This window comes from Gossypium hirsutum, chromosome D06 (assembly GCF_007990345.1).
Source record: "Gossypium hirsutum isolate 1008001.06 chromosome D06, Gossypium_hirsutum_v2.1, whole genome shotgun sequence".
NCBI lineage: Eukaryota > Viridiplantae > Streptophyta > Magnoliopsida > Malvales > Malvaceae > Gossypium > Gossypium hirsutum.
Window position 1 is genome coordinate 18,579,024 of NC_053442.1, and position 144,179 is coordinate 18,723,202.

The 144,179-nt window shown below is 32.7% G+C and overlaps 5 protein-coding genes and 1 non-coding gene across 8 annotated transcripts; 1 reads left to right on the forward strand and 5 right to left on the reverse strand.

The window, feature by feature from the left end:
- The first annotated feature begins 40,269 nt into the window (after positions 1–40,269).
- LOC107900328 (glutaredoxin-C6) lies at positions 40,270–41,062 on the forward strand. Its single transcript, XM_016825968.2, has one exon. It carries the CDS (start codon positions 40,460–40,462, stop codon positions 40,832–40,834), a length of 375 nt encoding a protein of 124 aa, XP_016681457.1. The 5' UTR covers positions 40,270–40,459; the 3' UTR covers positions 40,835–41,062.
- Positions 41,063–44,436: 3,374 nt separating this feature from the next.
- LOC107901478 (probable ADP,ATP carrier protein At5g56450) lies at positions 44,437–48,424 on the reverse strand. Its single transcript, XM_041095744.1, has 2 exons — positions 47,699–48,424; positions 44,437–45,285 (listed from the first exon to the last, which is right to left on the reverse strand). Exons 1-2 carry the CDS (start codon positions 48,041–48,043, stop codon positions 44,653–44,655), a joined length of 978 nt encoding a protein of 325 aa, XP_040951678.1. The 5' UTR covers positions 48,044–48,424; the 3' UTR covers positions 44,437–44,652.
- A 564-nt stretch (positions 48,425–48,988) lies between these two features.
- Positions 48,989–67,798, reverse strand: LOC107901479 (beta-fructofuranosidase, insoluble isoenzyme CWINV1). 3 transcript variants are annotated; one of them, XM_016827504.2, is made up of 6 exons: positions 51,346–51,678; positions 51,214–51,222; positions 50,168–51,018; positions 49,928–50,086; positions 49,507–49,836; positions 48,989–49,423 (listed from the first exon to the last, which is right to left on the reverse strand). In XM_016827504.2, exons 1-6 carry the CDS (start codon positions 51,527–51,529, stop codon positions 49,211–49,213), a joined length of 1,746 nt encoding a protein of 581 aa, XP_016682993.1. In that variant the 5' UTR covers positions 51,530–51,678; the 3' UTR covers positions 48,989–49,210. The 3 variants fall into 3 exon arrangements, with proteins under 3 accessions (XP_016682993.1, XP_016682995.1, XP_016682994.1); XM_016827506.2 differs by lacking the exons at positions 51,214–51,222; positions 51,346–51,678 and adding an exon at positions 67,791–67,798; XM_016827505.2 differs by lacking the exon at positions 51,214–51,222 and having other exon boundaries at positions 51,346–51,680.
- Positions 67,799–87,106: 19,308 nt separating this feature from the next.
- On the reverse strand, positions 87,107–87,823 carry LOC121218386 (uncharacterized). Its single transcript, XM_041095563.1, has one exon. The coding sequence runs from the start codon at positions 87,821–87,823 to the stop codon at positions 87,107–87,109; it is 717 nt and encodes a 238-aa protein (XP_040951497.1).
- Positions 87,824–90,154: 2,331 nt separating this feature from the next.
- Positions 90,155–92,897, reverse strand: LOC121203187 (beta-fructofuranosidase, insoluble isoenzyme CWINV1). Its single transcript, XM_041095745.1, has 6 exons — positions 92,545–92,897; positions 92,417–92,425; positions 91,436–92,286; positions 91,179–91,337; positions 90,758–91,087; positions 90,155–90,673 (listed from the first exon to the last, which is right to left on the reverse strand). Exons 1-6 carry the CDS (start codon positions 92,726–92,728, stop codon positions 90,461–90,463), a joined length of 1,746 nt encoding a protein of 581 aa, XP_040951679.1. The 5' UTR covers positions 92,729–92,897; the 3' UTR covers positions 90,155–90,460.
- Positions 92,898–105,874: 12,977 nt separating this feature from the next.
- LOC121218803 (small nucleolar RNA R71) lies at positions 105,875–105,981 on the reverse strand. Its single transcript, XR_005915280.1, has one exon. It is a non-coding gene; the product is annotated as a small nucleolar RNA R71 (small nucleolar RNA).
- Between the last annotated feature and the right edge of the window lie 38,198 nt (positions 105,982–144,179).

Genomic DNA, 144,179 nt, shown 5'->3' on the forward strand with positions numbered 1-144,179 from the left:
TGTATCATGAACAAGTATGCTAACTTGTGAGTTTGATGGTGTTATATAGACTTTTATTAAGCTTATGAAATTGATAAAGGCTTATACTTAATCTATAACGTTCGTTATTGAAATGGTATGTTAAGTTTAAAGTTTATACGGGCTTACTAAGCATTCATTGCTTACGTAGTTATTTTCCTTTACTTTACAAATTATCAGAAGCTCGTCGGAGACCTATCATACTATTCAGTGAACAAGTCAGTAGTTTTTTAGTAATTTGGTTAAGGTTTATAATGGCACGTATAGAGTGTTTTGTAGTGGTGTTAATGATGTTTGGCATGTATAAGCTTTGGTAAGCTATGATGGTTTAGTACACTTTGATGCCTAACCAAGTTATGTTGTTTTGGTAACCTTAAAGTGCTTGTGTCTAAAGTTCTCTTGGCATGTTGATGATGGTTTGAAAATGGTTATTTGTGACATGTGTTAGTTCATATTTGAACTAGGTTAGTATGTATGGAAATGGCAATATTAACATGTATAAGGTAGTTTATAATGGTGTTTCTTGATGATTATGTAAAGGTAATTTGATATGTTTGTGTCTTGATGTTAATATATAGTTGACGGACTTATAATACCTGTTTAAGTAAATCCTTTTGGTCACTTTTGAGAATTGATGTGAATGGTATATTGATACAAGATGTTGGCTTGGAAATGGTCAATTATGATGTGTTTAGGCACATATTAGAATGAAGCCATTATGCATGGAATTAGGAAATGTTTACATGTTTTGGTAAACATTGTGTTCTTATAATTTTGGTGCCTTTGAATGGCATATTGGTTAGTTGAATTAGGACTTTGAAATGACATTTTGATGTGTGATTGGATGATGTTTAGGTCTCCTTAAATGTGTGTTTAAATAGTTCAAAAATTTATGTATGAAATAATTTTGAAATGGCTTTGAAATGGCTTGATTTTAGGTAAATTTGGGTCCACATAGCTTGAGACACGGGCGTGTGACTCAGCCGTGTGAGGCACACGGCCGTGTGTCATATGATGATTCCTTAGGGTGCAAGCCAGTGAGTTACACGGCCTAGCACATGGCCTGACACATAGGCGTATGAGGTAACTTAGAGAGTTACACGGGTGAAGACACAGGATGAGACACGGCCGTGTGTCCCTAGTTCGAAAGTTATACGAGCATGTGTCTCAGCCGTGTGAGGCGCACGGCCATATGACCCCTGATTTGCAAATTTTGCATGTTTTTCCTAAACTTTTCAAATTATTTCAAATTAGTGCTGATTTGTTTCTAAGATATTTTTAGGGTCTCAAAGGCTCGATTTAGGGAAAATATGCATGTGAATGAATGGATTATGATACATTTAAATTATATAATACTGTGATGTTTAAATTTTTTCGATTGTTCGGTAATGCTCTGTAACCCTAATCTGGTGACGAAGATAGGTTAGAGGTGTTATAACTTCCTTCTTTAGTTTCTCAAGTAAAACACCATTTTTCTCTTAAGCTTTGGCTCAGTTATTGAACGGACCACTCGGGAGTCATAGGGATAGCAAGATCGAAGGTAAACAATCTATTTTCATATTAAATTTGCATGAAATGCTTTTGACTAAAGTATCTACGATTTAGATAAGAAATATAAATAATCTTTGTTCTTTTAATGATTTAGCTTCATGAAAATGGTGGATTGAAGCTGGTGAAGCTAAGAAATGTTGTTTAAAATGGTTTTGTTTAAGGAAGACGATGAACAGTTACTGATTTCTAAAGAAAAGAGTTAGGTGAGATTAACATTAAATTAACAACATGGATCTGCAAATATATGTAAGTTAGGAGGGTTAAGAGTTAGAAAATAAGGCAAGTAATAGCATAGTAAAAATTTGTCAGAGCTAGCGTAAATAATGGGCTGCTGTTGAGCTAAAAATGAATTAAACTATTTTAAACAATTATGTGATAAGTATTTGTTCGTGCGAAGCTGAAAATATTGAAGGAGCACCGACTAGCAGAGACAAAGGCAAGTAGAAGATCACATAGTTGACGTTGTGGTGATGAAAGGTGAGTACTCTGTATACGCACTTGAAAATGAGACCGCATTCTGCTGGAAGCCAAGTTGACATGTGAACCCATACATATGGTATGAGTCTATTTGTATGTGATCCTACAGGCTATGCGAGCCCTGATAAATGCATGGGTTCTGCTAAATATAATGTATGTATGTGTCTAGGGTTATGTTAAATATACATTATATATAGGCGTCTAAAGTTTGGTTATATAATATAATTGTACGTACTGTTATCTATAATATATAGGTGTTTATGGGTTTTTAATTTTTATAATATATAAACATGAGTAAAAAGGGTACTGTTATATACATTGAATGCATGCGTAGGTCTTATTATAAACAATATATATATCTTTGCATTAAAAGGTTTTGTATTATTTATTTAAATGTATACATGCGGTGTGCGAACCTTAAATCTATTATGCTGTGTGTGTACCAATGATATTATGAGGACCCACATTACATGCGAACATATGTCATATGCAAACCCTGTTATTTTGCGCTTGATGTTTTGTATATGCGAGCTTAATGTTTTGTGAACTATATTATGACGTGTTGGGTATTGCAAGCTTTGTTAAAATTGTGAGCCTAAAATGATGTGATCTGTAAATGTGTATTACTGTGAAATGTTGGCATTGTGAATTTTTGGAATTATTGGATATAGTTGGCATACCATAGGATTATGAGTACTCACTTATATAATGTGATAGGGCATTGTGGCCCGATGATTAGATGGAGAAATAAGGGAATATCGAGCAATGCTCCATTCACTGAGGATCGTAAGGGTGTGTTTTTCGGAGAGTGTGAGTATTCGTGCTACACTTATATGGCGATTTAAGTGACTCTAAGAGTCTTAAGGTGTGTTTTGGGAGATCCGTTTATCCAATGAGTATATTATTTGATTATATTTCTTTTTCACGAACTGTCAATATATCACTAAACTAAATGGGGTTGATTATATGTGAATTAATGACATGCAAACTGATTGTATGCGAATCACCTTCATGAAAAACTGTTTATGTGCGAACTGTTATATGTGATCTGTTTGTAAGTGAGTTGTTTAGTATGTGAATTATTGATGTGTTTTCTTGTGTTGTACGCATATGTATTCACTAAGCTTTCCCAAGCTCATCTCTTTATTTTTCCCTTCTAGATAAACAACTTGCGGGATAGCGAGGAGGGTGGCGGTTCAGTGATCCATCGGACAAACTTTCTGACTACAATATGTGTGTCGAGCTTATAAAACCCCAAGAAGGCAATGTGGGACATTCCCGGGCTAAAGACTTAGAATAGGACTTAGATAATTTTAGACAACCTATAAATAATTTTTTAAAGGGTTGTAATTGGCTTTTTGGCCTGTTTAATTTTTGGGAGTTTTTAATCTTTGTGTTTGCTTGTTTGACTGAAACTATTGTTTGAATTTATGATACTGCCTATATGAACTAACGAGACGTTTTGCAGCTAGTAGAGCCTATCGAAATTCAAGTACGCCTTATTCCGCTTATTATATGACTTATTGTTTGCTTTAGAAAAGCATGCTCTGAGGACTAAATGCTTGTATGAGATATTCTATATATGTATGGTGGGTATAGATGGTTGATGTGATTTGTGGTAGTTTTTCGAAGAGTCACCTCGATGGCTAATGTGTTGTTCAAAATTCGGGACAAACCGTCCCGACCGGGTTGGGGTGTCACAAATGGCTTATATAATTCTTTGAGATTCTTAATTTTCGAGGATTTAGGTTGACTTAGACGGATTTGAAGCAAACTTTATGCTTAAGTTCGCGCAGTTTGCTAGACTAAAGTTCCAGCCCCGAGACAAATGCTCATGATAGAGTAAAGCAATGTAAATATTGACTCCATCACATTCAATGTAAGTGAAAATTTTACATAAAAATATATTTATAAAAAAAATTTTGAGAACAAAAATACTCTCATAAGTAATCGTTTTTACTTTGTAAAAAAAATGAGTTTTTAGTCATTTTCCAATTGAGTTGGCATCCTATTCCCTCGTGATACCAACTAATTAAAAAAAAACTTAAATGTAATACTAGATTAAGGCACACTCACAATATGGATGAAAAATAAATTATGTAATAAATATAATTACTAAAAATTCATATAAAAGCTAATTGATATTTTAGTTACAATGGTAAAGTTAAATTTTTATTATGCATGGTGTTTTGGGTTCAAATTTCATTATGATTAAATTTTTATTGATTTATTATTATATATAAAAAGATAAAAACACCTTCATAAAAAATATAACTTAATTTATATATGAGAAGGTAATTTCATAATTTCATAATTGAATCGGTGTCTGATTGACCCGTAACCCAAACTCAATAAGCTATTTAAATATAATACAGATATAACAGACAAATTATAAATACTAGATTTTATCACAATACGATGTAAGTGAAAGAAAATATTTTATGTTAAAAATATTTATTTTAAAAATTTATTTAATAATGAGTATGAGTAGAGTGGTAGTAAACTTGTATTTTAATACTATTGAACACGTATTTAACACTTCGATTTTTAAGTTTTCATTCTTTTATTTAAAGATGATAAAAAATATTAAAGATCAAAGTGTCATTATAAAAATATTAATTATAATTAAAAGGGGGGATGTTTTTATAATTTTATAATAATAAATTATATGGGATTGGGCAGGCAAACATCATTTTTACCGACCACCATCAACGGTGGAGCACTTTTCGCGGGAATACCCAACTTGTGATGGTGGGAGTGGGACCAAGTTTTTTCTTCATAACCAGGCTGATAATCCACGTAGCCCACTTTTATTTGCTCCAAGTTGATGGACCCAAAAAGGTTGGTGGGCTCCGCATAGTAAGGCCCACCAAACTCCATGCCTGAAGGAAAGTGCAAAAGAGCTTCCACGTGTCACGAAAGTGATCGATGATGATAAAGACTGTAATTTAGTTCCAATGATTGCATCATGGACTGGGGTCCACTCCCAATGAGCGTTCTTTCCACGTCAGTCCTCTTTTCTCGGTTGGCCTTTGCCTTGGGTTGCTTTTGTCATGGGATTAATTTTAATTTTAATTTAATAATATTTAGTATAAAAATTTAATTAATTTATTGGTAAATGTATAAATTTGAATGGTTGATTTTAAATGTGTAAATAGTTGGACTGTTAATTTTCAGGTCAGTTCAAATACAAGCTTTAACCATAAATATTAAATGTTTGACAAATTAAAGTAGAGAGGCTTCCTTCAAAAAATAATAATAATAACCTGTCAGTTTTCAGAAAAAAAAGGTAATTTACTAATAAAAGTCTCTTTTTTAAACTTGCGTTGTTTATAAAATCACTCCGAAATGAATGAAAAAGTTAATGTTTGTTGCTTTGCTGACATGACATAAACGTGGATGCTACATCAACAATTAATTAATTCTTTAAAAATTTAAAAATTTAAAAATTATTTTAAAAATAAATTTTATTAAATTTATTTAAAAAGTATAAAAAGTATAAAAATATCATTTAATTTTTAAAATATAATTATTTGCTAAATTGTCATGTGTATGCCATGTCAACAAAATTAACTAACATTAACTTTTCTATCTATTTTGGGTGATTTGACAAATAATTCAAGTTTAAGGGCTAATAGAGCAGAAAGATCAAATAGAGGGCTAAAATGAGTTTGCTTGTAAAGTTGGATGGCCAAAAAAGCCATTATGTGAACAAATTTATAAAAAGGCTTAACTTACAAATTGGTACCTAAATTATAACCCTTTTCCCATCTTGGTACCTAAACTTTTTTTTTATAACAAATGGTACCTAAACTGTTTTTTTTTACCCTCAAGATGGACCCCCTTAGTAGGAGGTGAGTAAAACTTGATTTGACTCGAAAAGAGTGAATTTTTTTTCAAATTTTGAGTTAACTTAATCGAATTATTTGGTTTTTTGAGCCAACTGGAATAAGTAATTTGATTTTTGAGTTCAACTTGAGTTGAATTTTACAATTCAAATAACTCAAATAATAGATTGGTGTAAATACTCCTTTTGTCCTTGTCAATTTTGAGATGAGCAAATTGATCTCTCTGAACAAAAATTACAAAAGAAAAATAAAATAATTTTCAAAATTTTAAAACATTTATAAAAAATTCTAAAGAATATTTAAAAAAAATTTAAAAATTTTAAAACTTTGCAAAATAATAATTTTGAAAACCTAAACAAGTAAATTGCCAATTCAAGCTTACCATACTAAAGTATTTTTTTCTCTTATTTTATTTAACATGAAATTAGGTTTAGTTGTAATAGTAAAGTTGAGATAATGTAACTGAAGATGTTTTGGGTTCAAATCTCACGATTCTCATCATCTGTATGTTATTTTTTAGATTTATAAAAATTGTATCCTTAAAATAATATATATTTTTTATTTTGTAAAAAGAGTTAACTTATAGTAATATTATAATTGAGCCGGAACTTGATCAATGGATGACATTATAATATTATATAGATGATATAAAAAACAGCTAAATCTCAATTACTTACCTATGAAAATACAAAATTTAGAAGTATTAATTAAATTCAATGATTTATTTGATTTTTAAATATAAATAAAATTGCTTTAATGTAACGAAACACAGTGAAATTTGTAATCAAAACATAATTTAGATTGTGAAAAAGATTGTGTTGTTTAGAAAGAGTAGTCAAATGGCATGTGATGCAATTGAATACCAAAATGATTTAATAAATAAAGAAAAATGTTGTCACAAGAATCCATATCTCTCTTGTCGTCTTCAAGAATATATCCAATCCTCATAGCAAAAACAAAATGTTACATGTGTTTTCCTTTTCTTTTATATATATATTCTATATCATTTATTTCATATTTTCTATAATTTAATGTAATTTTAATTTTTAAATAATAATTAAAAGTAATGTTATTTATTATTAATTTTTTTAAACCCCGGGCATAGCCGAGTAGTAAATGCTGGCATTATATAAAAATATTAATAGAATATTTAAATATTAAATTACACATATACTTTTTTTTTTGATAAGCTAACTTTCATTCAATTGTAAAACAAAGAAACAACCCAAAGCAAGGGAGGGAAAACTAAAACCCAAACTGATAGACTAATCCCGTACATTCGGTCCTATGTCCCTCTTCTTCGATTATTAAAGTAGCATCAAAACACTACACCAAAACAGGCTTTTAGCGGCATTTTTTGTGGCGTTTGATAAATAAACGCTGCTAAAAATCGAGCATTAGCGGCGCTAACCCTAAAACACCGCAAAAACCTCAACAACTAGTGGCGTTTCTAAAAAAACACCGTAAAAGAACATAATTAGTGGCGTTTATTGTAAGCGCCGCAAAATACCTTAACCAAAATGCAGCGTTTGGTTCAATTGTATATTAGAATTAGTGGCGTTTTCGATAAGACGCCGCTAAAGAATATTATTAGCGGCGTTTTACAAGAAGCGCCGCAAATATCTTAACGAAAACGCAGCGTTTGGTCTCGAGGTAGATTAGTATTAGTGGCGTTTTTAAACAAACGCCGTAAAAGAACATCATTAGTGGCGTTTATTTGTAAGCGCCGCAAAATACCTTAACCAAAACGCAGCGCTTGGTTTTGAGGTATATTAGAATTAGTGGTGTTTACGATAAAACGAAGCAAATATCTTAACGAAAATGCACCGTTTGGTCTTGAGGTAGATTAGTGTTAGTGGCGTTTTTAAAGAAACGCCGTAAAAGAACATAATTAGTGGTGTTTACTTTTAAGCGCCGTAAAATACCTTAACCAAAACGCAGCGTTTGGATCAATTGTATATTAGAATTAGTGGTGTTTTCTATAAAACGCCGCTAAAGAATAGAATTAGCGGTGTATCACAAAAAGCGCCGCAAATATCTTAACCAGAGGTAGATTAGTATTAGTGGCGTTTTTAAACAAACACCGTAAAAGAACATCATTAGTGGCGTTTATTTGTAAGCGCCGCAAAATACCTTAACCAAAACGCAACGTTTGGTTTTGAGGTATATTAGAATTAGTGGCGTTTACGATAAAATGCCGCAAATATCTTAACGAAAACGCACCGTTTGGTCTTGAGGTAGATTAGTTTTAGTGGCGTTTATTTGTAAGCGCCGCAAAATACCTTAACCAAAACGCAGCGTTTGGTTTTGAGGTATATTAGAATTAGTGGCGTTTAAGGTGAAACGCCGCTAAAGAGTAGTATTAGCGGCGTTTTTGGGAAAGCGCCGCAAAACTACTTCAGCTGAACGACGCCGTTTTTTAGCTTTTGGGGATTTAGTGGCGTTTTTATGAAGCGCCACTAATACTCAGGTATTTAAAATAATTTAAAATATTTGTTAAAAATGGATAAATTAAAATAATATTGATTTTTAATTTATGTACTAAATTATTTCAAATATAATTGTAAGAGATAAGATAGTATTATTTTAAAATATTTAATTTAATTATCATTATAGTTTAGGGTTTAATAAATATGGTTAGGGTATATATATGGTTAATTTAGGATTTAAGATCGGTTTAGGAGTTACAATTTTAAGTTTTATAGATTATGGAATTAGGGATTCTGGTTTAAGGGTTAATGTGATTTAAGGTTTATAGATTAGGGGTTAGGGGTTAGGGGTTAGGTTAGGGGTTAGATGTTAAGAGTTAGGGATTTAGGGTTTATAAAATCAATGTTAGGTTAGAGTTTCGGGTTTAGATTAATTAGTGTGTTTTAAGCATATATTAAATAAGGTTTAGGGGTTAGGGGTTAGTGGTTAGAGGTTATGGGTTAAGGGTTTAAGGTTAAGGGTTTAGGGTTAAGGGTTAGGGATTGGGTTATGGTTTAAGGTTTAGATTAATTAGTGTTTTTTAATTTATATATTAAATAAAGTTTAGGGGTTAGGGGTTATGGATTTGGAGTCGGGTTAGGGATTAAGATTTGGATTAATTAGTACTTTTTAATTAACATATTAAATAAGTTCTTTATATAATTGTAAAGGAGATAATAATATATTGTAAAGATTATTAATTTAAAATTGATATGCAATATATAATAATTTGAATATAATAATTTAAAATTGTAACAATTGTAAAAAAATTGTCAAAATTACAAAAAAATGAAAATAAAAAATAAAAAAGAAATAAAAAACTAAAATTTTTATTTTTACCTAATTTTTATAAATATTACTTAAAAAACTGAGATTGATAAATTTATCTAATTTTTTTAAATATTAACGAAATTAACAAAACTATTCATTAAAATTTGGCAAAACGGCGCCGTAAAATATTCTTAATATTGGAGATAAAACGGTGCCGTTTTTGGCTGAGATTCATAACATTTGATAAAAAACTGCGCCGTTTTATTATTTGCTTTTAGTGGCGCTTTAAAAAAATGCTGCAAATTAATGTAACTATGTTTTAAGATTTACGCAAACGATGCCGTTTTATCTATATTATTAGTGGCGATTGGGCTAAAACGCCAGGAGTTCGAGTTAATTTGGCCTAATATTTAGTGGCGCTTATGTATAAATGCCGCAATTTACAGAAATTGTTTAGGAAAACGGCTCCATTTTCTTATTTAACTTTAGTGGCGCTTTTAGTAAACGCCGCAAAATGGTTTTAATTTTTATGGAGACGATGCCGTTTTCTCTAAAACGCCATGAGTTTTAGTTAACTAATCGGGAAACGACAGCGTTTGATCATATTACTAGTGGCGCTGGTATATAAACGCCGCAAATTACAGAAATTGTTTAAGAAAACGACTTCATTTTCTTATTTACTTTTAGTGGCGCTTTTAGTAAACGCCGCAAAAATGTTTTAATTTTTATGGAGACGATGCCGTTTTCTCTAAAATGCAATGACTTTGAGTTAACTGATCGAGAAACGACAGCGTTTGATCATATTAGTAGTGGCGCTTGTATATAAACGCCGCAAATGGGTTAATTATTTTGATGTAAACGACGTCGTTTTTTTCCCATCGTTTTGACTGAAGCTAAAACCCGATTCTCCATCCCCAACCTCTCATTCTCCCAAACCCCTAAAATTTCCCTAATCCCTTACTGCATCACAACCTCTCATTCTCCCAAACCGTCTGCTTCACTGTATCAATGCCTCCATCCGTGTCTGGTGCCGCAACCGTTCGGTAAGTTCAACTACTTCCTTCATCTTCTTCATGCGCGAATGTACGACATTTGAACAAATATTGAGTTGGTGCGTACAGTAAAATGGGTCTTTCGAATATATCTGGAATTTGGGGCTTTTGAGCATTTGGATTTTCTCATTTCAAATTGAATTATTTACTGCTGTTCTGTCGAAAATTAGTTTCCATTGCTACCATGTTGAATCATTTACTACTGTTCTGTCGAAAATTGCAAAATTGTTCAAAACCTATTGAATGATATCTATACATATTTGCTATGGCAGGGCTACTATACTACTATTAGAAAAAATCCAATAGTGGCAAGGAACTGAACACTACAGCACTGCTCAAAAATTGTAAGTTCAAATTGTCTTTCTGAGCAAAGTAATATTTCTGTTTGAAAGCTGAGATTCAATCTTTTTTTTTATTTCTTTCTTTTATAATATATTTAAAATTTATCTACATTTTTAATATATAATATATATAGTTTTAATTGCTACCATGTTGAATCATTTACTGCATGCTGTTCTGTCGAAAATTGCAAAACTGTTCAAAACCTATTGAATGATATCTATTAATATTTGCTATGGCAGGGCTACTATAGTACTATTAGAAAAAATTGTCTTGTGGCAAGGAACTGAACACTACAGTACTGTTCAAAACTTGTAAGTACAAACTTCTAAAGAGCAAAGTAATATTTTTGGTTATCGAAATGGGAGATTCATTTATAATATACTTAAAATTTATATACATTTCTAATATATAATATATATAGTATGAGGATATCTAGTTTAAAATGGATATAAATTTATATACATTTTTTGATTCAATCTCTTTATTATATATAGTTTTCTTTTTCTTTATTTAGGAACAGAAACTATAAATTGTTTGATAATCAAATTTAGACTTTGCTTAAATCATCAAATGTATTTATTTGTTCGGATTTCTTTCATGAAAATCAATTCTTTTACTTGGTAACAAATCTTGCAGCTTTGAAAGGAATATGGACACAGAAATTTCTGTTTCTCTAGCATGTTATGTTTCTGTACCATTTTTATGTTTCTTTATTTTCTGTTTTCTGTTTTATATTTTTCTGTTTTCTATTTTCTGTGTTCTGTTTTCTATTTTTTGTTTTCTGTTTTGCTATTTTCTGTTGAATGAAGTGTTTATCAAGTGGAAACAAAAACCGAGTGGTTCCCCCACTGCTCCATCTTGAGGAGGTTGTCCAGTTTAGATTAATTTGTATCAGCAGTTTGCTAAACATTGAGAAAAATATTATTTGTCAAAATCATCAATTAAAGTTTTTCTTTTGATGTGGTTTTGAGTTTTGTGATGACAAAAGGATGTTAGAGAGGATTGGTTCAATTTGATGATTCTATCGATCAAGTAACAACATTATGAATCTCAACTTGTATAGTAGTGTGTGCTGTAACGGAAATAGCAAACATAATACATAGGCAACAATGATTTTGACACATTTTAGTTTTTATTTAACTTATTAATATTAAAAAAGTATATATTCATATATTTTATTATAACTTATTAATATTAAAAATATATATATATGTTAAAATTTTTACAATTTAATTTAACTTATTACTAATATATTACTTGAATATATTACTTAAATAAGTTACTTAAATACATTACTTACTAAAATTTCGTTAAATTTTTTATTTAAATATGTTACTCAGATACATTAATTACTAAAATTTGGTTAAATTTTTTACTTAAATATGTTACTTAAATACATTACCCGCTATAAATTTAAGTATATATTTCATTACTTAAATAAATATTTTTAAGTATATTTTAGATGTCTTACAATATTAATAAATAAAACATATTTTTTACTAAATTTTACTCTTAATATATTACTTGAATATATTACTTAAATAAGTTACTTAAATGGATTACTCACTAAAATTTGGTTAAATTTTTTACTTAAATATGTTACTCAGATACATTAATTACTAAAATTTGGTTAAATTTTTTACTTAAATATGTTACTTAAATACATTACCCGCTATAAATTTAAGTATATATTACATTACTTAAATAAATATTTTTAAGTATATTTTAGATGTCTTACAATATTAATAAATAAAACATATTTTTTACTAAATTTTAATCTTAATATATTACTTGAATATATTACTTAAATAAGTTACTTAAATACATCACTTACTAAAATTTCGTTAAATTTTTTACTTAAATATGTTACTCAGATACATTAATTACTAAAATTTGGTTAAATTTTTTACTTAAGTATGTTACTTAAATACATTACCCGCTATAAATTTAAGTATATATTACATTACTTACAGAACTTGTTAAAATATATTATATTTTTAAATCGGTTATAAATCAGATACGTAATACTGATATACTTACATCATACAAATCTTACATAACCAAAATTTATATGTACAAGAACTTACATAATTTACACAACTTACATAACCTACATAACTTACATAATACAAAGCTTACATAACTGAAATAGCTTACATAACTTACATAACTTACAGAAGTTATATAATACATAACAACTTACAACTTACATAACATACATTACTTTGATAACTTACATAAGTTACATAATACACAACTTACATAGTTTACTTAATACAAAACTTAAATAACTTATACACGTACATAACTTACATAATTTACTTAATACATAAATATATATTATATGATATACTTACATAACTCATTTATACTTATCACTGAACAACTTACCCTTGTAATTTCTGGTGACAATCAGACTTTAAGAAATAAGAAATGGACCGGTCTTGGATGAATTTGTCAAGGGTAAGCGATGGTTATCGAAATGGATTACAGACTTTTCTAAATTTTGCATTTCAATATGCAAGCCAAGAGAACATGATTCTTTGCCCGTGTAAGAAGTGTGTCAACAGAAACTGGCATTATCGTGAAGTTGTATACGAGCATCTAATTGTTGATGGGTTTGTTCGGGGTTATAAACAATGGTTATTTCATGGTGAATGCCCGCCTAGTACCTCCTCTTCGAGGATGGATGTATCTTATGATAGTACTGCTTACCATCGGTCCGTTAGAGGGGATGACATGGAAGGGATGTTGCGGGAAGCATTTAATATTTACAATCATGGTTTGGAGTCGTTCCCAGTCGACTTTGTGGCATCTGATGATTGTAATCTCGGTGGAAATGCTTTTATCGAACCCGAAAGAAGTGTACATCATGAAGAGCCGAATGGAGAAGCGGCGACGTTTTACGCGCTACTTACTGACATGAACGAAGATCTGTATGAGGGATCAAAATTCTTAAAATTGTCTTTCTGTATTCGTCTTTTTCAGTTAAAATCTTTGGGAGGGTGGATCGGGAACTCTTTGACCATGCTGTTAGAGTTTTTGAGAGAGATGTTTTCGTTTGCAAAAATCCCTCAATCATGCAAAGATATGAAAAAAATGATAAAAGATTTAGGTCTTGGGTACACCAAAATCCATAGTTGCCCGAATGACTGCATGTTGTATTAGGGCGATCGGAGAAACCAACAGTGCTGTCACGCATGCGGCCAATCACGTTGGATAAATAGAAACACAGAAGATGGGAACGACGATGAAAATGATGCACAGCCAAGAAAGAAGCCGGTCAAGATTTTACGGTATTTTCCGCTGATACCAAGGCTTCAAAGGCTTTTCATGTCGTCGAAGACAGCGGAGTTTATGACGTGGCACCATGATGGACGAACCGATGATGGGAAGATGAGGCATCCGGTAGATTCTTTAGCTTGGAAATCATTTGACAATAAATTTTCAAGCTTTACAAGCGATCCTAGGAGTGTAAGGCTTGGCTTAGCATGTGATGGATTTAATCCGTACAAGATCATGAGTACTGCGTACAGTACTTGGCTAGTAGTGCTTGTTCCATACAATCTACCTCCGTGGATTTGCATGAAGCAATCTTCCCTTATCTTATCTATGATTATCCCTGGAGAGAAAGGGCACGGGAATGATATCGACATTTACTTACAGCCACTTATTGAAGAGTTCAAACAATTGTGGGCTGGTGTCGAGACATACGATGTGCTGAGAAAGGAGAACTTTAATTTATGTGCAGCTTTGATGTGGACCATTAATGACTTTCCCGCTTATGCCAATTTATCCAGTTGGAGTACCAAGGGTCGTTATGCGTGTCCTTGTTGTGCTGCACAAACATGCTCGCAATGGCTGTACAATGGGAAGAAGTTCTCTTACATGGGGCATCGACGGTGGTTACCGAAAAATCATAGATTTAGATTTCAGAGTTCTGTATTTGACGGCACTGAAGAGTTCAGAGAAGCTCTCTCCCAGACCAGTGGCTCTGAAATCTTGTTCATGTTGGAAGATATGAATTTCATTTATGGGAAGATGAATCAACCGCCAAACACGTAAAGAAACAGAAGATCAAATGATGAAGCTGAGGAAAGCTCCGACGAAGAGGACGATCCTAATGAGGTGGACTTGTGGAAAAAAAGAAGTATTTTTTTAAGTTACCTTATTGGGAACATCACCTTTTATGACACAATCTTGATGTTATGCACATTGAGAAAAATGTCTGCGAGAACATTGTGGGTACAATTTTGAACGTCGACGGAAAATCAAAAGACAATATTCAAAGTCGACTTGATTTGGTCCAAATGGGAATTCGGCCTGATCTTCATCCCAATCCACTTCCGAATGGGAAATATCAGTTTCCGCCTTCTATTTTCTCAATGTCCAAGACGGAGAAAGAACTGTTTTGCATGGTGTTGAAGGATATAAAGGTTCCGGATGCGTATGCATCAAATATATCTCGATGTGTTAGTGTTAAAGATCGAAGATTATATTCGCTAAAATCACATGACTATCACATCTTGATGCAAGATTTAATGCCAGTTGCTCTACGATGTTGTATGTCCAAGAAGGTGACGTCTTGTATCATTGAACTATCCAACATAATGAAAGCCATTTGTGGCAAAGTTTTGGATGTTCAAGAACTTCAGAAGGTACAGGATCGAGCCGCTTTGACTTTATGCAACATGGAGAAAATCTTCCCACCTTCTTTTTTCACCATTATGGTTCACTTGATAATTCATCTCCCGTACGAAGCAATTCTTGGCGGACCCATTTTCTATCGATGGATGTATCCCATAGAAAGGTGTTAAAGAGTATTTTTAAAAATTTCCTTCATTCACCTCTATGTCTTTAGTTACAACTCTTGATAATGTTGTATATTGTGTTTAAGTTCCTATCCAAATTAAAGTCTTACTGCCGCAACAAGCGATATCCAGAAGGATCAATTGCTGAAGGCTACTTGGCAAAGGAATGTATGACCTTCTGCTCAAGATATTTGGAAGATGTCGAAACAAGGTTTAACAGACCAAATAGGAATGCTGAACTCACGGACTATAACTTAGCCGATACTTATTTGTTCCAAAGTTTTGGACAATCAATCGGCAAAGTTGAAATTGCGGAATTAGATAATTTATCGTGGGTACAAGCACATCGATATGTTTTGTTTCACCACGAATCATTGGAACCTTTACGGAAGTAAGTTCTACAAATTTTATAAATATTTATCAAACTAAAAATTGTTTATCTTCTAACAAAGATCACATTTTTTTTAACATAGTGAGTACAAACAAATATTGAGATCTCGCTCGCGCAACCGAAGAACACAACATCGAGATATCAATAAGTTGTTTACATAATCTTTTTATGAATGGTTAAGCCAAAGGGTATGTAGTTGGAGCTTTCGCTTACAAATTATAATGCTTTCTCATAACATTTTTAATTACTTAGTTTACTTTCCATTCAATAGGTTTGGAATGGGAAGAGCGTAAACGACGAAGTTAAATGGCTCTCTCAAGGTCCAAATCGAGTGGTTAAAAGATATAATGCGTTCCTCATCAACGGATTCAGATTTCATACAAAATATCGCGAGAGGTTGAGGAGAACGCAAAATTGTGGAATAGTTGTTAATTCTGCAATTACAAGTTATGCTAGCGCTAGGGACAATAATCCTGTCGAGGGAAATGTGGAATATTTCAGACAGCTTACTGACATAATTGAGTTGGATTACTACGGCAAATGGAAAGTTGTCTTATTTCGAGGTGATTGGGCCGATGTTAATACAGCTCGTGGAATCAAGCAAGATCAATTTGGTTTTACAATGGTGAACTTTGACCGATTGATTCACACAGGACAACAACTGATAGATGAGCTGTATGTATTCTCAAGTCAAGTCAAACAAGTTTTTTACTCAAAAGATCCAACTGATGAGGGTTGGTACGTTGTACTCCGTAACATCCCTAGAGACTTGTTTGACATGGGCAGTGGAAGTAGAGATAACATCGACGACAGATCAGAAACTTTGTCATTTCCAGAACAAAACTTAAACGATAATATCCCTAGTACTAGTGCACAATTTCAATGGGTTCGTCACGATACGGATGAAGATATTTACAAATAATGATGTAGTAAGATTTTACGATTGTTTAATTATATGTAACTTACATTAGTATTAAATATTGATAATGTTATATACATCATACTATTTTATATGTGCTGTTATTGTTGTAATTAGTTATTAAGTTTAATTACATTTTATGTGTATTGCAGATAAAATGCCAAGAAGAAAAATTATAAGGGAAAGCATTGTTCAAAATAATCCAAACTCGACAGAAACAAATAGTACTGAACAACAGACAGCAATTGGATCTTCGAATGTTCCAATTACACACGAGAATCCTACGGAAGTTCAAAGTAACTTACATTAATTACATACGTGTTGACTTATAATTGATTTATTTTTTCAAATTCTTATATTATAATATACGTCTTGTAGCTGAAAATGGTGGGACGCGTAGAGGTCGATGACGTACGATACTTAGAGAGTTATACGAGTTAGATCCAGTCGAGCATGTCAAGGTATGTAGAAACAGTTTTGGTCAGCCTGTTGGATCAAAAGCTCGACTTTTAGCAGGATACATAGGCATTTTAGCACAAAATGCGAATATGTTGCCTATCAACTACGAGTCATGGCGTCAAATGCCCGATAGCAACAAAAACCAAGCCCTCGATAATATTAAGGTAACAAAATGTTAAAGTCATCTGTAATGCTTGGGCCGATGTTTCACCTGTATTTACTTTATTAACTTGTGTTTTTTGTAGGCGAGGTTTGCTTTAGAGGTCTCAGATGCTTATGTAAAGAAGGCATTGGGAAAAAGATGGAGAGACAATAAAAGTACTTTGAAGAAAAATTATTATAAGACAAAAACAACCCTCGATGAGAAATTGCAAAATGTCCCGCCGGGTATGTTGAGGTACCAATGGGAAGATGCAGTTAGATTTTGGCATTCTCAGAAAGGCGAGGTACGACGTACTTCCAAACTATTGTAATTATTTTGGTTTATAGTATTTACTATTTACGTACTAAAATTTTTATAACGTAGGATCGTGAACGAGTTGGAAAAAGTAGCCGGCAGCAACAAAAATTCACTCACACAGCCGGGTCGAGAAGTTTTGCATGTGTAGCTGAGGCGGAGGTATTTTTAATTTTTTAATTCTCAAATATGTATAACTTTCTATTAAATAATATTTTTACTACTATATTGTAGGAACAGTCGTCCGGTCAAAAAGTTGGACGCTTTCAACTTTTTGAAATTACACATAAGAAGAAAGATGGATCTGCTATGACTCCTGAAGCTGGTGAAATTATGGTACGTTTACTTAATACGATTTCACTTGTTTTAGTTATTTATAGTGTTTATTTTCTAATGGTTTAATTCATTGCTTGTAATGCGACTATTGTTATATTGCATTTGTTTTTTTACTATATATTGCGTTCCTAACTATGTGATTTATTTATTAGGAAAAACTAAAGGAAAAAAAGACAGAGTACGAAGCGATTGCTTTTAGTGATAGTTCTGTTCATCTTGAAGACATTGATAACCAGATTATTGCTGAAGTTTTGGGTCCTGAAAAGTATGGTCGGGTTCGATTTCAAGGATCTTTTATCAGCCCAACCCAATATTTTGGATCCAACTCGCACCAATACGTGGCTTCGGGGAGTCAATCTCAAGCTGAAGTTCAGAGGTTAAAAGACCAAATGGCTCAGATGCAAGCGACCACATTTGAGGTTCAAAGAAAATATGAAGAACTTCAGCAACAACTTAAATCAGAGGCGACAGCAAGGGAAGCAGATGCCGCAGCGAGAGAAGCAGCGAGAGAAGCAGCGATAGAAGCAGAGGTTCAAAAGAAATGTGAAGAACTACAGCTACGACTTCAAAAAGATGCGGCATCGAGAGAAGCAGAGCAGAGCAAAAAGTACGACGAACTTCAACAGCAGCTTCAGATTATGATGAAGATGTTTCAGCCGTCGCAACTTCTGCCGTCATTGTGTATGTTGCATAAATACTTTTAACGTTTTTGTAAAGAAAAGTCTGAAATTCACTTTTATTTATATCAATTAATAGTATTTTATTCATTTAATTTGAAATATTATATAAATTTATTGTTTTTGGTTAGTTTAGATCTGGTTGTTTTTGATTTGTTATTGCAGGAGGGCTGAAAAAAACAGAAAAATTTTATTTTAAAAAAATCCCAAAATTAGTGGTGTTTTTTAAAAAAGCGTCGCTAAAAGTCATATCAAAACAGTGGCATTTGTGAAACAAGCGCCGTTAAAGAACACTACTTTTAGCGGTGCTTTTTGAACAAGCACCGCTATAGAACATTACTTTTAGAGGCGTTTTCTTCCAAAACGCCGCTAAAGAATATGATCTTTTGCGGCGTTTTTTTCTAAGCGCCGCTAAAGAACATGATCTTTTGCGGCGTTTTTTTCTAAGCGCTGCTAAAGAACATGATCTTTAGCGGCGTTTTTTCTGTAAGCGCCGCAAAAGTTAGCGACGTTGTCGTTAGCGGCATTTTTTGTGGCGCTTCTTCAAGCACCGGAAATGGGTTTAGTGGCGTCAAAAAGCGCCGCTAAAGACTTAAAAAAACGCCGCTAAAAACTTGTTCTGGTGTAGTGAAAGATAAAATATTTGAAATACAATCCAAAATATGATTAAAAGAAAAACGAGTTGCAGATGATAAGACCACCCTAACGAGATTGTGAGCCGCCCTATTTGCTATCCATTTAGTCCATTGGAAGGTCACATGTTGAAATAGAGATTTCAACATTAACCAATCCTGTAAAATCAAACCAAACTCCGAAAGATAATAACATCCAAGCAATCTGACTCTAGAAAAATATAGTCTTTCTACATATCCTTGAGCCACAATAACGCTTCTCTGATGGACAAAACTTTTGCAATGCGGGGCTCGACTAGGTACTTAACCTGACAGTGCATCCCATGCATAAACACACCATGCTGCTCAGGCAACAACACTGCCAAACCCACATTCCCAATCTCGTGAAAACATGTCATGTCCGTATTAATTTCAACCAGCCAACAGCTGGTCTCAACCAACACTACCTAACAGCAGCTCAAGCTGGCAGACCAGATACGACACATTCAATCGTCCATTGAGCTGCTCTCCATTCTTCCAAATATGGATCAACAAAGGCCACAACCCGTGGAATAGTAGTAGACTATTCATTTTTCCAACAAAACTAATCTTGGAAGAACACATACTAGACAACAATTTAATAAAATTATTCATGAATTACATTAATATCATTTGTATATTGTCTTCAATGGTTTTTGCATGCAAAGAAAAATGGAAGCAAATATTAGCTCACTAGTTATCTAATGTTTAATTAATATTAAACGATATTACGTGGTTGGATTGTAATACGGAAAGATAACTTATATTAGTAGATGAACCTAAACATATTCTTAGTCTAATGCGAAATGAGAAAACCAATTGAAAGACTAATATGTCGTCTATCAAGTCCAATTGGGGAGATGTTTTGTCTTGGGCATCAGAGCAAATGACTCCCAAAAGATAGAGATATAGATGTGACTAACTGGACTGACAGTACATCAGATAAAACCCAAATAGAATAGATTCTAAACCCGTTTATGGATTTATTCACTTGTGACATTAATAGTGCGACATACCTTAATCGTGAGTGGATGATGGACTATGGATACATGCCTCATATATTTTGATGTAAGTAAAAGCCTGAGTTCAAATTGATAAGGAACCAAAAGCTGGCGCATTGAATATATGACTTTTGTAGTATGTAACATAATTCATAATAGTGGAATTTATAGCCCAAGACATGGGTAAATGATATCCTCTCATTGGCATTACCTGATAAATGAAATGTAAACATAGCCACGAGTTGTTTGTCTTTATGATGAATGACTTAATTACTATATGATAGTGACTGACTTTTCATGAAGGATGATATAATGATTACCATGAGATAAAATAGGATCATATTGAGAGAACGGCCTAATCCCAAAGAGATTAAGGGTATCCTATGAGGGTAACACACTTATGAATTGCATATTAAATCAAGTGAAAAGAAATGGATAAAAATGATAAAGTTAGAGAAATGAGTTACATTCAGAAATGAATGTGGTTTCTCACTTAGTATAAAAATGACCTAAGAATTAATTTAAGTTTTTTGAATTATTATTTAATTAATTAAAGTTTGAAAATGAAATTAAATTAATTGGTCATTGTGAATCTGTTGGATGTAGAAATTAAATATATCTTTTCATATATTCTTTTACAGTAAAGTTGTCATGATTTGAACGTAATTAGAATCAGGTTAGGAAAATTATTTAATTGGAAAATTTAATTGATTTAAATTAAATTATAAATAATTTTTATTTTGAGAAATAAAAAAATATACTGGGTTGAATTAAATTATAAAGTGATGAATTAAAAGTCTAAGAAACACATATAATTGGACCCAATACAAGAGAGGCTCGAATCCCCATCATAATACATATGAGGAGAGGCACACCCTAGTAGCCACCACTCTTTCCTAGTTTAACAAGGGGACTGGTTTTTTCTATTAAATGGACATGGAATGCATTCTATTAATTCAACTAGAGTATCACTTCCTCTCATTATAAATTGATGGCATCGGTAGGGCTAAAAATATAAGAAGTTATACACAACTTTGAGATATTGTTATTCTGCTCGAAAATAGTGAGAATTTATTTCTAAGTATAAATTCAATTTTTCGGGAATAACAATCCTACTGGTTTCTATAAGAGAGATTTACTTTCCCATAAAGAGTAAAAAAATATTTCTGGTTATTTGTTTGATTCAAAATTATTCGAGCCTACACTCGAAGCAGTTTGTGGTACGAGAATAGCGGAGAAGGTCGTTCGGCTAAAAGCTAGGAACGTCAAGGATATGTCTTACTCAAAGCACATGTATTATTTTGGGAAAAAGTTTATTGCTATAAATATCACAAACTGACTCAAGTTTCAAAATTTTATTTTTTCGCTATTCAAGGAAACCATTTTCGAATCAAAATTTTTCCAGCATTAGTGCCCTCTCCATTAGAGGCTCCCTAAGGTGTTAAAAAGTACTCAATAAGGGCAGTGATAAAGGCATGTCAAATTCAAATATTAGCATAGTGCCACACTTTAGCAACTCGATGGCACTTAAGAAACATACAATTCACTATCTTGACCCCACCACAAGATAAACACAATGGATTGATAATACAACTCTTCTCCAGAAAACGAGCCTTACATGGGAAGAAATTCCTTGAGCAACCCATACAAAGTCCTTCACCTTCAAAAGAATATGAGCGCTCCAAACACGAGACCAATTTCTAACAATAAGATTCTGTTCCAAATGCAAGAAAGACTTTAAAGCAAGTACATAACCAAATTTAGCAGTGTACCTACCATGCTCAGTGAAATGCATACAAGTTTATCGTTAGGCCATTAATAGCTATTGAAAAAATCTTGTTTGAAAACGATTTTCTTACACAACGAAAAATCAAAATTTTGAAAACCGACTCGGTTTGTGATATTTATAGAAATAAACCCTAGAGCAAAATTGTACCTATGTTTTCAAATAGACGGATCCTGTCGTTTTTTACTTTCAACCAAATGATCTTCTCTATTATTCTCGTACCACGAATTGCTGTGGGTATGAGCTCGAACAAATTGAATAAATAGATTTAATAGTTAAGAATAAATTCTCTCTATTTTTTGGCAGAGTAACACTATCTTAAAGTTATGTAAATAGCCTTACCGGTGCCATCTATTTATAGGGAGAGAAGGTAGAACATTTGTTGAATTGTAGAAGTTTATTACAACTAGAAAAACAAACCCCTATTCTAATTAGGATGTTGGGGGCAACAACCCTAGTTAACAATACTAGGGTTTTTCATCCTACTTTATAACATAAAGGGCTTTTGGGCCTCTTCCATATCGGGTCCAATTACAAGTACTTCTCAGACTTTTAACCAATACTTTATAATTTGATCCAACCTAATTTTTTTCTATTTCCCAAAAAATAAAATTCAATACATTTCCAATTAAATAATTTTCTCAACTCAATTCTAATTTCGTTAAAATCATGATGACTTTACCATAAAAGAATCTAGTTATATGCTTACTTTCAACAATTCACTATAACCAAATGGTTTATTTCCATTTTTTAACTTCATTTAATTCGAAAAACATAAATTCATTTTTAGGTCATTTTCATTTTTCATTTTAATTTTAGAGGAAACCACATTCATTTCCAAATGATTCCATTTCTCCATTTTCATTTTTATTTTGGAAAAAACCATAATAATTTCCAAATCTTCCCTATTTCTCCATTTTACCATTTCTATTCATTTTTGTTCTTTTGATTCAACATTCAATTCATTTATGATTCAACGAGCTAGCGGAGGGGCCGATTGGACATATGCAATTGGAGCTCAAATTATTTATAATTAAGTTTAAGCTCTTCACTTATTAATTATAAACTCATTTAGTCACGAAGCCCTTCCACTATAGTATCGTGACCGAGCTCTCCCCAACGACATACCATTACGAAAGCAACTTGATTAGTATTTGTCCAAAGACCTTGTCATAAGTGTGTTACCCTAATAGGATATCTTTAATCTCTTTGAGATAATATTCGTTCTCCTAATATGATCCTATTTTATCTCATGGTAACCATTACATCTTCCTTCATGAAAATTCAACTACTATCAAATAGTAATCAAGTCATTCATCTCAAAAACAAACAACCCGTGGCCACATTTACTTTTCATCAACCATGAAATGTCAAGGAGAGGATATTATTTACCCATGTCTTGATCTATGAATTCCACTGTTGTGAATGACACTACATATTGCAGAAATTGTACACCCAACGCACTAGTTTTCAATTCCTTATTTATTTGAACTTAGGTTTTTACTTACATCAAAATGTACGAGTCACACATACATAGTTTGTAATCCACTCAAGATTTAGGCATGTCACACTATGAATGTCACAAGTGAATAAATGCATAAACGGATTCAAGATCTATTCTTCTTGGGTACAGTTTGATGTACTGTCAGTTCACTCAGTCACATCTATGTCTCTATCTTCTGGTAGTCATTCGTTCTGATGCCTAAGACAAAGCACCTCTCTAATTGGACTTTTTAGATGACATATTAGTCTTCCAATCAGTTTGATCATTTCTGATTTAAATTGAGGACATGTTTAGGTTCGTCTACTAATATAAGTTGTCTTTTCGTATTACGATCCGACCACATAATACCACTTTAGTTTAAACATTAGACAAATAATGAGTAACATTTGCTTCCATTTTTCTTTACGTGCAAAAACCATGTGAAGACAATCATAGAAAGTATATTAATGTAATCAATGAATTTGTTTTATTATCCAATTTGCTCGGAACAATTACAAGTTTACAGAAGAATATACTACACTCATGGCACCATATCCAACAATAACTAATAATCATATTCAGGACACGAGCTACATCCAAAGGCACAAGAACACCCCCGAGAAAAGCTTTATCCTAAGTTGCCCTATCGCGTAACACCAAGTCCTTTACCCTTAAATCTTCCATACTTGGCAGCGAGGAGGACGCAATATAGAAATCACTATCATCCATAAGCCAAGGATCATGAAAGGTTCATATGTTGCCCCATTATTAATACGCTAACCTATACCTTTCGAGGGCAGCACTGTAACGACTCGATTTTTAGTGGTGTCATAAAATGCTATTTTGGAACCCCATTTCTATAAATCAAGCCTTAAATATAAAATAAGAATATTTATGGGGTTAATATGAAATTATAACAAAGATCGGCTAAGTAATTTAGCTAAAAAGTAGTTAATTAAAGCTTAGGGACTAAATTATAAAAGTCTAATCACTATTGAGTTTTAATTAAGAAAAAGCTTGGGGACTTAAGATAACAATTATCTAAAGGAACAAAATGGTTATTAAACCATTATTCTTTTAAAGTTAGTGGAGAATCATTATGATGGTCATTTATTAAGTAAAATTTCAATTAAATAAATATAAGATTAATTAAATAATTAACCATAACTAGTTAGTTTAATCAAGTTTAATTAAACATTAAACCATGTATATATAATACCATAATAGAAAGAAAGACGATATTCTCATCTTCTTCCACCATAGCCATTAAAGGAAAAATAAAGAGAACTTAAGCTTTTTTCAATACATTTGGCCATTAGATTATCCAAGCTAAAGATGACGTCGGGTCGTCGAGAGGGAAAGGAAAATTGAGAGTCGTCGATGAGTGACGAGAGGATTCGATTTGTACTTTTATGATTCAAGATCATTCCATTTATATACATATACATGTTTATTGCATATTAACTATTAAGGTAATATTATTACTTGTCTTGAATTGAATCGTGTGACGGTATTGAATGCCAAGATTTTCGATTGGTTTGAGCATAGTAGAAACAAGTATAATACAAACTGCTAAATGACATGTGATGTGTGATAGGAATGGCTGATGGAAATGGTATGGAACTATGATATTGGTTTATATATATGATGGTCTCAAATGTTGATAATTGGATTGAATTGAATGTATCATATACGAGATTGATATAAATTGTGATATGTATTGATTTAATGGTTACCCTACTAACGATCCCGAGTAGAGTCGAGTTAGTTGGCATGCCTTGGGATGAAAATCATCATTGTCAAGCCAATTAGGATGGTGGAATATACAGATAGTGGAAACCATCATTGTCGAGCAATCCAAGATGGTAAAATGTGTAAACAATGAAAGCCATCATTTTCGGGTTATCCAAGATGGTAGAAAATCGAAATACTGAAAGTCATCATTTTTTAGCCACTTAGGATGGTAGAATATGAAAATAGTGAAAGCTATCGTTGTTGGACCATCCGAGATGGTGGAGAATTGAAATAGTGAAAGCCATTGTTGTCAGGCCACCTGGGATGGTAGAATATGAAAACAGTAAAAGTCATCGTTGCTAAGCCACCCGAGATGATAGAACATTCAAATTCTAAATGTCATCATTGTCGAGCAACCCAGGATGACAAGAGTATAATAGGGCTTTGGAACGTGATGAAGTCGGTATATCATGTATTTATAGATATAAAATATGTATATGGTTCGTAAAAATGAGGTCATGCATAATATTTGGTATTCGATACATGAATGGCAATCCAAATGGTTGTAATTTGATCATATGCTGATTGTATCTTTATTATGTTAATGCTTTCATATTATAGACTTGAATCATGAAAATACCACTAAGCTTTATTACTTAACGTACAATTTGTTTATTCTGTGCGTAGGTATAGGTAGGTCTCGAAGTCCTGAGAAGTGCATCAACATCTAATTTGTGGTCCTTGACTCAACAATGTTTGTATAGCTCCTAACGTTTTGATATATAGTAGGTTTTGAGTCAGTTTTGTTTTATAAACAGTTAAATCAAAAGTTTGAATAGTTATGTTAACTTGAATTACATATATGGTTGGTTAGTGTGTATGAATTTGGTTTAGTAGTTAAAATAGTTGGAATTTAGCAATTGAACACATGTTGAATTGCCAATTAGGTGACCTAGATCGAAATGTGGCTGAAATGGTATTATATGAGACTTTGAAAACATGTATGATGTTTATTTTATTGAAATAAGGTATTGATCTTTGGGTTTTAGGTGATTGAATTGGTACCATTTGAAAATTTTGAAAATGGATAGTCACGTCGCGACGTTGGATTCCTAATGTCGTGACGAGGGGAAGTCTGTGAGTTACTGTAACACCTCTAACCCATACTCGTCACTAGAATAGGGTTATAGAGTATTACCGAACAATCAAAAACCTTTAAAATTTAAATTATTCAATAACTTAACCATATTATAACCAATCACAAACATACATACTGTCCCTAAATCGACCCCTCGAGGCCTTAAAAATAACTTAGAAGCAATTTAGGACCAATCTGAAACAATTTGAAAAGTCTAGGAAAAATCACAAAAATTTGGGAACAGGGGTCACATGGCTGTGCGCCTTACACGGCTGAGACACACGCCCGTGTCTCAGGCCATGTAACCTTCGAACTAGGGACACACAGCTGTGTCCTATCCCGTGTCCTCACCTGTGTAACTCTTTGATTAGGGTCACACGTTCGTGTACCAGGCCGTGTAACTCTCTGAGTTGCCCCACACGCCCGTATGCCAGGCTGTGTGTTAGGTCGTGTAACTCACTAACTTGCAATCTAAAGAAACCATCAGATGACACACGACTATTTCACCAGGCCGTGTGTCTCACACGACTGAGTCACACGCTCGAGTCTCAGGCCGTGTGGATCCAAATTTACCTAAAATCAAGCCATTTCCGAGACCATTTCATGCACAATCATTCAACCCATTTAAGCACATTATAAAGAGACTTAAACATCACCAAGACACACTTCAAAATGCCATTTCAAGACTCTAATTCAACTAACCAATATGCCATTCCAAGGCACCACAATATACCAAGACATCAATCATCCAAACATGTCCATATGCCTAATTCCATGCATATAATTCTAGGTCATTTAGGTATTTAAACATTTCTTACTTAGCCATTTCCAAAACATACAAAACATACCATAACAACCATTATCATGCCATTACAAACTTACCAAAAGAACCTTATATATATGCACTTATAAGTGACCAAAATGACTTACCTAAACAAGCATTATAAGTCCATTATCCTATCATGAACAGCAAAGTACAAACATACCAAAGTATCATTTATATATTCATCAAAAATACCATTATAAACCATCCTATACATGTCATTATAAACCATAGGCCAAAATGCTCAGAAACTACTGAAAAGACTTTTAGATAGTGTGATAGATCTCCGACAAGCTTCCAACCAAATCGAGCTTCTGATGATCTATAAAACAAACAAAGAAACTACATAAACAACATTGTTTAGTCAGCTTCTATAAACTAAAAATAAGCTTACCATGTCATTATAGCAATTAAAAGGTTAAACATAAATCATCATCAATGCCATATGTTTAATAAAAGCCTATACAACATCACCATATCACAAGTTAGTGTACTTGCTCATAATACACATGAAATCTTCCACAAAGTATATGAATTCCATAAGTAAATGTATCATTTAACTCATAAATTCCTTTCCATAAGCCATGAATCAATCCATTTACATACTTACCAATTAATTCCCTTTTCTTTCCCGTTGCTCACGTGAAGTGTGCCTTTACATATAACATTTCCCTTTACATCATTGCTCACACGAGCTATAAAATAGGCCTGCTTACACGAGCTGCAGGTCAGAATGTAGCTACACGATGCTGCTCACATGAGTTGTGGAGTATCTGCAAAAAATGTAAGACCTCAGCCATCGGTAGGACATTCAAGACCAACACCCGAAACATAAAATCCCTAATGACATGTCATTTGTATCCTATGAATTCCTAAGGTTCAACCGGGACTCGATATCCGTCAATTCATCATAACATTGATAAGGTTACAATTCGATCCATTTACATTGTAAATTGCATAATAATATTCAATTTGAATAGCATAAACGAGGTAAACATTCATACAAACTTACCTGGATGACTAGGGCGCAGTAGTTTGGTCGAACTAATTTGAAGCTTTTACTTCACCTCGATCTAAATCCGCACGCGTTTTATCTTGATCTAAATAGATAATTATATTCAATTAAGTACTTCAGTTAATCTCAAACATTCAATTCAGCCCATAATTCACATTAATGTAAAATTATCAATTTGCCCCTAACATTTTAACTTTTCACAATTTAGTCTTTAAGCTAATAACTTAACATCTAACCATTTTAATCTAAATCCATGTTAATATAACATGTAAGAGACCTTGAAACAACTCATATTCACCACCATTTCATAATAAAACCCTAGAATTTATACGTTTAACAAATTAGTCCCTAAATATCATTTTCATCAAAAATCACTTTACAAAACTTGTTTATTTTTCAACAAAGGTTCATAATCTATCATTTAACATCACAACCTACTCAAAAACATCCATTTCATAACCCTCAACCTTTAACAGTTTTACAAATTGACCCTCAGGCTAGCTAGATTAAGCTAAAACGAACTTAAAAACATAAATATCATTAAAAATGGGGCTTGAAAATCATACCATGCTAGTAAAATTCAAAACAAAGTTCTCTCCCCCTACAGTGGTGTATTTGGCCAAGAAAGAACAAGAAATGTAAAGATGACAATGTTGTTTAATCTTTTCTTTACCTAATTTTCTTTTTATTTACCTAATTACCATTTTAACCTTATTGCTTAATAAAAGTTACAACAAAACCTTGTACATGCACATCCACTATCACTTTAATTGGTCTATTTACCATTCAAGCCTCTTAGTTTAAAGTTTCATAGCCATTTGCCCCTTTTAACTAATAGAACTCAACTTTAACACCTTTTTCGATTTAGTCTTTTTCACTTAATAAATCATGCAAACATCAAAATTTCTAAATGAAATTTTAATACAACCTCACTATAATTCCATAGACCTTAAAATAATAATAAAGTAATAATTTACTCGTCAAATTTGTGGTCCCGAAACCACTATTTTGATTTCACTGAAAATAGGTTGTTACAGTTACGGTGCGATCTGAAACCTCTAAAGTCGCAATGCCAAACCAACAGTTTGAAAATTTTACAATTTGGTCCTTATTCGACCTTGAGTCATCTTAAGAGCTTTTGTAACCTCTTAAAGGATCCAAAAATAAATGTATATTATATTGTGAATGAATATTATAATTGAATCGTAGTTTCTTCGACAATGAATATGACATCCCGTAGCTCGAACCCGACGATCAAGTTAGGTATGGGGTGTTACAAGCCCCTTGGTCGCATGCAAGCTTGTCCATACAAAAGAGGGGGTTTGCCCTTCCGTTGCATATAGAAATCCACAATGAGGAAAATACTTCACTTTGAACACCCTAGACAATTGGGAATCTAGAGAAGAGATAAAGCGCCACTTTTGTTTTCCGAACATGGCCAGAATAATGCAAGCTTCGAAAACCTATGCTGTTGTAATTTTTAACTACATAAAGATATTCCCATAATGCCCAATGAATTTTTTGTCGAGTTATATTACCTGCCGCCCACCAAAATGCATTAATCATGTGTTGCAAGTCATCACGTAAACCCAATGGCAATAAAAAGACACTCATATAGAAAATCAAAAGGGATTGTGCAACAATTTTAATAACAATTTATTTACCCCATCTAGAGAGTAATCTATTCTTCCAACTTAGTAGCCTTTTACTTAAACGATCTTACAGAAAGGCAAAAACTTGTTTCTTATTACGGTCAACAAGCTATGGCAATCCCATATACCAGTCATGATATAGATGTGTGTCCACTCTAATATAGACATAACATCTTGTCGATCATGCGCCCTTGTGTTAGATCTAAACATTATACCTGACTTCTGTAAGTTCATTGCTTGCCCCGAGGCTAATTCATATATTGCTATAATGTGTTAGGTAACATGACACTAGAAGCCTTCGCTCAAAAGAAAATAAAGTTATCATCAATAAAGAACAAAATAGGCATCGACGAAACACCCCGACAAATCGCAACCCCATGGAGGTCACCTTTAGCCTTTGTACGTCAAAACAAATAACTTAGCCCCTCAGCATGCTAAATAAACAAGTATGGGGAGAGAGGATCCCCTTGACGCAAACCTCTTTGTGGTGTAATCGACACAAACTCATGCTCGTTCAACAACACCGAGTATTTCATCGTAGAAATGCATATCATGATCCAATGTACAAAAGTAGAACAAAATCTTGTCTTACCCAACATAAACTCGAGAAAAGCCTAGTCTACTCTGTTATGTGCCTTACTGATGTCAATTTTCATAGTAGCCTCTCTGAAGTTACCCTTACCCTTGTTTTTCATATGGTGAATCATCTTGAAGGCTACCATAATGTTATCTGTAATCAAACACCCCTGAAGCAAATGCAGATTGCACAAGAGATACCAACTTCAACAAGAAAGCTTTTAGATGATTAGCTAAGGTCTTCACAAGTATCTTGTACAATGCATTATAGAGAGCAATGAGGTGCAAATATTTCATATTTATCTTTCTTTGGAATGAGCACAATATTAGAATCATTAAGATGGTTAGGTAACTCACCATCTGCAAGCCAAGCACAACACCGCTCAAAAACATCATTCCCCATCACCAACCATCACTTTTGGTAAAACATCGAATTCATACATCCAGCCTATGGGCTTTATTCGGGTGCATGTGAAAATAGCCTGACGAAATTTCTTTGCACCAAAATGACACTACAAGGACCTCATTATCATAGACAGTGAGTAGGGTCGAAAAATTATTAAAAGCATCAAAAGAAAAATTTTGGGAACATGAAAATAAACTTGTAAAATAGGAAATTACAGTACTATTTATACTCACTCCACCTTTTTTATAATTGTTTAATTTTTTATTAAAGATATAAGTTTGTATTATTTTTTACGGCTAATATTTGATGCATTGGTGACGAATGATTTTTTACATCATTAGTGGATCAAATAATGTCCTGTCATTAGAAATAAAGTTAATATTAAAATTTTCCAATAACATGTCATTAATTGATTCACTAATGGTTTATAAAATCACATACCCTCAATGCATCAAATTAAATTATTTTTTAATAAAAAAGGAAAATAAAAAAATTTAACAAAACATATTTTTTATTTTTTGTAATAAAAAGGACAAATACCCTAAGCTATTGTTTGAAAATTAACACAATTTCTTGAATAAGTCACCCCTAGCAAAAGGTGGTTTTAGATGATTTCACGGAATACAAATTTACATGCAAGTCAAAAGAATCAAACAAGGACCTTATTATCATAGACAGTGAGTAGGGCCGAAAAATTATTAAAAGCATCAAAAGAAACATTTTGGGAACATGAAAATAAACTTGTAAAATAGGAAATTACAATACTATTTATACTCACTCCACCTTTTTTATAATTGTTTAATTTTTTTTATTAAAGATATAAGTTTGTATTATTTTTTAGGGCTAATATTTGTTGCATTGGTGACGAATGATTTTTTACATCATTAGTGGATCAAATAATGTCATGTCATTAGAAATAAAGTTAATATTAAAATTTTCCAATAACATGTCATTAATTGATTCACTAATGGTTTATAAAATCACATACCCTCAATGCATCAAATTAAATTATTTTTTAATAAAAGAGGAAAATAAAAAAATTTAACAAAACATATTTTTTATTTTTTGTAATAAAAAGGACAAATACCCTAAGCTATTGTTTGAAAATTAACACAATTTCTTGGATAAGTCACCCCTAGCAAAAGGTGGTTTTAGATGATTTCACGGAATACAAATTTACATTCAAGTCAAAAGAATCAAACAATTTTAACATATTTATGTTATGAATATCTTATTATGTGGATGTACATCTTGATCAAGATAAAGTTTTTATGTACTTTAAATTCTAATAGTTATTAGAATTAGATCTCTACTTCTTTTATACTTCTTATGCCTATAAATAGACTCTGATGAAGCATTGTAATAATCCATTTTGATTAATAAAGTGCATTCTCTATTGCTTTCATATTTTCTTTGTTATTTATTCTCTCTATCTCTCTTTATTTTCTAACACGTTCTCAGCACGATGATTTTCTATTTTTTTTTCAAAAACTTTCGAATTCGTCCCACAGATCAAAATCTTTTTCACCTTAAATTTTCACCTTTACAACTTCATCTTCGAGATGTTGAAAGATTCAATCTCAAAAATGGATTATGGTCCTTATTCCCGATCTTTGATTTATTCTACAAGCATGGGTAAAGTATAGATTTGGTAAGAAACTTTTATATTTCGACCATATTTTCTTTTTCAATTAAGGTATGACTGTAACACCCCTAACCTGAATCCATCGTCAGAACACGGTTACAGAGCATTACCAAAATTTACAAATCAAATAACAGATATTCCACATCATACAGCATTCATATAAAAAATCAATCATAAAGTCCCTTATGTGAACCCTCAAGGTCCAAAACATGCATTTGAAATGAGTCGGGACTAAACTGGGTACTCAGAGAATTTTTCGTGAAATCTCAAAATTTTTCCTAGGTGTAGGGGTCACACGCCCGTGTGGTCAGGCCATGTGGTTCACCCGACCAAGGGACACGCCCATGTCTCAGGCGGTGTAAATCTTTGACTTGGGTCCAAAGTACACGCCCGTGTGCTAGGCCATGTGAAAATACTTGGGCATTTTGTTTTGAAATTTTAAAGATGCAGGGGACACACGGCCAGGTCACACGCCCATGTGCTAGGCCGTGTGTCATACATGGCTAAGACACACACCTGTGCCTTTGCCCGTGTGAACAAAAATAGGCTATTTTCCAAGCCACATTTCTCACCTAACTTGTCTTCCACCTACACCAATACTTAAACACATTCACAAACCATATCAAAATATTTAAAACAAGTCCAAATCATGTCTTAAACATGACATAATATCACATACAACCAATATACCCTTAGGTACCTGAGATGACAATTTATTATCATGTTAATATATCATTCATACTTACCTATTTACCAAATGCATATATGTATGATCACATTTATTCTTCAAATATGATAGATCCACTTATAAATATATCAAAATATGTCAAACACAAGCCATTCTAATGGCTAGTTTCATTAAAAACATTTACATATCAATATTAGCCAATTAACCTATACATGCCATTATAACCATAATTGATTTACCATATATACCGAAATGGGTCGATGGATAGTGTAAGTGATCTTCACCAAGCTTCCAATCCAACGAGCTTCTGAATTAATATAGAACAGGGGAAATTAAAACAGAGCAAGCATTAATTGCTTAGTAAGTTCGTATAATATGGTAATTAACTTACCACTCATTTAAATTCAAGATAAATCTACAAGGCACATTCAATCAATTTGATCACGAGCTTTAACACATATCCTCATCACCCTTGTTAGTCATATATTTCATATAAATATCAAGAAACATGCATGGGCTCAACAATAATTAGATTTCCATGTACATATACTTTCCACATCATGTATTTATATAACATATCCCTGTATTTCAAGTACATTTTCATAATAATTCATCTTGAGTTCAGATTATTTCATGTCAGAACTTTGCCCATTAAATCATTTGAAATATCAATGTCACACAGGAAGTACACTCAAGGTGTACAATTCTATAATCATGGATGAACATATTCATCAAACAAATTCCATGTTCATATATCATCATCTCATATTTCCATATATCATGTATCACCATTTTCATGTATTTCAGGAAGATACGTGAATAATTTATTTTGTATTCATATTTTCTTATGTTAGGATTTTACCTGTTGAATCATTGAAAACATCAATGGATACACAGGTAGTACACTCGAAGTGTACAAATAAAAAATTTGTCAATTCATATTTGGGGGTGCTCATTAAAGTACATGATCGAGAAATCCTCTTTCGAGCCATATAACAGGAAACTCACAAAGAGCTATTAATCAGGAAGCTCACAAAGAGCATATCGGGAAGCTCACAAAGAGCCTATCAGGAAGCTTATCTGGGCTATATAACAGGAAACCCATAAGAGTCATAATCAGGAAGTTCACAAAGAACTTTTAATCAGGAAGCTCACGAAGAGCCTTTAAATGGGAAGCTCATGAAGAGCCTTTAATCAGGAGCTCTGGATAGCCATATGTCGGGAAGTTCAAGCGAGCCATATCAGGAAGCTTTGGAGAGCCATATAACAGGACGCTCATAAAGAGCTACGGTATGTCTGCAACACATGCAGGATCACTACCGATCATATAAAAGGACGCTCACAAAGAGTTACGGTATGTCCGCAACATATGCAGGATCACAACCGATCGGGGTGTTCGTAGGAACCATATAACAGGAACTTCGAGAGGGCTTATAACGGGATGCTCGTAAGAACTATAGTTTGTCCGCAACATATGTAGGACTACAACTAATTTAGGAAATCCTGTATCCACCAAATTTCATTATTCAAACGAGATTTAACATTTATCGGGCTTTGTCGGATATGTAATCAATTTCATGTATATGAAATTTATACAATTCACATACACAACATTCAATTCAAGCATATAAATATACATAATTTAGTTACACAAACTTACCTCGACAAATGTTCGTGTACGTAAAATCTACTAATCTGACACTTTCTCTTTTCCTCGTTCTAACTCTGAATTTGGTCTATCCGAATCTATATGAATGAATTTAACATCAATTCATCTTCATTTCAAGTCAATTCACATCTTACGCAAAATTATCATTTTGCCTCTAAACTTTTAATTAATAACGATTTTGTTCATAGGCTCGGAAAATAAAATTCATGCAATTTAATCCTTATTCCAAGCCTAGTCAATTTTTACATGTAAAAATTACAGCCCATATATTTCATAAAATTCAAAAATTTTCCATAAATTTTACATATTTTCAATCTAGTCCCTAAATCAATTTTTCATCAAATTTCCCTTTACAAAAGTTGTTTGTCTATCAACAACCTTTCTTTTTCTACCATAAAACTTCATAATTCATGCATACTCATCCATGAAAAAACCCTAGTACTTTGATAACTTTACAAATTAGTCCCCGAGATAGCTAAATTAAGCTATTACAATCTCAGCAACATGAAAATTACTAAAAACAGGACTTGAATACTTACCCAATCAAGCCAAAATAGCTTGCTTGAACTTACTTTCTCTTAGCTAGGGTTTCCATGTTTTATTTGGAAAGATGATGATAAAATGATGATATTTTCATTTTTTTATCATTTATCATTTTTTAAAATTTCACTTTCCAATTTCGTCATTTTCTTTAATTAATTTTCCATGGATAAATCATCATCCTTAACCACTAAGCATTTTTAATGGTCTATTTTCCATATAAGGATCTCAAATTTTAAATTCCATAGCTATTTAATCCCTTTATCTATTAGAACTCAACTTTTTCACTTTTGGCAATTTGTACCTTTATCAAATTAAACATGTAATAGGTAAATTTTCTTTACGAAATTTTCATATGACATTATTATTGTACTGTAGATCATAAAATAATATTAAAATAAATTTCTCTTCTGAAATCAAATTTGTGGTCTTAAAACCACTGTTCCAATTTTACCAAAAACGGGATGTTACAATGATTACTATTAATTTTTATTTGACATAAATTTCACATTCTGATGGTATTTTATTTTTACCTTTTTAGGTTATTTTTTTTTTTGTAAAAGACATAATTATTGATTAGATATGTTTGCTATTAATATGATATATATATATTTTCTATTTTTTTGAAGTTTTTTAATTAAATTATATTATGCATAATATTTTAATATTTTAATTTTTTTGTTATTTATTCTTGAAATTTTATTAAAATTATGGTGGAAAGTGTTATTAACCTACCATTGTTGATTAAAAGGAAATTTGATAGGATCTATTTGGTCTTATTAACTTGCTAATATTGAATGATTGTATGATATCTTTTAAATTGAACTTATAAATATTTTATTAGAGCAAGATAAGATTTTATAACATATATGTGGTATTGAAATTTGGTACAATGTGTATCGGATAATTTTCAAGCATCATACATGAAAATTTGATTATTTATTAAAAGATTTTTACTAGTAGATTATAAATGTTATTACGAAAACAAAGTTGTTTTGCTACTTTTAATAGTGCTCGTGATAATAGTCAAGGTGATGATGATGATGCTAAAGATCTTTAGGTATATTTTACTATGTTTTATTTATTATATCATGTTTATTATAATTGGAAACTAATCAATACAACATGAATAGATAGATTTTGATTTGAAATCTCATGCATGTTTGCGATGGTGATTATAAAATAAAGAATCTATTGGGATGTTTATAAGTCCTTCATACTAGATTTGTTGCATTCTCCGAAGTGAATGTAAACACAAAGAAAATAAAAGATATACTCATGGACCACTAAAAGTTGGAACATAGTAATAAATAAGAGAACAATGAGAGTTCTAAAGATAACTTTTCAAAGGGTCAAGATAACTTATGTTATCAATGTGATATGAAAGATTATTGGTCACATATGTGGTGTATGCCCAAATATTTTGTCTTTGTTAATATTCTTTAAGGAAGGATATGAGAATGTAGTAATGAATTTTATCATTACAGATAGAAAATATTTATCTTATTTGGTACTAAAATAAACAAATATATTTCAATATTTGATAGTACAAAATTAGTTGAAAGCTCTAGAAGAGCTAATATATCAATATCTAAAAAGCATAAAGTTTGTGATGGTTAATGCATTAGTTTTAAAAGATATTCATAATGGATCTCATATTGAGATTGTGAATGAGGAAAAGATTATATTTCATATGAATAAAAAGAGGATTGGGTTATTTATATTTTGAATCAAACTCGGGACCTCTCGCACTCTAAGCGAGTATCATACCACTAGACCAAATGCCTTATATTTAAAGATTTTGAAAATTATATATAATTGTTTGAAAATTATATTTTTGAAGTGAATATTATATATAATTGTTTGAAAATTATATTTTTTTATTGACTTAGTGGCATTATAGAATTCACATTGATTTAGACATTTCCAATAGTAAATGTCACAATAGTATTTATATGTGGATACAAAATAAAAAGAATAAAAATAAAATTATTAATTGTCAAAATTTATATTTACATTATAAGTACAATAGAAAAACATGTTAAAGTAAACTAGAAGTTTACTAATACAAATACATTTACTACTTGGCATGACCAGTTATACCATCCTAGATCATATATGATACAAAAATTAATTAAGAATTCATATGGACATTCATTAAAGAACCAGAAGATTCTTTTGTTGTTTGTTCTTAATGAAAATTGATTCTTAGAAACTCAGTAGCTAAAGTTGGGATTTAATGTCTTGCATTTCTTAAATGAATATGGGTCCATTCATCCACCATGTGGATGGATTTGATATTATATGATTTTGGTAGATGCATCTAAAAATAATCACGTACGTGTTATCAACTTGCAACCTGTCGTTTGTAAGATTATTTTTTTAAATAATTAATTTCAGATCACGCAATTAAGACAATTCATCTTGCTAATACTGATGAGTTTATATCTTAGTCTTTTATTAATTGAGTTTGAAAACCTTTTGTAAAAGTTTGTTATTTATGTGCATAATGATTTAGAGAAATTATTGATTGAACGCCACTAGTTAATGTCTAAACCACAACTTATGAGAACAAAACTTCCTATTTCAGCATGAGATTGTATTGATTTACATGTTGTACGCATCAAGCCAATAAATTATAAATACTCCCAATTACAATAAATTACAATTGATGAAGTCGTAAGATATAAAGCTTGCCTTGTAGCGCAAGGATTTTCACAAAGGCCCGACATTGATTATGACGAGACATATTCTCCTATGGCGGATGCAATCACGTTTAGATATCTTATTAGTCTGGCAGTATGTGAAAAACTTAACATGCATCTAATGGATGTTGTTACATCTTATTTATATGGTACACTTGATAGTGAAATTTATATGAAAATCCCTGAAGGATTTAAAATCCCAAAGAGATATAGAGTTTCTTGAGAAAATTTCTCGATCAGATTAAAAAAAAGTTTATATGGAATAACACAATCTAGATGTATGTGGTATAATCGTCTTAATGAATACTTGTTAAAAGAAGGTTACAAAAACGATCCAATTTGTCCATGTGTCTTTATTAAAAGGTTTGGATAAGAATTTGTAATAATTTTTGTTTATGTTGATGATCTAAGTATTATTGGAACTCCTGAAGAGCTTCAAAATGCAATAAATTGTTTAAAGAAAGAATTTGAGATGAAAGATCTTGGAAAAACAAAGTTTTATATTGGCTTACAAATCGATCATTTAAAAGATGAAATTCATGTTCATTAATCAACTTATTTGGAAAAGATATTATAGAAATTTTACATGGATAAAGCAACCAATTAAGTACTCCGATGGTTGTACGGTCGTTAGATGTGAATAAAGATCAATTTTGTCCTTGCAAGAATGATGAAGAGTTTCTTAGTCCTGAACTACCATATCTAAGTGCCATAGGGGAATTGATGTATCTTGCAAATAACACAAGACCTGATACAGCTTTCGCTGTAAACTTGTTAGCAAGATTTAGTTCTTCTCCAACATGTAGACATTGGAATGAAATTAAACATATATTTAGATATTTCAGAGGGACCATTGATATGAGGTTATTTTATTCAAATGATTCAAAATCCCTATTAGTTGGCTATGTTGATGCTGGATACTTATGAGATCCACATAAAGGTCGATCTCAAACAGGATATTTATTTACATGTGAGGGTACTACCATACCATGGCGTTCGACAAAGCAAACATTAGTTGTTGCTTCTTCAAATCATGTAGAAGTAATTGTAATGCATGAGGCAAGTCGAGAGTGTATTTGGCTAAGGTTATTGACCCAACATATCCAGAAGATATGTAATTTGCCTTTACAAGATAAGATGACAACTATCTTATACGAAGATAATGCAGCATGTATAGTTCAATTGAATGGTGGTTACATCAAAGGTGATAAAACGAAACATATTTCACAAAAATTATTATTCACCCATGATCTTGAGAAAAAAGGTGATATAAATGTTCAACGAATTCGTTATAGTGATAATTTAGCAGATCTTTTTACCAAGGCATTGCCAACTTCAACATTTGAAAGACTACTACACAATATTGGAATGTGTCAAGTCAAAGATGTAATGTAATGTTGCCATCAGGGGAGTCTAAAAACAAGTTGTACTATTTTCCTTTAACCAAGGTTTTATCCCATTGGGTTTTCCTGGTAAAGGTTTTTAATGAGGCAGCTTGTAATAGAAGATTGTGTACTCTTTTTCCTTCATTAGGTTTTTATCCCATAGGATTTTTCCTAATAAGGTTTTAACGAGGCACATTATCTACTAATGGACATCCAAGGGGGAGTGTTATGAATATCTTATTAAGTGAATGTCCATCATGATCAAGATAAAGTTTTGATATACTTTAAATGCTAATAGTCATTAGAATTAGATTTCCACTTCTTTTATACTTCTTATGCCTATAAATAGAGACTCTGATGAAGCATTGTGATCATCCATTTTGATCAATAAAGTGCATTCTCTATTACTTTCATATTTTCTTTGTTCTTTATTCTCTCCGTATCTCTTTATTGTATAATAACTTTTATATTTTCATAATTATGTGGATATAAATAATCTTACATTTCAATAATAAAATGCACCTTCAATATTAAAAGCTTTAACCCTTAATTAAATCTATTAACTATCACATAATCCATTAATAATATTGTAAATTTAATCATTGTCAGCACATCATATATAATTTTTGATTAATTAATATCACATTTAACAAAGATTACTAAACTAAACAAAGCAGAAAGAGAAAATAAAAGTTTAAAGCTTTTATTATTTATTTGAGAAATCCCAAATTCTACACACCCAAAAAAAAAAAAAACCCATGATCCCATAACATAAAAGAGATGGTATATAAAACAGTACTTTATGATGTAAGCAAGCATTGCCCCCAACCCAAACCCAAAAGCTTCCTCGTTTTTATATTTAACAAATTGTTGCCACTCGACATTACCATAATCACAATAAAGCTCCCTTTGTTGTTCTTTGGGGATGCAAAGCTTTTGATCCACTCCCACCACCATACCCTTCTTTCTCTTTTCATCCACCACTATGAGTAGCCCCGCTGCAGGTGGCGGCAGCGGCCTTTCCATAGACGAGGAGGAGACGGCGGAGACTCGGATCAGGAGGCTGATATCGGAGCACCCCCTCATCATCTTCAGCAGGTCGTCTTGTTGCATGTGTCACGTCATGAAAAAGTTGTTGGTTACCATCGGGGTTCACCCCACTGTCATCGAACTCGATGACCATGAGTTCGCTTCCCTCCCTCGACCACCGTCCCATGATACTCTCATCTCCTCTCGGACTCTCTCCCCCGCCGTCTTCATTGGCGGAACCTGCGTCGGCGGGCTCGAATCCCTCGTCGCTCTCCACCTTAGTGGTCACCTCATCCCAAAGCTCGTCGAAGTTGGCGTTCTCTGGGTATGATATATATACACATAAATAATATAAACCAATTTTACTGGTTTGTTTATTTTAAATATTGGGGCAGCCCACTTCCAAATGAGAAGTAACTAGTTTCTGCTTCCTTTTCCTTTGGGTTTAAATCTTAAATTCAAGTATTGCAGAAGGAATTAGACTTGTTTTTGTTTTTCGCTCCCTATTAGCTTTGCTGGTCAAATGAGTAAGAGTTCTGGGGGATTTGAGCTTTGTGGAGTTAGAAACAATGGGCAATGAGGGGAATGGGGGTCCATTGCCAATTATTGAGCAATCAGAGCCGTTGATATTTGTTGCCGTTAGGTTATAGATGAAAAAAGAAATTTGGGTTTTCTGTTTTTAGAATGCCCCCCTTAAGAATTCAGATTCTTACATGCCTTTTGGGGGGATTGAGATTTTTATTATTATTTTACAACAAAATTTTTCATTTTTTAATTAAAAAAAAAAACAGTTCCAACTCAAAAGTAAAAACTTAAATCGTCCAAATTAATTTCCATTACACTAATAATTAATTAATATTTCTTTTGTGTATATATATATTTTAAAATCATGCTTAGATGAAACTTGAGAACCAACCAAGAAAGATGAAATTAAGGAGGTAATAAGCTGTAAATTATATTACATATTTATCCAGTTGCTTTGGAAAAATTGTATAATTCAAAATTTAAAATATTTTAATTACATATTCAAAGTATCCATAGTCTTTCCGTTATTAAAATTATTATTTTAATTATTAAATGAGACGTGAGATCTTGTGTCACATAATATTGTAATATTTATTTTTCTTTAAATCTTTCATTTTAAATTATGGCACATAAAATTTTGTGTCATTTAACAGTTAAATTAACAGTTTCAATAATGAAAGGACTTGATTGATATAACATGATAGTTTGATGATTCAATTAAAACTTTTGAAGTTTGGGGACCAATGTAGAATGAAGGTCATAGTTTAGGGATGTTTGGTGCAATTAACTCATTATTTTAATTTAAAATTTAATCATTTTTTAAATTAAATCGAACTTTAGTCACTCTATTTATTATCTATACTATTATTTAAGCTCATGATTGAGTCATTGTTACCTTCAATTGGGTCATAGATTCGGTTAGAAGTTACGAGAATGCCTTTCCGTAATTAAAATAAGTAATATTATTCGACGGTATTTTAGTCTTTTCACATTAAAAAACTAATAAAAATATGCATATGGTAAGGCTTGAGCCCATGCCAATTTCATTAATGAAATTTTTATTTTGCCATTCAAGTAAAGCTTTATTTTAATATTTTAATATATTTTAATATTATTATGCACACTTTATTACCTTTATCAGTTATATATATTAATAATGTTGTTACTTGAGTTGATGTCACAGGTCAATTTGATACTAACTCACAATTGATATAATGCCATGATAAACAATTTAATATTTTTTTTCATTTTAATAACGTATATATTTCACGTGTTATTATTAATTAATTTCAAACAATACGTTTCATTATTTATAGCATGTGATTTTTAAATAAACATTTGTGTTCTAAATTTATGGTTTCCACATGCATACGCATATGATAAGATTTCTAGTATTATTTAAGTGTTTTACTAAGTTTGTGTCACCCTTAACCGGGACACCAACTTGGTAGGAAAATTATAGAAATGTCCTTTTGTAATTAAAATATGTTATGTTATTCGAGAGTATTTTAGTCTTTTCATTTTAACAAAAACCAATAAAAATATACATATGATAAAAATTGAATCCTTGCCAATTGGATTAATACCCTTAAATTTACCACTCAACTAAAACTTTATTTTGAAGTATTTTATATATATTTTATTTTGATATGCACACTTTATTATCTCCGTCAGTTGTATATATTAATAATGTTGTTAATTGAGCTGGTGTCACAAGTCAATTTGACACTAACTCACAATTGATGACAACGCCATGATAAATAATTGTAGTACATTTAGTATTGTTAATTTGATGTATTTATGTTGTTAATTTCATGAGCTATTATGATTAATTAATTTCAAATCATGCGTTTCATTGTTTATTGTATGTTATTTTTAAACACATATCTATGTTTTAAATTTGTGGTTTTAAAGACTAAGAATAAATACTAAGAATTTCTAGTTTAATGACAATAAGACTAAGAATGATAAATTGAAACATGTGAAGTAAATTTATAATTTCGCATATAGAACATGTATAATAGTAGAATTTAACCAAACATATTTAATTACTACTGTTTAGATTAATGCTAAAATTTTAAAAATAAAAAATATATAAAAACTAAAATTGGCAATTTAAAACGTTTCAAGAATTAAAATTTACCAAATTAAAATATACCAAATTTACCAAATTCATAACTTATACATTATACAGGGACTAATAACAAAATTTTAGCAACAAAGAGGTATCTTTCCAAATTAAGGAAAAACTAGGATGGGGTTAAAGCTCTAACAAGCCAACATGATGGAATCCACTTTTATATAAATAAATTCCGTAGGGTTTGGAAAAAAGTGCATGGTTCATGAAACCCACAAATCAAAGAGTGGGACTTAATTTGGGGATCATTTTTATTACACGTGCCAACCATAATATGGTGTTTTCTAGAATCTCTCTCTGATTCTCCATAAATCATCAATTTGTGGGATGATTAATAATAATAGTAAAAACAAAATTATGTTTTTGCTTCTATATTTTAATTAGTGGAAGTAAAAGCAACTTTAATTCTTTGTTTTCATGGATGGGTGAGGTCAGGGTTTTGCTTTGGCTTCTTTTATGGGTTCCCCACTTGATGTGTATGCAATTGCAAATCCGCCATGCATGTATGTTTATTATTGTCAAATTTTTCATTACTCGGTCCCAGATTTTATTCTTCTTTTTTTAGGCCATTGTTTCTGCCTCTCAACCCCTCTACTCAAATTATGGTTATATAAGTCTGATCCTAGTCATCAGTTCAATAGTTTGAATCAAAATTTAGTTGATTTGATAGTTCAATTGATAAAAGAGAAACTTGAAAAATAATTTAAAAGGCAATAAAACATGAATTTTTGCTTTTTCATTTAAAAAAAAGAACTTTTGCATTATATTTTGGTTCATTATAAGTTTTTTTGGAATTTTTCCAGGCATATCAGAAAGCGTAGGAGGGTTAGGAGTGGTTTTTGTAGATCACTCCCCGAATACAACCATTGATGAGACTCCAACTTTGGTTCTATAAAAGCATTGAATTACATTTTTAAGTGCTGATCCTAAAGCTAAATGCCACCTTTTATACGGCCCTGAATGATCTTTTGATTAAAAGCATGTCATACAACAACACAGCAGCAATCAGACTTGTTTTCCTCTTATTTTTAGTATTGCTTCTGCTGCAATTTCTGCGCCCCCCCCCCCGGGCATCATAAACATGCATACATACACATATATCAACTTTCCATGAGATGAACTAGCAGCAGTAACACAACAAGCAAGCAAATTCATGTGGTTTTGGCTCTATGATATCCATAAGAATATAGCAGACGTTTGGGACGTGAATGCTGAATCAGAAAGGAACAACTGCATAAAACTCACAAAAACTATGAACAAAAGAACACAAATTCAACAAGCAACAATTTCCTCTTTTATTCGTCAAGCAAAATCATGGTGTGGTTCACCAATGTGGTAAATGAATGTCATCTAGTAAACAACATGGTAATGAGAGTATCAATCTCAGTTGCATTTTTTCAAGGCCTTTTCCAGTTGTAAATCCTGAATCTCATTCTACTCTAATCCTTTTAGCTCAAAAAAGAAAGACTGTCAAAAATTGCTTCCACCTACAATCCACCCCATTTCATGAATTTCTTGACCTCATCGTATAGAACCAAGATGGCTGCAGCACCAGTGCTCCTAAATATGTTAGATAGTGCCCCGCGGTAAAATGAACTCACCCCCTCTGTTCTATAAATCGTCTTCCAGCAGTGCAGTGTGCTATGGTACATCGGTTGTTCCAAGCCAGATTGCATCATCATCCGCCTCCGAACTGTATCAAGTGGATATGACAACAATCCAGCAGATGTTGTCACAGCCTGTGCAACCACCCAACGTTTCCATAATGTCAACTCAGTTTTGGACTCTTCAGACAAGATTTCCTTTATTGTATCAAATCCTCCAAAATATAGACCCCGATGAACAATCATCCCTTGTAGAGAAGCAGGAAGACCCCTGTAAATTCCTTGTATCCCATCTTTTTCACGTATGGTGCTCAGGAAATGGTAGATGCCTCTGAATTGACGGACATTGCTTCTTCCAATGTCTGCAGCAAGGCGGGTGTGAGCAATGTCGAGAGGGTAGATCAAGATCAATGTTGTACAACCAGCTGCAGCTCCAGCAATGAAGTTAGCAGATGCTCCAGAGAAAACATGACCACCTTCAGAATAACCGTTTCTTAATATGTTTTTATACAGATCCTGCATAAACAGATGCAAGTAAAATGACGACCGCACATGTTGCAAGTTTACTCAGCGTTATAATATTAGAACCATAAAGTTGCAGATATTTTTCAATTTTGAGGCACTGGTTTTGAACTTTTGTTCTGGCTCCATTAGACCTTGAGCCTTACATGAAAGACAGATAACTCCCTACTATCTCATAAATCCTACCCTTTTGATCCCCAAGATTCAAACCTTAGATCTCCTAGTTTATATTTAAGTCTCAAGTTATAATATTTGGGGCCTCCCCTAGCGGACTTTTGAGCTTGCTTACCATCAAAGTAAAATTTTATCTGAATTCAAATAGATTGTCTCAAAGTCCTTTATCAAGTGATCTCAATGAACTTTTCAATGATGGCTAACTGGTAATAAGCTAGGCGAATTCATGTCACCTATTCCTAATGCTCGTCCAAGAAGTAACTCTATAGTTATACTTACAGTCAGAGTTGTCATTCCACTAATCAGGCCAATATTTCAGTAACACTTTACCTTATCTGTCCCTAGTATTCCGACATTATGGTTTTCTTTGAGATCAGATTTGATTAATGTGCCTCACCAAAGAACCAAAAAATAGAAGAAACAGGCAAACCGGGCACAAGCATGCACATACATTTAGAAAAAATCTTCAGCTTAGGTTCTTATTTGATGACAACTTTCAATTTAGTTCCAACAACCTTATAATCAATAGTACTATGACTAGTTCTTCTAACAGTATACACAACCTTGTAAACTTTCAATTTTATCTCCAGGTAACTGCTAACATGTACATGTTTCTAGGTGGAACACAAAACTTCATGAAAAAAGAATTTCTTTTGAAGTTCAGAAAGCTTTATCTCTTCAGATTATATTAAATATCAGCCACGTGCTTTATTATATAATATATACTCCTATGCTATATGACAAAACCAAAACAATAAAGCACCACCATATTAAGAGTAGCTGAATTTCTATACAAAGGCTCATACCCTCTTCATCTGCCATGGCTCTAAAGGGTAACCCTCTATTGCCTTACCAGGTAATGAAGGCATATTATATCCCACATATTTATTTTCATACTAATCCTCAGAGCCACCTAAATAATATTCCATCCATTTTCTGCCAAAAACTTCGATTCCAGCAATTTACACTATTTCACAAATAGCTTGATATCAACTTTAACCATTCTCAACCATGCATAAACTTTAGGTGATATTAGAACTCGCAAATAATCCTAACATGACAAACTATGCCTCCATTAAGTAGAGTTGGCTAGCTGGATATATTACATCGTTGTACTCTACTCAGGACTAAATCTCTTTCCTTATACTTAAATTCCTAATCATATTTCCAGTATATATAAAGACATCTAGAATAGCACTCCAGTCTCAGCCACATCCATTTGGTTTTCTTGCATTTCTCAATAGTTAAAGGCCAGCAGTGCAACCAATACAACATCGCTAGTTTGATTGCTATCCCGTAACATTTTCCTTTAAATTTCCGCGGAATTCATAACCAGATAAGATTGCCGATACATTTCCCTGTTCCATCAAATCCTATCTAGATCCTATGAGTAAACTCTCTATCAAATCCTAAGTCTCTAAGATAACTAAACAAGATGAAAACTACTCAATTCATAGCATGCCTTCTATAATTGATCCCCTATTCACAAATGAAGCCTAGACTTAGTCTGAGTCATTCATACTCTATTATGATTGATTACAGCCAAAAATTCTTGTATGCCAAAACCAATAAGGAGAACAAAAAGCTTCATCTTCAGGGAAAACCGTAACATTAGCAAGAAAGCACCCAATGGTGGTTGAGCAATAGAAATGAGACCAATAAGTTTATCCATGCCTAAAGGATTTGTAGCCTACTTGCAGGCCAAAAGAACCAACTGTTACCAACTAGCATGTTTAACAAACTCACCAAAGACATATAAAGAAGACTCAAATGACGACATTTTCCGAGGCCAAGGTGTTATCACAGGTAATAGGATTCTTAAGTTCTCTACTTTATTCATGACTGTTGTAATTAGCAATAAGAACCAAAAAAGAAACAGCAAGATTAATAAGGTCTCTTTCCCTTTCATGTAAATTTTCATGAGAAGCACGGTCTATAAAGCAAGAACGCATTAATTACATTCTAACATAGCAAAACATGGAAAGCATACCATGAGTAAACCAACATCCCATGTAATAAGATAATAACATCACATCATCTCAAAGAAACCTTTTATCATTCATTTCACATGCACGGAACATCTACTCTCAAGAACATTAACAACCTTGACAAAGATTCACTCTAAATACCCCCAAAAAGAAAATCACATGTTTTCATTTCACTTCATACCAAGAAACCAATGGAAAGGGAAGGGAAAGATAACAAATTTGCAAAAAAGAAAAGAAATTATTACCTTGAGGGAGAAATTAAGAGCAACAGAAGGGTAATATCTGAGAACACTACTCCCATTGCCTCTCCATAAAGAAAGAATACCTTCTTCTTTAACCGTACGGAAGATACAATCAAGCATCCCTTTGAATTTCCTTCTCCCACCTGCCACGATAGCCAAATTGCTCTCTTGGGTTTGAAGCAACAACTTCGCCCTCTCAATCGGTGCCACGATCGTGTGCACCACGCCACCCATCACCGCTCCCGCCATTAGATCACGGTGGAAGCTCGCCAGCCATTTGTACGGCCCCGACGCCGGTTTCAACCCTCCTCCCCTGTTTTCTATTTCATCCTCTTCTTCTTTACTCATAACTTCGAAGACCCAAAATTTCTTTGCTTCAAGAAAAAGAAAAAGAAAAGGAAAAAGAAAAAAGAAACCCTATTTTCTTCTACTGAGTACAAAAACAATAGTGCGCTAAAATGATTAAAGCATTGCCTATTCAGGGGACAATATTAATTTGCTCTGCTTTTATAGAACAGAGTTTTAGATTAGATGCCTCTTATAGCTAATCTTTGGGAGCTTCTATTGCTTTTAAGCTTTGTGAATGCTCATCCCTCATCTACCACTCCCACCCCCCCCCCCCCAAAAAAAGGGTAAAATAACGAAATTTGTCCTACGCGGTTCATTTCCCAATACGGTTGTTTGATCAGAAGGAACTTATGTTTCTCTTTTTTTTTTTAGTTTTTTTATTTCGTAGTTTTGAGTAAAGATTCTTCATTATTATTGAGATTAATGTTAAACAAACCGTTTAGCTTTTGCCAAGTGGTACCTTAATCCTAGTATTTAGATATCATTGGAAGAACTGTGGATTCCTTAATTATGTCTTTTGACTTTTAAACTCAGCACAGTTAGCTTAATCAAACAAGGGTAAGATTCAAAAGTTCTAAAAAGGAAGGTATTAGGATTTGATTATTTATTAGTATGCTTGTTGAATTGTGTCACACTCACGCATATATATTTTGTTATGACTAGATTCATTACCAAACAAGTAGTTCAGTATTAAAGAAAGAAGAGGGTGTGGGTGGATGTTGTCGTGCTAGAAACAGAACAAAGGGATATGAGTTTGCAATTCTATGGTATCAAATATGTGGGTATTTTTTAGGAATGAAAAATGTAATACAAGCATTTTGGGAAAGATGCTTTGCGATAAAATTGCATAAAAGCAAGCATTAACAGCAGTGAGAAATGGAATCTCAGTGGTAAGCATGTAATTACTTGTGTTAGATAGAACTTTGAAGATAGATTGGAAGATGATGCCTTCGAAGAGCTGTTAACAGAAGCCAATACATGTAAAAAAGGGTGTCCCATTTGCCTTCTGTTATAGGTAATTGATGACACCCATAATTTGTAAAATTCTACATATGAAAGGTGGAGAAAAGATGAGATAATTCAAGAGGTTTCACTAGCAATGTGTTTGATGAAATGGGCGACTGGAAATTGGAGGAAAAGTTATAAATATGGTTCTATTTGCTTGTTTCAGTTCAGATGTGGCTTTCTTCTTTTTGTGAAAGAAACTATTTGAGCTTTCTTCATACTCCAAGCATTGAGGGTTGAGATATTGACATCAAAAGTGCCATTGTTGAATGCATATAGGTAGGCTTGGTTATCTATGGCCAGCTTGGGATAAACTCTGGCAGTGATGCAAGCTCTTCCTTCCCCACCAAAGCTCTCCACAATAGAATGATCTATCTGCAATTTAGGAATCCAATTGCATCAGTCTATAGAAAACTTTGAAATGTTATTAATGAAGTGTTAAAGCAAATATAACATACAAGACTTCTCAGTGAAATCATCTCATTAAGAGGGTCTATGTCAATGAAAGCTCCATAAATGGTCTTTTTGAGTCCTTCCTCTAGAGATGACCTGCTTTGATCACTGCACATGAGCACTACATACTTGTCATTACTTCTGAAAACGCGAAAGAAGATTGAGGTTTGCTCTGTCAAGTCCTTTGAAGCTAAAGCCAGTATTCCGAATGGTCCAATATTGCCTCCAACCGATGCTGTCTTCTGACTACAGAGCAGTTGAGGATCAACCCAACTTGGATCCAATAAGTCAGCCTCCTTTAAGTTGGACGAATTGAAGGAAACTTCGACATCGGCCTTTAGCAGCATGAAGGCAAGATGGTTAACTCAATCTTTCACTTTTATGAGATTCCTGGGCATTATGTACAATTGAGAAATAAAGCTACACCTGAGAAGCTGTAATGCCTGAGATTTGAAGTACAGATCCACCCTTAAGTTCCTTGTTCTTGAAGCTGACATTTACGGTACGTTGCTTTTCAATCTCTTCCACCGGCCACTGAATCAATTGCTTACCAGTTTTACTAAGTAGAATGCTTCGAGGAAATGACTGAAAACAAACATCACCATTGTTAGAAAACATGGAATCTTCAACGTATTTTGTGACTAGTAGGATTAAAGGTTATATTACCTGTAGACCAGACCAGTCTTTCTTGATGTCATCTGTTGTACTGTCAGACTCTTGTACCCAGGCCCACAAGATCCTTCTCTTCTTGGCGCTGTCGAAAAATGTCTTAGAAGCATAGAAGTTACCATAATCGTATCGTAAATCTGAACCATTCTCCAAGAAATCAGTGTCAACCGAAAAATTATCTGTCACGGTCGTGTAATTTCCTAGTACATAGTGATCGCTGCTGTTGAAGCTTGCCTTGAGAACATGTTTTGTGAATTTGTCAAGTGAAGAGGTGTCAACTCCATTTTTTCCATCAAGGGAAACTGGATAGAAATCAGGACATTCCCACATGCCAGTCCTTGTGGACGAGTGAATAGGTTCTTTACTCTGTGTCCATGTAACAAAATCTCGACTTCGATACAGCAGTGCCCTTCCGTGGCTATTCATCTCGTTCCCAACTAAGACCCTCCATAATCCATCAGGACCTTGCCAAGCAGTTGTAGGATCCCTAAAGTTCTCTGAGTCCATACCATCAACATGGGTGATTATAGGATTATGAGATGATTTCACCCATTCCCTTAGCATAGGATCAGATAAGTTTTTCGGCTCAGCCAAGTTTTGAACTTGGCGGTTCATGGTAACACCTCCAGTATATAAAATGACTGGTTTTCCCCCGGAAAGGAACGTGGTTGAGCCTGACCAGCAGCCGTTGATATCGAAAGGATCATCAGGAGAAAGTGCAATATCAAGATGAATCCAGTTGACAAGATCATATGATATTGAATGAGCCCATGTTATGGTGCCCCACACTGCAGCATATGGATTATATTGATAGAACAGATGGTAAACTCCCTTGTAGTACATGGGACCTGAGGTAGATGTATCCATTTTAGAAGATTTGCATACTTCTATTACAAAATTAAATGGTGGGACTTTGTTTGTTCATATGAAGAGTTCCATGAATATCTGAAATGAACTTTCAGCCTTCTAGTAATCAATACATAGAACAAATGAAGAACATGTAACACATGAAAAGCATAACCAGGAGAAACAAAAAGTTTTACCATTAGGATCTGCAGTGCCATAAGTTCCCATTTGAAGATTACATGTAAAACACACACACACAGAACAAAGACAAAGTCAACTCTCTATAACAGGGGATAAAGACCGTAAACCACAGTTGTAAGGAAACAAACCATTCATCCAGTTTTTGGGAGGCTGAAAGTGGTAACCAGTTCTATAAGGCTGATCCTGTGGAAGAGATTGAAGCTTTTTATCATCTCTATCAGATTGAACTCCATTCCCAAGCAACACAAAGCAGAAGCCTACGACCAAAACAACAGATAAATCCATTGTAACCTTCAGTTTCAGGTCAGTCATCAATGGCTCAATGGGTTGCTATATACTTCCTATGAAGATACTAAAATACTGAAAGAAGTTTTCGAAGGTCAGATTGAATCATCTTATGGTCTTGCAAAGTCGACTTTAATTTTATTGATGAAAATGGGACAAAGTGCCGGTCGGTATAAAACTTTGAATAGCAATAGAGACAGGTTTGACGAAAATTTCTTTTTGGTAACCAGGTTTAATGAATTTAATACTCTGATTAATGCAACTTATCCATTTCAATACATCAACAACACCTATATGACGAAAAACACAAGAAATACAACACGTGTCGTGCCTCTTACGGTTAGCTTTATTTATATTATCTGTCTATTCAAATGGGTCTAATGATGCTTTAGTCCCTACTACTTCTTTCATAAATTTAAAATGCTTTTGAAAAGTGTGGTTTGTTAATTTCAAGTGTTATTTATTACTGTAAAAAATTACTGTGAGAAGTTAAAACCTTGAATTTAAACATGATATTACAAAATAAATTTTATTTAATTTAAATAATTTGATATTTTGAAACATAAAATATATTTAAATATTTTTAAGATTCTATATTATTAATAAAACTCTATGTTAGAAAATGACTAATATACTCTTTTATCAAATGATTATTACTATTATTTTGGTGGTCATTTTGTCTTTTCATACTTTTATATAGTTTTTAAATAAAAGAAATAAAATTAACATATCTAAAGACTGAACTCATATTCAATGGATTTATAAACAAATTCTTTACCATTACAACAATAATTCTTGAGTAAGCTAAAAAAAAATAACTTTTAACATAAACTGTTTTGTCTTATCAAATTTGTGTTTATAGATAATATCATCGATTAAGTTAGTGTCACAAGTCAACTCATACTAACTCACAATTGATGACAACACCATAATAAACAATTGTAGTGCATTTAATAGTGTTAATATAATATATTTAAGTGTTAAAATTTTGTTTTACTCACAATTTAATCTATTTTTTTATTTTAATATCATATATATTTCATGTGTTCTTATGATTAGTTTGTTTATTTGTGTACTAAATTTGTGGTTTCTACATGCATATGCGTGTGACAGAATTTCTAGTTAATATAAATTATTTGTAAAATTAATGATAAAAAATATTACAAAAATTTAAATATAATTAAAATGATATTTAAATAATTTAACATAATTATAAAGTATAGTTAAATAACTTTTTTATTGAATAGTTAAATAATTTAATATAATAATAGATGATATTTAAATAATTTAATATAATGAAACATAAAATATAAATTAATCTAAATATTTAAGTGCATTTTAAATAGTTAATATAAATAAGAATATTTTGATATTTTTACTTCAAAACGCAAAAGTCAAAAACTACTTAAATGCAAACTTTTGCATTTAGGTGAAAATACATCTTTTTGCTGTAGTTATAACCCTAAAGTCATGATAATTGTTAAATTCGTGAAATTAATTTTCAAAATTTGATGCGTTAAACATATTATCATATGTATAATATTATTTCAACATGTTATTTTCACATATTACTTATTAAAATTTCTATTAATGAATTAATGATTGTCATTTGTATAAAGATTGAAATTTCAAAATTTGAGACCTAAAATGATCCAATTGAAAAATATGAGCTAAATCTACAATTGTACGTATAATGTTGGACTAGTAATTGAATCTAACCTAGCGGGTCTAACGGATACTGTTTGGGTCAGGGATAAATTTTCAAATTTTAAAAAGTACATGGACTAAAATTAACCAATTCAAGAAGTACGGAGACTAAAATTGATCAAATTAAAATATAAGGACTAAATCCACAACATTTAAAAAATATAGAGACTAATAAAGAGTTTAATCTTAAAATTTAAAATCCTTTCAAAATTCTAATCCCCAAATCTCAAACCTAATTTTAATTTATTTAGAAACTTAAAGCTAGAAAACCATACCCAGTCGGAGTTCTAATCCAATCCTTTTAAAAATGAAACCTAAGCCGCTTCTGTTAGTACAAAAAAACGAAGACAAGTAGATGATGAAACATCTGTGATAAAAATTGTGTTGTAAATGTATAATTGGTTCTATTTCACTTGAGTGGTCCGAATGCTACTGATCCCAAAAAGTGCTTTGTTGCATGCGGGAATGTATATATATATATATATATTGAAGATAGAGATAGGAGCCAAACAAATGGTTGTATACATTACAAATGGTGTTATTTTAATTTGTTGTTATGGTCGGAGTGCTAGTGGTCCCTAAAAGTGTTATATTGCATGGTGGGGTTGTTATAAAGTTGTTTATTGAAGTGGACTTAAAAAAGGATGTGATCATACATATGGTAGGTGATATGCTTGTAAGCTTGAAATAGGTTTTTTTTTTGTGAAACAAAAAAATTAAACAAAGATTACATCATATTTATTTGATCAATTGCTCCTTTAGCTTTATCTTGAATGAGAATTTTTGAGGAAACATGAGGACACTGGTCATAAACTTGGAGACTTATCCTGTAACACCCCTTACCCGTATCCAACACCGGAATAGAGTACGAGACATTACTAAAACACATACACTTGTAAACGTATTTAACAGCGTTATAAAATTTCATCTAAATTAAAACTTTCAAAATAATTAACATGCTTCTATAACTTTTCACAATATATCCTCAAAATATTATAATCATAATAATTAGGGCCTACGAGACCCGATACATACTCATGCAATTCAATGCTTCATCTCCATTCCATTCAATTTGCAATTTCTCATGCTCACAATTTAAATCATATCACTAGCAATTTCCATTTAATTCACGTACAACTCAATGACATTAAGTTCAACACTAATACATACTTACCATTTAACTCAAATCGATTATACCATTCAATAACACATTTATGAAATTCTCAATTTTGCAATGAAAATGTCACTTTAAAATAACAACATCATCCTGGTATAAATACACTACCACTTAACCATTTACTTTAATTCTTTTGGGCCCATTTGTCACTTACCATCCTTAATCAAATTAGAGAACGGTTACGGAAAATTGAGTACTTCACTTCCACTTTGCCATAGTATAACTATGGTCTTACATATGATCACTTATCACTTGTCCCTGATCAGATAAGTGTAGCTAGGCTACCACTTATCACTTTGTCACTTGATCAGATAAGTGTAGCTAAAGCTACCACTTATCATTTTGTCACTTGATCTGATAAGTGTAGCTAAAGCTACCACTTATCACTTTGTCACTTGATCAGATAAGTGTAGCTAAAGCTATCACTTTGTCACTTGATCAGATAAGTGTAGCTAAAGCTATCACTTATCACTTTGTCACTTGATCAGATAAGTGTAGCTAAAGCTACCACTTATCACTTTGTCACTGATCAGAAGTACTCAAATCCGACGTTCCGCTCAATTTGATCATTTATTCAGTTTTCGCATGTTTATTTTATTCTCATTTCAACAATAAATATATCTCATCATACATTATATAATTCATGAATTTAACATTTAATCATTAATTTTCAGCCATATGAACTTACTATTTCATTACCTTTCCACACCCGTTTCCTATGCACATCACACAAGATATAAACATATCATTCAACCATAGTCGCAAACTAGTACATTAAAACATAATTCTTTTTGGAAATAATCACATAATAAACCATTTCACTAAAGATTTCATAATTTAAACCTTACCACCCCTTTCATGATCACAATATTTATTCATATATCAAACTTTCCAACATGTGTTAATTCAATACCCATTCACGACATTACTTCATGCCAAATCATATACCAAAAATACAATACACACGTACTATAAACTTTATTTTCCCACATGAGCTTCAACTATGACCAATACTGCACAAATATATGCATCATTTCTATTTCATCGTTTATCAATTATAATTAAGCATATGACCAATTATACACAAATCATTCATATATTTCCCAATTTTTCCTCCTCCTCCTCTCCATTCCACATCCTTAATGTGTATAACACACTTAAACAACACTAGCTATAATTTCACTATTTACTCACATGTATATTCAAAGCTGTTTATCCGAGTCAAAGTCACTAAATTATTTTTATCCGGAGATACAGAGCTCCAAATTAAGATCCATTAATTTTCCCTAAAACTAGACTCACATAAATTCTTACCATTAAATTTTAAGAATTTTTGGTTCAGCCAAATAGTACATTTTATTCTTTAAAGTTTCTCCTGTTTTGCTGTCTGACAGTTCCGATCACTCTTCACTAAAAATGAATTATCTAATTATACAGAATTCAGATGATGTTTCCGTTTATTTCCTTTGAAAATAGACTCATTAAGGATTCTAATCATATAAATTATAACTCATAATTATTTTTCTTCAATTTTTTATGATTTTCCAAAGTCAGAACAAGGGAACCCGAAATCATTCTGACATTGTCTCACAAAATTTATTATATCTCATGATTTACAATTACATTGCTTACACCTTTTCTTCTATGAGAAACTAGACTCAATTAGATTTAATTTCATATTTTATTCACCCTCTAATTAAATTCCCACAATTTTTGGTGATTTTTCAAAGTTATACTACTGCTGCTGTCCAAAACTGTTTTAGTGCAAAATGTTGATTTCCTTTTTGCCCTAAATTTCACAGTTTATACAATTCGGTCCTTTCTCAATTAACCCCTCAATTAATTTAATTTTCTCAATTAATTCTTTACCTAGACATTATAAGTTGTTTCACAACTATTGAAATTCAGAATTTCCACATATAACTCTATCTTCAAACTCTTTTACTATTAGGTCCCAAACATTCACTTTCTATTCAATTCTTTCAATAAAATCAGCATATGAACAATTTAAAGCTCTAATTCCATGCTAAATCTTCATATACTTCCAGCATGTATTCATAGCAACTTTCAACTTCTTTCATAGAATCAAAAACTAATGAATACAATAAGTGAGCCTAGTTGTAAAAGTCACAAAAAACACAAAATTTTCAAGAAATAATCAAGAATTGAACTTACCTGCAGTAAAAATAAGAAGAACCAGCTTAAGGAAACCCTTTATGGTGTTTTTGCTGATGAGAATGCAGAAAAATAAAGAGAAATCTAGATAATTCCACTTTGGTCCTAACTTTATTAAGTAAATTTTGCAATATTCCAATTTTTCCCTTAATTCTCCTTACTTTGTTGCTGATTTCATGCTTTTGCCGTCCAGCCCAAATAGACCTTGTGTCTATTTTCCTTTTAAGCCCTCTTCCTTTTATCATTTAAGCTATTTAATCATTTCCCATAATTTTGCATTTGTTACAATTTAGTCCTTTTTGTTCAATTAATTATCGGAACTTTAAAATTTCTTAACGAAACTTTAATACTAACTTTTTAACACTACATAAATATTTTTAAAAATATTTATGGCTCGGTTTAAAATCCCCGAGGTCTCAATACCTAATTTTCGATTCTAATTATTTTAATATTTATTTCTAGTGTACTATTCACTATTTTAAAAATTTTCCTAACTTCACATTTAACTTATACTCACTAAATTAATAATATTTTCTACCCATTTGTCCAATTTAGTGATCTCGAATCACCGTTCCGACACCTTTGAAAATTCAGGCCATTACATTTTTCCTCGTCGGATTTGTGGTCCCAAAACCACTGTTCTGACTAGACCCAAAATCGGGCTGTTACATATCCTCCCTTCTGAGCTCAATTTAGCCAAATAGTCCGCAATATGATTGTCTTCTCTAGGAACATGTCGAATCAACCAACGCCCTTCCGTGTTCATTATCTTTTGGACTCTCTTGAGAATTATAATGCTCAAGTCTCCCAATAAATTATCCTATAAAGTTTGGACTACTTCCAAATTATTTGTGTGAATCACAACTCTATTAAAACCATTACTAAGCGACGTAATCATGCCATTCAAAATACCTCAAAGATGTTGCACTTTCCGAGAAAATGATTAAAGCTGAAAATCTAATTCCTATTTTGATCTAGCAATACTACACCAGCAGGCGCTACTCTAGACCCTTGATCAACTTCTCCATCAATGAACAAGTGTATCCAATTCTCTAACAAGGTGCTCAGAGGATTAGAGATATGGACATTTGACTTATCCCCATAATGATTCCACTCATACTATTGTGTCCATGAATAGGGAATTTAACAATCTCAAGGACACTCCAAGAGATGCCATAGAAAATAAAAAGGTTCTTATTCTTCCATATGCGCCAAGTAATTAATCTGAAAAGACAGGACCAAGTTATCTCTTTTCTAGTCACTTTTGTGAAACAACAAAGATTGGAGTTTAGCCAAGTTTGTAAATTCACGGAAAAAAAAGTTGTCCTGTTGGTTATTTGGAAAGACTTGCCTCCACACCTCCTTTGTTGTTGAACAATCACGTAACACATACAAAATATCCTATGTATCATGACTACAAAGTGGGTAAGAACTGTTGCTCCCAACTCCACGCTGAACACGTTCCATGTTAGTGAGTAGTCTTTGTTTAAAAGTAAGCCAAATAAAAAAGCCTGACTCTTTATGGTCCCTGAAACTTCCACGTAACTTTTCAAAACTCATCTGTGGGGTTCTAAGAATTTTCTTTTAAATACCAAAAGGCGTTTTTGATAGAAAAAGATCCCGCCTTTAAACGTGTCCAAATAATCTTATTTGGCCTAGATAAAGGATGGGGGAATACTTACAATACGCCTAACAATATTCTCTGACAGCCAAAGTCGAAAGAGATCCAAGTTCCAAGATCCATCTTGCAACACCATCTCACTCAGGGAGCAATCTAAAAAGAGATTGGCATGGGCAGAAATATCTTAGTTTTAATTTCTACAAGCATGTTAAATAATTTGGTTTGGTGTGTTAGCTAAGTGCCTTAAAAGTTTGTTTTAGGTCCTGAGTTCAATTCCCGCATTTTGAATTTTCCTATTTATTTTAGATTTATGTTAACCTTGAGCTTTAGGGATTATTATTTATTTCACGTTGGGTTGTGACAAGAATTAGCTTGTTGGTTCAGTGGTAAGGTATTAGCTTACCTTTGATTTTTGTGTTTGGATCCCACGTTGCGCGAGTTGGAATATTTTTGGCTCCTTGCCTTTGAGGGTTGTTGAGTTTAATGCAAATTATATTTAATTTCTACACAAAATTTCCTATTTTCCCTCAATTTGATAACTGTTCACTTCTCTCTATCTTGATTTCACGTTTTTTTCCTTTCTCATCATATTTTCCCCATTTTCTTCTTTTCTTTTCTTTCATTTTTCTTGTGACATTCTTTTGTTCTTCTTGGTTTATTTCTTGCTCGTTACCTTTGGTTTATTTTGGGACTACGTTGATTGCCTGTTGTGATTTTAGTTCATCAATAGTGTAAGTTTTGGTTGTTATTTTCTGCTACTCCTAGTTGTATTTTGTTTGTGGTTCGAGATTTCGTTTGTGTTTTAGCCCATTCTATTATATGTTAAATGTTCCTATGATTGTTGGTTAGACGAAGGGTTGGAAGATCGAATACCTTTAACGAAGTAGTCTCGCTTCGGATGCTGTTCTTCGAGTGGTAGGAACTCGATTTTGGTTTTGGGGACTGAAATTTTGATAAGTGTATGCTATTTTTGGATAGATTTTTTTATGGTTAATTAGTATAATTTACCAAACGAATATAGGTTTCGTGAGTTCCAGACGTGTGGTTTATCATATCAACAATCAGGTGTGTGAAACTAATTGAATTATCACTTGAAACTCGAGAAAATTACAAAATAAAAGCTATTTTTGAAACTACCTAGCGCCACACGGTCGTGTGCGCCACACGACTGTGTGGTTGGCCGTGTGCCAGACCATATACGCCCCATGGCTGTGTGGTTAGCCGTGTGTGATTGTGGTAGGTCGTGTGATAGATCGTGTGTCAGGTAGTGTGGAGCACACGATCGTGTGTGATTTTTCAACCCATGTTGGTAGGCCATGTAGATCACACTAGCTAACTCTTTGGGCCATGTGGGCCTTTTGGGCCAATTTGAAGGACCATTTAGAGGGCGAATAAGGAACTCGAAAATAGGGTCCGTAGGTATCATATAGGCCCGAAAAAGAGTAAGTTTTAGTTCGTAAATACACAAGGGTAAGCTTAGAAAAAAAATGTTGAGTAAGTTTGGTTGTGTAAAAAAACCTATATGCTACACTATGATCTCTTAAGAAAACATGTGTGTATGCATGTCGTAGGACTTATGGTATAAGTATGTGTTTACGATTTTATGATTATGCTTATGTTTTGGGGTTGGATATGATATGATGGAAGAAGTGCTTTATGGCAGTTTTTATTGCAACTATGGCGACTAGATGACAAGATTCTTGTCTGGCAGCTCAGTTGCATGTTTATGAGTGGCATACCACTACATATTGGTATGATTGGATGGATGGACTCCTGTAGTCCTAATTGGTGTGATTGGTTGGACGAAGATGGTATGTAGCGGATGGGGTAGGATATGATATGATATGTTATGGTATAATATGGGATATGATATGATAATATATGAAATATGGTACAACATGATATGAAATATGATTTGATAAGATACGATATAAGATATGCTCTAATTTGAAATCTGTTATGCTATTTTGTACTCTGATATTTATATATATTTACCACGTTTTGTGGGCCAAATCACACACTAGGTGTTAAGCTTAAGTGTTTGTTTTTTGTTTTCAGGTGAACCTCAGACTTAGGATTGGACGGCGACATTGGAGCTCGATTTTCACGCTTTTGGGTTTAGTATGTTACGAACTTTCATTTTTATGGACTTTTTCAGACTTTGGACATTTTAATTTTGTTCGGGACATTAGAATCTATTTTGGTAAATTTTTTTGTTAAAGTTTTGGTTTTTAATTACTGTTTAAAACAAAATGACTAACAATATTCTAAAGGTAAACAAGACCAATTTGCTATAATGTGTCTGCTGCCAAATTTTGTCGAAAAATCGCTAGAATGTTTTATCTCACAAATGATTTAAGTAAAATGGATTTTTAAGTAAAACTATTTAACATGGTTTTCCTTAAAGTACTCGCGAGTTATTGGGAATTGATGCATTTTTAAAGAGTTATTCAAATCAGCTTTATTTACGCTGATAGTGGGTTTTCATAAAAATATAAGGTTAGTGTTTTCATGTACGATATAACCTCCACAATCTGACTGTAACGTCTAGGATGGTTTTGGGGTGTTAATTTGGTGGTATTAAAGCCAGTTTTCAAAACTCGGCCTGTGCATTTTAGGTCCAAAATTTTTAAGAAATAAACTGTTGTTTTAAATTGGAATGTTACTAAAATGACCCTTGAATTTTTGGAAAGTGAAACCAAGACTTTAGCGTCGATCCAAGTAAGACTCTAAACTTTAGATATGCTTTAGATATACTTGTAGATGTGGTACTTTAGTATAAGTAGTTGCCTTTAGAGATTGTAATGCAATAACACACTCTCTAAATACTGATAAGTACTTCCGATAAAATTTTAAAATAACAGTTTAAAACTTAAACTGATGCATAAAATTTTGAAATTGTAGATAAGATCATGAATACTCATGGATCCCGAGGATGTGGTACCTGTGGGCGCGGTAGTTGCCGTCAGGGGGCTCGAGTCGAGTCATCTTCAATGGGCAGTATACCTCAATTGGATATGAGTAAAACCGTAGGAACACCGACTACTAGGACTTGGTCTAGGACTCATACTGCCGGGGATGATGCACTGTCCTAGGAAATTTTAAAGGTTTTGGAGAGTGTTGCTGAGACCCATACTGGATCTGGGAACCTAGGATCAGTAGCTGAACGACTCCAGTCCAATGAAGCTAAACTGTTTAGGGGCGTTACTGGAATCGCCCTGACTATGGTTGAATATTGGTTATAGGCCACAAAAAAGATAATGAATGGTTTAGATTGCACCTTTGAGTAGAAATTGAAGGGTGCAGTATCCTTACTTCTCGAGGAGGCATACAAGTGGTTGTTGATGATGGAGGAGGGCACTCAACCTAAGCAGTTGACATGGGATTACTTTCGGAGTGCCTTCTAGAGTAAGTATGTGGGGGCAAGCTATGTTGAGGCCCATGGACACAAGTTTGTGGGGCTAACTCAAGGGAATAGATCGGTGGCTGAGTATTAGTCCATAATCTTGAGATTGAGTAGGTATGCTCGTGGTTTGGTGGCTACTGACTACGATAAGAGTATCCATTTTGAGGAAGGTTTGAGGTATGACCTTAGGGTTTTGATAGCTCCATAGAAAGAGCGGGTCTCTGCAGTCTTGGTTGACAAGAAAAAAATTATGGAAGAGGTTAAGCGCATTAAGCGTGAGAAGAGGGAAATGGAGAGGAATCATAATAAGAATAAGAGGGATTCGAGTCCTTTTAGTTCTTCTCAACGGCCTGTGAAGCAGGCCAAGTATGAGAGGCCTCCATAGGCAGAGCCAGTTGCTAGAGTTGAGCCTGTTGTCAGAGTTGAGTAGGTACCGAATTGTGGATTCTGTAATAGACGCCATCCGAGGTGAGTGTTGGAGGAGGATTAGGGCATGTTATATATATGGGTATACTGAATATAAGATTGGCAAGTTCCCCCATATGGTTGAGCTGGTGAAGGCTCCGATTTAAGGTCAATTTCAGCCTCAAAGGGTTGTACAGCAGCCTACTAGGGGACGTGGTCAGATGAGAGGGGGTAATGGTGTTGAACGGGGTCAGAGAGCACCGAGCAGAGGTGCGCGTCAGGTTGAGGCTAGGCAGCTAGCCGTAGTTTATGCGGTGAGGTGCCGTGAGGACAGGGATGCTGTTGATGTGATTACCAATATGTTCGCTATACACTCTTTATCCTATTTTGCATTAATTGATTGTGATTCTACATACTCTTATATATCTAGTAGCGTATCAGGATATCTGGGGATTTTGGTTGAGGACACTAGTTGTGAGCTTTTTGTGATTAGTCTTTTGGGCCAGCTTGTCCGAGTCAGTAAAGTGTATAGGAGGTGTCTACTTAAGGTTCAAAGGTTTGTATTTCCAGTAGATTTGATGGAGTTTTCATTTGGGGAGTTTGACCTGATTTTGGGTATGGATTGGTTGGTGGAGCATCGAGTTGGATTAGATTGTAAATCTAAGAGAGTGACTTTTAAGGTTGGAGATGATGTGGAAGTTGTAATGGTTGGCAAGCGTAGAGATTACCTCTCTAATGTAATATTCAGTCTTGTAGCTAAAAAGCTAATTTGTAAAGGTTGTGATGCATATGTGGCATATTTGCATGATACGAGTAATGTGGATTTGACTGTGGAAAGGGTTGATGCGGAACCCCGGATCTAGACACAAGAGAAACACAAATTAAAAATAAAAATGAGAATAAATAAAATTAGTTAAATAATAATAAAAGGATAGATTTGCCCTATGGAACCCTTGGTTAACTTGCAACCAAAAACGCCAATGATTGAGCGGCTCCCTACGAAACCCCTAGAAGAAGAACCTCTAGAAACACCGATGAATGGGAAAGAAATTTGAATATTTGTAACTCTGAAATACCCTCGAAAGTAACAAACTCCAAACTAAAAAGCAAGAGAGGAATCACTCTACTCTCAAAAAAATTTGCCTCACACAAATTTGGAAGAAAACAATACTCTCTTTTTTATATATACTTCCCAATGTGTAGAAAGCAAGCCTATTTATAGGCAAATTTCAAAAGTAATTGAATCCTAATAAAACTCTTTCAAGAGTAATTGAAGCCTAATAAAACTCTTTAAAATTATCTAAGAAAATAAAATAAATAATAACCTAACCAATAAAATTACTTAACTCATAAGTGATGTGTCCCAACCAGTGAGAATTAAGTAAATAATAATAATAAGATACATAAAAGATTAATCCACCAATTTATGGGCTTTCACTATTCTAAGATTGGTCCAGTGAATTGCATTCCCGTATTTGTCAACGTCACGAACATGATGACTTAAATTTGTAGCAACAAAGTCTTGGACAAAAGCATTCATCTTTGATTTTAATTGTCGTGCCTTACTTCGAGTGATTGGACCACAAGGAAAAACAACCCCTTGAGTGTCACCTCTTTGTCTCGTATCATTCTCCCCCTCTTCAAGAAGATTCGTCCTCGAATCTGAACCTACATCAAATTCAAAAGGAGAAAGATCAGAAACATTGAAAGTAGCACTAACACTATACTCACCAGGAAGATCGATGCGATAAGCATTGTCATTTATTTTCTCGAGTACTTGGAATGGTCTATCTCCTTGTGCATCAAGTTTATTCTTTCTCTTAGAAGGAAATCGTTCCTTCCTCATATGCACCCATACCCAATCTCCAGGTTCAAACAAGACTTGCTTTCGCCCTTTATTAGCTCGATGTGTATTGGACTCATTCTTTTTCTTAATGGCTTTACGAGCCTTCTCATGGATCTTTTTCACTAAATCAGCTTTCCTTTCACCATCTAAATTAGCAATCTCATTCAAAGGTAAAGGAAGAAAATCTAAAACAGTAAGTGGATTAAAGCCATATACAATCTCAAAAGGAGTAAAACCTGTGGAAGAATGAACAGAACGATTATAAGCAAACTCAACATAGGGTATCCATTCTTCCCAAGATTTAACATTCTTATCTATTATGGATCTAAGCAAAGATCCCAAAACACGATTTACCACCTCGGTTTGACCATCAGTTTGAGGGTGGCATGTAGTAGAGTAAAGTAGTTTAGTACCTAACTTACCCCATAACACCTTCCAAAAGTGACTAAGAAATTTTGCATCTCTATCGGAAACGATAGTCCTTGGGATTCCATGTAATCTCACAACTTCACGGAAAAATAGATCGGCAACATGGGTTGCATCATCAGTCTTATGGCATGGAATGAAATGAGCCATTTTAGAAATCGATCCACAACCACAAAGATGCTATCTCGTTCACGCTTTGTCCTTGGTAAACCTATTACAAAATCCATTGAAATGTCAGTCCAAGGTGAACTAGGAACAGGAAGAGGAGTATATAGACCATGAGGCATCACAGTGGATTTAGCTTGTTTACAAGTAATGCAAGTAGAGCAAATTTTCTCAAAAAGTTTTTGCATGTTAGGCCAATAAAAATGCTCATGTAAAACATCATAAGTCTTAGTGACTCCAAAATGACCCATAAGACCACCACTATAAGCCTCTCGAACCAACAATTCTCGCATTGAACACTTTGGTAAGCATAGTCTATTATTTTGAAAAAGATAGCCATCATGCTTATAAAATTTGTGAAATGCACCATGTTCACATGCGTCATAAATGCTTGCAAAATCAGAATCAGTGGCATATAAATCTTTGAGATACTCAAAACCTAATAACTTAGTATGCAAAGTACTAAGTAAAGTGTACCTCTTTGATAGAGCATCAGCCACAATATTATCTTTACCTTTCTTATACCTTATAACATAAGGAAAAGATTCAATGAATTCAACCCACCTCGCATGTCGCTTGTTCAACTTACTTTGTCCTTTTAAGTGCTTAAGTGATTCATGGTCAGTGTGAATCACAAACTCCTTTGGTAAAAGGTAATGTTGCCAAACTTCTAGTGCAACTCTTTATCATACAACTCTTTATCATAGGTCGAATAGTTCAAATGTGCTCCACCAAGTTTCTCACTAAAGTAGGCTAGTGGTTTACTATCTTGCATGAGGACGGCACCTATACACAATTTATCTTTAAGTTCATTAAATGCTAATTCTTGTTTATCTGTCCAATGAAAAGATACATCCTTTTTAATAAGTGCAATCAAAGGTGAAGCAATTGTGGAAAAGTTACGAACAAACCTGCGGTAGAAACCGGCTAACCCAAGGAAATACCTTACCTCAGAAACAGTTTTAGGGATAGGCCATTCTTTAATTGCCTTTACCTTCTCCTCATCCACACGAATTCCTGTAGAACTTATCACAAAACCCAAAAAAACAAGCTTATCCATACAAAAGGTGCATTTTTCAAGATTAGCAAAGAGTCGTTCATGCCTTAACACATCCAATACTAATTTAACATGCCCAACATGATCATTCAAAGTTTTGCTATAAATCAGTATGTCATCAAAATACACAACGACAAATTTTCCTAAAAAAGGTTTAAGTATGTGGTTCATTAATCTCATGAATGTGCTAGGAGCATTAGTTAAGCCAAATGGCATGACTAACCACTCATACAGGCCATACTTAGTCTTAAAAGCAGTTTTCCATTCATCACCTTGTTTCATTCTTATTTGATGGTAACCACTTTTTAAGTCAATTTTAGAGAAAATGCATGCACCATTAAGCTCATCCAACATATCATCTAATCGAGGAATTGGATATCGATACTTTACCGTAATCTTGTTGACAGCACGACAAGCAACACACATTCTCCAAGAACCATCTTTTTTTGGGACGAGAAGTACAGGGACCGCACAAGGGCTTAGACTCTCATGAATCAACCCTTTCTCTAAGAGATCTTCAACTTGCCTTTGCAACTCTTTAGTTTCTTCAGGATTGCTTCGATAGACTGGTCTATTCAGAATACTCGAACCAGGCACAAAGTCAATTTGATGTTCAATCCCTCGTAAAGGAGGTAATCCCTTAGGCATTTCAAAAGGAAATACATCCTCAAAATCCTGCAAAAGATAAAAAAAACAACTAGGCAAATGTGTATTAGGGTAAGTCAAAACAAATTTTTCTCTAAACCTAATAATTACAAATGTTTGTTTTGTACAAAGAGCAAATTTGATATCTCGAAACCTAGCGAATAAACTCACTCTCTCATCTCGTGACTTGTGTGTGCAATCACTTACCAATGTTGGGCTTTTAAGTTGGCTTTTAACACTAAGGGCCTCTTTACTCTCAACTTTTTTTAATGATTTTACCTCACTTCCCTTACCCATCTCACTAGCAAGTTTGAGTTTATCATTGTAGACTTCTTGAGAAGGAAGTGGAGCCAAAGTAAGCTTCTTTCCAAGGAACACAAAGGTATATTGGTTAAGGAAACCATCATGATTTACTCGTCGATCAAACTGCCATGGCCGTCCAAGTAATATGTGCCCAGCTTGCATTGGAACAACATCACACAAAACTTTATCAGAGTATCTACCAATGGAAAATGAAACTAAGTATTGTTTAGATACTTTTACCTCCCCACTATCATTCAGCCATTGCAAGTGGTATGGCATTGGATGCTTCACACAAGGTAGGCCAAGTTTCTCAACAAGGGAAGAACTCATCACATTGGTGCAACTTCCACTATCGATGATCAATGAACTAGGTTGTCCAACAATCAAACATCTCGTGTGGAAAATGTTATCTCTTTGTTCGCACCCTTCCTCTTTAAACTGGACATTTAAAGCCCTTCGAGCAACAAGTGCTTTCTCACCATACTCCAAGTATTCTTCATACTCATGATGAGTATGCACATCATCAGCATCTTCCAAAGGAGGCATCTCATCTTCGTTATCAGACTCAAAATCAACCTCACCATCTTCTCGAATCACCAATGACTTTTTATTAGGGCATTCTCGAGCATAGTGACCCCTTCCTTGGCATTTGAAACAAGTAATATCTTTTGGCTGCTTAATGGCATTAGGAGAAGTAGAAGAAGAAGATGGAGCTCGATTAGTAGAAGTAGAACCTTTAAATGAATTAGGCATACCTCTATCTTTGGAGTAAGTTCTAGGCTCATTTGGCTTGAACCGTGCATCTCTCTCATTCTACAATCTATCATCTTGTTTTTGCCAATTTCCTCTCCAAGCAGGATTAGAAACTGAACTAGCACCCCTCGTTGTCCCTTTCTTTCGTAATTGCTTTTCAATGGTGAGTGCGGTTTGAAGCATCTCTTCAATATCCATGTAGTGTTGTAACTCAACTCGATTTGCAATCTCAGGCTTTAGGCCGGCAAGGAATCTAGCCATAGTCACCTCAGCCTCTTCAACAAGATTGGCTCTAATCTGAATAGTCTCCATCTCTTTGTAGTAGTCATCCACAGATCTATCTCCTTGAACAAGATGTTGGAGTCTTTGATGGAGTTCTCGATAATAGTATGGTGGAACAAATCGTTTTCGCAAGATACGCTTCATTTCAACCCAAGTAGTAACAGGTTGCTCTCTATAAAGAATCCTGCTTTTACATAATTTATTCCACCATGTTAGTGCATAATCAATGAACTCAGCGACAACGTATGTTACCTTTTTCTCAGCAGAGTAGTTGTAACAAGCAAAGACTACTTCCATCTTTTCCTCCCAATCAAGGTAACCATTAGGATCATTCTTCCCTGAGAAAGAAGGAAATTTTGGTTTGGGGGTGTCATTGTTTCGTTCCAACCTTTCTCTAGGTACATACTCGGACTCAAAGTCATCATCAAAAACATGGTCCTCCCTTCGTTTAAAAGTTTGATCACGCAAATTTGATCGTCTTATAAAGGCTTCGTTCAACTTCTTGTAATTATCGGCAATGTATCTCTCTTGAGTTGTAAGTTTTGCATCAAGATACTCCCTTTACTCTTGTAACATCTGGGTCATGCGATGTTCGAATTGAGTTTGCAACTTTTTCATCTCTTTTTGTAACAACTCGACCAAAGGATCGTTCTCTCTTTTTTGCTCATCCCCTTCATTTTTACTAGTTTGGGATCTAGTGAGCGGCATGGTATCTGTGAAAGATCAAACAAACGGGAACAAGAAAGAAAAAATAATAATAACCTCACTCGTTAGCTCTCAAAAGAATAACTCTCTGAATGATTCAAAACTTGTAAATATGTTTGGAGAGGGTTACTAATCAAGATCAAATAACAGAGGTGCAAACTTCAAAGAAACAATGAAGACCCTAATTGCTCTAAGAGGCCAATAAACTTGACGAGGCAATTTGTAATGGAGGCTACACGGATGAAGGAATTGTGCCTGCCTTTAATATCTGCTAACACAAGAAGAAACAAAGTGTTAGAAAGCGTAAGAGAAACAAAAAAAAACGTAGACCTACAACGATCCCTAACTCTAGAGTCAAAGAAAAGCTTTAATAAGAAGAAAACTTAAGAAAACTCTACCCAAATTAAAAACAACAAAAATCGAAAACGTTTGGTGTCTTAAGATTTTCAAAAATTGAAACTTTAATTATACTTGAGTCAAGAAAAGAAGAAGGAAAAAAATTGATTTTGGGAAAAATAAAAATAAAAATAAAAATAAGAACAATAATAGGAAAAGAAGAAACCTACGTATGAAAGGTAGACAACTTTTTTTACGCTTTTTGCTTCTTCTTTTTTGCGCTTTTTGCCTTTTTCTGCTTTTTTTAAAGAATAAGAGGAGAACAAAAACAAACTTCAAAAAAAAGAGAATCGACAAAACTGATGAAAAGTGTTTTTGGTATTTTGACTCGTTTCGGATTTGATTTTAGCTTCAAAAATAACACCGAATGGCCTGAATTGATACCAACTGATGCGGAACCCCGGATCCAGACACAAGAGAAACACAAATTAGAAATAAAAACGAGAATAAATAAAATTAGTTAAATAATAATAATAAAAGGATAGATTTGCCCTATGGAACCCTTGGTTAACTTGCAACCAAAAACGCCAATGATTGAGCGGCTCCCTACGAAACCCTAGAAGAAGAACCTCTAGAAACACCGATGAACGGGAAAGAAATTTGAATATTTGTAACTCCGAAATACCCTCGAAAGTAACAAACTCCAAACTAAATAGCAAGAGAAGAATCACTCTACTCTCACAAAAAATTACCTCACACAAATTTGGAAGAAAACAATACTCTCTTTTTTATATATCCTTCCCAATGTGTAGAAAGCAAGCCTATTTATAGGCAAATTACAAGAGTAATTGAATCCTAATAAAACTCTTTAAAATTATCTAAGAAAATAAAATAAATAATAACCTAACCAATAAAATTACTTAACTCATAAGTGATGTGTCCCAACCAATGAGAATTAAGTAAATAATAATAATAAGATACATAAAAGATTAATCCACCAATTTATGGGCTTTCACTATTCCAAGATTGGTCCAGTGAATTGCATTCTTGTATTTGTCAACGTCACGAACATGATAACTTAAATTTGTAGCAACAAAGTCTCGGACAGAAGCATTCATCTTTGATTTTAATTGTCGTGCCTTGCTTCGAGTGATTGGACCACAAGGAAAAACAACCCCTTGAGTGTCACCTCTTTGTCTCATATCAGGGGTTCGTACTGTTAAGGACTACATTATTTCAAATATCATTTACGTACTGATTAATTCCTATTCACATGGCAAACCTTAGATCATTAATATAACAACCATTTAATTTGTGATCCTTTTTTATTTTTTCATTGTTTAGAGGGTGCCATGGTATCTTTCAAACAGGGTCTTACACAATCCTGAAGTGGTGCCAAGTATCTTTCAACTATGGTCTTGTTCAGTTTCCGATATAGTGCTGTAGTATCTTTCAACTAGGGTCTTATCTGTTCCGATTTAATGCCATAATAATTTTCAATTATGCTCTTTCTCATTTCGGTATAATGCCATGATACCTTTCAACCATGGTCTTTGTCATTTTCTCAAGTCAACCAATCTGATCACCAAATTTATAAATGTATATCAAATTATAACTAGCAACTAAATAAATTACTTTAATTAAATTACGAACTTACCTAAACAAAAACGATTGCAGGAACAAGATTGGCAACTATTCTGTTACTTTAGCTTTCCCACGATTCAAGTCCGCTTGGTTTGTTTCTTTATCTAAATTGTAATTTCATTCAATTAATATAATTCCAGCACTTAAATAAGCATATTTATACAATTAAATCCTTCTAACATCATATTACAAATTTACCCCAACATTTTACCTTTTATGTAATTAAATCCCTAAATTCAAAACTTACAAATTAACAACATTTGATGGAAAAATCATGCTAGATGAATTATACCTAGCCTTTAGTTAGCCCACTTTTATCAAAATTTCACAAAAATTCCATGAAGTTTTCTTATTTTAACTATTTAATCCTTAACTATCAAAATCAATAAAAATTATTATACAAAATGGTCTTTTTTAACAACCAAGCTTAATAATCTACCATTAACCTAAAAATCACTTCAAATTCATCAATGACATAATCCAAAATGTTTCACAATTTTACAAATTCATCCTCGAGTTAGCTAGATTAAGCTAAAATAGACTCAAAAATATAAAAATCACTAAAAACAGGTTCAAAATACATACCATGCAACGTGAAATGAAGCTTGATTGAAACCTAGCTTAAGCATCCATGGTAGAATCGATTTTGACCAAATGAAGAAGATGATGATAGAGATTCATCTTCTTTTTTTAATTATTAAACTACCTTTTTAATGTTGAAAATTAACTTTAATTACATGAATTATAATAGTCCGTTTTTCAGTGGCGTTGAAAATAGTGGTTTTAGGACCACAAATTTGACAAGTGAGTTCGTAAATATTATTATTTAATATTTACGAGTCAAATAAATTATTATGCTTAATTTTTGTTAATTAAACGAATAGTTAAGTATAAGTGGTTCATCCCTAAAGTTAAATGGTTTTGAAAAATGACGTTTCAGGACCTCGTTTCTATAAACCAAGCCCGTAAATATTTTTATTAAATATTTATGGAGTGATTATATTGGTGTATTGAAATTTGGTCCAAAAATTTTAACATTTAGACAGTTAATTTAGTAAAAAGGATTAAATCCTAAAAATATAAAAGTTAATCGCTATTAATTTATTTATGCTTAATAGCTATAAAATCATGAATTGAAGGTTTTAAATGGTAATTAGATCATAATTTAAATAAGTGGACGGTCATGGCCTGTTAATTAGTAATTTTTAATGGTTTTTAAAGGGTAAAATAGTAAAATAATAATTAAAACAAAAATAAATGAAAGAAAAACATATTTTCATCTTCATTAGTGGATTTCCACATATTCTTAAAGGAAGAAAATACCATTTTTGGTAAGCTTGGAATTTCGGCTAGCTATCATCCCTTGCAAGTAAGTTGGTTTTGATTCCCTATTTTGTAATTTTTATGTTTTTGAGATCGTTGTAGCTTAACCTAGCTAACCCGGGGACTAATTCGTAAAATTGTTAAATTTTTATAATTTTTCATGGATGAATTTGTGATTTTTCTGAAGTTTGGTGATAGATTATTAAGCTTTATAGTTAAATAGGATTATTTTGTAAAGTTATTTTGATTAGTTTTTAGTTAAAGGATTAAATTGATATAATGTTAAATTAGGCATGAATTCTTTGTGAAATTTTACTAAATATGGCCTATTCTGGTATAATGGAAAATTTGGCTAGCATGAAATTGGGGAAATTGTTTTATATTTGAAAGTTTCGGGTTTAGGGACTAAATTGTATAAAAGGCAAAAGTTTAGGGTAAAATCATAAAATATTAATTAAATGGGAAATTACATGAATTTTAGTATTTTAAAAGTATTTGAACTGGATAATTGAATTAAATTATTATACAAATCAAGAAACAAATTATCTGAACACAAATTGTAAAAAACGGAGTAAGGGGAATAGTTGTCGACATCGCGTTTGCAATCATTTTTTATTAGGTAAGTTCATATAATGACTAAGCTCATTAATTTCTATTTTGGATGAATGGTTAATTAATGTTGTGCTTTGTATAACTTTAATTGATTGTAAAATTTTAACTAGTAATTTAGACTAAATCGTAAGTTAATCAAATTGATGATTAATTGTGATGAATGTGAATTTCATGGATGTATATTTGAATAATGGAACGAAGTTAAAGGATTGGATATGGAATATGTCCCGTTTGAACCTCATGAATACTTAGGATACAAATGACATGTTATTAGGGGTTATTTACAGTTTCGAGTACTGGTATTGGATGTCCTATTGATGGCTAAGGTCTTACATTTATTGCGGATTCTCCACAGCTCATGTGAGCAGCATCGTGTAGCTTAACATCCTGACCCACAACTCATGTGAGCAGACCCATTTCACAGCTCGTGTGAGCATATATGGTTACATGTTATAGCCACAACTTGTGTAAACATCTCCTGAGTCTCCGATGGTATTTCATTTGGTTCAACAGGTGATAAAGGCTGAAATAAATGTGTACATATATATGAAATGTTATATGATCAAGACGTATGAATTGGAAGATGTTGATATAAATACTTGAAATGGGAATTTATTTTATTAAACATATAATGGATGAAATATCTATTGAAATGTTTATTATAACATGATCCATGGTTTTGTTGGAATTATATGTTTCATTGATACTCATACTAACCTTATGAAGTTGTGTGCATAGGAATGAAATGTATGCATAGGATCTAATGAATGAATTCATGCTTGAAAGGTTTAAACATAACATGTTCGGTAAGATTAAGTTCACGTTATATGAGCTTACTAAGCTAATTGCTTATGTTAGTTGTTTATCTTTCTGTAGGTCATCGGAAAGCTCGATCAGCTTGACTCATGTCGGAGTACATTCACACTATCCATCCTTCATCTTGGTAGAAGTTTTGGTTATTTTGATGTCAGGTTATAAATGGCATGTACTAGGAGCCTTAGGGTATTATTTTTTTAAAATAATGTTGTTCATAAGTCAGTTTAAGTAAGCTTTGGGGTTGTATTTAAATGTTTGGTGCTTTTTGTTTAAGTTTGAGCTTTGAAGTGTATTTAGTCATTTGTTAATTTCCTTATGTGATTAGCTTGGAATATGGTCAATAGTTGTGATGAAATAGAGGATTTGGTATATCTTTAAGGAAATGTTTTGTAAGTATTGAGAATGTGTTTGTTTGAGTGTTTAATTTGTGGTACCAATGAGGGTACATTGGATAGGCATTTAGGTTGATTGATACGTATGTGTTTTGACATGTTTCAGGCTTGTTTTGGTGTGTCTTGAATAAGTTTAATTGCTTGTATATGGTATGCTTGTGGTCCAAGTAAACATGTTTTGGTAAACTTGCATTTGAAGGTACTTTTTGGGGCATACGACCTGAGACACGGCCGTGTGTCGCACACGGTCACTCTGCACGGCTGTGTGCCTTATTGTTTTTAAGAGTAGGATGGTCCACATGATCTTAGTAAGTTGCACGGTCTGGTGACACAGCTTTGTGACCTTACTTTGAATGCGCATATGGCCTAAGACATGGCAATATCCACACGAACAGACACGCGAACTGGGACCCACAGACAGACACACGGGCTTGGGCCATGTTTTCGAGCCACACGGCTTGGGCTATGTCACATAGCCGTGTGATCCCTATTTTCAAAATTTTTTAATTTTTGCAATTTTTTTATTTCAAATTAGTCCTCGAATGTTTTCAAACTATTTTTAAGACCCTATAGGCTCGATTTAAGGTTCGTAATTGTGGTTATGCTTTGTATATAGATCGAGATTGAATGTTATTATATTAAATCAATTAATTGATGTTATGTGAAGTTAATTGTTATTGTTTGTACGATAATCCTCTATAACCTTAATCTGGTGATAGAAACGGGTTAGAAGTGTTACATCTAATGGTATCAAAGCTACGATTTAGTTGATTCTCGAACTGAACGTAGCATGCATAGTTATAAGATCTAGAAATACATTTCATTTTATAACCTGTAATATTATGATGCCAGACAATCGAATTATTTCCAATAAAGTAGAGAGTAATGTTCAAGCCTCGATGCATGAGGTTGTTCATAGTACGCCTATTTCTATGGGCCAGGAAAGTGAGACTTGTGGAGCCTTCTTCCATATGATATTAGAATAATTTATCGAATTTATGAGAGTCAATTCTATGGCTCAACAACCTCCACCCCATCATCCTCAAGGCCTTATATGACTTAATAATCATAGAATTCCTATTAATAAAGTTCAAAAATGTAGAGTCGAAGAGTTTTGTGGTAAAGTGAAGGATGATCCAATTAGAGCTGGGTATTGATTAGAAAACACATAGAGGGTTCTGGATGAAACTTTGTGTTCTTCTAAAGATTATTTGAGGTGTGTTGTGTTACTGTAAGAAAAAAAGGAGGCTTCTCGCTGGTAGTCGACTTTAACTACTGTAGCATCGAAAGAATGAGTTAACTGGGATTTCTTTCGAATTCAAGTTTGAAAAAAAATGTCTACAAACGATATTTAGACAAGAAGAAAATGGAGTTTCTTGAATGGAAGCTAGGAAATTGATCAGTTGTGGAGTAAAAGCGAAAGTTTGTTTAGCTCAGTAAATATGCTTATAAGATTATGTCGATTGAGAAGGAATTGTGTATTTGTTTTAGTGATGGATTCAACAGTGAGATTAAAATTCTTGTGAGTGCAATGGAATTTCATGAGTTCGTAATTTTATATACAAGATAAACATTAAATTTAATTTAATATTAAAATAATCAATTTAATTTTAAATGAATAAAATACTATTAAAATAAGTATTAAAGTAAATTTAATATTAAACTATAAAAAAATATTATTTTTGGAATAGTTAATTTGAAATCAAATTCTCTGGTAAAGTCCTAGTTGGAGTGTATCTCTTCCATTGCTCAACCATCGAAGACCAACTGCCATCGGCACCGCCGCGTTTGGTGATGCAGGTGCGACATCCTTATAGCATCTCGAGCCAGTTCGGCTACTGCCATTTCAATCCGGGTCAGTGACGACCTGACCAGTCTGGTCTAGCTACCGATTGGACTCTCGGCCCGGTTTCACATGCCAATCCTGATTCGACCAGTTTTTGGTCTTAATCTCAGTTTTGGGCTCCCGAGCCCAATTTACGATATCAGGTCCAATTTTCAAGTTTAATTACCCATTGGGCTAATTGTCTGACTTGAAAATTAATTTATAAAAATATCATATTAATTTTAATTAATTTGAGTAATTTAATTTTACTAGATCAAAATTAATTTTCTAAAAAATCACTTAGATTTTTCAAATTAATTTTTCAAGAAAACTCTTTAATTAAATTCTCTAGTTGAACAATTCTCACGACCACCTAATTTAATTCCACATTGAATAAATTGACTCAATTAAATTATTTCCAAAGTCGTAAATTTTCTTCTGATTCAAATGTAGTCTGATCTAGTTTTTCTTGAGGTAGCGGAGGGATCAATCAGACATATACAGTTAGGCTTTAGTAATTGCAATTATGTCCAAAAGCATCATTTCGATAATTCGCAATTACTTAATCATTGAATCAATCAACAAGAAGTACCATGATTGAAAACTCTTTATTATATACTTTTTACGAAAACAATTCATCCAATTGTTTTATCCAATGACCTCGTCATGTGTGATTCCTTTGAGTTAAATCCGTTCACTCAATACAATCTTATTTTATTTCATTGTCACTATTGTGTCTTCCTAATAATTAATATGATCACTGTCAACAAATGACTATGATAAATTGCTCGTTCGAGAATAAGCAACGAGTAGCCACATTCAATATTTATCAATCCACACAATGCCAATGAGAGGATGTCATTAACTCTTTAATTGAGCTATGAATATCACTGTTGCTAGTAAAGTCATGCCATATACAAGTCATGCACCCAACATACCGACTATGGGCTCGATCATCTTTAGAGCATAAGTCTCCATTTATATCAAAGCACATGAGTTGCTTACGTGTGGTCAGTGGCTAACTCAGGATTTAGGTAAATCACACCATGAACATCACAAGTGAATTAATTCACAAATGGATTCAAAATTAATTCATCTTGGGTCCAATCCAATGTCTCTACTCGTGGGGTCAATTGCTTTCATAGCCAAGACTAATCATCTCCCCAATTGGAATTATAGATGACATAATAATCTTTCCCAGTATTTGAATCAATTGCTCACTTTGATTCTTATACGAGATTACGGACTTATTTAGATTATCTACTGAAGTAAGTTGTCTTTCTCACAATGTAAACGCTCTTACAATGCCACTTATCTTCAGTTTGGACTTAGACAATCAATGTGCTATTATTTGCTTGTCACATTTTTGCTAAGCATGCAAAATATAAAAGACAGAAATGAAAAAGACAAAATAGTGAAATATGAAATTAACTTTATTTATTTATTCATCGTTTAAATAAATAGAATACAATTAAAATTTTTACTACAATATGGGCACATTTCCCAATAATTTGAACATAAGACAGAATGTAAGACTTATTGTTACTTTTGCGAGAGACAGACAACTAGGAATTTGAGACACAACTAGAGTCATAAAAGCGAAACAAAAAAACATAGCGATTCGATCTAAAGCTTGAGTTCTCGCCAAAGTTATGTGATCCGAGTGCACGTGGAGGCCTCAGCTCTTGATGTTATTGATGGTACCTTTCCTACCTTTGATGTTACAACATGTACATTAATTGACTTTGGGTTGAGACACATTTAAATGTGCAATATTTTAGTAATAGAAAAGAGTTTACCGATTGTGTCACCTGAATATGTTGTTAAAGTAACAAACCCTTTAGGGTAAAATGTCATAGTTGATTTGGTTTGAAAACAATGTCCATTGAAAATTCAAGGCTATGACGTTACTGCTAATTTGATGTTACTGTAATTTAACAAATTTGACATTATCCTAGGAATGGATTGAGTAACTATTCAAGATGCTATAGTGAATTGTTGACAAAAACAGATTGATTTGAGATACCAGAATGGTGAATTAATTCTATTGAATTTGCTAAGTCTGATTGTGTTTTGAAAATAATTTAGCGATATGTGTATAGAAATTGATCTGAAAAAGGGATGAGATGCATTTTTATTTGCATATTCTGGATTCCAGAGTATCAAAAATGAAAGTTGAGTAGGTACTAATAATTTGCGAGTTTACAAATGTTTTTCCTGAGGAATTCTCGGGTATACTATTAGAGCGAGAAGTCGAATTTGCTATAGAATTAGTGTTAGAGACTACTTCGATTTTGATTGCTCCATATAGAATGACTTCAATGAAATTAAAAGAATTAAGAGCTCAGTTGTAAAAGTTATTTGACAAAAGTTTTATTCAACTGGGTATATCACTTTGATGCGCACTTGTTCTATTTGTGAAAAAGAAATATGGGTTGATGGGGTTGTGTATAGGTTATCGACAGTTGAATAAAGTTATGATAAAGAATAAATATCTATTGCTTCATATTGATGATTTATTCAAGAAATTAAATAGTGCGATAGTATTTTCAAATATTGATATTAGATTTGATTATTATCAGTGGTGAATTAAAGATGTTGATGCACTGTAAACAGTATTCAGAGTCGTTATGGACACTGCGAGTTCCTAGTTATGTCTTTCGGATTAACTAATGCCCCTGTAGCATTTATGAAGCTATTATAGGAAAATGTTGAATTTTTTTAGTCAGATAAGGACAAGCGAAGTTTTGGCCAGTAAAAAGAATTGTTGATAGAAGCTCTAGTATTAGTTTAGCCTAAGTCCAAGAAAGAATTCATTATTTACAGTAATGTTTCACTCAGATGATCTTAAATTATGCTAGTTTGATTATTACAGACTCGTAAGTTAAATCATTAGTTCTTCAAAGAATTTGTAAGATGCAATGAAAAGACTTGAATGTGTTAGTTAAAGAAAAGCAGATTCAAAATGATCAGATCACTAATTTTAGTGTGGATTGTGATAATAATCTATATTTCCTAAATCGAGTATATGTGTTAAACAATTCATAGATTTTTCTAGATATCTTATAATAGGCTTATACCAGTGTTTATTTGATTTACTTAGGTAGCGGCAAAATGTGTAATGACTTAGGAAAGAGTTACTAATGGGCTTGTACCAAGATGTTTGGTATGTTAATAAGTCATAGCTGAATATCAAATTTTATATGAATTATTACGGCTTGTTATGATTTCTAAATGGGAATGAGAGCAGGTCACGATAAATTTCGTATCTGGACTACCTTTAACGATGTTAAAGAAGGACATGATCTAAATTGTTATTATCATATTGATGAAATCAGCTCACTTTATTTCAGTTAGAATAGATTAATCATTTAAAAATCTAATGAAGTTGTATGTATCAAAGAATAACAGATTGCATAGAATGTTGTTGTATATCATATATGATTGAGATCTGATATCACCTTTAGATTTTGAAATAAAATTCACGAGGCTATGAGTATTAAACTTAATTTAAGTACAGCATTCCAACCGCAGTCAAAATGTGTAATTTAAACTCTGAAATTCAAATTGCAATGTTATTTCATCGAGATCAAGGATAATTGGGGAAAGTATTTTCTATTGGATGAGTTTGCTTATAATAACAAGTAACAGTCTAGTATTAAAATGGTACCGTGTAAAGCTTTTAAGGACGAGAATGTAAAATCCCATTATACTAGTCAGAATTGAGAGAGAACAAGCTAGATAGGACATATTTGACTTGAAAGATCGAAGAGTCTATGAGTTTACAGTAACCAAACTTATTCCAGGTAGGAAATTTCAAAAACGAAATTTTCCTGAGAGGAGAGTTATAACAGCCCATTTCTCAGTGGTGTCGAAAATAGTGGTTTCGGGACCATAAATTCGACGAGTGAGTTCGTAAATATTATTATTTAATATTTACAAGTCAAATATATTATTATGTTGGATTTTGATTTTAAAATTTTTGTTAATTGAACAAATAGTTAAGTACAAGTGGTTCATCCTTAAAGTCAAGTGGTTTTAGAAAATGAGGTTTCGAGACCTCGTTTCTATAAACTGAGCCCGAAAATATTAAGTATTTATAGAGTGATTATATTGGTGTATTGAAATTTGGTTCAATTATTTTAACATTTAGATAGTTAATTTAGTAAAAAGGATTAAATCGTAAAAATGATAAGAGTTAATTGCTATAAGTTTATTTATGCTTAATAGTTATAAAATCATGAATTGAAGGTTTTAAATGGTAATTAGACCATATGATAAATAAGTGGACGGTCAATAAACCTCTGAATGATATACTTTTTACGGAACTCCTCCTGAAAGAAGTCCCAAGTAACTCTCTCGCTCGGTACAACTGACACAAGAGTCTTCCACCAATGATAGGCCGAATCTTTAAGGAGTGAGACAACACACTTCATGCATTCCTCAGGTGTACAGGATAACTCATCAAAGACTTTGATAGTATTCTCGAGCCAAAATTCTGCTCTCTTTGCATCACCATCTTTAGTAGCCCGAAACTCTTTAGCCCATTGTTTTCTGATCTTACCAACTGGTGGCCTTTCTCTTATAACTGTACCTGTGACTGGGGGAGCTACATGAGGGATCGGAGAATGATGAGGGGGTGGAGGTCTAACAGCCGGATTCGTACGGACGAACTTGGAAAACCATTCATTCATAGCTTGGAAGAAGGCTTCTCGAGCCCCTCCTCCCTGACTAACTGTAATGGGCCTTGCACTACTATCTGGTGGCACCGTCCCTTCTACGGGAGTGGGCGCATTACTCTCTACATCATCTGCACCAGCTCGTTTGAGATCCATAACTATAAAAGAAAACCACTTTAAAATCGTCAGGAGTCGTCACACTATCAAAATACAAGTATGACATGCATAGCTAGACTCTTATTCATACTGAATATTCCGAGAACCGACTAAACTCCCACTCTGATACCAATAAATGTAACACCCCTTACACAAGACCGTTGTCGGAGTCGAGCACGAGGCGTTATCTGACTTAACTTACAGTTCGGAGCATAAAAATTTGCTTTTAAAATTAATTCGCTCACGTTCAATCAATATGTCCCTAAAAAGGGCCATCGAGACCCTAAAACATGCAATGAAAACGGGTCGGGTCCAAACCGAGAACATTAAAATTTTTTTGAATACTTAAATAAATCAAAATAATTTATTTCACTATACATAATAAAACTGTCCACTTGCGTGATAGTCACTAATTTAATTATAACTTGAGTTATGAAACTCAAAATTTAGATTTGTATATTTTTCCTAAAACTAGACTCATATATCTTCTTATAATAAAATTTCCAAAATTTTTGGGTTAGCCAAATAGTACAGTTAATTCGTTAAAGCCTCCCTTGTTTCACTGTCTGACGGTTCTGACCTCTATTCACTAGAAATCAATTATCTCATTGTACATGCTTTATATGGTGCTTCTGCTTGTTTCTATTTAAAATATACTCGATAAGATTTAATTCTATATCTCATTCACTCTCTAATTCCATTTCTACTATCCTTAGTGATTTTTCAAAATCATGTCAATGCTGCTGTCTAAAAACTGTTCAATTGCAAATTTTTACTCTTTTATAATTTCTTTGTATTAACTATCATTTAGGCATACATAACACCAAAACATGTTCTTAAATAGCCATTTCAATAGCTAATCATTATCGAGTATTTACATGCTATACATTACCCATATCATAAGTACACACACACAAAATGACTAAGTCCCTATACATGCCATAACTTAAAACGTTTCGAATCACAAAATACCGAGATGGTCTGTTGATAGTGTGAAACGATCTCTAACGCCGTTACAATTTTTGAATTGGTTTGGCGATACTATAAAAAGAAGGAAAATAAAGGGGTAAGCATAAAGCTTAGTAAGTTTACAAGCAAATAAATAACAACATTTATCATAAATAATTATACTCATAAATTATCATTAAGTATCATGATCTTTACTTTCTTCTTTACTTACTCTCTTACTTGTTTACTTACTTGCTTGCTTAAATAACTCATGATTATAACTTACTCCTCCCTTGCTAAAATTTTTTCTCAACTGATAACTGAGATATTCTTAACCCTTATAACTCACCTGAATCTATTTATTATACTTTTACCTGAACTTTCATGTAACATAGTCTATTTACTAGCCCATTGAACCACTTGGAATACTAAGAATACTTGGGTCTCTTATCTGATAATAACATGCCAAAGCCATGTCCCAGACATGGTCTTACATGGGATATTTCCTGTACTGCAAATGCCATATCCCAGATATGGTCTTACATGAGAGTTCTCATCTCGGTGCCCATGCCATGTCCCAAACATGGTCTTACGGAGGACCTCTCATAACCTCAATAATGTTAATGCCATGTCCCAGACATGTTCTTACATGGGGTCTCATCCCCTAATGTCATGACATTTGTATCCGATACATTCCTAATATTTCAACGGGACTTTTTAACACTAATTCTCTATCATCTCATACTTGAGTCAACATTAAATAATTTCATGAAATAAGTACATAATTACTGGAAAATGACAGCATTAATAATAATTATTGAAATATTACATTTATTTACCATAAACTTACCTCGGTACAAAATATGATCAAATCTAGCAACTTAGTCCTCAACCTTTTTCTTGATCTATAATAGCAAAATTAACTTATTTAATAGCAAAATTTAGCAACTTAGTCCTCAACTCTGAATTTCGTTCCTCTTGATCTATAATAGCAACTTTAGCTTATTTAATACTCACATTCATCAAAACAGTCCTTGACTCGAACTTTGGAAAAATTACAATTTTCCCCTAAACTTTTGCATATTTACACTTTTACCCCAAAGCTCAAAAATTAAACTTCATCCCTTATTCTTATGTTTTATGATATGGTGAACATCTTTCTCTTCTATGGCAACATCAAATTCCCACTCTAACATTTACTTATGAACATTAGGTATTTTTACCAATTATGTCGTTTTACTCGTTTTCACTTAAAATCGCCTAGCAAAAGTTGTTTAACATAATTTCAAACTTCATATTTTGCCATAAAACATCAAAATAAACACATTTCACCTATGAGTATTTTTCCAAATATGAACCCTAACATGAATTAATGGATGAATAAGCTAAACCGAGCTACGATGACTCCAAAAACGTAAAAAAATATTAAAAACGGGGCTTGGATGCACTTACTATGAGCTTGAGAAACTAAAGAAACCCTAGCTATGGAGTTCCTTGAATTTTTTGCCCTTATGGAATAAGATGAGCACATTTTGCCATCTATTTCCCTTTTAATTCTTTTTCTTACCAAATGACTAAAATGCCCTTCATTAAAACCTTAGTTATTTTTATCTATGCAAGCCAATTTTTGTCTATGAAAATCTAATGGTATAATTACCATTTAAGGACTTCTATTTCAATTATGCAGTTCTATTAAATCCTTTATCATCTAAAGCTCATAATTGTTGAAATTTCTTATTGGTATTCTAACACATGCATCCAATCAATCGATAAATCATAAAAATTAATCACAATAAACTTTTCTATCTCAGATTCGTGGTTTCACAACCACTATTCCATTTAAGCCCTATTTCGGGATGTTACACATGGCTTGTTAATTAATAAATTTTAATGGTTTTTAAATAATAAAATAATAAATCAATAATTAAAATAAAGTTAAATGAAAGACAAACATATTGCCATCTTCATTAGTTGATTTCCACCGTTTGTTAAAGGAAGAAAACACCATTTTTGGTGAGATTGGAGGTTCAGCTAACTATCATCCCTTGCATGTAAGTCGGTTTTGATTCTGTATTTAGTAACTTTTATGTTTTTGATATCATTGTAGCTTAATCTAGCTAACCTGGGAACTAATTTGCAAAATTGTTAAATATTTAGAATTTTTTCATGGATGAATTTGTGATGTTTTTGAAGTTTGGTGATAGATTATTAAGCTTTATAGTTAAATAGGATTATTCTGTAAAGTGATTTTGATTAGTTTTTAGTTAAAGGATTAAATTGATATAATATTAAATTAGGCATTAAATCTTTGTGAAATTTTAATAAGTATGGGTTGTTTTGGTATAATGGAAAATTCGGCTAGCATGAAATTGGAGAAATTGTTTTAGATTTGAAAGTTTCGGGTTTAAGGACTAAATTGTATAAAAGGTAAAAAGTTTAGCGTAAAAACATAAAATATTAATTAAAAGGTAAGTTACATGAATTTTAGTATTTTAAAAGTATTTGAACTGGATAATTGAATTAAATTATTGTATAGATCAAGAAACAAATCAACCAAACACAGATCGTGGAAAAACGAAGTAAGCGAAATAGTCATCGACATCGCGTTTGCAATCATTTTTTATTAGGTAAGTTTGTACAATGACTAAGCTCATTAATTTCTATTTTGGATGAATGGTTAATTAATATTGTGCTTTGTATGACTTTAATTGATTGTAAATTATTAACTAGTAATTTGGACTAAATCGTAATGTTAATCAAATTGATTATTAACTGTGAAAAATGTGAATTTCATGGATGTATATTTGAAATGGTTTAATTGAACGAAGTTAAAGGATTGGATATGGAATATGTCCCATTTGAACCTCGTAAATACTTAGGATGCAAATGACATGTCATTAGGGGTTATTTACAATTTTGGGTACTGGTTTTGAATTTCCTACCGATGGCTGAGGTCCTGCATTTGTTGCAGATTCTCTACAGCTCGTGTCAGTAGCATCGTGTAGCTTAACATCCCGGCCCATGGCTCATGTGAGTAGACCCATTAAACAGCTCATGTGAGCCTACAGTTACATGTTACAGTCACAGCTTGTGTGAGCATTTCCCAAGCATTCGATGTTATTTCATTTGGTTCAATGAGTGGTAAAGGCTTAAATGAATGTTTATATATATATATGAAATGTGAATTGGAAGATGTCGATATAAATACTTGGAATGGGAATTTATGTTTATTGAACATATAATGGATGAAATATCTACTGAAATGTTTATTATAACATGTTCCATGATTTTGTTGTAATTATATGTTTCATTGAAACACCTACTAACCTTATGAAGTTGTGTGCATAGGAATGAAATTTAATGAATGAACTCATGCTTGAAAGGTTTAAACATAACATGTTTGGTAAGTTTAAGTTCACGTTATACAAGCTTACTAAACTAATTGCTTATGTTAGTTGTTTATCTTCCTATAGGTCATCGGAAAGCTTGATCGGCTGGAATCAAGTCGGAGTACAATCACACTATCCATCCTTTATCTAGGTAGAATTTTTGGTTATTTTGATTTCGAGTTATAAATGGCATGTACTAGGAGCCTTTAAGTTATTTTGTTTAAAATAATGTTGTTCATAAGTTAGTTTAAGTAAGCTTTGTGGTTGTATTTATATTTTTGGTACTTTTGGGTTAAGTTCGAGCTTTGAGGTGTTTTTAGTCATTTGTTAACTGCCTTATGTGATTAGTTTTAAATATGGTGAATAGTTGTGATGAAATAGAGGATTTGGTATATCTTAAGGAAATGTTTTGTAAGTATTGAGAATGTGTTTGTTTGGGTGTTTAATTTGTGGTACAAATACATTAGATAGGCATTTAGGTTGATAGATACGTATGTGTTTTGGCATGTTTCGGGCTTGTTTTAGTGTGTTTTAAATAGGTTTAATTGTTGGGAAATTGTATGCTTGTGGTTCAAGAAAACAAGTATTGGTAAACTTGTATTTGAAAGTACATTTGGGGGCACACTGCCTGGGACATGGGCTATCACACGATCGTGTGTCATACACGGTCACCCCGCACGACCATGTTTCTTATTGTTTTTAAGTGCAGGATGGTCGACATGGTCTTAGTGAGTTACACGGCCTGACGACACGCTCGTGTGACTTTTTTTTTTAAATTTTCCAAATTTTTTTGTTTTGTTTCAAATTAGTCCTTGAATGTTTCCAAACTATTTTTAAGACCCCGTAGGCTCGGTTTAATGTCTGTAATTGTGGTTATACTTTGTACATTGGTCAAGATTGAATGTTATTATATGAAATCAATTAATTGATGTTATGTGAAGTTAATTGTTACATGGTAATACTTCGTAACCCTAATCAGGTGACGGAGATGGATTTGGTGTGTTACATGAATCATATCACCTAACCATCCACTAACAATTCATATGGTATAATTATCATTTAACTCCACCTATTTATCTATCAATAGCCATTTAACACATTCAACTAATAAAAGCTAACTTTTTCAACTTTTACAATTTAGTCCATTTTACTAAATTAACTTATTAAACATTTAAATTTCTTAACCAAAATTTAATATGATCCTATATAAACTCTGTAAATATTAAATAAGTAATAAAATATTTACTCGCTTGTCAAAATTGTGGTCTTGATACCATTGTTTTCGACTGTTAGAGTATGCCCAAAGATCAATCATGAGATGGTTGTAATAACATACTTGATTTATCATGTTTATTAATACAAGGCGTTACCATTATTATTTTAGTTTCTTTTCTGTGTGTATAAATAAACTGTTTTATAATAATGTATTGAGAATAATATGACTATTCTTAAAAAGGGTCATTAGTCAAGTATTATTGTTGGCTAGGACAACAATAATGCGTTAAGACTAACATGTAGTTGATTGATGATAAAGAGTTGTCATTGATATGGAGTGTCAAAATCAATGCATGAATATGTATGTTAGAGAACAACATATTGGACTGACCCATTATGAGTAAGTTTCTTGGATTATTATGTAATTGTTACAACATTACTCATAGTGATTAATATGCATATGATCCTCAGACTTGAGATCATCATTATCCCAACATCGTGAGTTGTATATTTTGATACAGTCAAACGTACATCGTAACTGGTTGTTCTATAAAGGCTGATGCTGGATATACACGATCTTTGTAGAGGGATATGGTTGATCGATATAGGATAAGTCCCTCCTACATAATGGGAGTAATATCTTAGGCCACTTGATTGAGTGAGAATAGAAATGCATGGCCAAGCTCAAATAAGCTGATATAAGATGTCGTACTTATTTGTATATCATAGTCTATTCAAGATATTAAGGAACATGGGATGGACTATGCAAGTGTGACTATTCCATGACTTGTGTCCAACCTAGAGATAAAGGACTTAAGGATTAATGCATGAAAAGTTAATCACAAAAAGGTTATGTCCAATCATGATTTCTTGTAACTTAGGTAGCAATGATTCATTGCTAGATGCCTCATTATTTGTAACATTAGAATTGTTCTAGTATTACTGCTAACGTTACAAGAACCTATAGGGTCACACCCTATGGTTGAAATGAACAGAATAAAATATAGTTGGTATTGTGTTTGGTTGTCACATGAATTAAATTAATTGTAGAATTAATATAATTGGGTAATCAAATATCGAACATATTATATGCACAAGGTTGTTGTACACATAATGAGAACATATTATATGATTTTGGTTCGTATATAAATTCAAATAAATATAGTTTACTGAAATTATTATTATAATTAATGTAATTATAATTTTCGATTTAAAAAATTGTTATATTTATTTGATTTATTTAATGAATTATGATTCATTATATATACCAATTATAAAAGGGATATATTAGACAGTTTTTTTAAAACCCTAAAAAATATAAAATCCCATTTTTCCTTTGCTTGAAAAGTCTAGCAGCCGTCAAACAAAGTCTTCTTCAAAAAATAGTTTTGAGGATTTCTTTCGTTCATTGTCAACTGGGTGGATTACGTAGAGGCCGGAGTCACTAAAGGTTACGACTTGGTTCGATAGTAGAACAAAATACTCATTACCGAGGCATCGTTGTCTATTTAGTTTAAATATTCGGTAATTTTGAAACCTTATTTCATCCCGATTCGTTCCTCACACACGGATCCATGGTTTGGATCACCAGATGTATTAATTTTTTTGCTGCGCCATGGGGGTGCTGGCGTTCCTACATCGACACCATTGAAAATGGGTTGTTACAATAAATATTGATCCAACGAAAGTGTTCTCCAAATTTACTGCACCTGTCACCTTATTGTCCCTCAATCTACGTCGTATCCTTTGCTCTACCAACATCCATAGCCCGTACGACTGCTCTTCTATGTTTGATTCTTCATGAGCCGTCACCGATTCCACCAGTTTAAGAACTGCCTGCGGCGCCTCCGTCTCAACATTTTTCTCTAACGGTCGATTTGGGCAAGTTTCTTTTATATGCCCATATCTACCACATTCAAAGCAAACTGATGGTAAAATTTCATACTCAACTCTCTGTGGTTTGTCATTAATCAGAACCTTGAATATTAGATGCTTATGCAAACTAACATACACGGTTAAGCGGACAAAACGCCCTCTTGTCCTACTGTCGGTGTTCAGATCCAACTTTACAACCGAACCAACCATTCCCCTTATTTCCAGTAGGATTTTCCTTTTATACATATATCCGAGTAAGCCGAGAAGCTTGATCCATGCCATAGCCACATTCAAAAACGGTTGAGCAAGGTTAAAATTCATCGTTCGAGGTTGTACAGTTAGATATTGTCCATAGATAATCCATGACCCTCTCATAAGACTATTCGAATCCCCCTTGTTTTGGAACCTGGCCAGGAAATATCCATTTTCTATGTCCATTAATTGAAATGGAGAGGATGGTTTCCATAGACTGTATATTTTATTCTGCAAAGCCGAATAACCTATGTTGTGACCCAATAATTTTAATACCACTGTTGTGCTCATATATTTTATTAGCATCTAATTAATCCTTTTGGAAAATTCAATGGAAGGGATTCCATTAACGAAAGATTTTATGATATCTCATTCCATCAGATCCAAGTCTTCGATTGCATCAGCATAAAAAAGAGTCACCAGTCTTCTTGAATTTGAGTTTGAATTTCCAACACCATATCCTTTCAAGAGACTGTGTGAAGTATTTCGATTTGCTGCCGATTTTCTTTTAGACTTATCAGATTTATCCTTAAAACAAACTTTCTTAGTGATCAATCCTTCCATAGAGGAATCATCAAATCCAACACCTTCGTAGAGAGAAGTATCCTTCACTTAACAAATTACATCCAGAAATTCTTTTTGTTTTGATTTAGTTAGTTATGAAATAGGCTTTTAAGTGCCAGGAAAGTGCCCACTTCCCTAGTGTTGGATTTGTTAAATGACAGTTTCCATATTTGAGTATTAACAATTTATTGCACGGTTTGAATGAGCTATACTGATTATTTGGAGGATATTTAACCCAACAATGAAGGTCATATTACTTGGAAAATTCATATAGAAGATTGGATCAAATTAAATCACCCGAGACAATTCCTTGCAATATGAACATTTGGATTGGATTGAAACTCTTTGAGATTAACTACCAAGAATCCACGTTTATTTTATTCTCTATTATTATATTGTAAACAATTTGTTGTATTACTGTTTTAATAGGATTGTTATAGATATTCTATGTTAGCAAGTCTCGAACATAAATCTATTTAAGGGAAAGACTTGTATAGGTTTTTCTATTGAGAGTTTTTAGCACTTATCTTGTTCAAGTTAGGGAACTTTTCCTAGAGTGAAAATTGTTAGTAAAATCGATTGTGTTGTGGTTTTACTTGCTAATTAGTGATGAAAGTATTGTTCTTAAATATTCAAAAGTGAGAAGAATCATCATGGAGTGTGCGATGAGTTAGGTTCACTTGTTGTAACTATTGAAGTGAGTGGATATTTCCTATTGAGTTAGACTTCGCAGACATAGGAAAACCGAACGGTATAAATAATTCATGTGTGTTCTTTTTGTTTTCGATTTCCAAATTTGGTGTCAGAGAAGTATCCACTTACCTGTCACTCCTTCCAAGTACTTAGTTAATTCACTAGCAACAATTTAATAATTTTAATTGGTATCAGAGCTTGCCACTTAACGTAACTAGTAGAGATCCTAAATGTTGCTAGATTCAAGTCGTGAAAGGTTCTTCTACATCTCGTCCTCCTATGCTTGAAGTTGGAAACTATGCTTACTGAAAGGCACAGATGAAGGCATACATTAAGTTCATTGATGAAAACGCATGGTGTGTTATGTTAGTAGGTTGGGAACCCCCAAAAATGGAGATTGAAAATGGGAGAGTAGTCAAGCCTGAAGTTCAATGGGCCACTAAGTAAGAAAAATTGACCAATGCTAATAATAAAACTCTATATGCTATTTTCTATAAAGTTGACCTTCAAGAATTCAAAAGAATTGCCAAATGCATTGTGACAAAATTAGCCTAAGATATATCAGAGACTACTCATGAACGCATTACAACTGTCAAACAATCGAAGATGCAAATGTTAGTATCCAAAGTTGAAAGTCTTAGAATGTAGGAATACGAAAAAACTAATCTTTCGCTGAGTAAAACTTACCCATATCTTCCTTTCCTAGGTTTAAACTCGACCCGATCCATGTGTGATTTTCATTAGCAAGATGAATGTGGAGAATTGGCTGATTTTTCTGAGGATTTTCATGGTGTTCGTCAGACTAGGTGAAGCCAGAGATGATGTTAGTTCCAGTATCGAAGCTGAAGGCGAAGGAGGTGGTGGTGATGGCTCCAGGGAAGGAGGAGACTTTCTCCTTGAAATTTTTTAATAATATTTTTGTAGTTTTTAATAATTTTTTTAAAATTTAAAATTTTTAAATTTTCAATTTTTTTTTACTAACATGGCATATTACATCAACATACCATATTAGTATCGTTTGCCACATCAATGTTGTCAACTATCAAACTAGTCAATTAAGGGTTTCCATTCTTATTTGATTTTTTTTTCATAAAAGACTCAATATACTATATTATTTTAAGAGTTTAAATTTATTTTTTTTTACTAAAAGTGTTTTTTTTACCATAAGCCTTTTCTAGGCATGTAAAGATTAGATTGCTTTGAAAGACTAGTCATTAACGAGGGTGGATGATGTCATACTAGAAACAGAACAAAATGATATGAGTTTGCAATTTTACGGTACCAAATATGTGGGCATTTTTAGGCATGGAAAAGGTAATACAAGCATTGGGGAAACATGCTTTGTGGTACAATTGCCAAAAAGCAAGCATTAACAACAGTGAGAAATGGATTCCTAGTGGTAAGCAAGTAACTGCTTGCGTTAGAGAGTACTCTGAAAATACTACATATAAAATATGGAAAAAAAAAAGATGAAATATTTCAGGAGGTTTCACCAGCAATGTGTTTGATGAAATGGGTGACTGGAAACTGGAGGAAAAGTTATGAATATGGTTGTATTTGCTTGTTTTAGTTGAGATTTGGCTTTCTTCTTTTTGTGGAAGAGACTATTTGAGCGTTCTTCATACTCCAAGCATTGAGGGTTGGAATATTGACATCTAATGTGCCATTGTTGAATGCATATAGGTAGGCTTGGTTATCAATGGCCAGCTTGGGATAAACTCTGGCAGTGATGCAAGCTCTTCCTTCCCCACCAAAGCTCTCCACAATAGAATGATCTATCTGCAATTTCGGAATCCGATTATATCAGTCTATAGAAAACTTTGCAAATGTTATAATTGAGGTGTTAAAGCAGATATAACATACAAGACTTCTCAGTGAAATCTTCTCATTGAGAGGGTCTATGTCAATGAAAGCTCCATAAATGGTCTTTTGGGGTCGTTCCTCTACTGATGACCTGCTCTGATCACTGCACATGAGCACTACATAGTTGTCCTTGCTTCTAAAAACGCGAAAGAAGATTGCTGTTTGCTCTGTCAAGTCTTTTGAAGCTAAAACCAGTATTCCAAATGGTCCAACATTGCTTCGAACTGATGCTGTCTTTTGACTACAGAGCAGTTTTGGATCAACCCAACTTGGATCCATTAATTCAGCCTCCTTTAAGCTGGACAAACTGAAGGAAACTTCGACATCGGCCTTTAGCAACATGAAGCCAATATAGTTAACTAATACTTTCACCTGTAAGTGATTCCTGAGCATCAAGCACAATTGAGAAAAAAAGCAATACCTGTGAAGCTGTAATGCCTGAGACTTCAAGTACAGATCCACCCTTAAGTTCCTTGTTCTCGAAGCTGACTTTTATGATACGCTGCTTCTCAATCTCTTCCAGTGGCCATTGAATCAATTGCTTACCAGTTTTACTAAGGAGAATGGTTCGAGGAATTGACTGAAAACAAACATCAGTTTTGTTAGAAAACTTGGAATCTTCAATCTGAACCACTTGCAATCATATTATGTGACTACTAGGATTAAAGGTTATATTACCTGAAGACCAGACCAACCTTTCTTGACGTCATCTGTTGTATTATCAGACTCTAATATCCATCCCCATAAAATCCTTCTCTTCTTGCCACTGTCGAAAAATGTCTTTGAAGCATAAAAGTTACCATAATCATATCGTAAATCTGAACCATTGTCCAAAAAATCAGTGTCAACCAAAAAGTTATCTGTCACGGCGGTATAGTTTCCTAGTACATAGTGATCGCTGTTGTCGAAGCTTGCCTTGAGAACTTGTTTTGTGAATTTGTCAAGTGAAGAGGTTTCAACTCCATTTTTTCCATCAATGGAAACTGGATAGAAATCAGGACATTCCCACATGCCAGTCCTTGTGGATGAGTGAATAGGTTCTTTGCTCTGGGACCATGTAATGAAATCTTGACTTCGATAGAGCAGTGCCCTTCCATGGCCATCCATCTCGTTTCCAACTAAGACTCTCCATAATCCATCAGGGCCTTGCCAAGCAGTTGTTGGATCCCTAAAGTTCTTTGGGTCAATACCATCAACAGGGGACATTAGAGGATTATGAGATGATTTTACCCATTCCCTTAGCAGAGGATCAGATAGGTTCTTTGGCTCAGCCAAGTTCTGAACTTGACGATTCATGGTATCACTTCCAGTGTATAAAATGACAGGTTTCTCCCCGGAAAGGAACGTAGTTGAGCCTGACCAGCAACCATTGATATCGAAAGGATCACCGGGAGAAAGTGCAATATCAAGATTAATCCAGTTGACAAGATCATATGATATTGAGTGAGCCCATGTTATGTTGCCCCACACTGCAGCATACGGATTATATTGATAGAATAGATGGTAAACTCCCTTGTAGTACATTGGACCTGAGGTAGATGGATCATATGGAACATTATTACTAAATTAACCACACTTTGTTTGTTCATATGAGGAATTGCAGGAATATCATGACCATAACACATGAAAAGCTTAACCAGGAGAAACAAAACGGCTTACCATTAGGATCTGCAGTGCCATAAGTGCCCCATTTGAGGATTACATGTCAAAAAACACACAAAAAAGAAAAAGTCAACTCCGTAAAACTGGGTATAAAGACAGTAAGTCGCAGTTGTAAGGAAACAAACCATTCATCCAATTTTTGGGAGGCTGAAAGTGGTAGCCAGTTCTATAAGGCTGATCCCTTGGAAGAGATTGATGCTTTTTGTCTTGTCTATGAGATTGAACTCCATTTCCCAACAACAAAAGCCAGAAGCCAATGACCAAAACAACAGATTTCTCCATTGTAACCTCCAGCTTCAGGTAAGTCATCAATGGCTCAATGGTTGTTATATAGTTCCCATAAAGATATCAACAAAATGAAGACAGTTTCAGGATGGTAGGCTGAATCATATTCTGGTTAACTTTTTCCCCATTTGTTCCTGTAACATTGCAGGGTCAACTCAAAAACCCAAATGAATAAGGAAAGATGCAACTTGTCCATTTAATTAAATGCTTAGTTTCTATAAGCAATAAATGAGATACCAATTACCTGACAAGAAAACACGTGATTGTGCCTTTATTATCAATCTATTCAAAAGAGTTTAATTTCCCAATCCCTAATCCCTATGCTTTTCACAAGATTTAAAATTTGAATTCCAATTGGGCTTCCATTAAATTAAATTATGACATTTTAATAATTTAAAATTGCTCACGTAATCGGACGGGCTATCACCCACTTTTTTCTCCGTCCCACTAATTCTTTCTTTTTTTATCTTATTCACTTCATATGTCTTTTCTTTTTTTTTTCAGTTTGTAAATATATTTTGTGGGTATCTTTGTTATCTTTACAAGTTATGATGGACAGATGACGATGTTTATCGTTCGCTAAAACTCCACCTGTCACCAGTAGTTTTTCTTGGAAAGTGAGTGACTCTTCGTCAACTTCTTAATCTGTTTCTGTTTTGAGAATATTTCAGAATAATAAATGATTTCACGAGTCAATTTGGACTCGTGTCGTCTTAAGTTTTATATGTTTTTTTGTTTGATTTTTATTGTTTAATAAGTCTTCAGTTTTAGAAGTTTTTGTCTGCTATTGTAGCATGGTTAGTTTTGCTTATGCATGTAATCTTAATTTTACAAGTTATTTTAAGGATAGTTTTGTTGTCGTCCTCTATAGTTTGGTGAACGCTCAATTCTTTTGTCAATTTTTACTCGTTGCTTTAGACCATTCGGGGTTGATTTTCTTATCGTGTTAAGTACTTGTAATCACTTTAGATATGTCGTGCTTGAGTTGTGATAAAACAAATTATCAACGTGTCATAATGTTTTATTGATGCTAATGTTGATACTAAAGCCTTTGTTGTGCTGATGGAGCTTGTCCTTCAACATCTACGATGAGTATTTGTTATTTTTTCTTTAAATTAAATAATTCCATTCATGAATAAATTAATAAATTTACCTTTAAAAAAATAGGACTGCTATGAATTTATAACGGTATGAAAATTGTAATAACTATTTTTGTCCAAGTTATCTTTAATTCCTAGTTAGTTAAGATTTCTCTTTTTGGATTCAATTTTGATTTAAATCTCGAGTTTCCATATCATTTACAACTTTGGTCACAGATTTGAAATTCTTGAAAAGCGAAATTACTAAAAACTCAAAATTGATCTTATGGAATCATTGGATTCATGTTATGTATTAAAAAAAAATTCATTACAAATTAAATATATATTATTTATTATTAATGTTATAGTTAGTAGTTTTGTCAAAAGAATTAGTGTTGGGATGTGGACCTCACGGTGTGGCTACCCATTGCATCCCAGGCTCATTTAATGCTAAGTGTTTGAGTGGACCACAAGCAAAGAAGCGGGAAACTAGGGGTGAAAATCTTTGGTTGTTATATGTTATTTTTTATGTTGATGAATAACTTATATCTTAGAGGCATTTCTTGTATGGGTTATTTTATCTTTGAAATGAATTTATGTTGTTTTTGTGTGAGTTAGAAAATATGAATATCACATATATAATAAGGGCAATTATATATTATTATTTATTATCATGATAGGTTAGTCCAAATTAAAAGTAATCTAATTTAGTTAAAATTTTATTATGATTTAATTATTAAATAAAGTATAGGTCAAATATGTATAGATACTCTAGTAATTGAGTTCTAATTAAATTTTAATTAATGATAGGTTAATTAGGAATTAGACCATAATATGTCAATGTTATAAATAGTAGGGTTACGGTCCCCAAATTATACACAAGATATCATTTCTAATATCTCATCCTTAAGAAAGAGAGAGTAAATATTATTTGAATTTTTTGTGTACTAATTTGGAAGATCAAATTCTCAAGATCGGGAAACACTTCAAGGAATTCATAGATTCAGGTACGCTTTCGTTTTTTAGTTTTATTCTTGATTTATTCTTGATAATTTGACATGATAGATCCTGGTTTATTAAGTTTTATTTTTTTAGATTTATTTTACAAATCTAACAAGTGGCATCCGAGTCTCGTCATATCGAATCATTGAGAATTAATTAAATTCTTCCTTTGAATGATTGATTCATGAAATTTTACGAGTTTTATATTTTGAAGGTTTATATTCAAATTTTAGGGTTTTGTTTTAAGTTTTTAATTTGGGGTGATTTTCAAACTGATGGATTAAATTAGGAAGTTTAAAATATTTGTGTAATTACAAATCTTGCTATTGAATTTCTATCCAATCTTGCTTTTAAATAAAGAATGTATACTTTGCATGCTCTGTTTCAATTTCGATTCCTACTGTTTACGCATATGTAAATCGATTATTTATTTATTTTTTAATCATATAAGATATTTAATTTAGTTAATAAAAAAATTGGAAAATAAGTTCACAGTATAAGTTGATGTTTCGTATGTTTTATTTTTATATATAAATATATAATATATGCATTTGATTGGTTTAATGCATGTTGTTTTGGAAAATTATATAAATATATATGATTATCTTTTAATTTGATTGAAAGATGAAATTAAGGTAAATATTTTGAAATAAATAAATTTAGATTTTGGCTTTTAATTAAGGATGCCTAATATTTTAAATAAATTAGTTGAAACAAAATGCTGTCAAAGTGACCTCTTTTGTGTAGATTAGTTTATTTGAAATATTAAGATGATTATATGTTTTTGCGATTCATGCATTTATTAATTGACCCAAAAGTAAGTTAATATTTGACAGAATTTCAATGACATCTGTGGTGATAAACATGTGACAATTATAAGGTATTTTATGTAAGCAATAAGTTAGTCCAAAGATTAATTAATTGTTTGACATTATTTATTATCAATGTTTGATTGCTACAATAAGAGTATTGCTTACTGTTAATATTACTGTCCAAAGACTTGATATTAATGTTGTGTTTGGTATCTTGAGATGAGATTAGCCATTTTCTTGAATTTATTGTTTACTTATAAATATTGATGTCAGGTTGTTTTTTTATTTGTTCTATGTTCAGTTAATTCATCTTCTGTTACTACAATATTTGCTAATATAAATTCTATACCCATGCTTAATGGGACTAATTTTAAGTAATGGAAAAGACACTTACTTATAGTGCTTGGCTGTATGGACATAGACCTTACACTAAGGGAAGAACAACCTGCACCTCTCATTGCGAAAAACACCCTTTATGTTAAAAGAGATTTTGAGAGGTGAGATTGTTCAAATTGCATGAGTCTAATGATCATGAAACACAACATTCTAGAAGCCTTTAGGGGCACAAAATCTGAAAAGATTACTCAGGCCAAGTTTTCCTTGACGAAATTGAGAAACATTTTGCTAAAAACGATAAGGTTGAAATGACATCACTTCTGACTTTTTTGATGTCTATAAAGTTAAGGGTCAAGGAAATTCTGAGCAATCTAAGAGATATGGGTTTTATGATCCCACAATTAAGAATATTTTTGAGACGAGAATTGCAATATTCTTTTAGGATATTGAGCTTGGAGGGAGAAATAAGGTTAGAGACATTGTTTTTAAGGAGGAATTGAATTCTAACCCATTTACTACTATCATTTTTTTATTATGTTTAGGTTCTCATACCTATCATTGATTAAGAAGTGAATCTAGAACCTCAATAAGACAATGTTGAACAACTCCTTATTCACGATGAGATAATTGCTCCAAAAAAACAAACTCAGCAACCTCAAGAATGAATATCATTAAAAAGGTCCACTAGAGGAAGGGTTATAATGACTTTAGTGGAATATTTTGACCTTAAACTGCATCAGATGAATATTAAGTTAATGATTTCTCAATGGTAACATTGATCATACATTTATATGGTGCAACTAGAAAACTTTGTGTCTGATGATGCAAAGTTAATTATTTTAAAATTAAAGAACTTCATCTATGGGTTTAAGCATACTTCTCGTCAATAGTATTACAAATTTTACCAAATGATTATCTCATTCGGTTTAGAGATGAATTTTGTCGATAATTATATATACCATAAGTTTAGTGGAAGTAAGGTTCTATATTTGGTTTTATATGTTAATGACATATTGCTTGTCAATAATAACTATAGTCTCAACCAATGCCCTAAGAATGATTTTGAGATTACAAAAATGCATAAGATTTTTTACATTTTAGCAATAGGAAGTCTAATGTATGTTCAAGTTTGTATACATTGGAATATTATGTACACTGTTGGAATGTTAGGCAGATATTTTAAACGACCCTAGTTTGGACCATTGGATAGCATCCAAGAGGGTTATAAGGTATTTTCAGAGAACAAAAGATTACATGCTCACATATCGGAGGTTTAATCAATTAGAGATCATCAGGTATACAGACTCCAATTTTGATGGAATATGGATACAAGATTTTGTCACTAAGGTGAAAATTGTGAAAACAAATTGCAGTCTTTTATTTCAATAACAACAGGAGCACATCAAAGTTAAAACACATAGACTTTAAGTTCTTGGTTGTTAAAGTAAAAGTTCAGAGTGGTTAGGTGCCTATAAAGCATATTGGGACAAACTCCATGATTGCAGATCCATTTACTAAGGGACTACACTTAAGGTTTTATAAGAGCACATTGCTCATATGGGTGTAATGTCATTTAAGGATATTTGATTTTAGTGGGAGTTTGTACTTTTAAATGTTTTTATGTTATAGACACATTTTTAGTTATTTTAGTTTATGGATATTAAGTTTATTTTTTGCAGAAATAAAATTTATTTGGTTTATTCACACTCTAATTTTGGTAAGGTTTGATCTCACTAAGGTTTAAGAAGGACCAGTTGGAAATAGAAATGTTTAGATCATATTGCATGTAATTTCGATGCTACACATCCATACTTGATTTATGTCATTTTGTTGTATTAATATACGTGATTAGGGATAGATTTAGTTACGATATATGTAACGAAAGTCGCATTGGTTCTATGTTAACATAATTAATGGACGAGATTGTTCGGAATGTCTTTTGGATATGATAGTAAAATTTTGAGCTCATAAGGTTACATAATGACATGTAATTATAGAGTAATTAGTATATATATGTGGTCCAAGTGGGAGATTGTTGGAAAATATGGACATCACAGATATAATAAGGGTAATTACATGTAATTATTTACTATCATGATATGTTAGCCCAAATTAAAAGTGATCTAATTTGGTTAAAATTTTATTGGGCTTTAATTATTAAATAAAGTATGGGTCAAATATGTGTAGATACTCTAGTAATTGAGTTCTAATCAAATTCTAATTAAAGATGGACTAATTAGGAATTAGAACTAGTATGCCAATGTTATAAATAGTAGGGTTATGGTCCCCAAATTATACACAAGATATCTTTTCTAATATCTCATCCTTAGGAAAGAAAGAGTAAATATTCTTTGAATTTCTTGTCTACTAATTTGGAAGATCAAATCCCCAATATCGGAAAAAACTTCAAGGAATTCATGGATTTAGGTACACTTCCGTTTTTAGTTTTATCCTTGATTTATTCTTAATGATTTGACATGATAAATCCTGATTTATTAAGTTTTATTTTTATTTATTTATTTTACAAATCTAACAAAAACTTGATGATATATATATACACGAGTCTCCATGTATGGTGTGTTACATGATCATACAAACGTCTAATTCGTATATGTGTAGTGAGGGCGGATGCATTATCTTTCCAAGTCAATGTGCTGCCAAACATGGAAGTGTATATGGTGCATGATGACATGTATTTCTCCCAATGCAAAACCCTTGGAGTATCCATGCAAAACGTGGCTATAATGTTTTGTTGGCATGATGTATAAATAGGCAAATGAGGCCTTCCATGCAAATAGAATTTAACTTGGTTACTTGGCATTCCATAAATGTAATATTGGTGAAATAGTCTAATTTAATTGAAGCCCTTTAAAAATGTTATTAATTACACTTTAATTTTTAAATAAAAAATATAAAACGACAAAATTCCTTTAATTTAAAAGTAAATAACCTAAATTTTGAATGTATGAAAAGTAATGACAGAAAGTATACTTAAAAAAGACCTTCAAATGGGTGGATTTTAAAGTTTTAAATGTATGGGTATATTAAGTATTTAGTTTCTCATTAAACAAATGATTTGTTGAGTGAGTGGGAATAAAAATAAATTTAAAGATGTGTATCAATATTACTTGCTTTAAGATTCTATTAGTCTCATCTATATTATAGTGTGCAAAAGAGTTATTGACAAATGAATCTCTAAGATACAACGAAACCCAATGAATGTTTACGTTTTGCATTAGTGGAAACAGTCTACTAAGCATTGAGCGGAGTATAGTAAGGATATCAATTTCTATAAAGAATTTTGAGAAAGAATTTCTGCAATAATTTTTTATAGATTAATATAGGAATATAAAAGATGGTGGGAGAAATGGAAAGAAACTTTGTTTCCTATTTATAGGAGTTCTTATGTCTCTTCATAAGAACACAACTATCTAAATGGATAGTCACATATTTCAACAATAAACATAATTATTCAATAGATGTATCCTTGAATATGTTGGAAAATATGGAAATCACATATATAATAATAGTAATTACATGTTATTATTTACTATCATAAAAGATTAGCCCAAATTAAAAGTGATCTAATTTGATTAACATTTATTAGGCTTTAGTTATTAAATAAAGTATGAGCCCAATATGTGTAAATACTCTAGTAACTAATTTCTAATTGATGATTGGCTAATTAGAAATACGTAACTTTTGTAATATGTCACCTTTAGAAAAGAGAGAATCACCTTCTCTGAATTACTTGTGTGTTAATTTGAAAGATTAAATCCATAAGATTCGAAGATTTAAAGAAATCGATGGATTTAGATACGCTTCTATATCTAGTTTTGTTCTTGATTTATTTTTGATGATCTGCCATGATAAATCGTGGTTTGTTAAGATTTATATTAGATCTTGTTTTTGCGGTTCTAACAGAATAATAATGATTCATTATTAATAATAAAGTGATATAATTATTGAATTTAAGAGACATAATTTATCATTATGAAATGTGATAACTATTGATTAATAACCAAGTAATATAACTTTTAATTTTATATTTTAAAAATGTTCAATTACGATTATCTTAATATCTATACACAATCTTGAAAAACGTTTGTTGGCAGTTTCTAACAATAAATAGCAACAGGCTGCTTAACCATAGACCTGTTAATAATTAAATTAATAGCCTAAACTGATGAAAAAACTTCTATCGTGCCCTAAAAGATTATCAAAATTTTGGTAATTGTATAATGTTGATAATTTGGTATAACATAAAAACTTTAATAAATATTAAAAATTTTGGTATGCGCTTTTTTGTTTTTTCCAAGCGTACTCAACGATGATTGTTTAACAATAAATTTTATTAAGCACCGGATTCTTTCATTTGGCTTTCATAGTAGTTGAGGATCATCAACCTATCAGTGAAATGAAGAAATATAAATGATTACATTTAGTAATTAAAAATACTTGGTTATATGAAAAAAAATAAAACTTAAGTCTGGCCTGATTTAAGTAGCTATTTTAATTTTTAAGCGACCTCAAATTACTAATGCATAACTTGTCTATAAGGTTCAAGAAAATTATTAGTTTCAACGTGCGAGTACCGAGCGAAGGATGGCGCGCAGGGAAATCGGATTGCGCTTTCGGCCTTATTTCTCGTGTTCTTTTTTTTGGTTCTTTTAAGTGTAATATCAAGTAATGCTGTATAAATTAAAATTCTAGGGGCTTCTTTAAGAAACGTGGGATCCTTTGAAATATAATGTACTCCCAACAATTCTATACATATTCAAAGAATAACAGAAAGGATTTTAGAGGATTACTTTGATATAATGCAGTAATTTTTGGTATCCTTTAGACTATAAACTTCAACTTAGATAAACCAGACATTATTTACTAAACAATTGATGAAACTTAAATTTCTATGTGTCAATTTTTTATCATGTAAATTAAGATTCTCATTTATCACTTTATACCTATGATTTCTTATTTAATGTGGTTGTGCCCTAATAGGTTGTGCAAATACCTGGTTTTTCATGAGTGCTCTAGAGACTTTGCCATACATCTCATAAAAGCGGTCTCACTTCACACTCATATAGGTCAATCCATCAAGTGTATTTTGTAAATTAATACACCTCTTATAAAGAATATTGGTTTGGTTTAATAAGAGTTTTTACTCATCTAACTTTCATTGCAGTTTTAGCACTATTTACACAACAGGAGGGACATAATTTTATAATACTTAACAAATCAACTAATGATTTCGTTATTAGCCATATGAACCTAATTCTTAGGATCCTCAATTACATAGGTTGGGTTTCCATCAATGTTGATATCACCCTTTGTCAATAATCTCATTCCCCTTTATGTTTCATTTACTAGTTTCTTTCCTAGGGGTTTACTTAGAGGATTGGCCAAATTTACCTCTACTTCATGTAATCAATTGATATCACTCCATCTTTTTCCTACTGCTTGATCATATCATGTCTTAGATGAATATGACTATTTTTTCAATTCAAAGTTTTATTCTTTACAATGACTATTACCGATTAACAATCACAATGCACGAACACAGAAGTTTTCAGCTTCGTGCCCTATGGAATATTTGCTAACAAGATTTTCAACCAGTCATCCTCATTACTAGCCAATTTCAGAGCAATAAACTCTGAGTCCATGGTAGATTTTGCTATATTAGTTTGTTAGACTAATCTCCATGATATGGCATCACCACCAAGGGTGAATAAGTAATCACTAGTGGACATTATCTCATATGAACTTGAGATCTAATTAGCATAATTGTATCTTTCTAGTATAGCGGGAAATCCAATAAAGAAAATATCATAATTATTGACCCCCTTCAAATACTTCATAAGCTTGACTACAATAGCTCAATGTTCATGATTTGGTTTATGTATGTATCTACTTAGTTGACATACATCATATGCTATATACAGTCGAGTAAAATTCATTAGATGCGTTAGACTTCCAATAGTTTGTGCATACTCTGATTGAGCAATAGGCTCACCCTTTCTTTTTCCCCCTCAATTGAGTGCTAGCATTATAATGAGTACTCACTAATTTGGTAACAAAGTGTCTAAACTTCTTTAGAAGTTTCTCAATGTAATGTTCTTGTAATAGCATTAAGCTATCATCTTTCCTTATGATTTTAACACCCAATACAATATTTTCTTCCCTCGTATCTTTACATCAAATTTGGAAGCAAGATATCTCTCTGCCTCAAGTTCTGACTCATAATTAGTATTAAAAATTAACATATCATTAACATATAAACAAATAATCTCACAATCACCATTAACATGTTTTCCATATACATATTTTTCTACTGGAAAAATTTAGTTTAGAAAACAATTTTGTTGCACAGAAAAAAATTATTTTTTTTCTAAAACCTTATTTATAACAATAAACCCTTATCAAATTCATACATGTGTATTGGAATAGGATGTATAAGACATTTTGCAGCTTTTGACCAACATGATCTTCTTTGCTATTCTCGAACGTTGGCTCTCGGCTTGCTTAGAGTGTTGACTCTTGAAAAAGCCTTCAGTTTGCACTTAAAAATAATTTTGTTGTAACTATTGTTAGAACAAACGATCAGAAATGTCAAACACAAAGTAAAGCAATGAGCAAAGTAAGGAGAAAATTAACACACAGTATTTGTTAACGCAGTTTAGATTCACCAATATTACTATGTGGAGCCTTGCTCAGTGAATGATTTTATTCAACAGTCGCATGAATCACTTATTATCTTAAGCCTAAATTACCCTTACACAAAGAAGTAATTGTAGCCCCAACACCGATTGTAACATCCCGAGATCGGGCTTGAAAGTTTTCGCCTCGCAAGTGAGGGTTCACCAGTGCTTTGGCAAATTGAGGAGTTTGCCAAATGGGGAGTTTGCCAAAAGAGTATCCGTAAGGAGTTTTCCAAATGATTCAGCGAAGCAACATATTCCAAAAGACGCAGTAAGGGGTTCGCTAGATTCATTGCAAGTGGGTTTGCTAGTCTGTTTACCGAGCAGGTGTTTGCTAGAGTAAGTTACGAACTAAGGGCTCGCCAGTCAAAGATTGAGTCAGACTCGAATTAGGAAATAAAGATTTGATGTATCTAGGAATACTTTACGTGCAAGTAACACATTTCCTAAGTCAAGCAGGGTATCATAAGATTTCCAGGACACTTAGTACCTATAAATACAACCCTTATTCTATGAGAATTCTCTCATTGAATATTCTGTCATGAAATCTCTCTTTTGAGTCAAGTTCGTAACACCCAGGGTAAGCTTCTGTCTTGTTAAGGATAATTGTCCATAAAGCTAGGTTTGCTTCCATGTGTGAATTTGGTAAGTTTTGTCTTCTTAGTAATCTCTGTGTTTATGTATGTTGCGAACCAGCCAGACCATCTACCAACAAGGATAAATGTAAAGCCAAGCTTGTTTAGTTTTTCAGTTTTTCGGTGAGTGATCTGAGATTCATCACAAGTATGTTTGCTATTATGTTTTCAAAGTGTGAGTGGTTAAGAAATTACTTAAAGTATGTTATCTATTATGATTTTCAAGAATTTTGCTTTTAAAAGTAAGTTTTTTGCAAAACCCTGTTTTTAACTCTGATACTTTATTTTCAAGGTTATGTTTTCAACTTGTAAAGATATGTTTTATGCAAGCTCTTTTGTGTGTCTAGCTCCCTATGCAAGCTCTCTGTGATATGTCTCTGTACGTGCTCCTTTGTGAGCCATGTTGGATATATTAGTATACCAAAAGATTTTTCAGTTTAGGTCTTTTAGACCTTATCAAATCCTTATATTCACAATAGTTTTGTATAATAGGTGCATGAGAAACATTATCAATTTTTAAAAGAAAACATCTTAAAAAAAATTAGCCTTTTTTGTTTTAAGAATAGTATTACGGTCAAGCATATCACTATTCACAACAAGAAATCTATATATAGCACTATGTTTAGTATAACTGATAGGTGCTAAGAGTAACTTATTTTAATCTCATTCTTAATGCGTTTTTGGGTGATTATTCGATGTTAATGGTGAATTTTATGCTCCTAATCCTTTAAATTCATGTTTTTATACTTAAGAGAGCATTTGGAAGCAAAAGGAGAGAAAAACAAGTGACAATTGAAAAATTAGAGCGAGTTATAGAAGCCACATGAGCTGGACCTTTCTACATGGCCGTGTCAACCACACTAGCTGCCACATGGCCATGCGGCAGGCCGTGTCTATTTCACGATTTGCACTCTAACTTGCGAAAATGCGATTTTTAGGTTTTTCGGGCATTCTGAGACTACATATGACCAAAAATAAAGATAACAGTGAACTGTTATAGAATAGTAAAGAAAACAACTCAAAAAACACCATTGAAGCCGATTCTGAAGCGTATTTCCATCAATATTGAATATTCCCTTTTGATTTGTTTGGAGATTATTATGATTTTCTTTGTTTCTTATGGTTATACTATATTTTGGATGTTTTTATTTGCTAGCATGAACTAATTTTCTAAATACCTAAGGAGATGAACCCTATAATGAATTTTGTCGTTTTATTTCTATTTTACACAATGAAGACTCACATCTTGTTCTCAATTATGTGTGTTTAATTCTTGGTTTAATATTTCTAGACTATTGATTCATGTTTGATGTGCTTAAATCATAGGAGGAATAGACATTGTTTAAAAGTAGATCTAGCGTAATTGAGTGGAGTCGCATGCAATCCTAGAAATAGGATGACATAAATATACCGGATTAGAGTCAAATCTAATAGGGGAATCCATAGATCGAGTTAATACAATAATAGGGGTTTTAATTAGAAAGAAATTTTAATTAATCAACCCAAAGTCAGTTGTTCTTATTCTTGAAGAGAGATATTAGCATAATTTAGGGATTTCTACGGATCAAGATACTAAGTGAAGAAATTGCATAATTTAGATTGATAATGACAGATGAAATCTAGGTGGATTCTTTCCTAGGTATTGTTTTGCTTCTTGGTTGTTAATCGGTTATTTTCCTGATTTGTTCTTTGTCTCATTTGTAGTTAATTAATTTAAATAATTTTAGTTTCAATCAATCGCTCTAATTATTTGGTTAAATAATAGAAAGACGGTAATTATTAGTACTTTTAGTCCTTGTGGGAACAATATCTTTGCTCACCATAGCTATACTATTAACTGATAGGTGCATTTGCCTTAGTTAGATTTTTAGTTGGTTTATGACTGCATCAAGTTTTTGGCACTATTATCGGGGACTAAAATATTAAGAAAACTTTATTTCTATTAATTTAGCCATTTTAATTTTAATTTTAATTTTTATGTTTTTAAATTAATTTTTACGTTCTAATTTTTTTTCATTTGTTTGATTCTGATAGGTTCTTTTGGTTTATGACTAGAGGAAACCCGTTAGAACCAATTATTTTTTACAGTGAGATTGAAAGTACTGCTTGCAAAAATCGGGAGAAGTTAAAGAAGTAAAGCAAGGTCAATAGATTTTAATAGACGATCAAGAACAAAAAAAACATTACTGTGGAGATGGATGATAATCAAAATAATTAGTAGTCTTTTGCACGTTCTTCTCCTCGGACTATGTATAATTATGCTAAGCCTACTTTGGTTGGTGCTGAATCGATTATTGTCAAACCGACTGTTGTTGTGAATAATTTTGAGATAAAGCCGAATGCAATTCAGATGGTATATCATTGTGTTCAGTTTGATGGGTTGCAAGATGAAAATCCAAATGTTCATTTGGCTAACTTTCTAAAGATTTGCGACACATTCAAGATTCAAGGCGTTACTGATGATGCCATACGCTTATGGTTTTTCCCATTCTCTTTGAGGAGCTAGGAAAAACAGTGGTTGAATTCACTTCCACGTGGTTCTATCACAATTCGGGATAAGATGACTAAGAAGTTTCTATTGAAGTACTTCCCACTGGCTAAAATAGCTAAATTGAGGAACGACATCTCTTCTTTTGCTGAAATTGATTTGGGAACATTATATGATGCATGAGAGAGATTTACGGATCTTTTGAGAACGTGTCCTCATCATGTCTTACCTTTGTGGTTACAAGTTCAAACATTTTACAACGGTTTGAATCCCTCTATAATAGCTCATTTTTCAGTGGTGCTAGAAATAGTGGTTTAGAGGCCACAAATTTGATGCATAAGTCTATAAAAAATATTATTTAATATTTACGTGTCAAATATTATTTAATATTTTTGTTAATTGAACGAATAATTAGGTTCAAGTTGTATGTCCCTAAAGTCAAGTGGTTTTAAAAAATGAGGTATCAGGGCATCGTTTCTATAAACCAAACCTCTAAATATTTTTATTAAATATTTACAGAGTGGTTATATAGGTGTATTGAAGTTTAGTCTGAAAATTTTGATGTTTAAATAGTTAATTAAGGAAATAGGACTAAATCGTAAAAAATTTTAAACTTAATGACTATTAAATATTATTGATTAAATGGCTTAAGTAGTGATTGAGGAAGGACTTATATGGTAATTAGACCATATTGTAATGTTGGTGGACGGTTAAAGCATTAAATTATAAATTTTATATGTTGAATTGTAAGTTAAAATACTAATAAGAAAAAGAAAAAGATAAGGAATAAAAACATTTTTTCCCATCTTCTTTAACAATTAGAAACCGAAAAAACATAGCTAAAAAGCTTGAAGGTTCGACCATGGATACCCCATTGCATGTAAGTTTGTTTTGAGTCTGTTTCTTGCAATTTTTTATGTTTTTGAGATCGTTGTAGCTTAATCTAGCTAACCTAGGGGCGAATTTGTAAAATTTTTAAATATTTAGAATTTTTTTTCCATGGGTTAATTTGTGATGTTCTTGAATTTTTATGATAGATTATTAAGCTTGATAGTTAAATAGGCCTACTTTGTAAAGTGATTTTAGTTAATTTTAAAGTTTAAGGACTAAGTTGTGAAAATAGTAAAGTTGCATGAAATTCTTGAGAAGGATGATAAATATAGGCTATATAGAAATTATGGGAAATTTGGTTAGCTTGAATTGGGATTAAATGTGGTTAATTTGCAAGTTTTAGATTTAGGGACTAAATTGCATAAAAGGTAAAATGTTGGGGTAATTGTGTAAAATAATGATGGAAGTACTGAATTGTGTTAAATTTCTTATTTAAGTGTTGGAATGGTTTAATTGAATAAAAAATGGCATAATGCAAAAGATAACCCCTAACGGTTGGTTGTTTGATCACTTTGGCCTTTTATGTTTTTTCTAGATCACTTTGACACCAAACGTTTTTTTTTGTCAAATTGGTCTGTTTTTAACGGAGATACTGACATGGTTGTTAGTTGACTAAGGATCAACATTAACAGCTAACATAGCGATCCAAATGTATTTCAATGCTAATGTGGCACTATTTTGTCTTATATGCCACATCATTAAATAATTTTAAAATTATTAAAATTATTATATTATAAAATTATTAAAATTTTAAAATCATTTGCTGACGTGGCATATAAGACAAAATAGTGCCACATCAGCATTTAAATACATTTGGATCGCCATGTCAAAGGTTAATGTTGACTGTTAGTCTATTAGCGACCACGTCAACATCTCCGTTAAAAATAGACTAATTTGACAAAAAAATGTTACGTGTCAAAGTGATCCAAAAAAAACATAAAGGGCCAAAGTGACCAAACAACCAAACGTTATTTTTGGTATTATGCCAAAAAAAATTATGATTTAGATCAAGAAATGGGCCAATCAGATTTAAGTCGAGGAAAAGCTAAAGTATTGGACTAGTCGTCAGCTTTGTTTTTGCAACTGTTTTAGTCGAGGTAAGTTCGTAATTTAATTAAAGTAATTTATTTGATTTCTATAAGTAAACTGGTACTTATTTATATATGTCTATAAACTGGTGATTGGATTCATTGATTTGAGAAAAGGAAAAGACCATAGTTGAAAGATACTACGACACTATACTAGAAAATGATCAAGACCATAGTTGAAAGATACCATGGCATCATTTAGAGATTGTGTAAGACCTTTGTTGAAAGATACCATGACATCCCCGAAACAATAGAAAGGCTGAAAAGGATAACAATGGAACGGTTGAAAAGGATAGCAATGGAATGGCTATTATATCAATGTTCTAAGGTTCAGTATTTAAATAAGAACTTATGAGTATTATATTAATGGATTGAAGTTTATTATGCGAATAGAAAGTTGAATTGAGTTTTAAATACGTGTACTTGTAATGTTTTGTGTCATAATAAAGTCATTTGTTTCATTTCGTTCAACGAGTATTAATTAATTAATATGTGAGTTAAATTATATGAAGTGTAATGTGATCATGAATGTTGAATTGGAAGAAGATGGTTTAATGCTTTGAATGGAATGTGTTATGCAAAATGGTATTTGTGATGAATGAAAGATATATTTGGTATATTATTATTATGTGTTTATGATAAGATTATGCGTGTATTGTGTTGAGCTCACTAACTTGTTGAAAATTTTGATGTGTATAAGATATTACAAGTTCATGAGCATGATAATAAAAATTATACATCAATTTTATATAATTGAGCCTAGTAGGTAAGTTTACGTTTGTAATTATACGAGCTTACTAAGCACTAGTGGCTTACTTAGTTTGTAACAGCCTGACTTTCAATGGTATCAAAAACAGTGGTTTCGAGACCACAATTCTGACGAAATAATTCGTAAATATTATTCAATTAATATTTACGAGGACTATAAAAGTTTAATAAGTAAACTAGACTAAATTGTAAAAACTGCAAAGGTTGAGTAGTTAAATTAAAGGGGCTAGATGGACAATTTAACCAATGGGAAATTAGTTAGTGGAATTCGATGAGGTTATGCTTAATTAAGTGGTTTAATTAGGCTTAATTAATGATTTATTAAAGTTTAATTAAGAAAGTTGAAATATTAACGAAAATGTCATAGTATATATAATAAACTAAACCTAAATTAAAGAAGAAAATTTTATTTTTCTTCTCATATTCTCTACAGAAAGAATAGGAAAAGCTAGGGTTTCATGTCTTTAAAAAGAAAGCTTGATTTGATAAGTGAATTTTGGCCCGTTTTTAGTATTTTTTTTATGTTTTTGAGTTCGAAATAGCTTGTTCTAGCTAAATTGAGGATCAATTTGCGAAACTGTTAAATTTTATGAAAGTTTCCATTGATGAATGAGGCTATTTCTTAAATCTTATGATGATCTGATAAATTAGATTTATTTAAGAAGTGATTTTTGATGATTTTTAATGTTAGGGACTAAATTGATTAAATGATAAATTGTTTGTACTTGAGGTTGCAAATAGGGGCTCATATTAAGTTTTAGAACATTTGGCTATCATGGGAGTTAAGGAAAAATAGGTGATTTGCATAATTAAGGCCTAAAGAGTGAATTTAATAAAAATGAAAAGTTGAGGGGCAATTAGGTAAATTACCAAAAAGACCTAATTTCATGAAAGGATCAAATTGTGTTATTATTCTAATTAGTGGAATGAAATTATTATGTTTACATCAAGTACATGCCGATAATCGTGGAAAAATGAAAATTGTAAAGTAGTCCTTGTACTTTGGAATTTTCTGCCAATCAATACAGTAAGTTCGTACGTTTGTTTATGCTTCTAATAATATTTATATTATTTGTTAATATACTCTTATTGAATGTTATATTATATATTGAAAGTATGCTCTATCAGCCATACCTACTAATTCTACTCAAAGTAGCTTAAACGAGCAAATTTTATTGTTATACTGAATGGAGCTCAAACGAGTAAAATCTACAGATATATTGAAATAAATCTCAATCAAACAAAATCCACTGAGCATATTGAACTACTGAATTTCTTCTATTGACTGTTATGGTTGCATATAATGGGAATCTCTAAGTTAATATTAGGTTGATGCTATGTTCAATCGAAAAGTTTTATTGAATTATAAAACGAACTTAGTAAGCTTCATTCAAGCTTACTTGTATTTGGTTCATTTTGTAGATTACGTTTGAAGATTAAGAAGATCAGGTCAACGTCAAAGATCACATTATTTGGGAACCTTGGTAGATTTTGATTCTCGATTTTGGTATATGGCATGTATTAGGACCCTATGTATAACTTATGTCAATTACTTAGTTTGAGTAAGATGTTATGCTATAATGTGTTTTGAATGACTTGTGAGAATCTGCATGTTACTAAATGGGACTAATAGTTAAAGGTATGAAACGCTAGGTTATGTGATAACTTAAAGTTTGTAATGCAATGGTTGTTATGGTATGTATATATATAATGTTCTTAAGTTGCAAATTGGAAGTGGAATGAGATGAAATGTATTGAAATGTTAATGATAACACTTTGGTTGACATATTGGTTGAGTTTATTGACATGTTTGAGTGTGACTGAAGTTGGTTTTCATTTATGTAATTGTGTGATTGACTGTGTTTTAGGTATGTAAGCATAAGGGTAAAAATTGAGCTTGGAATTGGACATTTTGTACACACACAGCCTGAGACACGAGCTGTCACACGACTCGCGACACGGCCGTTAGAGGGTATTTCGATTGTTACACGAGCTAACACATTGCCTGCGACATGACCGTGCAATCCAAGTTAGAGAGTTGCACAGTCTATGCACACAGGTATGTGGGATAGTCAACCGACCATGTTAGAGTCACATAGGCTAGGCTCTATCACACGGCCTGGGCACACGGCCGTGTGACCCCTAACTTGAATTTTTTTAATTTCATCCTAAATGTTCTGATTTGTTCTGAATTGGTTCCTAAATGTCCATAATTTAGTTTTGGAGCTTCAAAAGCTCGATTTAAGGCCCAAACTGAATGGTCTCTTTCAGATTGAATAGTACTTGTGATTAATTGATTATTGAATATAAATTATTTTTAACTGTTCCAACTTAACTGGTAAAATCTTGTATCCTATTCTAGCAACAGGAATGAGATAAGGGTGTTACATTTAGTGGTATCAGAGTTACGGTTTAGACGATTCTTAGACTGAGTTTAATATGTTTAAAATTTAAAAAGCATACGCCATAAAACCTGTGATAGTGTGACATAAATTGATCCGGTCTAACCTCTATATTCTTTTAGATTTAAAAGATGCCATCAGATACTGAACGTGAGGAAACTAATGAAGTGGACAATAATGTCCCTACTACTGATACTGGTACGGGCCACAGTATACCTATGTTTGAAAACGAGGTGAAAGGTATGTTTTTCAGACTGATGGGAATTGGTTTTTTGAGTTTGTGGAATAATCCAATGGCTCCACAACCACTGCCTCCTGTTTTACCACCTATTGCACCTCCTGCAACACCACTTGTTGTACCTCCTAGTGTACCCCCTGTACTCCACCTCTTCTAATATTCGTATTGAATCGATGAGTCCCGGTCGATAAAGCCAAAAAATTTAGGGTTAAATAATTTTAAGGTAGATCTAAAGATGATCCCGCAAAAGCTAATTAATGGCTCGAAACCATTCAACGAGTTTTTAATGAAATATCCTGTTCTCTTAATGATTACCTCAGGTGTGCCCTATCACTGTTAAGAGAGAAAGCTTACAGTTGGTGATCGACAATAACTGCAGTAGTTCTTGAAAATGATATTCACTTGGATTTCTTCAAATCATAATTTAAAAAGAAATACATCAGCAAGAGATATTTAGACAAGAAAAAGAAATACTTTCTGGAACTGAAACAAGGAAATAAATTAGTGGCTAAGTACGAGAGGGAGTTTGCACACCTCAGCAAGTATGCTCGGGAGATTGTGTCCACAGAAGAAGAAATGTGTACCCATTTTGAAGATAGCTTAAACGATGAAATTAAAATGATGATAGGTGGCACGAAAATACGATAGTTTATGGTATTGTCCGATCAGGCCCAAAAAATGGAGAAAATTCTTAACCAGAAGAGACAGAGAGGAAGAAAGGCACGAGACTTCAATAAAAAAACTTTCCTAGAATGTTCTCCACGTCGCCACCGAAGAAAGAAAGAGAAGAAGATAACCGTGTTACTATATCATCAAAATTTTTGAGCAGAAGCAGACCAAGACAACCTGTTTCAAAGTTTCAAAATTGACCTGCTGATAGTATGTCTAGTGTTCATAATGCCCTGAGACGGCTATGTGATTTCTGTGGTAAGCCACACACTGGTGAATGCAGATATAAGGCACGTGCATGTCTAAGATGCGGAGTGACTAATCATTTCGTACGAAATTATCCAAAACCACTGGGAGAAAAAAATGATCGGAGTGTAAAACCCCCGTCTACGCCATAAAAAGACAGATGCCCTGGTCAGAGAAGTAATATAGGAATGAATCGTACTGATGCTAAATACACCACCGCTAGATCCGAAGTTAGAGCACCTGCTCGGACTTATGTTACACTGGCTAGAAAGGAGGCTACTATGCCTAACGTTGTTACGGGTATACTTTATCTTTTTTATATTTCTGTATATGCTTTGATTGATCCTAGATCAACTCGTTTATATATTTCCACTACGTTGTCCACTGATAAAAATTTACCTATCTTGTCCACTGAATTTGATATTCAAGTCACAAATCCATTGGGTCACAGTTTAATAGTTAATTTAATTTTTCGTAAATGTCCACTGAAAGTCCAATGCTATGAGTTTCCCGTTGATTTGATGTTATTTCCTTTTTATGAGTTTGAAGTAATATTGGTATGGACTAGGTATCGTTACATGATGCAGTGGTTAACTGTAGATAGAAAAGAATCGATTTGAAATGTCCTGCAGGTGAATTAATTTCCCTTGAGTCTGTTAAGTTAAACAGTGTTACTAGAGTTGTGTCAGCAATTTTTGTACAGAAAATTATTTCTAGGGGTTGTGAAGCCTTCCTGGCTTATATACTGGATACTCGAAATTCTGGATCAGGTACCTGCCGTTAATGAATTTACAGATGTATTTATTAAAGAACTACCGATTTTGCCATCGAAATGTGAAGTTGAATTTGCTATTGAATTGATACCTGGGATTGCACCTATATCGATTCCATCGTGTAGAATTACACTGACAGAATTGCAAGAACTTAAAGCATAGTTGCAAGAATTATTAGACAGAGGTTTCATTCGTCCGAGTGTGTCTCCTTGGGGTGCTCCAGTACTGTTTGTGAAAAAGAAAAATGGTACCTTAAGATTGTGTATAGACTATCGGTAATTGAACAAAGTGACGTTGAAGAACAAATATCCATTGCCTCGTATTGATGAGTTGTTTAATCAACTAAAGGGTGCAACCGTATTTTCTAAAATAGATCTTAGATTGGGATGTTAACATATGCGAGTGAAAGATTGTGATGTGATGAAGATTGCATTCAGAACTTGATACAATCATTTTGAATTTTTAGTAATGCCATTCGGATTAACTAATACCCCTGCTGCTTTTATGGATTTGATGAACCGTGTTTTCCAACCTTAGTTGGATAGATTTGTGGTTGTATTTATAGATGATATATTGATTTACTCCAAAATAGAATCTAAGCATGCTCAAAATCTGAGAAATGTATTGCAGGTTCTACGTGAGAAACAGTTGTATGTAAAATTTAGCAAATATGAGTTTTGGCTTAAAGAAGTTGGATTTTTGGGACACGTCGTTTTTGCAGATGGAATACGTGTTGATCCGAGTAAGATCTCGGGTATTGTTAACTCGAAAGTACCGAAGAATGTTTTAGAGGTACAAAGTTTTTTTAGGATTGGCAGGATACTATCGATGATTTGTTAATAAATTCTCTATAATAGCCTTACTGATGACTAAACTACTACAGAAGAATATTTAGTTTGTTTGGTCAGATGAATGCCAGCAGAGTTTTGACCGACTGAAGAGAATGTTGACAGAAGCTCCAGTATTGACATTGCCTGAATCTGGGAATGAATTTTTTGTTTACAGTGATGCATCTCTTAGAGGATTGGGATATGTATTGATGCAAATTGGAAGGATAATAGCATATGCTTCTCGACAGTTAAGCCTCATGAAAGAAACTACCTGACACATGATTTGGAACTAGCTACTATTGTTTTTGCCTTGAAGATTTGGCGTCACTACCTTTACGGTGAAAAGTGCCACATATTTACAGATCATAAAAGTCTGAAGTATTTAATGACTCAAAAAGAACTGAATCTGAGACAGTGATGTTGGTTAGAGTTACTGAAAGATTATGATCTTGTGATTGATTATCACCCCGGGAAAGCTAATGTGGTTGCAGATGCTTTAAGTCAAAAATCACTATTCTTTTTTAGAGTTATGAATGCATATTTAGCTTTGGAAAGTGATGGTTCTGTTGTAGCTGAACTTAAGACTAAACCATTATTTCTTCAGCGGATTTGATATTTGCAGATTTAAGATCCAAAGTTGGCAGCTAAACTAGAACAGATCCAGAGTGATTTGACTACGGGATTTACTATTGGAGGTAATGGTATGATTTATTTCCGTAATAGACTATACGTACCGTATACTCCAGGGTTAAAACAGGACCTTTTATAAGAGGCTCATAATAGTACATACTCCATCCATCCGGGTAGTACTAGATGTTTTAATTCGTGACTAGATGTTTAATTTGCCAACAAGTAAAAGCTGAACACTAGGTGCCATTAGGATTTCTAGAGTCCGTTACTATTCCTTAATGGAAATAAATATGAATTACGATGGATTTTATATATGGACTACATGTGACACTGAGAAAGAAAGACTCGATTTGGGTTACTATGGACAGATTGACTAAATCAGCTCCTTTCATACCAATTCATACTAATTATTTGCTTGAGAAGTTAGCAGAATTATACGTATCAAATATTTTCAAATTGTACGGTGCACCTTTATCTATCAACTCTAATAGAGATCCGAGATTTACCTCAAGATTTTGGGGTAAACTCCATAAGGCTTTGGGTACTAAACTTAATTTCAGTATAGTGTATCATCCATAGACCGATGGACAATCAGAGCGAGTAATTCAGATTCTGGAGGACATGTTAGGGTGTTGTATACTTGAGTTTGAAGGTAGTTGGGAAGGATATTTACTATTGGTGGAATTTTCATATAATAACAGCTATCAATCTAGCATTAAATTGGCACCACTCGAGGCTTTATATGGAAGGAAATGTAGAATGCCACTATACTGGTCAGACTTGAGCAAGTCTAAGCTTGTTGGTACTGACTTGATAAGAGAAACGGAAGATAAAGTGTGGACAATCCGTGATTATTTAAAAGCAGCATCTGATCGTCAAAAGTCATATGCAGATCTAAAAATGAAAGATATAGAGTTTACCATTGGCAGTTGAGTATTCTTAAAAGTCTCTCATTGGAAGAAAGTATTACGATTTGGGAGAAAGGGGACGTTAAGTCTGAGATTTATTGGATCATATGAAATTACAGAAAGAGTTAGCCCTGTAGCTTACAGATTAGCTTTCCCCTCGGAACTTGATAAGATTTATAATGTCTTTCATGTTTCGATGTTGAGATGGTTCAAGTCAGACCCATCACATGTACTTACTCCCTGTGAGGTTGAGATACAACCAGACTTATCATATTTTATCATATTCTGAAGAACCAAATAGGATTTTGGCTCGAGAAGAAAAAGAACTTCTAACAAAATAGTACCATTAGTGAAGATCTTATGGAATTGACAAAGAGTTAAAGAAGCTACATGGGAAACAGAGGAATCAATGAAATCACAATACCCGGACCTATTCACTAGTAAGAAATTTTGGGGACGAAATTCCCTAAGGGGGAGAGTTATAACAGCCCAATTTTTAATGGTGTCGGAAATAGTGGTTTCGAGAGTACAATTCCGACGAAATAATTCGTAAATATTCATTGAATAATATTTACAAGGACTATAACATCGTATTAAAATTTGGTTAGGAAATTTTATCATTTAGATAGTTTAATAAGTAAAAATGACTAAATTGTAAAAAATTGAAATGGTTGAGTAGTTAAATTAAAGGGAATAAATGGAAAATGTAACCCAAAAAAAATTAGGTAGTGGAATTTGATGAGGTTATGCTTAATTAAGTGGTTTAATTAGCCTTAATTAAAGAAGAGAATTTTATTTTGAAATATTTACAAACATGTCATAGTATATATAATAAACTAAACCTATGTTAAAGAAGAGAATTTTATTTTCTTCTCGTCTTCCCCATGGCAAGAATAGGAAAAGCTAGGGTTTTTTGAGTTCATAATAGCTTGATGTAGCTAAATTGATGATCAATTTGTGAAACTATTAAATGTTTTGAAAGTTGCCATTGATAAATGAGGTTATTTCTTAAAGCTTATCATGAAATATGAAGCTTTGTTGATATATTATATTTCTTTGAAAAGTGATTTTTGATGATTTTTAATGTTAGGGACTAAATTGTTTAAATGATAAATTGCTTGCACTTGAGGTGAAATTATTGAAAATAGGGGCTCATATGAAGTTATAGAACATTCAAATATCATGGATGTTGAGGAAAAAAGGATAATTTGCATGATTAGGGCCTAAGGATTGAATTGAATAAAAATGAACAATTGAGGGGCAATTAGGTAAATTGTCAAAAAAGACCTAATTGCATGAAAGGATCAAATTGTGTTATTATTTGAATTAATGGAATGAAATTATTATGTTTAGATCAAGAACGTATCGATAATTGTGGAAAAGGGAAAATTACAGAGTAGTTCCTGTACTTTGGAATTTTCTACCAATCAATACAGTAAGTTCGTACATTTATTTATGCTTCTAATAATATTTATATTCTCTATTAATATACTCTTATTGACTCTTATATTATATACTGAAGGTATGCTCTATCAAGTCATACTTATTGATTCTACTGAAAGTATCTTAAATGAGCAAATTTTACTGTTATGCTGAATGGAGCTCAAACGAGTAAAATCTACGGATATACTGAGCTACTGAATAGGTTGTAATAACTGTTATAGGTTGCATATGATGGGAATATCTATGTTAATATTGGTTGATGCTATGTTCAATCAGAAAGTTTTATTGAATTATAAAACGAACTTACTAAGCTTCATTCAAGCTTACCTGTATTTGGTTTTTTTTGTAGATTACGCTTGAAGACTAAGAAGATCGGGTCAACATCAAAGATCACACTATTCGAGAACCTTGGTAGGTTTTGATTCTCGATTTTGGTATATGGCATGTCTTAGGACCCTATGTATAACTTATGTCAATTACTTAGTTTGAGTAAGATATTATGTTATAATGTGTTTTAAATGACTTGTGAGAATCTACATGTTACTAAATGGGACTAATAGTTAAAGGTATGAAATGCTAGGTTATGTGAAACTCAAAGGTTGTAATGCAGTGGTTGTTATGGTATGTATATATATAATGTTCTTGAGTTGCAAGTTGGAAGTGGAATGAGATGAAATTTTTTGTGATGTTAATGATAATTCTCATTTTGTGCCGAAGCCAATTATAAATCACAGGCTGAAACAGGTAAAATCAAAGGGCATTACTTGAATGCTACTGCAGGTACATGTGAAGAAATGATCAAAAGGGTCGTGTATGCTAGAGAATTGGGAGTTCCTATCATAATGCACAACTACTTAACAGGTGGGTTCACTGCAAATACTAGCTTGGCTCTTTATTTCCGAGATAATGGTCTACTTCTTCACATCCTTCGCGCAATGCATGCAGTTATTGATAGACAGAAGAATCATGGTATGCACTTTCGTGTATTGGTTGAGTTTATTGACATGTTTGAGTGTGATTGAAGTTGGCTTTGGTCTATGTAATTGTGTAATTGAATGTGTTTAGGTACTTAAGCATATGGGTAAAAATTGAGCTTGGAATTGGACATTTTGCACGCACATGGCGTAGGAAACGGGCTGTCACACGGGAAACCCACACGGGCGTGTGCCCAGAGCGTTTGGAAAACTAGTATAGGTGTAGTTTTCACACAGGTAGACACATGGCTCGAGACACTACCGTGTGAAGGTATTTGGATTGTTACATGAACTGACACATGGCCTGCGACACGGCCGTGTGATCCAAGTCAAAGAGTTACACGGTCTATGCACACAGGCGTTTGGGATAGTCACACAGCCATGTTAAAGCCACACAGGTTGGGCTCTGTCACACGGCTTGGACATACAGCCGTGTGACCCCTGACTTGAAAATTTTCAATTTCTTTCTAAATTTTCTAATTTGTTTCGAATTGGTCCCTAAATTCCATAATTTATTTTTAGAGCTTCACAAGCTCAATTTAAGGCCCAAACTAAATGGTTTCTTTCATATTGAATTGATTGTTGAATATAAATTGTTATTAACTGTTCCAACTTGGCTGGTAACATCTTGTATCCTATTCCGGCAACGGAAACAGGATAAGGGTGTTACATAGTTGTTTTCTCTTTTTGTAAATCATCAAAAAGCTAGATCAGTTGGAAACAAGTCAAAGCTCATACACACTATCCATCCTTCATCTCGGTAGAAGTTTTGGTTATTTTGATGTCGAGTTATAAATGGCATGTACTTGGAGCCTTTAAGTTATCTTGTTTATGATGATGTTGTTATAAGTTAGTTTGAGTAAGTTTTGTGGTTGTATATATATATGTTTGGTATCTTTGGTTATGTTTGTGACTTGAAGTGCTTTTGGTCATTAGCTAAATGCCTTTTGTGATTAGCTTGCTATATGGTAAATGGATGTGATGAAATGAAGATTTTTGGTATGTCTTTAAGGTAATGTTTGTAAATATTGAGTATGTGATTGTTTTGGATATTTAATTGTGGTTCCAATAATGGTACATTGGATAGGTATTTAGATTGAATGATATGTGTGTGTGTGTGTGTCTTGGTATGTTTTGAACTTGTTCGAGTGTGTTTTGAATAGGTTTAAGTGTTGGTAAATGGTATACTTGTGATCCAAGTAAGCACAATTTGGTAAACTTGCTTTTGAAGGTACATTTTGGGGCACACGGTCAAAGACACGAGCTATCACATGGCGGTGTGTCACACACAGTCTCCTTACACGGTCGTGTGTCTTTCAATTTTTAAGTGCAAATTGGTCCACACGATCAAAAAGATTTACACAGCCTGCGATACAGCCGTGTGACTTTATTTCAAATACCCACATGGGCGGACACACAGGTTGGGACACGGCCGTGTGTCCCATAATTCAAATTGAACACGGTTGGCCACACGGCCTGGGCTATGTCACATGACTTGGCCATACGGCCGTGTGACCCTTGTTATCAATTTTTTTAAGTTTTTCCAAATTTTTCTGTTTTGTTTCAAATTAGTCCTTAAATGTTCTTAAACTATTTTTAGGGTCTCATAGGCCCGGTTCAAAGCCCATAATTGTATTTTATGCTATAAATGAAAAGTTTATATGAATTTTAGAATTTAAATTGAATAGTTGTTTTGTTTGAACTTAAATGTTTTGAACTATACTATGACACTTCGTAACCCTAATCTAACAATGGAGACGAGTTAGGGGTGTTACACCCTCGACTAGGCAACTAATTGATACAGCAATTGGCAGAACATTCAATAGTAAGACACCTGAGGTAGCTCAAGAGTTTATTGAGGAGATGGCACTGAATAAATATTAGAGGCAAGTCGTGAGAACAAAACTAATTAAAGCAATCGGTGTTTTTAATATTGGTGTAGGCAAGTCATGAGAACGAAACTAATTAAAGCAATCGATGTTTTTAATATTGGTGTAGTTTTTATGTTAGCAAATCAAATTGAAGCTCTTGGTAATAAAATTGATGGTTTGAATTTTTCTAAGCAAGTGAATCTGGTAGTGCAATATGATGCAAATGGAGTGGGTATGATTAATTAAGAATGTTTGCCCTTTGGTTCTAGGATGGAGCATGAGCAAGTCAGCTTTATGGTAACAATTCTAGACCTCAAAATAACCCCTATAGCAATAAATATAATTGAATATGGAGGAATCATCCAAATTTTTCTTAGGGTGCTCAATGAAATCAAAAGTCAAAATCCCTTCCAAGTTTTCAGCAATCTTATCAGTGAGAAAAGAAACCAAACCTTGAGGAGATGTTAGCTAAATTTATTTTGGTGTCTAAAACTCGATTTGAAAAGATTGATACAACTCTAAAAAATTAGCAAACAATAATTTAAGGGCTTGGAAATCAAATTGGACAGCTTGCTAAACTAGTTTCGGAGAGACCACAAGGTAGCCTACCTAGTAATCCTGAAACTAACCTAAATGAGCAAGTCTACACAATCACTATTCCAAACATGGAAGGGTTAGTTGAGCCTGAAAAGAAGGTATCTAGAAGATGTTGAGAAAAATGATGAGGTTGAGGAAAGTAAGAAAGAGCAAAAGTCAGTGGTTAGAGAATACAAACCACGAATTCCATATCCGCCAGCATTGAAGCGAAACCACATAAAAAACAATATGGTAAATTTCATGAACTTTTGAAAAAAATTGCATATTAACATACCTTTTTTTGAAACTCTTTTGCATATGCCCAAATGTACAAAATTTTTAAAGGAGTTGTTAACAAATAAAAGGAAGTTAGACGACTTGTAAACTGTGGAGCTTACTGAAGATTGCTCGACCATTCTCAAAAACAAACTACCCAACAAGCTTAAAGATCCAGAAAGTTTTACTATTCCTTGTCTTATTGTTAGTTTAAATGTTGAAAAGGCTTTCGTTGATTTGGGGGCTAGCATAAATGTTATGCCGTATAAAATGTTCAAACAACTTGGTCTCAGAGAACCAAAATCCACTAAGATGAATATTCAATTAGCTGAGAGATCAATTAGGTATCTTAGTGGTATTATTGAAAATGTACTTATTAAAGTCGATAAATTTATATTCTCTGTTAATTTTGTTATATTGGACATGGATGAGGATATTGAGGTACACATGATCTTAGGTTGACAATTTTTAACCACTGCTAGAACTATTATTGATGTGGGTAGTTGTAACAACCCAATAGTCAAGGGTAACGGAAAGTGAGACTCAGACTCCATTCCCATAAAATAAACCCGTAAATATTTTTATTAAATCTTTACGAGGCTAGTTTAGTAGTGAATTAGATTTTGGTTAAGTAATTTTCGTGAAATTAGAAGCTATTATGGTACAAGGACTAAATTGCATTAAAGTTAAAAGTTGAATTATAGATTGAAATAAACTAAAGGGGCTAAAGTAACAATTATACCATTTAGGAAATGGTTGTGTAGGTGGTCGATCATGGGTTAAATGATATGCATGTGTATATTATATATGTTATATATTAAGTTAACTAATAATAATAATTAAAAAGAAACGAAAGTGGAAAGAGAGGATTGCGAGCAAATTAGAAAGAAGAACATGCACGACCTAGGGGGTATAGAGTTCAAATCCAAATTGGTTAGCTCAATTTAGTCATTTTATTGTAATTTTTACGTTTTTGGAATCCCAGTACTTAAAGCTACTCGACCCATGTTGCAATTTTTAATATTTTTTAATATTGAGAATGTTACGATTGTTGATTAGTTAGAGTTTTGGGGATTAAATTGATATATTTTTCAGTTAGAAGTGGAAAAAGACTAAATTGTGGAGTTAATTGTTGATTTTGAGTAATAGGGATTAAATTGTGAAAATTTTAAAATTAAGGGGTAGAATTGAAAGTAGGAAGCTAAATTTAGCTTAGTGTAATTGTTTTATTCCATAGCTAACGTCGTATCAGAATACTCGAGTAAAAAGAGGAAGGATAAAATTGACGTCAAATAGCTCGAAATTCATGACTTGTGTTTCTATAATCCGAACTCTTATAAATTGTTGCATTTTAAACTACAATCCATGGTAAGACATAAGGTGACTAGTTTTGTTAAAATTAAGATGAAACAGATTGAATTCAATTGATGAATGTTTTTAAGGATTTAAATGTGTGTAATGAGAAATGTAAATATTTGCATATATGATGAATTAAATATATGTTTTGAGAATTGTGATTGTTAATGAATTGAATAAAATGCCTATATGTTACAAATGTATATATATATGTAAATGAGACATTGGATATATTGAGGGTATGCCATAGGATAGGAAGAGTTCAAGGATTTCTTCGACCTCGAGTCAATGAGGCACTAGGTGCCAATTTGCTTTGGTTCAACCGATGAAACACTGGGTGTCAACTTATATAATGCTGGGTGCAGTTATTTCTTCGAATTTATCCAATGAGGCACTGAGTGTCAAACTAGTGTGTTGGTTGGATCCGTGTATCTGTCCAAGTCCAAGTCGTGTTCATAGGGAATTTAAATAATAAACTTATGTGTTTGATATTGAGATAGAAAAGATGACAAATGAATATGATATGAGAAATGAAATATGGAATGATGAAATGAGATGTGAATTGTGAAATGAATTCAAGTATTGATCAAAGAGTTGAATCATGCCATTGCATGTGTTGAGATTAACAAACACTATATATATATGAAATACCATTGATATGTACTTGAACATGTGGAATTTAGTGGATGTAAATAAAAAATGAGTAAATTTCTATTATTGATTAGAAACATATGTGCATAACATTTCTTATTGCATTCTTACATTTTGATTACTCATATCAAGTTAAATTGTTCAGATTATAGAAATACCAATGAGTTTTACTCAGCATGCAGTTTTGTTTTCCTTGCTTAGGTTAGGTACTTTCAGTTTATCATTGACATAGCATCCAACAACGAATCCCGAGCTCAAATGTGATGATGTTTAAATGTGTAATGGCATGTACCTAGGAAGTCTTTGGTTGATAGTTAGTTTGTTAATGTGATGTTAGTTTGGTTTAAAGTGAAATGATGGTTACTTGTATATATGTTTGTGGTAGAAGCCAGGTTTGGTATGTGTTTTTAACTTAAATCTTGATATCATAAGTAGTTAGATGTTAGTTTAATATTGACAAATTTGGTATAAATGAAAGTCTTGAATGGTTGTTGTGTTGTTGATATGTTTGAAGATATAGATTATGGTACCAATGAGGGTACATTGGTTAGGCACTTAAGTTGGTTATTTTGGTATGAATTGAACATGTTTAATTATGTTTTGAATAGTTTAATTGGCTAGTGAATGGGTTGCTTAGTGCCCAAGTAATGACAATTTGGTAAACTTGAGTTTTAAGGTACACTTAGGTGCACACTGCTTGAGACACGGTCTGTCACACGGCCGTGTGTCACACACGAGTTTATGCCCTGAGCATGTTGAAAATTAGTATAGGTGTAGTTTTCACATGGGCTGACACACGGCCTGCGACACGGTTGTGAGATCAAAGTCAGTGAGTTATACAGGCAGAGACACGGGCTCGGACACGGCCATGTGTCTTAAGTTAGTGAGTTACACAGGCAAGGACACGAGCTGGGACACAACCGTGTGTCTCAACTTTGAAATTCATACAGTCTGAGGCATTCCACAGGCCACATGACCGTTTGTCCCCTAATTTTAGGTATTTTTGAGATTGCCCTAAAACTTTCAAAATTGTTTCAAATTAGTCCCTATTCATTCATAGGCTATTGTTAGGGATCTATAGATATGTATTAAGGCCTGTAAGAGTATTTTTACCCTGATTCGAAGTGAATTAGCAAACCTGAATTAGGTAAAGTATGTCATTCTACTAATATCATCGAAGATAGTAGTAGTCGGAGTATGGTTCAATACTTTGATGCTAATAATTGGAATAGTCTTTTTATGTATCCAACTTCTAGTTTTCAAGAGGGAATAAATAGTGATTAGAGTGTAGACAATGGAAGACCAAGTTTAGCATTGCATAGCATGGTTCCTTATTCGATTGCTTAAGATTTTAGTATGAAAGTATTAGATTGTCATTATCTGCTCCCTATATGTTGTGATGTAAGCAGCTAGCTTGAAAGTTTTATTTATGATGTGATTAAATGTTGTGATTGGTTAGTAATTTCCGTGACCCTAATCTGACGATGGTGAGTGGTTAAGGGTGTCACAATAGTGGAAAACTTATGCTTAGTGTAGGTGATGAAAAGTTTACTCTTCAAACACATGATTTTGTTAGAGTTCCTAGGGAGTGAGATGGTACTCGTTATTCTGCTAATGTTAGTAATCATGTAGCTTGACATTCTTGACAAGAATTTACAAATGAATACATGTTCAAACAGTATCCATCTCAAGGTGACAAAAATCAAGGGACGAGCGGAGAGCAAATGGTGTAGCTCGATGAATTAGATGAGTGGCAGACAAAGGCTGATGAAAACCCAAGGATGATCAAAGAAATAACTAAGCAATGCCATAGAGTGCATGTAAAGAGGACGAACCAATTCAAGGTTTGCGACAAAGTGCTGCTAGACAAATCAGATCCACAAATGTTCCTTTCAGAGCATAAGTCAAGAGGGTCGAACCCATTTGTGGTACAAAATGTATTTCCATACGTAACCATTGAGGTAACACACCTTGATTACGGCACATTCAAGGTAAACAGTCTTCGTCTCAAACTTTATTTTGGTGGTAATACTGACAACGAGAGAGAGGAGCTTCGACTTCAAGATCCGCCTTAACTGTTAGCTTGAAAAGGGAAGTCGAAATTAAACTCTAATTAAGCGCTTCTCAGGAGGCAACCCGAGTGTTTTTATTTTACTTATTTATTCATTTTAATTTCATGTTATTTAAAAGAATTTAAAATTTTTAAAAAGAACTTTTGAAAAAAAAATTAAAAAAAATTTGAATTTTTTTTTGAAAAAAGTTGAAAAAAAAATGTCCACACAGTCTAAGGTGATCCACACAGGCGTGTCCTAGGCAGCGTGCATACTGAAGCTAATTTTTTCAATTTTATTTTAACTTACACGGGCACAAAGAGTTACACGGTCAAAAGACATGGCCTTGTAAGACACACAGCCTAACAAACGAGCGTGTGGTAGACCGTGTGACTCACACTCCTTCGCACATGGGCGTAGGAGAAGTGAACAATCAACGCACATGGCCTGGAAAAAGGCCGTGTAGATACCGGGCTTATTTTTACCTTTTTTTTAATCACACAGTCTGGGTGATTCCACGCAGCCATGTGGCTCCCATGGTCATGAATTTTTTTTTCCTTTTAAAAGCTATTTTTTCTTTTTTCTTTTTATTCCTTTGTTCCTCCCTTCCCTTACCCCTACCCCTACCCCTACCCTAAGCCCTATTTTTATTTTTTTATTTATTTTTTTTATTTTATGGATTTATATGTTTTTACTTTTTATTTTTTTATTTTCTGGATTTATATCTTTTATTTTATTATGCATTTTTTTGTTATGTTTTTTTCAATTCTTTTTTCTAATTTGTAATATGTTTATCTTATTTATTTTTGTCTATTTTCTTATTAGTTTCCTCGAAAACATGCACTTCATTTAGAGTCTCCTACAATTTCAATTTTCACATCCTGGCGAATTCATCCATATTTAGGGCAGTTTCTGTCATCTCCTTCTCTTATTAATTGTACTTATTCTGTTTATTTATGTTTGTACATTTAGGACAATGTATATCTTAAGTGTGGGGAGGTTGTTATATGTTTATACAATAAAATCCCTATTTTTTTTTGTGTTTTAGTAATTTTCTCACATCTATTATTGAAGTTAAATTTTTTAATTTAGAGTTTGTATTGATTCTATTTTGGAAATTTTTTTGGATTTTTGTACATTGCTTGATTTATACTTTAAAACACGAGAGAGTCAAGTATTATAAGTTATTTTTAAGAAATTATTGTTTTAGATTATCTCCTTGAACTGAAGAATTATTTTAAAATTTTATATTTACAAGTTTAACATCAAAACCATAAATTTTTGTGAGCTTTTAAGCCTATAGAGCATTTTTTCGTGCTCATTCTATTTTTGGTTGTGAGTATATCGACTTGATTTGTTATTCTAGAACTTGCTTCGATTATGCATGTCAAGACCACATTATTGATTTGGTATACTAAGATGATAGAGGCACTTAGTATGTAAGTAGCATACATGTTGTATTATCCCTTAGTAAACCCCATTGATTGACCGCTTCCAGACGTACTAACATCCAAAGTGTGAATACTACAATAAAATAGAGAGTTATGAAGCGGTATCCACAAGTATACGGGTCGAGTTGTAATATAGACTTTAAAATGAAGTAGGTGAGTACTCCGAGGATCATACCCAAGGGAGGTGAGTACTAAATCAATCTTAACCTTAACAATTAAAGATCTAATTAATACTTTAAGTCACTTATACTGCAATAGTAAAATAAGAAATATGCTTAGGGTTTGTAAAATAATAAAATAAAATAGCATAAAAAGAAATTAAAGTTGCGAGAGAGAGAGAGAGATATAAATAAAGTAAATCAAATCTGAGGATGGGTAATCAGTTCACTTCGGCAATCCAAATTAACTGTCATCTCGGGTTCCTCGTCAACCAACTAGTCACTACCCTAGCAGGATCTTTCGATCTTCCGCTAACATAATGAGCCAACAAGAGCTACTTATCTTTTGACCTCACAGTCAACACTAGCTTGGGGTAAAGGTATTCACGAATAGGTAATACTAATTTTGGGTTAATTCCCACCTTGATGGCTTCCCAAGGTTGTCAGGCCTACTGTTTGTTTCACGTTCTTCCTTTTCCAAACAATTGATCCCTTGAGTAACCTTACGAAACAGTTAAGAGACCATGCCTCCACTCGCTAACCCCTCATAGAAGGATTAGTTCATCATGACTTTAATAAATATGGAAAGAATGAAAGAATTGATTATGGGGAATGAAATGGAATGGAGAGTTTAAGAAAGCCTTATTGATATTGAATAATAAAAAAAACATAGAAGTTGATCTTGCTTTACAATTAGATCTCTTGAAGAAACAAATAAAACAGACTATGAAAACCTAATAGAAACAAGAAAACAAATCTAAAATCTAAGAAAAGAATCTGAGCTAATGGAATGGTGTCCATAATGTTTGCCAAAGAAGCCTATTTATAGCCTTCAGGCAGTTGTCGTCCTTAACCCTAGGTTAGCTGACGTTCTCGAGTTTTAAGTTTGATTATATAGACCAAAATGCCCCTAATTCGTGTTTTATTCTCGTCACAGAGTCGATGTCGCGACACACCAGGACATGTGTCACGTGTGTCACAACATAGCAACAAATATGCTCATCTACAGCCATCTTCAGGGGTATGTCATGACATCCTCATCCTGTGTGGTCACATTGAAGGCAATTTATCACTTTCTCTATTCTGCTTTCTATGTTAAGACATTGGATCTCCCATGTGACGACATAGCATCCAGTATTGGCCCGAAATGCCTTCTAATGGTCTCCTGCACACTCACGAAGTACGTTAGCTCTTTTTTAGGCCTCGTTTGACGCTTAAGGTCAATAAAAGACTCGATGTGCACATTTTATTGATTGCAAGTAAAAATAAAGAAATTTAACTAAAACATATCAAAAATCCTTGTATTCAAGCTCCTTCAATGTGAAAACTAGTTTAACCTGCTGCACCGAATTACCACAGATCAAACTCCCCCACACTTAAGTCATTGCTTGTCCTCAAGCAACATAAACAAAGATGAAAAATAAAAATGACGACCCTTGAGCAAGAATGTTACAAGCATTGATTTTAGAGCATATGACTTAGGCATTTCATGTTTATTAACAATTTCAACATGATGAGTAGTTGACTTACCACTTTTGATTACAAACACCTAAGTTTAATATGTTATAAAATATACAAGTATTAAGGTTCTCATCTATAAAAGTCTATCAATAAATCATACAAGTATTTTGATTATCATAGTAGAATACAAATAGTCATTTATGTATATGTTCAGTATGATGTCCATTCATGTATGAGGATACTTAGGTCACATAGGGCTTTTCAGCTTGTAACGTTCTGAGGCTTAGGGCAATATGAAATTCAAAAACAGTAAGCATCAAAAGGTTACAAACATGAAAATAGTTTGGCACATCGTATTGATTCCTATTCTTCCCTCCTCAATGACCCTTACCCAATCATCGTCTTATTTCTCCTTCTATCACCTTCCTTGTCTCTCCATGTATAGGAAATCATAGCATGACATAGTAACTATGGCTAGCCCTATAAGTTTTTGTGCACTAATGAACGAGTTTTTCTTTCTTTTGTGACTTTTTCGCTTTTCTCTTTTTCAATACATCTCACTCATGAATGCTTTTTCACTAGTTTAAGACTTTTTCTACTCGTATCAATTTTTTTTTATTTTTCTTTTATTTCGCACATGCGAGCTAACTTATAGTTCCTATATCACACCAATCTTTCCTATTTCACTATAGTTTTAAAAACTCTTCCGTGATGTATCTACTTAACCCTCAATACATATGGTCAGACATCTATAATCGTGCAGTACATGACCAAAGAAAAATGGTATATACAAATTAACATTTTCAAGCTTGGGGTTTGTAATGTGGTTCCAAACAAGAAGTGTCAAAAAGCTCAAAATTGGTACTAAATGTGATGTAAAATATGATAGTTTTTTTTTTGCTCTAGATGTGTTCCAAACAATGCCTTAGGTCATTCCTAAATATCTCATTATGCACAAATTTAATCAACCAAACAAACACAAATTCAACCATTTATTATTCATACTAGCATGCTTGTTTCCTTGTATTTTCTATATCACTTGGTACAAATGATAGCTTAATACCTATTTATAGTGTAACATATAGAAATTTAGTAGTCTAATAATAAAAAACTTAAAATCTCCTATCATCATGTCAAACTTATTCATAAACACACACAACCTATGTATATGCTCCTAACTAATCATTTGTATTTCTACAAGCTTAAGCACACCAAAAGACAAGAAAAATCAAAGAAAATGCAAAAATTGAATTGAAGCAAATTTTCTATGTCCCCCCCCCACATTTTAGTTGATACATTACCCTTAATGTGTAGCCTATCAAAAGGTAAGGAAAGAAGTTACTCGATTGATCGTGATCGCGCTAACTCCTATTTGTGGGTGCTTTCTCCTTTGATTGTATAAAACTCGAATTGTTTTTGTCTTCTTCGTGTTGGGTTCGTACATAGAAAAATCAAGATGCAACAATACTAAAAAATATATACTTATTAATCCTACTCCTACAAAGTTCATATCATCCCAAAAATTAATATAAGTCTTTTTAAAAGCAAAAATTAAAAAAAATGTTCAATCCTCCTTCGAATCATCGAGGGGATGATAACGTCTCTTCCCCACAGGGGCTTTGCCCTTTCCCTTAACATTTGTTTGGTATGAGCTCCCACCCATAGAAGACGCGTGGTGAGTTGGGCTCTATATGACAGGCCCTTTTGGTGTAAAAAATTGCGGCTAAAACATCGTTTCGTACTCATCCTCCATTCCTGGGTATTCTTGAGCAGCATCTTCCTCCTCAAGATTAGCCCCCTCACCCTGATGAGTTGGAGTCGGCTTGAACATATATGGAGGGTAACTTAGAGCGCGTAACCTATTCATCCTTGAAAACTCTTGAAGTATCAGGCTTGTTTCTTGCATCCGCCGATCATCCCATCAAGTTTTTCTTCAATGGTTCCACAAGTTACCTTTTTCACCTTGTTTGAATCTTTTCATTTAACTGATGGTGGTACGTCCATTTTATTCTTCCTCATTTAATTCCATTCAGTAATTGGCTTCCGCTCAAGCTCAACGTACTAGGTATATAGTGTATCTCCAATGATACTCGTAGGTTTCATGAATTCCTCATTGTCACGCATTGGCATTTTTGCTTGGCAGCATAATATCGTTACGAGGTGGGGAAGAAAAGTCCAGCTTTCTAGCTTTGTACACTCCGTTTCATCTCTAGACAAATCTAGCGCCCTACACATATCTTTTTACGTTACAAAATACCATATAAAAAACTGATCAAAATATATTAACATTAGATACATTTAATGCGGGTGCAATTCTAGTGCCAATGAATTGCATCCACATTTTAGCAACAGGAAACATAATGGCCTGATTAAAGTTCGTGGGAAGCTTAGTATCTAGCCTTTAATTCCAACTACCCCTTTTTTGTGTTAGATATTTTATAAAACATCTTCCATGTCAATATTTTGAAATCTTTCAAGATCTGTACTATCAATAAAATATTTTTCATAAAATGGGATGTTATAAAATTCACAAATATCATTAAGGGAAACTGGAACATCTTCCCCTTGTACTTCAACATCAGTGATTATTGCATAATAACCTCTCTTAATCATTTGTTCCTTAAGGGACACATAAAATTCTTGAACCACAAGTATATTAGCATTGTTCATGGAAGTAACACAAACTACTCCCATTGATGATAACAGACCAGAGTTCAAATTTCCTTGCGATGGACCATTGATGGTTTGAACCCTAGTTCCTGAATTAGAGGTCTTCCCTGTGACTCCAAAAATTATTTTTCCATATTGGCATTATGGAATCAAACAGGGTAAGCAACATGTGGAGTTTCTAGAACAGGTGTTCTCTTGCTCTTACATGAGGCATTCTCACTAGATTCTCTAAGAAAACTAATAAAGAAATTTAATAGAACAGTAAGAGATGTTTGCGAATACTTAAATCTCACTCTTTGTTGAACTTGGTTGTGCTTCTTCTTGGTGTGAATTGAAGCTGATCTCTTCCAAGGTGGCTTCTTAGGTTGAGAATAAGGGATTAGAAACCTAGGGTTTGAGAAGAATAAGGGTTTTGGAGAGGTTCAAGAGGAGTAAGTGTTTAGAATGGAGTTAGATTAAGTTAGAGGGGTATTTTGATGTGTAAAAAATGTGTTTTTAGGGTTAAAAGTTGGGTAAATAAGGGTTATACTGATGGGTTGAGCAATCAGGTCGGGTTGACGCTACAAAAAATTACAGTGATCTTGCGACACAAGGGTTCCATGTCGCAACATCCCTAGCAAACTCATTCTATCACGAAATCAGGTTCTAATGTCGCGACGTCCCCTATAGTTTTGAAATTTTGGGAAAATTTCTTCTATGTCACAAAATAGGTAAGTGATGTCACGACGTTGAGTCGTTTTGCAACCTTCTTCATTATTGCCCTTGATGTTGTGACATAGAGTTGTCTATATTATGGCGTCGACCTTGTTTTCCACATTTTTGATCCATCACGTGCTCCCAACATCTTTTAGCCCATCTTGGACCTACCTATAATATGTAAACAATTTTGTTAGCAAAATATATAGTCAGTTCAATTAGCAATGATCAATTAGAAGTAAAAACATTAGGTTTTGCAGTCAGATTCGTCCGTCAACTCAATCAATAAGTACTGATGGGTTCCTTGTAATTTATTTCTATATGTATTAGTCCAACACCCATCATGCCATTCTACTCATCCACGGTTGTCTCTTTCCCAGAATTTACCTTTTGTCTTGCTTTAATGACTGACAACTCTTTTTGTAAGTCGTAATTATTGGTGATTGATGAAACCATATGCCCACACAACTTTTTTACTTGATATTCATCATTTGTGTTTTGAAGGGATTTTGGAAATTGCATTTCACAACTATTATCTATGAAGTCTATGTCTTTTTAATCAATCAGGTATGACTTTCTAAGAAAACTCAATGATGCGCTTGGTAGAAGAATTGAAGAAGAATACGGTATCATGCTACTGAAGTTCTTTCTCAAAATGGGTTTTTTAGTTTCTTCATCGGCTTGCAGATAATTCCCTTATTTGGTTTTTGAAGGAAACGAACGTTCCTTAATGGTCGTAATTTGAGATTTATACATACCGACTATTCGATCTAACAATAACCTGCTATATGATAGTAAGTCCTGTCAATATATATTTTTCCCACTCTTTTCAGTAACTAACAAATTTCTAGATTTATAGACTTCTGGGGTGCTTGGTTTAAGACTAAGCATGTGAAAAGAATGGTCAATTTAAGCTCATCCTTTGCAACCACTGGCTTCCTGTCTTTTGGCCCTGTGAATTTTTGAATCGATAGACCTTATTTTATTAGGTTAATCCTCACTATCATCATCTTTGTTGATGGGTTTTTATTATAATGTTCTTGTGGTTTAGCTTTGTTAGTATCACCCGAGATTTCTGGGACGTTGTTTTCCTAATCTATTTGATTCTTTATTTCACTTTCCACTTCCTTTGCTAGCTCCATATCTCCTCTTTCTGAAATTCCATTTAAATTTTCTATATATTTCTTTGTAGGTTGGAGGTGGTAATAGCTTAGAGTTTCTTCTTCTTCGCAAGCACTTCTGGTGTCATTCTCTTCTGTGCATAATTACAGACTTGGCACCTCTTGCCACCTTTCTGATGGCATATCATTGTGGCCATTGTTGTCTTAGGAGCGAGCTAGGGTCTCTCCTCGAGGTTAACTTAATTCAACCATTATTAATCAATGATTCTCCTAGATTTTCCAATCCTCATAAACTCCCTCATTGTAAATATTGTCGTCATAATCGAAGTCTTCATCGGACCACATGTAATAGAAGTCATCCATGACTTAGTGCTGACTAATTATTTTTGTGTCTAAGATTCCTAAAATTAAACAAATGTTAGAAGTGTTATTTAACGAAATAAATTGAAAGTCATAACTATAACCTACAAATTTCCTAATTATTCTTTAAAGTGCAAAGATTCAAATTAATTTAGTAACGTTGCCTCCTCAGCAATAGCCCCAACAACTTGACCGTCTCTGGACGTACTAATGTCCAAAGTGTGAATATTTCAATAAAATAGAAAGTTATGAGGCAATATCCACAAGTATACAGGTTGAGTTGTAATATAGATTTTACAACGAAGTAAGTGAGTGCTCCGAAGATCATACCCAAGGGAAGCGAGTACTAAATCAATCTTAACCTCAACTATTAAAGATCTAATTAATACCTTAAGTCAGTTATAGTACGAGAGTAAAATAAGAAATATGTTTAGGATTTGTAAACTAATAAAATAAAATAGCATAAAAAGAAATTAAAGTTCCGAGAGATAGAGATAAATAAAGTGAATCAAATCTAAGGATAGGTGATCATCTTGCTTCAGCAACCTAATTAACTGTTGTCTCGGTTTCTTCGTCAACCAACTAATCGCCACCCTAGCAGGATCTTTTAATCTTCCACTAACATAATGAGTCAGCAAGAACTACTTATCTTTCAACCTCATAGTCCAGACTGGCTTGGGGTAAAGGTGTTCACGAATGGGCAATACCAATTTTGGGTTAATTCCCACCTTGATGACTTCCCAAGGTTGTCAGACCTAGGGTTTGCTTCAAATTCTTCCTTTTCCAAACAATTGATTTATTAAGTAACCCTACAAAACAATTAAGAGATCATACCTCCACTCACTAATCCCTCATAGAAGGGTTAGTTTCTCATGGCTTTAATAAACAATATGGAAAGAAAGGAAGAATTGATCATGTGGAATGAAGCAGAATTGAGAGTTTAAGAAATTCTGATTGACATTAAATAATACAAATCCACAGAAGTTGGCCTTCCTTTATAGCCAGATCTCTTGAAAAAATCGAAAAGAACTAGACTATGAAAACTTAAAAGAAACAAGAAAACAAATTTAAAACCTAAGAAAAGAATCTAAGCTAATGGAATGGTGTCCATAATATGTGCCAAAGAAGCCTTTTATAGCCTTAAGGTAACCTTGTTCCCGAGCTTTAAGTTCGATTGTGCAAACCAAAACTCCCTTGCTTCATGTTTTATTCTCATCACAGAGTTAATGTCACAACAAAGCAGGACTTGTGTCGTCTATGTCCCGACATGCCAACCAGTATGCTCCTCTGCAGCCATCTTCAGGGGTATGTCGTGACATCCTTAGCCTATGTTGCGACATTGAAGGTAGTTTCTCACTTTCTCTATTCTGCTTTCTATGTTGCAACCTTGGATTTCCCATGTGGCGACATAGCGTCTAATATTGGCCCGAAATGCCTTCTAAAAGTCTCCTACACACTCACAAAGTATGTTAACTCTCCCTTAGGACTCGTTCGGCCCTTAAAGTTAATAAAAGACTCGAAGTGCACATTTTATTGAATGTAAGTTAAACTAAAGAAACTTAACTAAAACATAACGAAAATGTTTGTATTTAAGCTCTTTAAATGTGAAAACTAGTTTAATATGCCACATCGAATTACGCCAGATCATTGATCCTAGCACATTTTTCTCTATAACCTATTAATGTTAACCCGTAACCCTTAACTATGTTGTAAATTATCCCTTTTATTAACTTCCTTTTTGTCGAGATTTGATTTGGTTAGTTTTCTAACTACATTTCATCATTTGCATTGTTGGATATTACTTTGTTCTTAAAAAAAATCAATCAAAAAAAGAAAGAACAAAACATAAAAGAAAATTGATTCATCTTGAATCTTTAGTTTTATATTATGTTGATAAGCTCGTTTTCATTCTTTATTTATTGTTAATGTAAATTGTTTTAATTAAGTATTTGATTTTTTCTAGTTTAGTAACTTATTAACTCGATCTCGATTGTAACTGACTTTTCTAACATTTTCCATACCCTTAACCTAAGCCCTATTATAATCTTGTTAAGACCTCTTGATTAGTGTGTCATCTCATTCTATAGTGGTGGAGATTTGATTTTCAAGCAAGCATATGGTAATACCATTTCTTATTCCACTACGTAGTGCATATTACTTAAACCTTAAACACTTTGAGTGCTTTGAGGGAATCTTTAGTGAGGATGTTATTTCTTCTTGAGGTTGAATTTCAGGTATTTATTGAGATAAGAGAGATGCCTAATGTTTTTAAAGCTTAAATTTTATTGCTTGGATTGCTTGTGTTGTTTAGTGTCATTTTAGTGTGAATTTTCATTGCATGATTATCTATAAATTGAGAGAAGTTAACTTGATTGTGGGTTGAAGATTTTGCTTGAGGACAAACAAACGCTTAAGTGTGTGGATATTTGATAGGTGCTAAAAGTAACATGTTTTAATCTCATTCTTAATGTGTTTTTGGGTGATTATTCAATGTTAATGGTGAATTTTATGCTCCTAATTCTTTAAATTCAAGTTTTTATACTTAGGAGAGCATTTGGGAGCAAAAGGAGCAAAAAATGAGCGACAACCGAAAAATTGGAGCGAGTTTGTAACACCCCTTACTCGTGTCCAACGTCGGGACATGATACGAGGCATTACCAGTCTTAAACACAAGAAACCATACAAAACTGGGCCATAAAATTTTCATTCAATTTAAAACTATTTATACATATGCATCATCAAAAACTCTTATATGCGCGTAATTATATCTAATTAACATACCATACCATTGAGCAAAACTTAGCCATTGGACATCAAGACTTCTAGCACATACAACCATCAGGAATTTAGGCCATACCCACAACTCATCATGTATCATGCAAACACAACTCACATCACAAGACATTGGCATATATTTAATATATATATATAGGCTTACAACCAATTAGCCAATATAAGCCAAGTTACATGGCTACACATAAATCAAACCTTTAACCATTACAAACCAAAACATAATAACTCATACACAAAATGACTGAGTCCCTATACATGTCATAAACTTAAAATTCTTGAATACGTTGATACCGACCAATAGCTTGACAGTGTGATAGAATCTCCGACGATCTCCAACCGAGCCAATATCTGTGACACTATAGGAAAAAGAAAGATAGGGGGTAAGCTATATAGCTTAGTAAGTTGGTATGTAAATAATACGCAATCTGTTAACATGATTTTACCAATCCTCACAACATGTTCTCAAGATAATACAATCAAAATTGCACACAGTTCCACTATTTACTCATGTTCACATCAAGTTGTTTATTCAAGTCATAGTCACTAAATTATTTATATCTTGCTCTACGGAACTCCAAATTAAGATCTGCTTGATTTTCCCGAAACTAGACTAACATATCTTCTTACCATAAAATTTTAAAAATTTTTGGTGTAGCCAATAAGTACAGTAAATTCTTCAAAGTCGTCCCTGTTCTGCTGTTGGACAGTTCTGACCCTTCTTCTCTAAAAATTAATTATCTCTTAGTATGAGATTTGGATGATGTTCTTGTTTGTTTCTCCTGAAAATTGTCTCATTAATAATTTTAATCATATAAATTCTAACTCATAATTATTTTTATACAATTTTTTAATGATTTTCCAAAGTCAGAACAGGGGATTCCAAAATCATTCTGCCCTTATCTCACAAAAATTCAAATATCTCATAATATGATATTCTTTTGCTTACACCGTTTCTTCTATCTGAAATTAGACTCAATAAGGTTTAATTTCATGTCTTATTAAACCTCTAATGCAATTCCCACAATTTTTGGTGATTTTTCAAAGTTATACAACTACTACTGTCCAAAACAGTTTTATTGCAAATTTTACTCTTTCATGATTTCTTTGTATTAACATTTATTTAGACACACATAACACCTAAGCATATCCATAACTAGTCATTCCAATAGCTAATCATTATCATATATTTACATGTCATCCATTGGCCAATTTCACCTATACATCAATAACATAGACTTAAACATATCATATCTCAATTTAATTTGGCCTAAAAGCCTCACACAATCATCAATCAAATTTACCACATATTTATACCTCATAAGTATAGACCTATAATCACAAGTTCATCACAAGATCATTCTCATAAGTATGACTTACTCATTTACATTCTCGCCAAATGTCCAATATACATCGAGTTCATTACTCATGAATTTTTCGTGCATACCTGTATCCTTTCAACATGACCATACCTTGTCTTTTATTTGACATAATCTTTGGATTACCTTTTGAATCACTTGGAATACTACGGATACTTGAGAAAACTTGTACATAATGTATCGTAAAAATGTCATGTCCCAGACATGGTCTTACATGGAAATCTCATATCGGTGCCAATAGCCCAGGTATGGTCTTACACGAAGTCTCATATCGATGTCATACCCTAGATATGGTCTTATACGGGATCTCAAATTGATGCCGATGCCACATCCCAGATGCCGATGCCACATCCCAGATATGGTCTTATACGGGATCTCAAATCAATTTAGCAATATATATACATACACAAATCAATTCGACAATGTATATATCTACATATAAATCAATTTGGAAATATATAAAACATATACATTTGAATTCAAAACCATTTATTTACTTATGAACTTACCTCGTGCGTAAACGAACGGATCGGATCAACTACTCGTCAACTTTCGATTCCCCCGATTTAAATTCGATTTCTTTATTTCTTGATCTATATGAATTCAAATTTAACTCATTTAATCACCTAGTCATTCAATTTCATCCAAAAATACATATTTGGACATTTTTGCACTTTAGCCCCTAAAGTTTCACATTTATTCAATTTAGTCCCTATTTCACAAATACACAAAATTCACACAATTCAATATAACCCAAGCTTAGCCGAATTACTATAGTGCCCCTAGAAGCCCAAAACTTTCATTTATTTCACATTTCAACCACTCAGTTTTCATATTTCACAATTTAATCCCTATTTGACATTTCTGTCAAAAATCACTTTACAAAACATATTAGTCTATCAAAAATTATTCATTTTCCATCATAAAAATTCAAAAGCATCAAGCTATCATCAATGGAAACTCACAAATTCATCCACTAATTCAAAAAATTAGGGCATGGGCTAGCTAGAACACGAAGCAACGATCTCAAAAACGTAAAAATTATCAAAAACGGGACAAACGATACTCACATACAAGCAAAATAGGGTTGGCCAAAAGTTCGAGCTTCCATGGCTTCTTTCTCTTTCAATTTTCGGTTGAATAATGGTTAAAGATGATAACTTTTCCTTTTTGTTTTATTTGTTTTGTAATTTTTAACCAATTTACATAATTAATCTTTATAAACATTATTTATTACACAAAATACCAAACCATCATATTCCACTATCTCTTTAATGGGATAATTATCAAATAATGACTTCTACACTAAATTTCTATAGCTATTTAATACCTTTACTAATAGAACACAACTTTTACGCTTTACGCGATTTAGTCATTTTTACCAAATTAAGCATTCAAACAGTAAAATTTCTTTACGAAACTTTCACACATATATAATCACATGCTGTAAATACCAAAAATAATATTAAAATAATTTTCTCACCTCAGATTTGTGGTTCTGAAACCGCTGTTGTGATCTAACTAAAATCGGGCTGTTATAGAGTACTAGGAGCCACACGGGCTGGACCTTTCCACACGACTATATTAGCCACACGAGTTGCCATACGGCCATACGGCCATACGGCAGGTGTGTCGTTTTCGCAATTTGCAATCTAAACATGAAAAAAATGCGATTTTTCAATTTTTCGGGCATTTAGAGATTATATATGACAAAAATATGAAGACAAGAGTGAACCGTCATGGAATACTCAAGAAAAAAATCAAAAAACACCATTGAAGTCGATTCTGAAGCATATTTCCATCAATATTGAAGATTCCCTTTTGATTTGTTTGGAGATTATTATGATTTTCTTTGTTTCTTGTAGTTATACTGTATTTTAGATGTTTTTATTTGCTAGCATGAACTAATTTTCTAAATACCTAGGGAAGTGAACCCTATGATGAATTTTGTCGTTTGATTTCTATTTTACGCAATGAAGACTCACATCTTGTTCTCAATTATGTGTGTTTAATTCTTGGTTTAGTATTTCTAGACTATTGATCCATGTTAGATATGCTTAAATCATAGGAGGAATAGACCCTGTTTAAAAGTAGATCTTGTATAATTGAGTGGAGTTGTATGCAATCCTAGAAATAGGATGATATAAATCTACCAAATTAGATTCAAATCTAATAGGAGAATCCATAGATTGAATTAATGTGATAATAGGGGTTTTAATTAGAAAGAAATTTCAATTAATCAACCTAAAGTTAGTTGCTCTTATTCTTGAAGAGAGTTATTAGCATAATATAGGGATTTCTACGAATCAAGATACTAAGTGAAGAAATTGCGTAATTTAGATTGATAATGATAGATGAAATCTAGGTAGATTATTTCCTAGGTATTATTTTGCTTCTTGGTTGTTAATCGGTTATTTTCCTGATTTATTCCTTGTCACATTTATAGTTAATTAATTTAGTTAATTTTAGTTTCAATTAATCGCTCTAATTATTTGGTTAAATAATAGAAAGGCAGTAATTACTAGTACTTTTAGTCCTTGAGGGAACGATATTTTTGCTCACCATAGCTATACTATTAATTGATAAGTGCACTTGCCTTAGTCAGATTTTAGTTGGTTTACGACTGCATCAATAACCATTGAACATGGAATGAGAAGTTTTATAACCTATTTTTCTTTTCTTAGGCTCAGGTAACATAACTTTAGCAAGTTGCCCCCACACTTTTAAAAATTTTAGGCTAAGAGGATAACCCTCCATGGTCGATAACATGTTTTGCTAGTTTTCTTATGAGAGCTTCAATTTTGTACATAACATGCTAATAAAATAGCTTCACCCCCCCCCCACAAATTATTAGATGCATTAGAACTAACAATAATATAATTCATAATTTCTTTTAGTGTCGTATTTTCCCTTTCTTCTACACCATTTGATTCTGGTGAATAAGGAGGAGTAACTTCATGCATTATGCCCTCTTTTTCACTAAATTTATTTAATAAGAGATACTCACCTCCTCTTTCTAATCTAAATCTTTTAACCTTTCTATTTACCTGATTTTCTACTTTGGCTTTATACTTGAGAAACTTATCAAAATCTTCATCTTTATTTCTAAGCAAATATATCTTAGTGTATCTTGAAAAATCATCAAGAAAAGTCACAACATCTTTTACCTCCTCTAGTCATGGTTTGTTTTAAATCTCCTAATTTTGTATGAATTAAGTTTAAAATTTTTGTTTCTTTAAGAGTTGAAGAACAAGTTTTCTTAGTATGTTTTAAAATCGTCATATTTTTGCATGTTGACATTATTATTACTAGAAATCAATCCAAGTTGTTGATTTTTTTTTTAATTTATGAAACGTTCACATGTCCTAATCTAGTATGCCATAAAACATTTCAATCAATCAAGTAAGTATAAGAACTAGCACTACCATTTATTTTTTCATAAACATTAAGAACAAATAGTCTATTATTACAATAACCTTTACCCACAAACACATTATTCTTGGTCATTATAACCTTATTAAATTCAAAGGGAATTCTTATACCAACCTTTCCTAATAGCCCAACTAAAACCAGGTTGGTCCGAATATTTGGACCATAAAGCACATCATTCAATGCAATCGTCTTTCACAAAGTAAGTTTTAGCATGACCTTGCCTTTCCCAAGCACATTAGTTGTTCGTGAGCCCTTAAGATAGACGATTTCTTCTCATTTCTCTACTTGGGAGTAGGAGACAACCACATTTCAATTTCCACAAATATGTCTAGTGGCACCACTTTCTACCACCAACTCTTTCACACTTGTCACAATGTTGACTTAAGAAATGACCACCATAATTATGTCATCTTCTTCAACCAAATTGACATTTGGTCTAGTAGGATTATTATTTCTACATTTTTGGTATTTACATTTATGTACATGATGGCTAGATTTTCCATAAAACAAAGTAGTTTCTTTTGTTCTTGAAGGTAAGGTTTTGTGTATTAGGCTTATAATTATGTTTTTTAACCATACCTTTTTTAGGTTTACCATCGACCAAGTTAACGAGTGTACTAATGATCTCTTTACTCTTGGTGGTTGGTGCACTCAAGGATTATATGGGTGATTAGTTCCACTAGAGAAAGTTGTTTTTGTTTGTGCTTGAGTTGTTGTTTGTAGTCATAACATGATGGTGGCAGTTTCTTGATCATTAAACCGACAACAAACTTTTACTGTAAGTTGATGTTCTTAGATTATCCTCCAACACTTGTGGTAATCATTGATTTGTACCTACACGTCTTTGTTATCAAACATCTACCATTAATAGTATTTTCAAATGAAAACCTTTTCTTTACCATCATCTTCGGTAGTGTACTTTACAATCGTATTATCTCACATCTCTTGTATTGCATTGTACGAACAATAAATGTCAAAAAGTTCATTTAAAAGAGTGGAAATAATTATATGTCTACATACCTTGTTCGCATGTACCCCCATAGTTCAACCTACTTATCTAAGGCATTAGACAATGATTTTTCCGTAAAAGTGAAAACAACTTATGTGATTTCTCAAACCCAAATAGAACCTTGAAAATATTTCGACGAGATCCATATTCAATAGTAAGGAGGAAATCATGATTGTTTTAAGGATTGTCTTGATTTAGGAACAAATGGGTGGAAACCTTGACCCGAAGTACTTGCAGTATAAGAAATCGAAGTTATATTGAACCCAACTCACTTAACTTGCAAAATTACTCAAACCTTAGTATAGTGAAGTCACCACACTCTAGGATGGATGAACGGAGTGATAAGACAAAGGATGAATGCATCAAACCTTAAGGCTTGATAAGTTCGAAAGTTCGATAGTTCAATCAAGAACCGAGAAATAAATATCTCACAAATATTATGTATATTGAAAATAGTCTTTTTTTCCTTACAATAATGTCTTAAACCAAAATTTATAGGCTAAAGGAATACTAATGGCCACATTCGGCCTTTAATATGAAATGTACGAATTTAATGAAGCCTTAAACTCAAATACAAGCACCTTACTGTCCATGCATCATGGCTTGAATATGGTGGCTACAATTTAATATGTGGAGGACGTATACATGCATGCTTAAGGGAGAATGAATCTTCAAAGGTCACTTTTAGTTCCTTTGTTGGATGGTGGCACCTAATGTGCTTGGGAATGAACAATACCCAACTTCTAGAAGGCTGCCAAAGAGTCTCATACACCTCCCCCTTTGTACTGTCCATGAACACTTAGTCCTTAAGAAAATGTTGATTCATCTTGAGCAATTAAAAGGCTTCTTGATCCATGCACATGCATTTAACTTAAAGGGGTTCATTCATACACTCTATTAATCAACCAATATTCATGCATGGAAAAAGGAATGGTTTGCTTCTAGAAGTTGTTGGTTCATGAACGAATTTGTGCATTCATCCACCCTCAAAAGTCCACCAAAATGTCTTTTTCATGCACCAGACTTAAAGTGAATGAATGGGCACCTTTTCATGCCAAACCGAACAACCTTTGTGTGTGAACGTCTCTAGATCATTTTTATCAGCCATTAAACATTCCTATGACATAATAATCACACAATAAACATGTATTAGGATATCATTAATATACTAATTAAGCTATAATAAAACTGGACAAAATTAGTAGCTAGCTTAGGACATATTTAATATGCAATTAAACTAACAACTAACTAACTAAAAGCTAACAGCATTAAAAACATGTTTTAGGACACATATTAATGACACCAAACACACTTAAGAAATGTTAAAATGTTGTAATAATTGGACATGAAATGAATCAAAAGTTGTGAAATAAACACAAATTAACATGCATTATTAAGTCTCAATGTAACGTTTCATATTGCATTTAGATCCTTCGAGCTTGGCCCAATCTCGAAACCTTTTAACCAAATCAATGATGTGACCGGAATCACATCAACAACTCTATGCATATCAAGGATCGAGAATATTTAGTTGCCAACATTTGAAATTGCTTCCATCAAACACCTCAATCTTAGAGATGTCAAAGAAACGATTTAGCATAAGAAATAGGGGGCATACAACATGCATAATATTGGTTGAAGGTAGAGACATTGGCAGTAGCGTTTAGATCCATAATATCCTAAAGATTGTTAGAAATAGAAGGTTAAAAAAAATTGATGCTTGAGCCATGACTAGCACTATCTTTAAGGATATTTCATGTATTGTGTATCCTTCAGGATTCAACAAGCACTTCTGTTTACCAAAGGAAACAAAGAGCAAGAACATATAAAAAATAAATAAATGCTCAGCTAAATGGAAGTGGAAAGGAGGAAGGAAAGAATTTCAAGAAAGATTGGAGAGAAATGCACACTAGTTTATTGATTTTGAAGACAGGTCATGCATGGTATTTATACGCACCATGCATTAGAAAAACATAAACGTTAGTAGGAAGCCTGTTTGGCCAAAATAATCTTTAAAAAAAGAAATAAAACAATGAAGACTGGTCATGCATGGTATTTATAGGCACCATGTATTAGAAAAACATGAACGTTGATAGTAAGCCTATTTAACCAAAATATTTAAAAAAAGAGAAAGAAAAAAAAAGAAATACAAAAACGAATCAAACCTAGTATAGCATACAAGGGGGAATCATCTGATTTACATTAAACTGAGTTTCTTGTCTTAGTTCTCGTGTATGCATGTCAATCCTGTTATTTTGGCTCTTATAAGTCCATTATCAAGTAATGTTATATAAACAAAAACTCAAGGAGCTTTTTTAGGAATGTGAGATTCTTTGAAATATATTATACTCCCAATAGATCCAAAATATGACCGCTTAAAATTTGCCCAAATCTGCTTATATTTGTAAATTACTAATTTAAATTTGTTAAGCATGCGCATATTATTTTATTATTTTTAAAATATATGTATTGAATATTTGGTAATTACATATATTTTTCCTACCATTCATATTTTTTCATTTTATTTTAATTCTATTTTTATGAGCAATTTTATTATAATTCTAACCATGAAGAAATTAACATATTTTTTAACATTTACATCATGAAATAGTATATTTAATTTTTATATTACATAATATGTAAGAAACACATAAAAATAAAATATTACAAACTTAAAAGTGAGTCAAGTAACGCTTGGTCATTCATTATTGGGACTTGAGCCCAACCAATATTTTAAAAAGACTCAATTTTCTTACTTAAGTCCACTTTTCTAAACTTGATATTTTTTGTTCAAATTTTTCTTAATTTCATACAAACCGTTAAACTTGATTAGATAGCCCAATCCTAGAACAGGTTAGATCTGAATATACTCCTTTCAAAACCAATTTATATATATTATTCTCAAGAGGTAAATTGACACTATTTTTGTTGCCTTTGGCCCTCAATGCCCATTTGATGTCATTTAAATCTTAAGTATAGTTGATACTTAGAATTGTTTGGACAAAAATATTAAATTTAAAAATGAGTTTAAGAAAAATAAAGGCTTTTTAAAATATGAGTATGACTTGGATTCTAACATTCAAGGCCTAACTTAGCTCGTTTTTCAATTTTATGATTTTATTTTATTTTTTTATAAATTATATAGTTTATAACATATAAAGAATAAATATATAGTACAAGTTTGTACATTATGTAATGCACATGATAAATTTGCGTGTTTAAATATGAATAAACATAAAAAATAATATTTTATACTA

Excerpts from the sequence above, each read along its gene's own strand:
- LOC107900328 (XM_016825968.2), top strand. The coding sequence starts at position 40,460 with ATGAGTAGCCCCGCTGCAGGTGGCGGCAGCGGCCTTTCCATAGACGAG.
- LOC121218386 (XM_041095563.1), bottom strand. The coding sequence starts at position 87,823 with ATGGACATAGAAAATGGATATTTCCTGGCCAGGTTCCAAAACAAGGGG.
- LOC107901478 (XM_041095744.1), bottom strand. The coding sequence starts at position 48,043 with ATGAGTAAAGAAGAAGAGGATGAAATAGAAAACAGGGGAGGAGGGTTG. Across the intron at positions 45,286-47,698 it reads CTCTTAATTTCTCCCTCAAG|GATCTGTATAAAAACATATT; the intron begins GTAATAATTTCT and ends CTGTTTATGCAG.
- LOC121203187 (XM_041095745.1), bottom strand. The coding sequence starts at position 92,728 with ATGACTTACCTGAAGCTGGAGGTTACAATGGAGAAATCTGTTGTTTTG. Across the intron at positions 91,338-91,435 it reads AAGGTTGGTCTGGTCTTCAG|TCAATTCCTCGAACCATTCT; the intron begins GTAATATAACCT and ends GTTTGTTTTCAG. Across the intron at positions 91,088-91,178 it reads CAGGCATTACAGCTTCACAG|GCCGATGTCGAAGTTTCCTT; the intron begins GTATTGCTTTTT and ends ATGTTGCTAAAG.
- LOC107901479 (XM_016827504.2), bottom strand. The coding sequence starts at position 51,529 with ATGACTGACCTGAAACTGAAGGTTACAATGGATTTATCTGTTGTTTTG. Across the intron at positions 50,087-50,167 it reads AAGACTGGTCTGGTCTACAG|TCATTTCCTCGAAGCATTCT; the intron begins GTAATATAACCT and ends GTTTGTTTTCAG. Across the intron at positions 49,837-49,927 it reads CAGGCATTACAGCTTCTCAG|GCCGATGTCGAAGTTTCCTT; the intron begins GTGTAGCTTTAT and ends ATGCTGCTAAAG.